This window comes from Lates calcarifer, linkage group LG8, assembly GCF_001640805.2.
Source record: "Lates calcarifer isolate ASB-BC8 linkage group LG8, TLL_Latcal_v3, whole genome shotgun sequence".
Lineage (NCBI taxonomy): Eukaryota > Metazoa > Chordata > Actinopteri > Centropomidae > Lates > Lates calcarifer.
The window spans coordinates 4,914,176-5,016,441 of record NC_066840.1 but is presented as its reverse complement, the minus strand read 5'-3'; the positions used below and the strand labels follow the sequence as shown (position 1 = coordinate 5,016,441).

At 42.2% G+C, this 102,266-nt stretch overlaps 1 protein-coding gene across 1 annotated transcript; it reads left to right on the top strand.

Moving 5' to 3' along the window:
* Positions 1–5,347: 5,347 nt before the first annotated feature.
* Positions 5,348–101,127, top strand: gpc3 (glypican 3). Its single transcript, XM_018669503.2, has 8 exons — positions 5,348–6,060; positions 14,501–14,662; positions 59,585–60,270; positions 68,245–68,387; positions 68,897–69,022; positions 73,457–73,568; positions 87,431–87,617; positions 99,455–101,127. The coding sequence occupies exons 1-8, from the start codon at positions 5,904–5,906 to the stop codon at positions 99,628–99,630; spliced, it is 1,749 nt and encodes a 582-aa protein (XP_018525019.1). The 5' UTR covers positions 5,348–5,903; the 3' UTR covers positions 99,631–101,127.
* Positions 101,128–102,266: the final 1,139 nt, after the last annotated feature.

The following is a 102,266-nucleotide window of genomic DNA, read 5'->3' as shown; positions in this document are numbered from 1 at the left end:
CACCTTGGGTTCTGGGTAACTGACAGCTATTTTCACTATTTCTCTGACATGGACTTAAATGAAAGATAAATAGATGATAAAATAATCATTCATTGCAGCCCTAGTATTACCTGTAGTTTATCTGCAAAATATTGAAAGGCCAATAAACAGATAGCTCCACAGGCCATTACTCAGCAGCAATGTTGTGTGATCTTTAGTGTCAACAATGAATGAAAGGATATTTGCTTAACTTGTAGACATTAAAACATAGTCATCTCCAAAATACTGATTACTGTTTACAATCACTGTTTACCTCTGTTATAAACAGATATATCTATTTATCCAGTGGTGTAAATTATTATGGCTAAAAATAACCCCTCCTCCCAGTTGTAGCTTTGACTGTGAAGCAGTAATGTCAGCCCAGTTCAAAACACTGGGACACATTCCATCCTACCAGGGAGGTATCCAACATGAGGCCTGTTCAATAGGCTGGCAGGCTGTTGTCTCTGTGGAGCTCAACTATACTTTGTGAAGACCTACTAAAATAAAAATATATTTGATGTAACAGATAAATTGAAAATGCACAATGATCTTCCTCCATGAACTAACCATAGATTTCTGCAAATGATCTCAGTATGTTAGTGACCACAATTAACCCCCGTCTTCTATCAGTGGAAGGCTTCATCAGATCTGAAATGAGTCAAAATGGGCAACTGCAATTTCCCTTATTTTAAATTCAGCCAATCAGAGCCTGTAGAAGCAGAGAAAATGCAGTATGGGAAAGTAGGTTAAAGTTCAATCAGGAAAAAAGGCAAGTAAGGCAACGCTGCAGCCGGTTTCCAAAGCGGAGGGAGGGGCCACATGCATTGGAAAGCCTCTGCATCTCTCAACCAACTTGTTGGTTAGGTTCTCCGCAAAGTTGGCTGTTGCAAAAAAACTGAGTGATATTTGTCTGCATATGAGGCGGGATGGCGGAGGGACGAGCTCCTGCTGCAGACGGAGCAGAAGGCTATGTGGGGGCAGGGTTTACAGGGGTTACAGGTCACAAGCCCCCTGGGTGTCTCTGACCAGCACGGCACTGAATGGAGGAGCGAGATGGGTTAATGAAACTATTCTCAGATCAGCCTGCTAATTCCGTGGTTGCGGGGAAAAACGTTTTCATTGGAATACAGCTCCAGAGGAAATGTCTGAATTTGATAGCAGGATGCGAGGGATACCATGTTAATGAGAGGATTTAAAGACGACATCCGTAAAGAGTGCGTCGCCCGCGCGCATCTCCCCACCCCCAAACAACAAAAAAGATGCTCCCACAATTTCATGCATGACAAAACTTTTTGTTTGTGCAAAGGGGTAGCAAAGAGGGCTGCAGAGGATATAACATCTGCGGACTGAGGTACGTATTGGAGGAGTTTTCTGTATTTCTGCTTTCTGAGATTCTGAGATTATATATATATATATATATATATATATATATATGCGCGTGTGTGAGAGAGAGAGAAAGAAAGAGAAACATACATTCATTCAATTGAATAAACCCCAACTAACCTGTAGGCTGTTTGCAGGCTTTCCTTATTCTTAGACGTACAGGGGAACGTGCGTGGTTGTCATCGTGCGTAACCTGTGCGTAACAAATGTTTGTTTTCGACTGGAACTTAACCTGAACATTGTTAAGGTCTGGTCATTTCTCCTCACTGGATTGCTGTTTCACTGAAGGAAAACAGGGAGCATGCTCAGCACGTTGTGTGTACTAATCCTGATGTAGCCTATATAATACCTCTCCTGTCATCATAATAGTGAAACTTTGTGTATTTTGTACTGTTGGGGTCACAATAATTCCATTTGTTTACTCATAGATGATTTACTGAAGTCTTTGTTGTGTGTATTTGCACCTTGAGGTTATCCAGGCTGTATTTTACTAATGCCTTAAGAGCTAGACGTTCATCCACCCGCTGCTTACCAGCTGCTAGTGTTTGTGGTGATTACGTAATTGAATCAAAGCGGATGTGATTGCAGTTGAAATCCAATTTTTAATTGTCGGGAGTTGACGCGCTCATCATCACATCACAAGACGCTGTTGGCGCCACTTTGTTAAAGGCTCCACGAGGAGCGCTCCGACCTGCTCTGTTAGCCTGTCTCTACCTCAGCTACACTGTCAACACTTGTGTTTAAGGCAGTGGTGACAAATATACAAGTTCTGGTTTTTGATTTTAAAGGTGTGAAATGAGGTTTTTGTATTCATACTTTTGAGGATGGAGCCTTTACGTTCCCTCCTAGTGTTCACTTCACTTCACTGAAGAGACAATCAGTGGATCATAGTATTTTCAGTCTCCCTTCATCTCCGTATTTAAAAAACCTGTGAAGATTTACAGCGTACAGATTTAAAACTCGTCCTCTCTGCAGAATCTATATCGAATGGACGAACCCAACAGACACAATACTGGAAGTGCACTGTGTGTGTGTGTGTGTGTGTGTGTGTGTGTGTGTGCGCGCGCGTGTGTCTGTGTCTGCTAAATCAATTTGTGATTATGTCCATAATCAGCAAGTCAAGAAGAAAAACTATTAATAAGAGTTTCAAGGGAATTTCCCCACAATGTGTCAGTCTCTCATTAAACTGTGGTGTAACCTTTGTATGATGGAAAGTAACTAAGTTCTTTTACTTAAGCACTGTGCTCAGTATACCTTGGAGTACTGCTCAACTCGACTTTTATGTTACCTTATACTTCTATCTTACATTTCAGGGGGATATAATGTAGTTTTTACTTCTTCTTACTTCTTCTTCTGCTTATTTATTTGTACATATTATTTATTAAGACTAAAGTAACTGGTTACTTTGCAGATTAAGATTTTAATCCTCTTATGATGCATTGTTCCAGATTAAGTACACAGTACATAAACAAGCAGTTAAAATGAGCTCCACCTCAACCAGCTACAACATTAAAACAATGCTCCAATGTTAATACTTGAGAAATAATAACATATTTTTTGTTTTGATAGGTTAAATTCGTTCTACAGATAATGCTTCTGCACTTATACTTAAGTAACAGTGTGAATACTTTTACCTGATAGAGTATCTAAATACTTCTTCTATTACTGTATATAAGCTTTAAGTTGAACATAGGCAAGATAGCTCTATTCATGAACATATTTTTTAACCTTGCAGCCAAGTTAAATTATACTTAGAGTGATTTATGGTATTTTGAAGCTCTGACATGCTTGAACTTCTGTGAAGTTAATCTTATGTTACATCCCTGATTCTGCTGCTGCTGCTGCTGCTGCTTGCAAAGCCTGTCTTCAGTCTCCAGCAATGAGTCACAGGATCAGGTTAAATATTTATATTCATTTGTCACTTTCAACGGATTTTGTTGTGTTTCAGATGGTCAGACTGGAAGTGTCTCGCCTGGAGGAGTTGGAAGTTATCCAGTACGTCATTCCCCTCCAGCTTCCTCTGTCTCTTATGGCCCTCCAGCTAAGGTGCATCTAGTGTAGTTAGTGAATTAGTTCAGTATCTACTGCCCTAGTTGCTCCTTCTGGCTGGAGGGCTTGTTATTCCGAGTCTGAAAAACTTTTCACCACATCTGCTCTGCACAATACTTTTATCTGTGATGCTTTGTGTCTTTCTTTTTACAACACATATGTTTAGTGTTTAAGTTAGAGTCAACATGTGAACAGAAAACTGCTGTATAGAGTATATATTTAAAACAAGGTGTTAAAGATGATTATTTTAAGTACTGATTAATCTGTCAATGATCTTTTTTTCTTTTAACTGATTGTTAGTCTGTTAACAAGTGAAATAGTGAAAAAAGTCCATCCCAGGTTGCAAGAGCTCAAAGTAACACTGATGTATTTTTTGTTTTCTGTAACTGATCAGTTTACACTGATTTAAAAATAGAGAAGAAGAACAGCAAATTCAGGTAATAGAAAAAAGAGTTCAAAAGAAATCCTTGATAATTGCTCATGCTGACGGGTTTTTCTGATTCACTACTTGTTTACTTGTTTCAGCAGCACTAAAAGTGCATGTAATTTGCTAAATTAAAGCATGTAACACCTCTTACAACACAGTCTGTAAACTAGAATTAATCTCTACACAGTGTGTGGTAAGAAACAGCAAGTAATTCATGCCTATGATCAACTAAATCATTTTTCAGTGCAGATGAGAAGTCAAGTGGTGGAACACAGTTATAGTCAACATTTGAATATCTTGTGTCACATAAACAGGAAGGTGAATAATTTGCTGTCAGCTTGTGTAACATTTATTTACATTTATCAGTGTGTGTGTGTGTGTATGTGTGTGTGTGTGTGCACAGGTCTTCCCCTCAGACGTCCTCAGTGGCTCTCAACTCTCTGACTCTTTAGGCTGAACATGTTATTGACTTGGCAGTTCAAAAGTGCTCACAGTGCAGGTAGTACACACTCATCTACTGCAGTTTGTGCACTTCAGGTACTGCCGGTCACCTTCCCTCGTGCCTCAGACCGAGTTTATGTGGCGTCTCAAGGTGGAACTTCTGCTGGGCTTTTACAGCGAGTTTTGTTGGTTTGCTCTCAGCCTCTGCCAGTCTCTGCTGTGCAAATCCATGCAAAGCTCCCTGTTTCTCAGACGTGCAGCCAAAGGCAGAGATATATGGGTTTTGTTTTCTGTTGTTCTAAAGCTTTGATGAACACTTGAAAAGACTTAAAAAAAAATCTCATTCTCCGCAGGCACAAGAGAGCAGCTGTTGTTGTTTCCCCCTCTGCTGCAGTCATGTTTGACTCAACAGGCACCTCAGCATTAACTCCCTCTGTCATTGCTGTTTGTCTCGCTGTTTTCGGGTGGATGACTCCGCAATTTCAATACTTGACACACTGAAAGAAATTGCACAGTATCCATCTGCAATCCGCCAGATGTTGTGAACAGCCACACATTGATTAGCTCGTTCTAATTAGTGCAGAGATGTTTTTTGAGGGACTGCAGAAACAGATGTGTTTTCCTCTGATTTAATGAACCTTTTGCCAGTGTGCAGAGAGGATGAGGTACAAATGTTGGCCTCTGTGGTGTCTTTGGTGTGGAAACTGAACACTAGATGGCACCATTTCAACTTTATTGGCTCTTTGGAGCTGAGTGGAAGTGAAATAAGTGTCCACTTAAGATGAGAAAACGATGAAGTAATAATCAGTGTTAATGAGATGCCATCAGGTAATTATATTGCTGGAGATGGAACTGTTTATGTTCACTTTTGCTATGGTTGTACACATCTCTGTACGTTTCTGTACACTTTCTCCATGATAAAAGCTCATTCCCAACTCCCATACTATCCTTATATGTCATTTACATTGTAATATATGTGCATTTCCTGGCCACATTACTCTTCTCTGTTGTGTGGACTGCCCTAATTACATCCTATAACACACAGGGCTATCCATCTAACACGACAACAGCTCGTGCGACCACATGAATCCCTTCCTCATTTCACCACTCCTGCAGCCTCTCAGGGCCAATGTATCAGCCCGCATCACTACTATTACACGAAACGAGAGATCTCCTTATACGCGCAGATTCACGCCGTGGCGCGCGCGCTTTTGGAGAGGGGGACAGGAGCGCGCACATGTATCCGAAGCTCGTTTATCTGTGCAGCGCTAGCTATAGAGAGTCAGTACCGCAAGTGAAGAGGGACTCATAAGTTACCAGCATCGGGGTAGCTTCACCAAGAAGCGCAAAACCGAGCAGCTTTCCAGGTGGATGAGCGGGTGAGGAGGAGGAGGAGGAGGAGGGGGGAAGAGAGAAAGCGGAAGGATGCTGAACCAAGCAGATCCAGGATCTGCAGCTTCCTCACCTCATCAGCGCCAACGCGGGATCCTCCTGTAACTTTTCACGCGCTGAAGTTAATCCGAGCTGTTTGTCGTCGCTCTGATTCCGTCCGGTTTGGCTGAAGCGCTGCTCCTCGCCTGCCATGGTCGGCTCGTCGGTCCACGGCGCGCTCTTTCTGTGCGCCTTCCTCCAGCTGTTCTCCCTGCTCGGCGGACAGGTGCCAAACTGCCAGGAGGTGCGCACGGTGTTCCAGTCTCTGCACCCGGGCTCCAAGTGGGTCCCCGAAACCCCGGTGTCAGGTAACTACCATCAACTTCCAAAGCTTATACCTGCAAGTGTAGCTCCATGCTTTACGCACAAGATGTCTGGTAACCGCGTCCTTAACCTATCTGAACCTCTGCAGGATAAAAGACATCTCCACATTTTCAGCTCTGAATGTAATCACTCGAACTATTCAGTTGCAGGCGACATTACAATCTCAACAGTTCTCTTAGGCCATCGAGTTTTTTTTTTTTTTCCTAAGGCTGCTGACCTCTCCAATACTCGCACTGAGAGCCAACCCACACACACTCTCCATCCCTCTGGCTGAACATTTCCTGCTCTGAAAAAATCTATCAGCCACGTTAAGTTTCTTGTTAAAATTGCAGGTTGAATTATATAAACCAGCAGTTAACAGTTAAATAACAAGCTCACAGAATCGATTTGTTCTGGTATTGATCCAGAACACGGAGCCAAGTAACCTCTTCTGAAACCTTACCTTTGATTGAATCAGTACTTTGAAACATGGGAAGCAGATATGATATGAGCATCTTTTCTGTGGGTATTTGTTCCTCTGCTAAGTTTTGTTGTTCTGTTTTGTTGATGGAGTACACACACAAAGAATAAGATCAGCACTCTTCCTTTATGAGAGTTGATTAATAGTCATGTTCCAAGCTGGTCTCTTGGCAGCTCTTCCTCAGCCTCATTGTCACAGAATATAGATTAGCAGTGTGATATGAATTGTGACCACCACGGGAAACAATTTTGTAAAAGATGCAATTATCCAAACAGGATAATTATTGTTCCCTGGAGCTCGAATGTCAATGACTCTGATGAGGAAGGGACGTGTCTTGGAAGAAGTGAATTCTCTTTAGGTGGAATAACTCAGGACTTTGTGGGATAGAGGAACGACTCCCCCAGCCTGTTTTGCGGAACACGGCATGTTGGTGTGCCTGCTGGAGCCTGTTGCATACATTCTGATTGAGTGTGTAAATCTAAATCCCTCCCATGTGGCTGAACCAGAGCCAGCTGCACATGTTAATTAGGTGTTTTTAGTGTCATGTCAGCACTGGGATTCCGCCCCCCCAACCCCAGTTAACTGGCTTCCCCTCCATTCTCACACATCTCCCTCCCACCTGACTTAGAAGAGGTTTACCAAATAACACTAAATGGTCAGTGAACATGAAAGACTGTAGCCAGTCACAAAGTACCTCAACTCAAATAGCAGGAACGATGCACCAGTGCACTTTGAAGCATATTTTGTCATGCTTCCTTCACTGCATATTAATCTACCATCTGTGGGCACGTGCATCTCCCAACCGCTGAGCCCCACTTTTCTCCATCTTTAGTCACACGCCCTCCACCTATAGGCCATCAAGCATTTTTATCTGCCAGCCAAAGCGGGAGTCATCCTAGCGAGAGAAATATTTAGCCTCCTGAAATCTGAGGCTGAACAGCAGTCCAGCTGCCCGTGCACCTTCACTGAGGGATCAGTCTGAGCTGGACGCCACACAAACACACACAAGCATTTGGCTCAAATCCATTACTTACACTGGACAATGCTGCAGCAAAGCAATTCATCCTGGTTAGTTAAGACATAGTTTGGTTTTCACATTCCCATCGAGAAATATAGTTTAACTTTATTTTGAACTGATGAAGTCTGCTAAAGAAAATGACACACACACACACACACACACACACACACACACACACACACACACACACACACACACACACACATACATCAGTAAATCATGAGTAAATACAAAGAGTTCTCACATGTTGTGTACCTGTGATCCGTGCTGACAGAATGTTTTACACAGCTCTACCCTTCCAAATCCCAAACAGGTCTATTAGGATTTCTGTCTTTGCAGTTTTATAACAGCTTGTCCATGAGAAGTCAGGGAGTTACAGCTATATAACTGACTCGATACAAGACAAAAATAATATATTTTTGGTAATGTACAGCTCATATACATCTTAACATGAGTATGTTTTTATTTGGTGTAATATATATGTTTTATGGGCATTTCTGTATTTTGTCACCTTCATTAATTTTTTTTCTTACTATATTTCTACAAACTGGGTTTTAATGAAGAAGAAAAGAAATCAAATATTTAAAGGGCACAAATTGGTTGATTTTGGACCTCATAAAACAAGGTCAACAATGTAATTAATAATAAAAACAATATAATATAAGATGCCCAGTTGCACCTTCACTAAAACCTCTATTAGGTTTTAACATTTGTCATACTGAATCTCAAACAACAAGAGGTTTGTCAATAGATATGATTCATACAGGATGATCATCATCTTTTATGATGACTATCCTAACATTATCATTCCTTTTAGTACAGAATTCCCTCAGTGTGTTTCTGCCCTTTTACTGCAGCTCAGCTGGGAAACACTATCCTGGAAAACACAAAGAGCAAATTTTATAAAAGGACTGTATAATTTTAGCAGATACCCACTTGATTTGTCTTGTTCAGACGGCTGAACCCACATATTAGCTCCATCTTTCAAACTGTTTTTCACAGAACAAGGACTAGTTTGTCTCCCATCACTTACCACTGGCAAATCATCAGGGAGGGATATTTAAATGGCCAGTGTGAACAGGAGGAATGATTACAGCAGGCAAAACCTGTTTCAAAATTCATATGGTCTCCTGACTATTGTTTTAAGGCAGAGATGAAAAATGATGAGCCTGTCCTTTAAACCTCAAGCATTCCCATGAGCTCAGTATTAGCACTCAGAGTAAAATAATCCAGAAATGAAACAAATGAAACTTGATGATTTTCTGCAGACCTCTTAATCCCTCACCGTCCCAGGGAGATCTCAGGACCTCCCTTTATGAACCACTGCAGTAAAATAGAATGGGAAGTGATTTCAGGACTCAGAGTCAGAACAAAGCACTGTAAGCACAAGTGAGGAATGGACAGATTTGCCACTCATTTACTTGTAAAATAATTTTATAGCGTATGCATTTGCACAGGAGAAAATCACCCAAAATCATTTTTAATTCATCTGATGGAGTCAGAGCTGCAGTGAGGATGCTGTGTGACCTTGATTGTGCCACAAAATGATGAAGTCTCTTCATTTTGGCACCAACATTTTTATTACGATAATGTGAAAATCCAGAGAGTAGTGACTTTAACCTTGTAAAATTTGTGTTTCATTTGATGGAATAGTGCTTTTGTTGGATTGTGACCCCTTAATTAAAAAAAGAAAAGACCAAAGAGTGAGTTTTCCCACTCTGTATTAAACAAATCATTTGTAGAGGTTAAATTATTAAGCAATTCACAAACAAACAGACCAGAGGAACATCTGACAAAACAAACATGATTTGATTTAGCACAAGCTCGTTTTCCTCTTGTGTGTGTCATCTTTTAGCCCTTCTGAATTCTCTCATGGTCCCATATGTGGGTCCCAACCTCCACTGGAATTATGTAATATTGATTGTTTTTCAGCGTTTGTGCAGAATAGTTGCAAAACCAAACATTACATCATCAACAATAATCACATTTACTGCTTTCCCTCCTTCTAACGCATAATAATATATTCAGTTTTTGTGGGTGATTTTTCAGTGTCTGTCTGCATATCCACATACCAGAGGAAAAGGGGAAAGTAGCTACTGCAAAAAATGTTTCATTATTTTCAAAAGCTTGCTATTTCTAAATAAATGATATTCCACTTTTTCACTGCTCCACTTAAAAATATGACATATTAAACTTTCTGGCAAAGTTTCCAGTATTTTATCTTTCTTTATATCCAGTGATGACGCTGACTTGTCCATCACGATCCTACAATATTTAAGGGCTGTATAAAAATTTCAAAATTAATTTCCTTAATGAGACAGAGTTACGCTGCAGTGCTTGTACTGTAGGATTTCCATAAATCCCAGCTCTTCCTCCTCTGTCTTAATGAGCTGTCTTTTTTCTTTTTTCTTTTTTTTTTTAAAGCATGAAATATGCACCTTCTCTTATATGTAGTTCAATTTTTGTGTTATTTTTCTTGTCATGCCTCATCCATAATATATCCTTGTCATTAATTTATACAGAGTAAGTTGGAGCTTTTCAGTCTTCTGTAATTATTCTGAACTTGCTAAAAAATTTGGCGTGTAAATGCGGAACGGAGGGCTTGTCGTGCAGTCTAATGTAACATAAGCTCTTCATCGAGGCATACAGCAAATGAAAGATGGATGAAATTAAATGTTGAGGATGGCTAGCTGTGATTTGACTGGGGAAGTATCACTTTCTGTGTGTGTGTGTGTGTGATAGGGAGATGTGAAGTAGCCTGTATTGATATGGAGTATAGTGCGGGGGAGGTGGCTGATTCAGGGAGATGTCCGCAGGAAGGCAGAGCAGAATTCTAATAATGCTGCATGTGGTGCCAGGGGGCAAAACACCAAAAAAAACAAAAGCTTAAGTTTTTCTCTCCACCGGCATGATTCAAAAAGAAGTGAGAGCAGAGAAACAACATTAAAACCGAGGTGTGAAAAAAAAAAACAAAACCTGACACAGCTGTAGGAGTAGTACCACTCATGTCTTTGTTGTGGTTGTTGCTGTGGGTGGTTGTAGTGTCCGAAGGTGAAATGGAGGCTGTGGTGTCAGTTTACTCCATTGCATCATGTGCGCGTGTGTGTGTGCAGGAGGTGCATGAGAGGAGCCCTAGCACTTACCCCAGGACATGAGTGTGAAAGCATCTCCATCAGTGTCAGCGGCGTTTTTTGAGCTGAGGACGTGGTGGATCTCTGACAGCAGCAGCTGACCTGATTCATGAGAGGAGCATCAGATTCACACTAAATGGAAGAGTAATGCTAGTTTGCTGGAGGCTGAGGTGACAGCTGCCACTTATTTCAATTGAACATCCTGCACAGTGGTCCTGTAAGAGAGGCGTTTTTCTCTTCTTTTTTTTTTTTAACTGTAAGCTGAAACACGCCTCATGTTGTTTGATATTTTGTAGCAGGATGCCAAAAAACAAAGGTCCAGGGGATGTGGACTTCTCAGTAATTAGCTGCGGGGGGTCAGGTCATCCAGGCTTGTTGTTTATCATGAACAACAAAGACCAAACACTCCTGCGGTTTAAATGACACCGCACACAACTAATAGCTGGATCAGTCTGACCTGTAGCAAGAGGTCTTTTTGTCTAATTAAGCCCTGATTTGTGTTTTGTTTATTCAGTTTTTTCTCTTTTGAAAAAACCCCTCACTTTAATGAAGGGCTCTTGTGTTTTGTGTACACTTAAAAAAGTCTTTCACATTCATGCTTCCAGCTTTCAAATTATTGCTTCATCAAACGACTTAAAGTAGAGCAAGTGAACAAATGCACTAAAAATACTTAAAACAATTGTAATCCCCAGTAGCTAATGATATTATTATTCCTCAGGTCGGTTGTAAATTACGCTATCTTCATTTCATTTATTGTCTCTACAAAGTGACACTGGCTTATTTTGCCCTGGAGTGGAAGCCATGGGTTCCCACACGCCTCCACTCAACACTGGTACCTGATGTATAATTTATGCTCATAATGAACAGCTTTTAACATATTCTATATCTTAATACAACTTGTTTTCCCCCCGTGGTCTCCATCATTAAACTTGCATAGTGATGGCTTTCTAATTGGGAAACTTGGAGATACACACTGTATTTGTGGCTGCCCCCGTTCCCTGGGCTTGGAGTCCCCAAGCTTATTAAAGATGTGAGGAGAGGGACTTCTCTTGTTGTCTGTGTGTACACAGTGACTGTTTGAGCCCTGGCTGGAGTTTTCATCCCGTGGCGTTTCAACTAAAACTTTCCATCATGAGAGCAACAGCTAAGAATTGTCAGATAAGGCACCGACAAAGCGAAGGGCGATCAATGTGCTCTTAAAAAGCCATCCAAAGACCTTGACACTCATGAGAGCGGCTGCTGTTCTGCATGTTGAATTGTCTGGCCCACTATTTCAGAGTATTGATTCAAAGTACGTAATAATTTAAAGGCGTCACCTTGAACTGAGATTGTATGTTGGGGAAATTTACATCTAAATTGCTCCGAGCTCACACCTTGTCTCTCTTCATTTTGTTTGAGAGACTTGGCCATCAGGACACAAAAAGCGACTAATTAACCAATAACAGACTGATAGAAAGGTGCTCTCAGTGCCTGGTGGCTATTAAGCTCAAGGTAGGTGAAGTGAGACGAGCTCAGAACAAACCTGTGCACGGATGACAAGGAATAGAAATAAATAAAAAATGAGAAAAAGGTAGGGGGAGGAGAAAGAGAGCTGAGCCTAGAGCAAAAAGGAGAAGCAGGAAGCTTATTCCCAAGTGATCTGTCAGTCAGAAAGAAGGCTTTATTTAGACGGTGTGATTTTATTATTTGTGAAACTCTATGGGGAATTGTCTCCCTGCCGAATCCTTCACTTACTCCTCACTGCTGTGAAACTTCTGTAATGAAACGCATTTATCATCTGCAAAACGACAAAAGTGCAGATGAAACTGTCTGTTTTGCTGGAGATAATTGCTAAATCCCTGTCTTCTTTTCTGCACCGGGCCGTGCTCACCTCACCTATGGTGCTATTGACAGCTTAATAATTTTGCCCCCGCAGTCAGAAATTAACTTGATCTTATCTGTCAGGAGTCCTTTGTCGGTATTGATTTAAGATATTAAGCCTGTCAGTATGCATACAAAAGGTGCTGTGTGACAGTTTTATTGCCTGTTTCACTCATTAGACTGTACACCTCTAAACTGTGATGGGAGTCAGGAGAGAGCAGGGAGTTAGCTTGAAGCTGTTCTCTGTTTGATTCCCCAGTACTTATTAATTATCAAGACTGTCACTCTGTTGTGTCTCCTGCTAGTTTAACTTCCCTCCATGGCTGCTGTTGTCATTGTCCCAGTCTCAGCTGTTTCTGAAGGTCTATTGTTTGAAGATCTGTAAGAGACAAAGCCTCAAAACAGTGGAGATTTTCATATTAAGATAAACCCTTGGTCTCAACAAAAGCCTTCCCTCTGTCTTCTGACACGCTTGTTATCAAGACTTTTCTGATATTTATATATATACATCCACAATCTGAGCCCTCCCTTCAAATTAATCTCTCCGCTTCCGTCTCTTCATCCTCCGCACCCCGAGCAGCTGAAGCTGGCAGACTCCCCTGACATTTGTTTACCACACCATCAATCAGGCCCTTGTCACTGACGCCTCTCAGGCAGCAGATCCTGCAGACAACTCCTCGACACAGCTTGGCACGGTACAACTGCAGCCTCCACCGAAGCTTTCAACAGCCACATGGGACAAGAAAAGACTGAGAGGGGGAAGCACTGAGGAGAGAGGGATTTTCACAGGAACTCCTCTTTGTGTTTAAACATCAGTCGGTTGTGCCCTATTTGTGTCGGTGTGTGCATCATTTTAAAGGAGTGATTTGGGAATAAGGTGGAAATTTATAGCTTGTGCACAGAGAGTTCATTTTCCAGTGGACTTTTTCTTTTTCTAAAAAGGTATTTTGACACAGAGTAATGAATCGTTGCATAAAATCCATGTAATATGATCTCCTTTTCAAACTTTTAAAATAGAGTTCCTACATCTCACTGTGTTAGTGTGACATTGTGATAGTAGAGGCATGTTCGTATATAAAAACTAGAAAGAATGGCTCTTTATAAATCATGTCCTTCAATCCATCATCACAAACTGCACTTCATTCACCATCTCTGCTGCAGCAGCTGAGGCTCCTCTGTTATCCTTGATCAGACTCAATTCTAACTGCGTACTCTTGATCTGCCTCTACACTGGGATTCTTTTCAAATTAAATGAATTTCTTTGGGGTGTTGTTCTTTGAACTGGTTGTGTACGGCTACATGAACCCCAATGAAACATCCTTGTCCCCTTAGTTTCTCTGACATTGGCTTACATCTGCACCTTACAAAAGACTTCTGGGAATCCAATTATTTCTCATCTGTGTAAACAACCTTTACTGTCTGTGGCCAGGTTCAGAAATGTGGTTTCATCACCTACAGTCTTACTCGTCATACATAGTGTAAGCATGCTCAAACCTGGGTCTGTTTGTTTGTCTGTGAGCCGCACTGCTCCCGGCTCTCGTCTTTGTGCCTAAAAAATACTTTTTTTGATCCTCGGTGTGAAAAGTGTAGCCTCGAGTGGTGGAGAGTTTCTGTTGTGGACCAAACTCATCTCTGAGGACAACAACACAGTCTTGGTGTATTGCTTCAAAGTGCATCAAAATGACTCATTTATATAGCAGCGATTTATTTTTGACTCCTGCTAAATAACACAGCCTCTACATAATAATCATACGCTCATTAAGGCTGCAAAATCTGCTGTAGATAGTGTTTCCTGTGTTTAGCATGCAGATGATGATGATGAATCTTTGTGAGTGTGTGTGTGTGTGAGGAGGAAGAGGTCTTTCTGTGTCTGAAAATTAAACAACAGTGGCTTTCCGGCTCCTTCCCCCATGCTCATCCGGACTCCTGTCCTGTCTCTGCTGATTTCCCGCCAGGTTCGGATCTGCAGGTTTGCCAAACCAAAGGCCCGACCTGCTGTTCCAAGAAGATGGAGGAGCGGTATCAGGTAGCCGCACGCAGCAACATGGAGTCTGGCCTGCAGGTTGTCAGCGCTCAACTCAAACGGCTCATCATCCAGAATGCTGCCATATTCCAAGGTAAGCAGTGAGTGCAGTTTGTCCAAATCAGTCTCAAACAGCCAAGATATTTTTAACTGGCACAACATCATAATTACAAATTAAAACTGATAATTGACGCCCTCAAATCATCACAGTAAGTATTCACTTTCTTGGCTACACATCTCTGTTCACGTCAGCGAATCACTCCTCCAGGCAGTGAGTCACATATAAATAAAGCAGAAACATAATGCACGCAGACAGGGATGAGACGTTCAGCTGCTGTTCTACTAAATGTTAAAATGGCAGAGACGTGTGGTTTGAGTGACTTTAGATGTAGTGTGGTTGTTGGTGCCAGACATGTTGTTCCAGAAAGTGACAGCCTCCTGAGATTTTTGGCGCACTGCAGTCAGTGATAACTGTTATTCACAGAGTGAGAAACGCCAGTCAGCAGTAGTCCTGGAAACCAATCACAGATGAGAGAGGTCAGGGGAGATTCAGTGGTAGGACAGGTTCAAGCTAACAGACGCATTCAAAATAACAGCTCAGTGCAACAGCGATGTGAAAAATGTACAAATTGTCAGACCTGGAGATGCCGAGGTTCAACTCCTGTCAGCTGAGAAATCAAGAAGATGAAGGTACAGGAGGCAGGTGATTGCTAAAAGTGAATGACTGAACAGTGAAATGACACCTGGGCTAACGATGGTGGAGATGGATACTGAAAAGTCAGCAAGAACTCTGTTACACTATCAAATCAGCAAATCCTTGCTGAATTGTTGCTTTAAAGAACTGAGGCTGCTTTGGAAGCAAAATAAAATTGCAACTGGTTCAGAGGTGCACAAAAAAGAGCATAGACTGAGTATGTTTCTTTTAATTTACCCTTTGCTGATTTTGCAGTTTTTAATGGTCCCCTTTTCCTTTTGATTATTTTTGTTTAAAAAAGAGTTCCCTTTAAAGTTCTCAAGTGATTGAGAAAATCTTTAATCAGACAGCAACAGCAAAGACCAAGGCCTACTAATCCTGTAATAATTTGACATCTTAGATAATATGTATATTAGCTTTCTTGCAGACAGCGCATACCACTCTCTGTGCTAAATATGACACTACAGCCAACAGCCAGTTAGTTTAGCCAATAATCGAGACCATAGAAAGCTTCAGAGGTGTTGCAGGGTGAATTTTGTTACCTTTGGACAAAGCTAGGCTAATTGTTTCCCCATTTTTCAAGTTGCTAAGCAAAGCTAACTAGCTAACCATATGGACATGATTTTTATCTAACTCTACAAGAAAGTTCATTTCCCAAAATATTGAACTGTTCATTTAATGCACATATTCGTGACAACGTAACAAAGAGTATTGATGAAATATAGCATTTTGGCTAACTCTGGTGTAATTACAGTACTTTTAAGGTAAAATTCCAAAATAATGAAAAACAATGGCAGAGCTGCACCATGGATCTGACTCAAAGCAGGTGCTCCTTTTGCACAGGTAGAAGTGTGCAGCCATACTAGCAACAACTGTTGTGAAATGTCCCTTTCACATTTTATGTTGAGCTTTTGTTATCACCCTACACAGGCCTTTTCAACACAGTGCAGCAGCTTTGTTTACTGTCTTGGGGTTTACCACTTGAAGTGCGATGTGTGGACTCACTGGGCCAACTTTTTTGAGAATGCATACTCATGGGTTGTGAAACGCAGCACCATCCTGACATGCCAATTAAAACTTGAGGGTTAATGGGGACCGTGGGGTTTGACTTGGTTGTTACACTCTAACTATGTTAGAGACTGCCGCTGTGGTTTGGCTGCACTTTCCTAGAAGGGGTTCAATACTAATTGCTTTAGCATAGGACTTGAGAGAACTCCCCAAACAGCCCCTGGACTGAAATCCTTTTAACATCCTGGTCTTATCTGTTTCCCTCTACTTCATTTTCATCCTCTCTCTCTCTCTCTCTCTCTCTCTCTCTCTCTCTCTCTCTCTGACCCTGTCATCCTCTCTCTCTGTCTCGCTCAATCTACTTGACTTTTCTTTCTCCTTCTGTCTTTCTCTCTCCGTTTGTCTCTTCCTCTTGTGTTCATGCCACTATTGGGAATTGAGTGCATGCCTTGTTTGCAATCTTCTTTGGTGCTCACTGTCTCTTTTCTTCAGCACTCACTTCTGCCAGAGATCAAAGGGCTTCCCCTTTCCACCCCTCTATCTCCTATCTCTGAGTGCTCCCTCTATCTCTGCATCCCCTCTTCTTCCAGCTCCACCTGCCCCACTCTGCTTTCCCAAGCCTCAGACTACACCAGAGGTTTTCTCCCTTTTGAAGTCAACTTCTCCAAACAATAGAAAAAGTAATGGCTCTTTCTATCTTTGTCTTTTAAGCAGCAAGATGACAGGCAGCTTTAACATTAGGCTTCTTCAAGATCAATACCAGGAAATAGGTAAGGCATTAGGAATTTCTAATGATGCGTGCCTCTTGTGCAGAAAGTCTCATATGCCATTTGACAATCTAATGAGCCTTAGCTGATCTCTTTATGGTATACCAGGGAAATACTATGTAATGGATAAACTGCAGCATCCACTCTGAAGTGTGACAGACTCTTGGATTTCATTTTGATTCACATTAGCGAGATGATAACACCATCCTCCCCCACACGCTGTGATTGCCTTGCACTCAGTGGCCTGATGTTGTCAATTTAGTTCAAAATGAGAATCTGTAAACCTGTGCAGGATGCTCATCTTTAAATCTATTTTTTTTAAATGAGAAGCTGATCTTGTGCATGCTGAGAATTTAATTTAGTAAATGAATTATTGAGTCCAATATTTCTGAAGAGTGTATTAGTATGTGATGCTGCTTGTCACCTAACGTGGTACATGATTTTTATTGCATAAAGGTGATGTAAGAGTTCTTAAAGGGGCACGCCACTGATCAGTTTACTCGTCATGTAGGGTTCTTCCAGTGTTGGATAACTAACAATTATTTATTATTTGTTACATACTGAAAAAGTAATTATATCATTTTACTGATTTCTCATCAGCAAAAGTAACTGCATTACTCATTAGATTACATTACATTACTCCATTCGTCAAAGACATCCTCCACACTTACACTGCAGGTCGTTTGTGCAAGCAGTGGTTTACTTACCAGTCTAAAAAAACCTTGCAAGTTCATCAATTGAATTCCTTTAAGAGTTGTCTCCAGCAGTGAAAAGTTAGCATGCTAACCAGCTAGCTCTGGCTTGGCTGGCCTAACTCACTGTATTGTCCAGACTGCCCTGAAGAAACAGCACTGCTCAGAGAGTGTATTGTCACCTCTTATATTGTGTCAGCAATAATGGCTGAAGCTCTTGGTAAGCGACCATTAATGCCCACCCCCCCCCAAAAAAAACAATCTATGCTGGCAGAGAAAACTTACAAATAACCAATCAGGATATTTCAGCTACTGCGCCTTTAATTCTTTGGTAATCTGTCCACCAACTACATGGAAATGCATTACTGAATTGATTTAGGATCGCTCTGAGTGCGATTAAAATTGATTGCCATTATTGAATAATCTGACTTTTATTTTTCCACTTGGTCAATTAATCATTTAATCTAGACAATTCTGACAAATACTGACAAATGCCCACCAAAAGGTTCAGAACTCAGGTTTGCATCCTCAAACTGCATACCTGTCTCCTAGGAATTATGTTTAAATCGATAATACATTTTTTTCCTGAAGGAAATGTATTTTCTACCTGGCTTATGAATACTACATTTTTTCCAGAGTAAGAAATGCTACATTTACTGCACCTGCAAGTGTTAGAGGTGATTGAGGCAGATGGTGGGTACCTAAAGCACACTTTTCCACCAGAGACCCAGATCACCCTCTTTCTCAAACCTCCACCAAGTGCTGTGAGTGCCTAAACATAACCATAAAATGCTGTAGTAACAAATGAAATACATTGTGAAACAAATGCATTCAGTGTCAGCATTTTGCAACTTCATTTGATACATTAATTAAAAACATTATCTAATTACGTTAATAAAGACTTCACTTAGATGTAATCTTTCATCTAATCTTTTGAAACATGGTTTCTGTTGCAAATTAGTAGTAGCAAGTGTCATTTCTAGGAGAAGAGGTTCCATGATATGAAACAGAAACAGCATTTTTGTTTAATAAATTACTAGATCAACTATTAAAAGAACTAATTTCCATCTAGTACACCAATTAGAAAGATGCCACAAAGACAGTTGGGAAATCAGTGTGTGTACTGTATGCGTGAAAGTCGGTGGGAAACTCACTCAGCGCTACTTTGGGGCTTGTAACACGTTTCTGATTCCAAAACAGTGTCTTAACACTGTGACTCAGCTGACTAAGGCACAGATTTATGTCTGTGATGTGATTATACTTCACATCTCATGTCATCCCCTCTTTCTCACCCATCTTCTCTGTCCATATCCCTTGTATAACTGCCCGACCAAGCAGAAACTCATCCAAAACCATCTTCTGGCATTTTGGGGTGATTGGCAGCTCTAATTGTTGTTATTTCCCCAGCGATGTGTCCTTCAGAGCTGTGCCCACTGCTGCTGTTGTGATGCTCAGCCTGAGCCTGCAGATTAGGAAATTAGATTACCCTCCTTTGTTAATGAGACAAGCTTTTATTTAACTTTTTAAAAAAAGGATTTGTTGGGGTTATTATTGTGTAAGACCTGAAAGCCGCGGTAGCTGAGAGGCAGTGCAGGCGGGATCTGGGCACTTTTTTGTTGTGCAGTGCTTGTGTAAAATGACACATCAGAAAATGAGCCTCTCCTGACTGCAGTGCCAGTGGAGAGAACAAGACCACACTGCTGTCTGCTTGGTTTCATCACAGCTCGGTGCTCCTCTGCAGCCTGAGGAACAGGCTTCACCCAGAGGGAAGTCACTCTCAAGTCCAAAGAGCAAACCCAATTAATAAACATGAGAGGACGGGATTGGCCCGATTGCTTATAAAGTCAAATATGTGAGAAGGAAAGCTGCAGTGTGAGTGTGTGTGCAGATATCAGCGAGTCTGTTTGATATCTGCTGAAAAAAGTGGGACAGCCAGCCTAGTGCTCCTGGAATGACTCAATGAGTCCATAGAAGGCTGGCACAGTGGGGTGTTCGAAAACAGGTCTGACTTGGACTACTTTCAGGCAGCATGAGGGCGATCTGTATGTGGCTTCACTCGTTGCTGCGAGGTAGGGGAGCTTTCTCCACTTTACTCCGCGCTCACAGCGGCGATGCTCTGTAAATGATTGGGAGTTTGGAAGGAGCTTGAAAGGATGCTCATATCTTTTTATCAAACATAAAGACACCAGGCGACCTGCGGTGTGCACTGCTTGACAAACTTGCAGTATCTGCCAGGACATACGCACATGCCATAATTTTAAAAGTTCACTCAACAGAAGTGTGAATAAATCTTCTTTTGTGTCCTTGAGTTCCTCATACCTCATTCCTAGCGGGCCAACAAATTAGCATCTCATTAGCAGTCGCAAAAAATTCTATCGACTTCCCCTGCTTCTTCTGGATGGGTTTTAATTACTCTAAGTGTATAAGGAATTAGAATGGCAGACCCCCTGTGGCCCTGGTGGAGGTGGTTGTTGACCTTGAGAGGAGGTTGCCCTCATTTGTCTCCGATAGTGCTGAATGGACATTTGCTGTGGCAGTAACCCAAACGAGATGTGGCAGGAGGTGGATGATGCAGAACCTGGCAGGCCTGAGCTGCCTCTCCATCCAGCAGCCAATAATCAAAATCAGACCTCGCTGGCCTCTGCATCCATTCCCTGTCTCCTGCTCGTTAGCCATCCGTTCGATCCTAAGTGCTCCAGGCGTCTGGCCTAAGCAGGCCTTTCCTCTGTTCTTCCCATCATTTGCTTTCCAATAATCATCCCCCTGCCTCGTTCTCTCCATGGAGTCATTTTGTCTTCTGGAGAAGTTTCCCTGAGTAATCCAATAACAGGGAGGACTGGTTGGATGTATGCCTGCTGCGAGATGTCTGAAGTTGTTTACTTGCTGCCCCGGGCTAATCTAATAACTTAATGATGGGGAGAGGCAGTTTTGCTATGTCCAATGAGCTCCTTCGAGCATCGTTTATCCGACACGATGGGGTATACCAGCCATTACCACATCTTCTTCTATCAGCTTGTAATTTGGTTTTAACTTAATTGCTGCGTTTTATCATTATGCGTCACTTATTACTTCGCTTGTAATGAGATTTTCGGGACTTTCTGAGAACTCTGCAGGGCTGGCAAACTGTTGTATAGATTGATACTTAATAAAGCAGTGTAATTCTGAGGAGCACTGTCTGTTTGAGTTCTGTGCTTTCTCTTGGAGCTCTGGAGCCCACAAAGGAAAAAAGTCAGAGTGTCTCTTTGCAGTGAACAGCCTGAGAGAACATTTTAGTGTTTGTGAGCCTGAGGAAGAAACGTCAGCTGCAGCTACAGACACACAAGCACAAAACATCCAGGTACAGCAAATGCATCAGTGATGCCCTTCTTATTATTTCCTCTCATTATCCAGTCTGCTGTCTGTGGAGACAGTCTAATAAAAAAAAGTTACTCACCAGAGGCAAATACAAAAAATATGTTTGGGTGCAGTTTGCTACTGAATTAAGATGACATGGTTTGCATGTGAATATAATGTATGGTTCCCCTTGGTGTGTCACATTTTCCCCATGTGTGTCAGGCAGGAGTCTTTGTGCAATTCAAGGCAGAAACTTGAATCCTGCTGAGTGAACACTTCACATTTTTTGTAAGACCTATGCAAAACATACGTATGTTGCCACACATGTATGTGAACATATACTGTATGTTTGTAGCCTCATACTGTTCTGTCTCCAAGATGTATTTTATTCCAGCAGTTACATGAATTCTGGTCTGAATTGATGTTGCAATTCTCAGGTGATTGATTTCTCTTGTAAAGACTGACGGTTTAGTATTTTCACCCATTATTAGTCTTCTCTTCAAGTGGTCTTTGGCAGCATTTTCAATCAATATCCCAGAATGTCTACCTCCTCAAAAAGAACACTTGCACAAAGCAAGAAAAAGTGAAGAGATCTCATAACATTTCCTCTGAGAAAAGAAAACTGTCCTCACCTTCACTCATCTCTTCTTGGACTTGATCTTTGGCTCAACCAGGAAGGTGTTCAGTGGGAAGCTGTTGGTCAGGATGAAGTAGCAAATATTGTTGCCACGGGTGGTCAGTGACTTCAGCTGAGTGGGCTTCCTGATTTTCAGGGTCATTTTTACAGCCTTCAGGTGAGTATTAACATACTTCCATGGACCTGTGAGCCATTTGTCATTTACAAGTTCCAACAAGTTTGAACTGACATATAATTTATTCTAATAAATCTGAACACAACTGACACAGCCTGTCATATAATATCGTGTAGAAGTGATGTTGCCTTGTTCAGTTGTAGTGCCTCCTCTGCCAGTGACAAGCTAACGTTACTGTAAAGCAGTACAAAGGCAGAAAACAGCCTTACTTTCATCCTTGATTTTCTTTATGTGGTTTCAAATCCCAAGTGCCTTCATGCATTTCTTCTCAGATAGTTTGCTGTCAAGGTTATGTGTTCAGCAAGAGTCACTAGTTTCTTTCATTTTGCTTAAGCAAAGAGGACAACAATCTCCTGAATGTTTACTTAAAGTGCAACAGGCATGAAATGGTCTTATTTCGAGAATATCCTCAGCTGGACTGGAGTGCAAGGCATGGCCTGCTGTATTTATATACTGAGAATATGACATTCAAACAGATTATTATAGATTGAATATTTAATCGTGTTAAATGCTCAAAGGGTTGAGCAGATTTTGAACAAGAGTCAGAACTGTGACAGACAGGATCACATTTGGCCCAACATGTGCAGTCAATTGCTGTTGACCACTGCTTGACCTGAGAGATAAATGGTTTTCTGTTAAATATCAAAGTCGCCTCACTCTGAAACCAAATCAAAAAAGGCATTTGCTTGGTAAAATAACATCATGCTGATGCTGCTACCAGGTTTGTTACAAAAACGTACAAAGTTTGAGTCTTTAACACATAATGATATCCCACTAACAATGTTAGCATTGTAGCTACGGTTGGGAGTACTGGAGTAGTAAATACTGCGCCAACCAATGCACAGCACAAGACCTTTGTTTTTCTGCTGTAAATTGAATACACCTTCAAGGTTGACCTTCACCTTTGTAACGACAAATACTCAAATACTTACGACAAAAAGTGAAAGAATCTGATTTAAGCTGCAGGCTGCTGTTGTACATAAATAACTGACAACAAAACTATCAAATTTGGCTTTGAAAAGTTTTGCTGTGATTATCCATCTGAATAGGTGTCAAGTGCATAGAGCGTTTCAAATTATTCAATTCAATTTATTACATAAAATTATGAAGGTTAAACCTATTATATGTTAAATATGTTGTCACAAGAGATTCTATGACCTTATCTGCATGTTAAAGGACCCTCATATTTGTCCCAGTCCAAAGGTTTAGAAATTCTGGCCTAAATTATTACAAGAACTTAGGTTAAGGGTAAACTCACCTGGGTAAACCTCAGTGAAGTAGGGGAATAACCACTGTGGTTGTCCCTCACAAAGAAGAAGGAGAGGCTGCTGAAAGGCTGACCATGAAATCACCTCATCCTGGGAATTATTTCACTTCTCATTCACCCAGATAAACCTTTGTTTTCATTTTTTACATGCTTTCAGTTCCCATTGTTTGGCTTTCCAAACTGACTGTCTTATCTCTGCAGGCTTTATGTAGGTTGCCAGGCGCTCCTGTCTCGGCGGGAGGCCTCGGCATCCGATTCCCAACAGGGCTGGCTCCCGTCGTCTCGCGTGCTTCACAGTACACCTTTTTAATCGTGCCTCTGTCTTTTGATTTGACCATACTCAAACCCAAAAATGCAACGGCTGTCTCTCTGCTGATAATGTGTCAGCCAGTCAGCACCCCATGGGGTGGATATTTGCATATTATTTCAGCTCTGGAAATCTTCAATAGCAGAATTATCACCCCAGAAAGAAAAGAGCCAACTCTTTCAGATTCACTTTGGGCCGTTCCTATTCTGCATTTCCACCATCATACTTTAACAAAGGCTGATTTCTCAACCGAGATTAAGAGTCGGTGTATTATGTTTATTCTCATTCATGGGAGACCTGTGGAGAAGAGGATTGGTTAGCTTTGCTTTTGAGCTTGTCTTGTGTCCTTGAATGTTTTCGTGTGAACACCAGTGTCTTACTTGATAAAGGAAACCTTTTATAAATTTGAAATGAAGTTTTTACTTGCAGTTGCATCTTCAAATATACTCAGCCCCCTCTCTTCTTCAGCTTTAAGGTGTGAATTTGTGCTTCATTCTTCCCAGACCAGAGAAAGCACTTAGCTCTGACAGATCTGCCTCATTAGATTCATTTATTCTCATTCAGTCTTTTGCGGAGAGACACGATTTTGGATTCAGCTTTGGTGTCACCTCAGCAGAGTATTATCTGCAGGGAAAACACATGATTTCTGTTCATCTTTACAATTCCTACGCCACCTACCCTGTCGTGTTCTGTACGATGTGACAAAAGTTGTCATAAGTGGTTTCTAGGGATGAGCGTGGCTCTCCGTGTTTGAGCCACATTTTAATGATGTGCCCTGTTGCACGCCTCTCGAGCTGAATTTCATCATAGAGGAAAAACAAACAGTGTGGAGTGAGGATCAAAGTGTCATTTGAAATGCTATCATCAAACAGAGCTGAAGGGACTGACAGCTCCTCCCAGCTCCAGCTGAGAGAAGGAGCCTTTGTTTCTTTCAACGTCTGATGACTAGTGCATCACCCGGGACGGAGAGGAGAGGGAGAGAGGAGATAGGAGAGGAGAGGGAGAGAGGAAAGGAAAGGAGGACATAAGAAGGAGAGGAAAGCAGGAGGAGAGAAAAGGAAAGGAGCAGAGAGGAAAGGAGAAGAAAGGACAAGAAAGGGAAAGAAAAGGAGAGAGTGAGGAGTGAGAGCAGCATATTGACATGAACACATCTCATACTGAGCTAATGAGCTCCTTTAAATGAATCACCCTGCGCCTTCATACATCATGCGAGCCTTTTTTTTTTTCAGACTAATGGATGATAACAAATCTGCTTTTCAGAAATGCCCACAGCTCTATTTAATCAAACACAGTTCTCTGAGCTAAATCAATGCAAATGTAAAATCACATTTGAACAGCCACATCTATTAACAAGATGTGTTTGAGAAAGTACACATTTGTCTTCATATTAACCCAAATGGAGGCTATTCTTAGACGTCACATTGTTTATATTTGTCCTCACTCCAGGGTGGGAGTATTCAGTATAAATCTAGAGCCTGAATGATTCTTTACAGCTGATGTGTTGTGGCTGCTAACTTCTTTCTCTCTTTTACTACTACTGCTATCATTCCCTTAATCTGAAGTTACTTGAGTTCAGCTCTGTGGGGGCAACCCCAGCAAGACCTGAAGGTGTTTGCTTGTCAGTCTTTCTCTTTGTGCACAGCGTTTGGCAGGTTGCAGCATGGGACACCTGCTCCTGAATCAAGGCTTTTCATAAACAAGGTTGTTTATGAAAAGCATCCTCCGCTTTGGCAAAGTGCACTCTGCAGTCGGTTCACTCGCAGGTCTAAGTTGTTTGAACCTAATTCAGGTTGCGGTTTCATAATATCAGCGCAGAGTTTCCCCGAATAGAGGGATTATGAGACTGTCACAGCGCTGAGGAGCGACCCATTTTATTTCTGCTCATCCTCTATATGCTCATAGTTCTTCCTTCACCTTTCGACCCAACCGGTTTGCCCTTTTCCTTCTTTTCCAACCATGCACTTATGGTTCAAAGCAATGCATTTTTCATTTTGGCCAATGAAATATTGAAATGCTTACGCAACATGTGCTCAGTCATGCAGACATAACAAGCATGTCAGGGCAGGGTGGAGCAGGGCAGAGGGGCTGATCTTACATCTTTGGGATCTCATGGCTTATTTAGAGCAATATAAATATGTAACAGAAATTAACCAAATTTAACTTGTTCTGAAACACGGAGACTGTCCTCAACTGAAAAACAGTTCTACAAGCCGTGTGTTTAAACACCTAAAGTGAAGTGTGTTGACCCTTTCTTGAAAGGTGACCTCCCACCGCCGTGCCAGTTATCGTTGCCTTCTCTGAGCAGCTTCTCTAAAGGTGGAAGTAGATTGCTAAGTTTGTGGTGGAGAGCCACAGTTCTCAAACCTGCACACCTGTCTTAGCTGCCTGACCTTTACCACAGAGAGCTGAAGTGAAACCAGAATTTGCAGTTTCTATTCCAGAAGTAAGAAAACCTAGTTTAAAATGAAACTGACATTTGCAATAATTCAAATTACAAGACTAAGTCTACTACCATGCTAGCGCCTCAGTGAGGCTGTACTTAGGCACAGCAGTGTCTTGAGATAAATGCTACTGTCAGCATGCTAATATGCTCACACTGACAATACTAACATATCCAACTGGTCTATTAACATGTCCATCATACTGATAATTGCTTATTATTTCTAATGACAAAGTACAGCTGAGGTGGATGAGAATATTTTTGTTTTGAGGGTATTTAAGTACAAAATCAAGAGAAACAGATACACTTGATGATAAGTTTGGAGTCACCAAAGTAATTGCTGTGCTTCTTGGAACATGAATATCTGTGTAAAATTTCATGGCAATTCATTTACTAGTTGTTGAGACATTTCAGTCTGGGCCAAAGTAGATGCCTCTAACAATCTAAATTATTTATTCAATAGTTTTTAGCCATCGCTAACACAAACCCTTTCCCATAAGCCTCAGACCATCATGGTTTAAGGTCAGAAATTGTTGGTTTAAATTGACATAATGAGTAAAGTCCACTAATAGAAGTAAAAGGCTAAAACAAATGACTGGAGAAAAGAGTGCTGGTGGATAACACAGATACAGAAGTAGCCATGTTACAATGATGTCAGTACCCTCACTGCTGCTTTGTTAAATATTTATGGAAGCTGTATCATTTTTCTTATGCAACATTCTTATCGTTATTAAAACTTGTTAAAATCACAAAGGTTTTAACTTCTGATACCTAATGCTGTAGTAGAGGCTTATCAGTCTTAGAGTGGATGGTAAACCTTCATTTTTTTCAGAAGACTGCTGTAAGAAATGAAAGACTGCATTTGAGCCACTGACGCTAACAGAATGGTGGGCAGCCTGGATTTGACGTCAGGACATAAGCTGAAGAGATAGCAGACCAGAAAATACTGATAAGTCATTTTGAAAAACAAGTTTTAAATTTAAATATGAAGCTTTGTTGGACAGAGGATCTTTCAGGGAGAGTCAAAACAAAATTAATAAATTAAACCTTTACAACATTCTTCTGAAATGTAGACAAAGTTTTTTTTTTTTTTTTTTTTTTTTTTTTACAGCTGAGATCCAAACACATATCTCTGACCCATGAAATTGTTCTGCTAACTATCTATGACCCACAAGCAGGTGGTCAAGTGCAGTTTTGCGACCGGAGGTGTTGCCTTATCACCCTAAATCACATTTGATTGGATACATTTAGATGAGTTTGCAAACATAGCTTAACCTTTTGCAAAAAAAAAAAAAGGGAAAAAAAGGAAAACAAAGGGAAACAAATTTTGATGTAAACATATTTGTTTGAAATATATCTGCTTATATCAGGTTCAACTGCACAATTAACTCAGGGAAAACTCTTGAAAAATGTATTTTAATCTCACTGTGTCCTTAAGGTTTCTAATGTCATACTGCCTTGTATCCATTATCGCATCGTTTGATCGAACGTGATTTTTTCACTTTGACAACAGTACAGGCATGGTCATATTTTCACACCCTCTTCTTTAAACAATACCACTGTCACTACTCAGGCTGCAGCCAAGAATGCAGTTGCTCTTATTGAAGTGATTGACCCTAGGAATTATTGATGAAGTAGGACACCATGTTCGCCCAGCAGGTGTGTGCGAAGAGGGCACTGTAGCCCAAGGGCGAGCCAGGACTGAATATCTTAACAGAGGAAAGAAAGAAAGGTGGTGGTGGTGGGAGCTGCTACACGCTTCTCTGCCTGTGTGGCGTGACTGATGTGAGGAGAAATGTTTGGGTGGTGAGGAGTCTGCTCCGAGTCCCGGCGGAGTCTCATCAGTGGAGCACCTCTCCCTACCTCCCCCACCACCACCACCACCACCTCCCCTGTATCCCTACATCTCCAACCGCCCTGGCTGGACGAGAGGCTAAGTGGTGTGAAGCAGGGAGCTCTCCGACAAGCTCCATTACTCCTCCTCAGCCAATTCCCCTGGTCCGCCTGTCAGTGAAGAGGTGATGGGGGTGGGTGTTGGGAAGTGGTGGGTCGATCAAAGGAGGTAGAAATGAGTAGAGTCTCACTCATTTACTAGCTCCCCAGATTTATACGCTTTTTAGTGACTTCGTAATGGTGGCTGTAAAAGTAGTTTATTTGGCCTTGTTAGCCTGACTTTTTAGCATTCATTAAGAGGTTGGTTTGTTGTTTCTCTCCTCCTGAGAGGCAGCGAGATAGAGCAGTGGCGGGAAGATGTGAAGTAAAAACAGAGAAGAAGAGCTGTATCTTGGCTAACTCAGACCTTGTTAGTATCGATCCTCTCAGATTGAGCACCCTTTCATTTATAATTCATCTCCGTCTGATGGGCACAGATGGAGGCTGGAGAGGGTGGGGATGAACTGTGTTTTAGTATGTTTTCATTAGCAGGCTGAAATGTTTTCTTGTGATGGCACTGATAATAATGAGCCACATGGGAGTTGTGTTTCAGTTTATAAGGAGGCCCTCTCCGTGGCTGGGCGTCCCAGGCCTGATCCCTGCTCTGTCAGGTTTGATGGGTGCTGCAGGCGGCCTGGTGGCCCCTGTTGATTTACAAGAGGCCGGGATGTCTGCTCCCAACTGCAGCGCTGCGGTCCACTTCAGGGAACGTCAGTTTGAACAGGGCGAGTGGAGGGGATCGCTCCCTATTAATATTTGAGGAGCTCTCGTCGCTGCAGCTGTTTACTTAACAGAACACGCTCCAGGGCTCCCCTGAAGAGCGCGCCACAGCGGAGCTGACAGCGTCACCCTGTCACTCACTCCTCTTGTCCTCCACCCACCTTCCCCCCTTTCTCTCATGGGTGCTGTACTGCTACCTGTCTCTTTTCCCCGAGCTCCATCTCCCCCCTCATTCGTCACAGTCCCATTGCACTGCTTCCTACCTGTCAGCCTCTGTAGTGACTGTCATTATTTTTCATTTGTGCAGCCGTGCTGTACGAGGTAAGTGCACATGCTCGCTCAGTGAATGATTTCGTTGTTTTTCCGTCCACGTCTGCTTTTCAATTTGTAAACATATCTATATCTGTGATCTGCTCAGTCAAGATCTTGCCGATGTGTCGCGGCGCTGGTTGTTTGTCATCTCAGAGCAGTCCAAGTGGATTAATGATTGTTATGGCCAAACTCCTGTCCTCCCCCTCCAACACTAACAAAGATGATGACAAGCACTCACCCGTGCAGGCCCTGCCACACCCAGCCTCATTCGCCTGATGTGTATATCACTGCTCTGAAGTCAGACAGAGTTCAAGAGTTCATGCAGCTTTAATAACTGAGAGCAATCCCCTTAATTTCTCACTGTCTTGTTTCTGCAGATATGACACAGCTCATGCTATTTAAAGGAGTGGATTGACATTTTGGAAAATATGGAATGGAAATGAAAATATTTACTTTTTTGCCAAGTGTTAATTAAAAGATTAATGCCACTTTTTTGTCTGCACAGCCAGTAGCCAGAAGTATCAAAAAGCTCACTAATGAACACATTATATTATAGGAATTTATACTATACAAAACCGAGTTGGTTTTAAGGTTAGTTACATCCTTGACTATTTGCTTGGCCAGGCTAGGTGTTTCCAGTCTGTTTGCTGAGTTAAGCTAACTCTAGCTATTTAGCTTGATACTAGCTTAATATTTAACTTCATATTTTACTATAGATCTAAGACTTGTATCAGTCTTCCCATCTAACTTAAGCACACTCAAATACAGTCAACTAAGTATATTTCCCAAAATGTTGAACAATTCCCTCAAGCAAAACTCTGCCATCCAGGAGGCCTCATCGCTCAAACACAGACACAATAAACAGAACAGATAAAGACGGGATTTAAAATGGGCTCTTTACACTTTTAGGTCAAGCGTTCTTTTTGTCTCTGTCTCCCTTTTTCTTATTCTTCCTCTGTACTTCACTACTATCCGGAGGCTTTCTGTTCCCCTCAGTTGAGCAGGATTTGTCACAGGTGTTAGCAGGAAGCTCTCGTTCCCATTATACCGCAGAGTCTTCTCCTGTCCCGCTTTGAACCCTGCTTCAATTCAGTGTTCTCAAATATCGGAGAGAGGCTTGATATGCACGAATAGATCGCATAATCTTAATGGTCCAGTTCATATCAGGCCGAGAAGTAAGGTCTGTTTGTGTGTGTGTGTGTGTGTGTGTGTGTGAAATGCCCCATTAATTGAAAGAACAAGAGTTTCAGTTTCCCTCAGCCGGTGCAGATTTCCTCTCATGTTGAGCTTTGTCTTGTGGAGCTTAATTTGCACACCTTACACTACATTGTTAGTCCTTATGTTGTGTTTTTGTTTGATGCCAGGCTGTGTTTTCTCTAAGTGGGCTTATTTGTTGAGCAAAACTGCACAGTCAAATTCACCAGGGAAAGTTTAGAGGCAGGTCACGTGTCTGTCTGTGTGCAGATACTGTGGGTTATGTACAGGTCTGCTTGGTTTTCAGATGTGTCTCCACCATTTTTCTTCTTCTTATTCACCCATAGATACATTCTCATATCTGGCACATTTTTTCCATGTGAAACATTCATTTGTAATGTTATAGGTTAAGGTTTAACTTTATTGCAGCATAGACAGTATGCATCAAAGCAAAATGGAAGCTAAAAGGGACTGTTTTCTTTAATAGCAGATACTCAAAAATGTGGGCTTTTGAGATGTTTCACATCCTTTTAAAGTATTTGTTAAAGAAGTGCACTGAATTTAAGCAGACTAAAGTGAAATGAGGGATGTTGTAATTTCTTTATACACTTAAGGTCATCATCCAGTATGTTAAAGGCAGAGAAAGGACAGTTCATTTTTCTAATGACTGAAATCTTTTAATTTGGTGTTTTCAATGTCATCCTTTTTATTAGAAATTTTTCTTAAAAAATGTTTTGAGAGTAGTTTGTAAAGATGACGCACACACACACACACACACACACAAACACACACACACACACACACACACACACACACACACACACACACAGAAAGAACTGTCCAGACCCTGATAAAACCCCAGGAGAGGTGTTGAGTTTAACCACGACATTTCAGAGCAAAATGTAGACAGGACCCAGGGGTGCGGCAGTGACTGGATCTTCTTACAACACTCTAGTACGAGTGCATATGCCCTCATGAGGTTAAGAGGTTAAAAATTAGAGGAGTGCCTGTGCGGGATAATGACCGACTCAGGGGAAAACATGCTTGGTAGCAGCATCAGAGAGGAAAGCAAAGCAGGCTTGTGATAAGATGGCTGGCAGACGGGGGTATGGAGCATGTATTTTCAGAGCTTTAAAACTGCACTGATCAATATTTTTACATTAACAATGGATCAAATGATTAGGTGTAATGTGAAAGGTTTGCTTGTGTGAGGAACCCACAGAGAATTACCATCCAACTCTGTAGTTCCCCACAGCTTTACAGACTCTTTTTAACCCACTGTTTGGTTTTCTGACCCACAAACTATTCTCTTAGTTCTATTCTTAGTCTTGCTTCAAGCAGCAGCAAGGAGTTGTTCTCAAAGATAGAAAGCTTTCCTAAACCCACATAAACTCTACCCACTAGTGCCAAATGTTGGATAAAGATATCTAGTAATAAACTAGTAACTATAGCGGAACATCTAACAACTAAAAGCCAAAAACAAGACAGCAGATGATGTTAATCTTACTTGATGTCTGCTTAATGAATTAATAAGCTGCTGTCAGCTAAAAGGTTCACCATAACAATTTTATAAGGTGACAATATGTCAGATGTTATGTTTTAAGATTGTTCTATTGCCCCCAAGTGGTAACAATTTAATTAATAAGTGCACCTTTAAACTTTAACACAGAAATGAAAATTCCTAAGTGACTTAAACTGATGAACACAGTACCAGTTAAAAAACTGAGAAAAGTATTTCCTGTTTTGAGGAGTTGTTAAAATGGCAGGTACAGTAATGGCTTAATGACATAAGGCAGAGGGGTCTTGATTGCCAAGTAGCTTCTCACTGTAATGACTGGCTTTTCACTGATTCATTTATTAAAGCAAAATTACAGTTTTAAAGATCATATTTCGTGCTAAAGCTACTCCAAATGTTCTGCTAAGATAAGACTGTCCAGCAGGATTTTCAGCAATAACATAAGGGTGGTTGGAGAAAATGAGCTTGGTTTGAACCACAAAGTGATACAATTAGAAACTGAGAAATAGTCAGTCTGAGCAAATGTTCTCATTTACAGCAACAACCCTGTTAACAGTTAAAGTGAAAAGTAAATGAACGGGAACAGGCAGAGTCATAAACAAAACTATATAGCAGATAATTAACAAAGAGCATGCTAAATTAGTGCAGTAACAGGCAGGTACAAAGGGTGTGAAGTTGCAGAGAGGTGTTGTGTGCATTTCTGTTTATTCACATCAAACGTATCAGTGGAGCTGATGATAAAGTTGATTCACAGTTGAATTTCAACACAAAAATCTTCATAGCCCAAGAACCTTGTGTTCTTGGCCGCTGAAAACAAGGATTTTGTGTGGCTGATTGTAGATATTGGCCCTGGCCTGCCATTCTTTATATTTCTTTGGTTCATCCTGGCGGAAAGCTCGGCTGTTCTTTGAAAAATAATAGGCAGCCTTGGGAATGTACTGAAATGAAAGACAAGGCATGTCAGAAAATTACTTTCAGTCTAAATGATTTTTAAAAAAAGAATTCACTTCGCTGAAGCAATGTCTCCTATTGACCGTTTCCCTTTGACTCTCTTTCTTTTTTCTTTCTTTTTTGAATCTCTTTGTGTCCGACATAAAATAATAATAAAGAAAAAACACAAAATGAATGAAATTTGAATGGAACAAGTTTCCTTGTAGAGCGAGCACAATCAATAGCTGTTGCTGTCATTTACACAGCAGGAGAGACTTTGACTGTCAATGTCATTTGAAAGTCTGCACAGTTTGAATGACAGTGGGGACGCAGCTGCTTTGAGGCTCTCAGTGAGACATTGAAGAGAGGAACACAGAGAAATTAAATCTACGACACGGAGCTGCAGCCTGACTGACGACGGCTGTCACTTCCTCTGTGACTCACTTTTACCCAGCATGACACTGCACTTACACCGCTGAGACACCCACAGAAAGTTAAACTGGATCCTGTATGAATTAGGAATATAAAATAAATAAGTTTTTGTCTTTAGATGTAGGTTTTATAGGGGTAATGTGAGTAATGAATGAGCGTTTGAATGCATGCATGTGTGTGTGTGTGTGTGTGTGTGTGTGCGCACATGCTGCTGCTGTACAGCCCAGTGTGTGTCCTGCACTTGTGGTTGCTGGTCTAATTATCAGGCCTCAGACGGAGCCAGAGGCCAACAGGTGTCTAGAAGAGGCTGCTCTGGATCAAAGCCAGTGAAAATAATTACACAACCCAACTCTCCCCTCTCCTAGATAAGACTAACTGCCTGCCGCCTCACACTCAGACACGCTCCAACCGCAGACCATATTCCCAGCCCTTTTACTTGGAGGGAAAACAGTACAGTCAGTTACATTTATGCTTTGTGGTGCAATGGTGGCGGGCAGACAGACGGACGGACACCCTCACGCTGTGTGTTTGTGTGTGTGTTCACATATGTCTGGGTACACAGAGCGCTGAGGGGTGAGCGCAGGCAGACAGATGCAGAGTAATGCCACGCAGTTGAATATTTTATCTGCTCATCATTAACACGCAGCCAGGAAGCCAAGAGCAGACTTTAAAGGACAGATGCACGCTCCACCAGTGCTCTAGCATTTTCATGACCTCATTTCAAAGCGCCTCTTTGAAGTCTCTTAACTATCTACATTCTGAGCCACATTTATCTAAAACTACTGTACGATGATAAAACTGATCAGTTCATCAAAAAAGCAGTTTGATTTGATTTGATTCAACTCCTCCAGGACTCGCCCCACCGCGACGTGACTAACCTTGACTCGGCCTGATTAGATTTTTAGTCAGAAAGAGATATGCATGTTAAAAGACTTCCAGCTGTGGCCAGAAAATAGCATGACAAAGTTTTGGAAAACACAATTAATAAAATACCACAATATCATTTGAAAGTATTTTAAGCTGAAGCTGATGTACTAAGGCAAATAAATCCCTTGTGTTTAACATTACAAGCTGCCATATTGTACTGAGGACAATGTTCTGTGACATGGAAAACAACAGTGTGGGAGTAAATCTGAGCTAAATCGCCAGTTTATCCCAAACAAACCACTGTTTCTGTAAGCACAATGTTTTACCTGTGTGGTGAATATGTCACCATCACTGACAAGAGCAGCAAATACAAAAAACATGCTCATGAATTGGGTTGTAATACAGTTTCAGGTTGACTTACACAATAGCACTGGAGTGATATTTCATATGCGTGCCCCACAGTATCAGTTCAAACCCTGCAGTTACACACAAGGATACAGGGCCTCTGGCAAGATGCACACTGAATATGATGAATATGTAAATGAAGGCATGCCTGACTTTACATTATGATACTGCGATTCTGACTTTGACTGCTGTCCTTGCAAAACTTCTGCCTGTTTAAAAAAAAAAAAAAAAAAACTTAATGTAAAAAGTGTTTGATGATATTAATGATTAGTATCTGTATGTGCTGTATAGATGGGCTCAAGATCAGTGAGCCACTGATTTGCAGAGCCAGATCACACTGCTGGTGTCTGTCTCATAGGTTAAGGTTAAAGTCTACCATGCTTACTGCTGTTGTCAAATGTCATCATTGTCCTCAGCTGCACATATGATCACTATGTGTTATAAAGAGAGAGTATATTTATAGAAAGTAGATCTACTCAGTGCAGGTATTTAGCTTAAATACTGGATTCAGCGGATTGAGGATAAACATGTGCAGTGCCTTTATAACAGAAATTACAAATTGTGGCAATTGACCAACATGAACTCCTACTGCAGCCTATTCCCACTCTGTCTCTCCTTATAGAGGCAGTCAGATATTGAGGCTTTGCTGTTGGCCTCCATGTTGCACCATGTAAGGTTAATCAGACATGACTAGTGTGGATTTACCATCACATCCTGAGAGGTCCTGGAACACAGCCTGTGTTTTACTGTGACTCACAGTTCATGGCCTTCATGTTTTTGTGCCGTGGCAGCCCCTCTATGCCCATAGAGCCCACATACTCAGTAGGTGGACTCAGGAAATACAATATAAATAGGACCTGAAGCGGAATTCCAGTGCAACCTGATCCTCCCATTAATACAGAAATGTGCTTTGTGTACATGACTGGGAATTTTTAGAACTTAAATATCAGTTGCTTCTCTGCATCTGGATTTACATCCTGGTATCAGGTAGGGTTGGTGGGTCCGTCCAGAGTGATCAAGTACCTTAGCCTGTAGGGCTGTTTCTGGGCTCCTGTTTGCATATAGTTCCTACCTTTCTCCATATTCTGCAAAAAAAAAAAAAAAACTGTCTGTAGATGTAGCTTTCCCTTAAAGTCAGTGTATATTGTGTGTATTAGGATCGTGGATCTTATATGGCTTTTATGGGTTTCATATTGTTTTGTATCAGTATTTATCTATTTTATAATGCTAGACAGATCAAAATCAACATTGCTTTCTGTTTATTTACAAACCTTTTCCTTCTCAAATTGTAAATGTCTTCTTCACTGCACCACTGGATGTTGTTGTTCCAGCTTCCCTGAGTTAGCACTGACCTGGGAAAGACAGATTTTACATTTTGTGCTCCACATACCTGGAACAAATTGGAGCATACGCTGAAGCCTGATACTTTGAGTGCAGTGGGACAATCCAGGAATCTGATGAGAACCTGATTAACTAATGTGAAGGTTGTGATTCATTTGTTTGGTTCGACACTAGATTTTTTTGTTTCTGTCTTTTCCATTTTAGGATATTAAAATTAAAAGTATATGTAAATAAAATGTAAATAAAATGAGAGTGAGAACATGAGAGAATTTATGTGTGCTATGTTGGAGGACGTCATCTTGGTCTGTCCTGGCTTAAAGTAGAACAGTGCAGCTCTCACCTCACAGCTCTGATTTCACAGAGTGGCAGGGCCATGTCATGGCGAGATCAAGCATCACTGGAGGCTCCAGCTCAGCTGCCTGATCTGCCTGTGAGCCACAATTCCTCCCTGGGGTCTGACTGCCAGGCTCAGCGCAGACTGTGTGACAGACAAACGGTCGTCTGTGGCAGTCCACAACGGACCTGGGCAATAGGAAGAACAAGGCCCAGTAGGAGGGAGTGTGTGTGTGAGCTCACAGTTGTGTGTATGTGTCTGTATGCATATAGTCCAGCTCTGCCTGAGCTACTTAATACAGGCAGAAATATGACGGGACCCCCCAGTGAGACCTAAACTTTCGGCCCTCATAGCTCAGGCCCAGAGGCTGTCAGAGGGCTACTGTTAAGTCTCTCTGCTCTGTGATCTGAGCTGGAGAGACTTCTATAATGTCCCTCTCAGGTGAAAATATGCTCTTATTTTAATGAAATTTTACTGAAGCAGTTTTAGAAGTACTGGTTCAAACTGTATCATTTTAAAATGTTTCATATGGTCAGTCACAAAGATGGTGTGGTGTTACTCAAGTTGTTTTTTTACCTCGTAGATGTTGCACAAACAAATTCATGATTCTTATGCAATGATAACTTGTGAAACACATGGGATTTCAGTCAGCACAGTACTTAAGAATAAAATACTGACTTTTCTAAAGGTAAAGTCTGCTTCACTAGTATCAAATTGCTAAGCAACAGTAACAAGAAATAATGTTATTAGTTTCTTCCACCCCTGAACATGATGATGGTGAAAGAATTACACAGATCCTCTACTCTCTACACAAATTTGTACAGATGTTTTGGACTTTTCTCATTTCACAATAGTTTTATTTATTTGGGTCTCAAACAGAGAGTTCAATCATATCAGACATACTTTCACCTTTGATGAAACCATTCACAAATCATAGACCTCAAGTAGACACTGGTAGTCGAGCAGGTGGACAAAGATGACAAGCCAACCCAAAAGGGTTGGGAAGCACTGATTTCATTTTTTATTTTAAGATTATTGTATGGTTTTTTTTAAATGAAAAAATCTAACCTGAAAAATAACTGGTAAATATAGCTGTTAAATAAATGTAGATCACAAAAAGAAACATTTCCCTCTGACATTAGGTGGTGTAGAATTGTTAAGTAATAAGAAATGGGAAGTAAATCACCTCAGAACTGTACTTGAGTAAATGTAATGTAAGTGCAAGATGGGTTAGAGATACAAACTTTAATACTTGAATGAAGTTGGATTTACCCTTGTTTCAAAACACTAAAGCACCTTCATCAGTCCAGACTTCAGTTTGACTCAGAGACACTGGCCTGCAGCTTCCTCACTGAACTGTCTTATGGGGAATTAAAGACTGGATCTAGTACAGCCACCAGCCAGGTCTGGTTGTATCCTTAAAATATAAACCACTTCTCAAATAAGAATATCTAAAACTGAAAAACCTAACATACATAATATTAGATGCAAGACATTAGGGACTCAGGTCTATGTGTTGAACAACGACATGTAGTATTTAAATATACCAGGAGTTACTGTGTGAAGGAGAATCAGAAAGATTTTCCACTAGACCCAACAATGTGCTGGTCACAGCTCAGCAGTATACAAACAGATGGTGCACGCAATAGAGATGTTAATTTGTTCACTGCAACCCTGTTTTAATTAGACAAAAACACAAGAAAGAAAAAATCAGAAGTAATTGTGGCTGTTTCCACAATATTTGCAGAGATCACAGTTGAAGGCAGCATCAAGAGAAACACTGCACTGTCTGACTGTGTGTCTTTGCATGTCATTGTACAGCTGACATATTTACTGCATGCATTCTTTGGTGTGTCTGCTCATTGCTGTGGAGAATGACAACACAGGGCAGATGAGACGGGCTCGTCAAAACACAGGGGGCAGAGCTTGTGACACAGGAGACTGTGACTCTGAAAGAAACTTTTGAAGATTTTTGGATGATAATATCTGAAGATATTCTTACAAAATTAATGGGGAAAATGAAAACTAATCTGATTCGAAAGCTGCTTTTAAATAACAGGATCATCCTTGGTAATCGAGTCTAGACTATTATACCACATCAGAGGGTGATAGACCTAAATCAGCACAGATGTATATTTAACTCTAATATCGATCTCATCATTAAGGCTGTGTAAACTGTGCAAACCATCAGTGGAAAAGACTTTATATCTCCACCTCCCTGTTCATGTGTAAATGATGGATGTACTGAGTGCATGTGTTAAGCTCAGCACATCTCTCTCTGTGCACCCTGGTGGTGCCATTTCCTTTGATGGTTCCTTAAAAAGTCAATGGACTGGTGTGTGAGATGAAGCTGCGTATCAGAGTGAGAGCGAGGAGCAGTAAAAATGCACACAGAGCTTTCCACTGTACATTTAGTGGACTGAACCTGCTCTGACTGCTTCTTTAATGTTTAGTTAATCTTAATGATTGTTATTATCGGTGCTTTCGTGGAATTTATTGTGTGAGAGTCTAATGATCTAAATACCTCCGCTCGGCCACAGAACATTAGTTCGTAGTATAAGGTCATCAAACTGCTTAAAACCTATGTACAGAGTCCACAGCAGTTCTTTGTTGTTCATCTGTGTATATCCAGTTTGATGTGGCTGTAGTTTATCAGTGACCAGATTTCTTGTTTGACATCGAGGAACAGATGGGATCATAATGACTAGGTAGACAAACACTGATTTACATATTCATCACCTGATGTATGGATCTCTGAGGCTGTCACACTGCCAGGGAAGGTTTTTCATTCTTATTTAGAGTTAAATATGTCCAAAGCATTTTGACAAACTTAAGAAAATAAACTTCAACTTAAATTTCATTGTCCCTGAAGGTGAAGTTTGTCTTGCAAAGGGAAAAAAAGAAAAAACAGATAATGAAGAAAAACTTGAACATATGAAACAGGAAACATAATAAAATACATGCAATTGTTTTTTTAAAGGTAAACTACTTGGTTAAATTTGGGGAAAAAAATCATGGTTTGGGTTAATATAATTACTTTCTTAAGGTTAGACAACCTTTGCCATCATGGTAGCAACAATGAACATGCAGTTAAGGGTGTAGAACAGTCATGGATAAAAGAAACAACACTGGGATGTTGTGATTCATGCAACAGAAGTTGCCTGTGTCATCATAACTGCTACAGCCGTTAGAAGGCGCCTAACAATATAACCTAACAGTGGGTTGTAATAAGATGCTTCCAAGACGACCTACGGGCTCGTTTCCTACAGGTGGACAGTGTCTGGAGTGTAGCTGTCGACCATGACCACCCAAACATGTTCGCGCCCACTGTCGGTGTGAATGTGTTCAGTTCCACTCAAGTGCCACCACCACAATAATGGTGGTAAGAGGACATTTGAACCATTTAAATTTACAGTTCAATATTTCTTTCTGACGTGTCAAAATGGCCTGATGAGAAAGTGGTTGGATCTTACATAAACTGAATCTCACTCTGCTCTCTGATGTTTAATTTCTGAGAAAAAGTCCCATAGGAACTTGATTCTATTTTTGATAAGGAAATACAAATGAATCCTGGTTTGTCTCTGCTGAATCTTTCAGGCTGCAGGCTCTCTCTCTCTGTCAAGTGTCCAGAGACAACTTTTGAACAAGTTTCTCCTATTAGTAAAGAAGATGCATTCTGTTTCAATGGATTAAGTCCAGACCTCCTACTGTTAACCAGTGGTACGCAGAAATCTTTTAAGTTTTGCGGGTGGAGCGCTCAGTCTTGAAGGAGAATGAGAGGTTTTTTGATAATAAGGTGATGATTAGCTGTGGGTGCCTTTTCTGAACTACCTCCCTAATTGCATGGCAGCCCTAATGCACAGGGGGCATTGCACTGTGGCCCCAGCATCCTCCCGTGAACATCTAATGCTGGGTATTTTACTGTTTTACATTAGCAGTATATTCCCTCATCTGCATAGTGTCTGAGCTCCGAGATCTCTGTCTTCAAAGTGTAATGTGTACGTGTTCCTACATGCTGTGCTGTTTTTGTAGGATCTCCTTACATCTATCTTTGCTGCCATGTGTGTTTTTTGTGTTTTGTTTTGTATTACATTCTCTACTCCAAAGTTCAATAAAACATTGTGTAAAAAAAAGCCCAATTATCCCAGTTTTAAACACTCCATCCAACATTTCCATCATTGTGCTGCCTTCAGTCTGCTAATGAGTCATGACACACACCACAACCTAACCTAACACCTGTCATAAGTGACACATTGATTTTGATTGTTTACAGTTATCTCTTTAGCAATGAATAACACATAGTGTAGGAGTGATACTGTAAGTTTGCCTGTTTGTATCATTTATAGGCAGCAGAGCTAAAAGAAGTTAACATTAATTATCTTTAATTACAATTCATCATGATGGTATTAAAGTATAAAAAAAGCGTTTTTACTGCTGTGCCTGGGAACTCATTTTATTTTACTTTATGCAGTATGTACTCATACAGTAAGCGATTGGGTATTCATCTTGTATTCTTTCTTCTCTGGTGTTGTGGTGAGATATGTTTATGTGGAACATCTTAATGATCAGCGTTAATGGCTGTAAATGCACAATCTATCACTTAATCATGAAGCCCAAGACAAATCTCAGTTGACTAATTCCTCTTTTGGTGTTTGTGTTCAGCCTGTTTGTCTTATTTGTTTGCTTGATTGAATGCAACCATGATGTGTCTTTTGCACTGTCACATTTCATTTTCATTAATTCCTCTGTCTGTGTTCTGCTTCTTTGTCCGCCTTGCTTTCATTTTTCCCATTCATTTTGTTTCTGTCTGTCTGTCACTCGCTATCTTTCCTTCTCACATCACTTCCCGACACATATTTCAGAGCAAACAAGCACTAAAACAGAATGCACAAATATTTCTTCCATCATCTCAGGCTCTTGCAGTTATTCTTTGTGAAGCAGAACAGCTCATTTTCAGAACTATAAAGTAGAGAAACAGATCTAATTATCACTGATTCTGTAGATACAAACAAAGAAAAAAAACCTTCCACTAACAATCAGCCTGAGTTTCTGTAACTGAATCCAGACAACTTGGGTGTGTATTAGATTCAGCAGCTCCATGTCAATACTTGTGTCCTTGGAGAGTTTTCTACCCAGACTGTAGAGATGTTTGAAACGCATGAACACATGATCACACTGTTTGAACATTCTCTCAAGATAATAACCTTAATTTTCATTGTGTCTGATGTGTCTTCATTTATCCATTATACCTCCTTTGTTGTGCTTTATTTTCTTTTAGTACCGTACTGTACTTTAGACTAAAACATAATCATTGTTCACCTTGGAAAAAGCAGAAATAAACTGTACTGAAATATTATATTACATTGACAGATGCTTTTGTACAAAGTGATGTGCAATATTTGCACTGAACCTCCATAACTACATACAGTATTTATTAGAGGGTACAGAAGTAGGGGTGTTTTTGCTATTGCTACATAGACAGTGTTAGCATTAACAGCTGTTTGCCATTAACAGCCATTGTTGCGCTTACTTGACAAGAGGTTAGAATACGTCCTCTGAGCTGCGCTACTTCTTCATCCTCTCATGTTGGACTGAGGGCAGACTGGACACTGCAGTGAGCATGCTAACTTAAGTAGAAGTAGAAATGATAAAAATAGGAAAAAAAAGAGTTAAAATTGCTGTTTCTTTCTACCACTGGAGACAGCTCTCTAAAGGAATGAAGTTTGATGCTGAACGCGTAATGCTATTGTTGCTAACTATGGCTATGTAGTGATAAAAAAACTTACATCATCCTTAGGCAAGATTTTTTAAAATTGCTTTACAAATATGATACTCTTGAAGAGTTGGGTTATGGATAAATTCAAATGTAAGAAGTGATCAAAATGTATTAAAACTGGACGTCTGGACAAACTCCCTCCTCTAAAAATGATCATAAAGTATGATTAAAAGCTCCAGAACAGCCAAACCAAATGGTGAGATTGTTTTGTCAAATTAATCTTCATCTTGGCTACACCTCATCTTACTATAGGCCTGTATGTTTTCAGCACTCTGCTCCCTGCAGAAACGTCATCGTCATTCTAACAAATTAAGCGTGGTGTATCTGAGCACACATAAACAGAATAACATGGGAATCATATTCTAGGCTGGATTTTTCCTCTAACTCTTTTCATGTAAGTCTTCTCATGTCTAATCAGTTCTTTGTCAGAGCTGCTTCTCATCTTCAGACTCTGTGTAATTCACCCCTTTTAACTTCCGCACTCTCACTGACTTCCTTTCACACCTTTGCTTCTGATTTCTTGTCCTCTACCTCCTCGAGCCCTGCCACTCCTCCACCTTTCACCACCATCCACTCCACAATATATATCTTCCTCCCTCTCTCTCCCCTCTTTTCATCTCTCTCTTCCTCCTTTCAGCCTTTTAATGTCAAAGACATTAAAGAGCTTTCCTGGAATGATAAATGTTTTATTAGGCCTCACTTGCTCTTTTTTTTTTTTGAAGGGTAAATACAAAGAGGAAGTGAGGGAAAAGTTCGTATCTCTGTCTCCCTCTTGACTTAATTTCCATATCTGTCAGTCTGCTCTCCCCTCCGCTGTGACCTCTCATCTCCACTCATCCCTTCTTGCTCTCCTCTTTCATCCAGTCTCTCCATTTCACTCCCTCATCTCACTTTACTGGAAACCAGCATGTTATGCACACGCTCCATAAAAATCTCCAATGAAAAAAGAAAAACAAAAACGTCCCATGATGGATAAAACCATGGAGAGAACCTCATTTCATTCTTTTCACAGCTACGATACTTGACAGTGCGTCAACAATTGTCCTCAATAGGTGGACAAGTATCTTTGATCAAATCTTCAAGCAGCTCAAACACATTTAAGAGCGAGTAGGGGGTTGCTGGTTGGACTTAAAAAGGATATAACTCCTCTGCTGCACTGTTGCTAAATCTTACATTTACCCTCCAGGCTCGTAGATGATTGTATTTCCTGTGCTGTAATAGCTGTCTGTCCTCTGGGACTGCGTGTGTGCTCCATCTCTGGCACCCCTCGGCTGTGCTGCTGATTGCTCCTCCTTTCTGAAAAAAATGGGTCACGTTATGTGGGCTGCAGCATGACACCTACTTCTACCTGTATTCAGGACAGCGGGCTCTTATCGCTCGATGAAACCCGCTGCTGACTAACGCAGCATTTTAAGATGACCCGTGAAAACAGACTGTTTGTGGCTCCAGGGATGGGGGCGTTGGTTGGTCCACTCTGTAAAATCTCAACTATTGGATGGATTACTATGAAATTTTGTACAGATGTTCATGGTACCCAGATGACGTATCCTTGGTAATACCCTGACCTTTCTTCCAGAACTACCACTACTATGCCCTAGAACTACATGTTTGTGCATTTGAGTGAAATGTCCCAACAACTACTTGATGGATTTCCATTAAATGAGCTATAGATATTCATGTCCCCCTCATAATGAAATGTAATGACCTTGTTGATTCCTTAACTCATCTAGCACCATTGTCAGGTCAGAATTTCAGTTTTTAAAAATCTGCAAAACTAGTGACATTCCCATCACGTACACTTAGACCTACTACACAAATGTTAGCATGTTCACATGCTAAACTAAGACATTGCTAAATTTCAGCATGTTAGCATTACCATAGTAAGCTCATGCTAGCCTTTAGCTCAAAGCACCTACGTGCAACCTAAGTACAACTTCACAGCTGTGCCACAGTACACGGCTGCATAAGGTAGTCTGGTTTTTCATTTTCTCAGCATGAAATAAAAGTGTTACACCTTTCACCCACTGATCTACTGGCTACTGTGTACCAGACACAGATGAAAAGCTTGACATAAGGCATCCGAGCACAATTTCCCCTCCCACAAAGGCCTGCACTGTCAGTGACCCCCGCCCCCCGTCGCCACCCCTTCTGTGTGCACACACATCCTCCATGTGTTTTTCATGTTTGCTGCAAAATCCAATATTTCTCGGCTGCGTTCCGTTGAATCCCGGAAGGTTGACACATTTCCTTTCCAGCTTCATTTGTGCCATAATTGCTCCGGCCTCGTCCATTAATACTCACACACAAAAAACCCGGGAGACCGCACACTCAGAGCAGCTCTACAGCATCGAAGCCATTTCCTCCATTTCCCCTCAGCTATCCTATTAGGCTATAGGGACATGTGATTGGTATGCTGGCTAGGCCAAGACTAATGATGCATGAAGCTGTAGCCTCTGGTTAGACGTCACAGACGAGAGGAAACCAGCCAGGCGCCTGTGTACGGCGCTAGACGTTGCACTAATCGGTCATCCCCCGAAACATTAAGCATGTCAAAGTGGGTAATGGATTGGCCCAATTAACATGAGCTTTGATGGAGAACACACCTGTTTATACATCCAACTCTTACACATCTTTCATTTACCTCGTAGTTGTCTAGGAGACTCTCTTATCAAGGTGAATTTAATTTGGAAGCCTAGTCCTCCCTGCCGCCTGCGGACAATTAGAGTTTAGTGATTATTCTGAGTAACGGTGCCGACAATGAATTTACTCAAACAAAGGAGCTGAAATAATGGCTCACAACCCCTTCACAATTTAAAAAAGGCTCTCCCCAGCCTCGTTCTCCATCCTCACTGATGTTGAATTCACTGTGGATGTGGTGTGTGTGTGTGTCTGTGTATATGCGGTTGTTTTAGTGTGTTTGACCCTGGAGTTCAAGGACAGTCTTGTATGTGCTGCCTCTGGCTGCTCCTGTCTGTACCCTAGTGGTGTTTATTTAAGGAGCTCATCTACCGACACACACATACACACACACACACTCGCAGACACACACACACACTTAGGTGCATGCACACACACCAACCTAACCTTGTGCTCTGAAACACATCACCCCTAGTTCTACGCAGATACAAAACTCTGTCTGGAGTTTCTATCCTCTCTTTCCAATAATGTACTCCAGTATGCACACACACACACACACACACACACACGCACACGCACTCTGTGACCTGAAGCTCACAGTATGTCCTGCAACCCTGCCTCCCATCCTACTGGATTAATTACTCTCCTCCCTGCCTGTGATCCCCGAGAGCGTCTGAGCCGCGTTAGCCGGCCTCTGCCTCTCGCTGGTGGGCACGGAGATGGCAGCGCTCACCCATTCATCACCGTGACTTTGGGAAGGGAGACACGAGGGATGGGGTGCGTGGGCGAGTTAGAATAAGAGAGAGGGAGAGGGTAGAAGTGAAGGTGACAGAAAGGTGGTGGGAGAAGGGGAGTGGAAAAAGCCAGGTCCCCTCTGGCCCAGGCCCTGATTAAAAATTAAAAGTGTTGCTGTTCGGCTGGTTCCAGCGGTGCAGGTTGTAATGTATGGATTGCTGAGGTGATTCTCAGAGGAGGAGGAGGAAGAGGAGGAAGTAGAGGTGCGGGGGAGTGAGGTGGCTGAAGAGGAGCGCCGGAGCTGTGGGAGTATAAGATTAGGAAGTGGGGGGAGGAAAAGGAGGGGATGAGACACATCTTTACCTGGAGATAAATAACCTAAGGTAGCGCAGTGCTGGGACTCTCCCCATTGTTTCCCCCCAAAAAACAGTCGTCACATTCATTTTTTATTCTGCTGGAGATGTCTTTTTCACAGTAGATGGATGAAGCCCGGGGGTTGGGAGGGACGGTGGGGAGGGCAGCGCCGAAGGTTAGAGCAGCTCTAATTAATGGAGACAAAAAGGAAAGTAAAGACAGATAGAGGAGAGAAAGACAAACTGTGCACCATGGGTGTGTGTGTCGGGCTGAGTGTGTGTTGGCCTTTGATCAAACCAGGAACTTGTCAGGCTGTTTGTGAGTGTGAGCCCTATTTGTGCCGCTGTGTGTCTCATTTGTGTTCTGGTGACTGAGGCGTACACAGTGCAACACTTGGCATCAACCTCAACAAGTGTGTGTCTGTGTGTGTGTGTGTGTGTGTGTGACGAGGGCAAACAAGGGAGTCCTGTTCTGCTTGTGGGATGAGAGAGATGCAAGAGAGGAGGCAGTGAAGAAGAGAAGGAGGATGGGGGGTGAGGAGGAGGAGGAGGTGAGGTGTGTCTCAGCCATTCAGGCAGCGTAGGCGTTTGTCTTTCATCTCCTCTCTCACACAAACAACAAAGGAGCTCCAAGAGTGCCCCCCCCATCATGTACAATACCCTTTCTTAACTCCCACCTATTTATAGTAGCACAGGTTGAGGAATGCCATATATTTCGCAGCATCATATAATTAGATGCTTGTTTGGCGATAAACAGCTCAGAAACTCAACTGTATAGGCAAACAAGAGGCCCGACTGTATTGCAGTGATCTGACAGCAGAAGAAGAAGGAGAAGAGGTAGAAGTTTGTTTTTCCAGCTGTGGAAAAGGAGAAGGTAATTATTGCAGTTGTCTGGGATTCCTCCTTTGTACGACCCTCCCATAACTCAAAGCAGAGGGAAAAAAAACCAAGACAGACGAATGAGGAAAAATCAAGTGGTGCTCAGTGCAAAGTCGCACAACTGTGGAAGGAAGTGGTGGATGCTTATTTACATAATGCTCAGTAATAATCATGTCAACAGTGCACACAGCAGCGAGCGTGGCAGAGCAGCAGTGATGATGTAACCTCTGATCAAGGCTCGCACCCTGAAGGCAAAGGTTCTGACGTGCTAAACACAGATTAGTTTAATTCAGTTAAATTTTTTGGGCACTGAAATAAATTTTATTTTCCATTTTACTATTATCATTTTCTGTTTAACTTATATTCATCTCTGTTAAATGTATCACGCTTTGTGTTTTGTTTTTATAAAGGAACAGTTCAACATTTTAGGCAAGACACTTCTTCACTTTCTTTCCAAAAATTAGATGAGCACATCAATATCACTTACATCTGGGTGTTAAGTAGTTGGCAGCACTCAGAGATAAAGTGTAAAAATATACTTTGGGTTGCATTTTTGCACGTACAGCGAGTGAAACACAAGCTGTATTGCGGCCTGTGTGGACAGGTGGATTGATTAAACTAGCAATGCATCTGTTCAATCAGATGCCTGAGAAACGCAGCTGAAACAGCCTTTTTCACCATACAGCTCACCAGTTAACATGTTGTTTCTCATTTGTTAAATCATGAACAGTAATGTATAAATTACAATTTGTGGCTTTTCATGACAAACAGCAGTTTATCATCTGCGGCGCCCTCGCTGTTTGCCAGGCAATGTCATGGTGACATCAAGACTCCGGGAAGACACTATGCCTGGCTGTCAACGAAAAACTGTACAACATGAGCCTGAAGGCTCAGTCGCTTCAACATTTAAAAGAGTTTTTAGCATCAGTTCTGCTCAATGACTGGATGAAACAATGAACATGTTTACATGCACATGCAGAGTGCCCTGGTTGTCAGTCTTATCCTAGTCTGATCAAACTCAGAGTATGGTGTTTACAGGGAACACAGAGAAATGTGATTATTCATATCTGTGTTTACATGATCATAACAGTACCCAGGTTTCCTGATTCCTCATTTCTGTACTGACTGAGTTACCTCCACACTAGAGAATGAACACAGTTTGGACTCTGACTGTCTGCATTTATTATTCTGATGGATTTTTCTTCTCCATCTGATCACCAGTGATGGAAAATGAGAGTGACAACTCATTTCATGATCTGCATTTCCAAATCAGACCTTCCCTTTCAGTGTGTTGATCATCATTACATGTGTTACTGACTCAATACTTTGTAGCTGTAAAATCATTTAGAAACATGGTGAAGGCGTTTACATGCCACAGCATCCTGGTTTCTTCAGTTCATAACCACAATACTGGTGCACATGTAAAACACATTTGATGTGTATTCCCCAGAACAAAGTACCGGGGGGAGTACACAGCTCAGTAAAGAGAGCACAAAGAAGCACAGAGAGCAATCCCAGCTGGCTTGCTGGGATTTAGTCAATCGCTCACCAGCTACACAATCTCACCAACTACACTTATAAGTATTCCCCATGTCACTAAGCCTCTAGCAACCAATTTTGCAAGGACATGTGGACAGATCTTGCAGTGCAGCTTGTGATCAGGACCTATAGAGATGATGACAGGCTACCTGTTTCCTCCTGAATCTAGCCTGGTTGCAAAGGTTGGCTAATAATATTCTGTTTTCTACTCTGCATAGACGTGACACTGATATCGACCATCTAATTTGATTCTTACAAAGAAAGTGGATGAGTGTATTTGTATGTCCAAAAAGACCGCTTTGTTTAGGAGTGCAGTTTCAGTTTAGCTCTCTGTGTTGTTGCTGTTTTTGTGTGTTGTTGTCTGAGGTCTGCATGTTTTCTAATCCCCATCCTCTCTGCTGCCCTTAGTTGTACAATAACATTTACCCCTGATGTCTTTCCAAATGAATTCCTTCATCACCTTACTGAATTTAAAAAGGAGATTATGCAACCCACCGTAATGACAATTTTCAGGAGATGCAATGTTGCGGTAAATTGTAGCAGTGAAACACATTTGAATGTCCTGTTAAACGGCTTTAACCAGATTCTGATGTTTGTTGTTGGAAATGATGTTTGTGCGACACAGTGGTACTAAGCCGAATGCATTTTTCAGATGTCAAAATACAACATGGGGATCGCTGCTCTGTTGTTTCACTGATTGAATTTGGTGCCAATCATGCTTGTGTGTTTTTAAAAACATAGAGATGCTTTTACTTCCATCATCAGTGTAAATTTGTTGGCTCATTATAATTTGCCAACCACTGTGCCATCATGCCTAAGAAATTATTTGCTTCCAGATTAAAGGGGTTTATGGGCGTGAAGTGATTTCTTTCTAAACAGCCGCTCTCGTTGAGCAGAATTCCTCCTCCTCCTCTTTGGCCGAAAGATTAATTGTTTCTCTCTTTTGTTTCATAAACTAACATGATCCCAAAATCTCAGGACATCTGGTATGCTTGTAGGTTGAAACACCAGGGGCATTGTAGAACTCATTTACTGGGTATGGTGCCATATCAATATTTTGCCTTGGCACAGTAAAACAGTAATGGAAAATAAATACTGTGTTTCATCATGTCCAACAACATGCCACGAGCAACTGGAGCCAATTCTGGGCAAAGAGACATTTTGGGTTTTTTGGAGTTCCTTCATTGAGGTGGTCAGTGATTCAGCTTAATTAATCCCACTGTGACCACAATTTCTTATCAAGTTTATAAAACTCTTCATGACTCTCTGGAATCTTTGTTATAAACAGTATTACTGTACTTAAATATAAATTTGGTTTCATGTGACTGTTGTAAATTGCTACGTGATAAGATAGATGAGCTGTGAGTTGAAGATGTACAACTGTTGGGATCTGGACTGGAAATTGAATAATGGATCTTTGTGGTCTCATGGCTTTTGCATAACTGTGAGAAAAGAAGAGCAAAAGAGGTTGATGGTGTAGCAGAAGGTAGTTTCAGAGTCACATCATTAGCATCTGTATGGTTGCTTTGATGACAGTACATTTAGTGTGTTGTACCACAGCCTTGACTGAAATCTGTTTTGCCTTAGTACACAAGTAATTCTTCACATCAGCCCATTATTGTGTAGGAAACTCAACAGGCACTAATGTTCTCTAACATGAACGTGAAGTCGTAGTCAGCTTTGGAACATGGGAGAAAGTAGTGATGCCTGAAACAAACCTGTTGGCAGATGTCGTTCCCATCTCTCCAGCTCTTCTGCTTCCACACACTGCAGCAGCGTAACAAAAGCCTGACATCTTGCTCCTGAGCTGCCTGTGTGGGAAGGATGAACGAGGCTGAAGAACACTTGTTGCATGTTGTTGTTGTTCAGATTTTGGTCCTTATCAGACAAACCTGATCTATTTTCACTTTCTCTCAGTCTCTGACAAATTTCCAGTGCACAAAGCTGAACAGTATCCCCTAACTTTGTTTGCGGTTTATAATTAGCACCCTGGATGAATACATTATCACCTGTAAACTTCATTTAAACTCAGTTTTGATGCATGTAATTGCTGGTGGCTCCACTGATGCTGAGAAACACTAAACAGTGTCAAATTTGTCATATTTGTCACATTTACTTACAGTCTGGCACATCTGAATTAAGCTTCTATCCTGTTATATTCTGTCATATCTACAAATCAATTTTCTACAGTACCTTCTTTTGCATTACAAGGCTGTATATGGTGATGAAAGACAGCAGTATCGAGCAGATGGATTGTCAGCTACAACACAAGAGGTTTATATGTACAGGTATGGTGCCAAAAATGTGTTGCAATGAGGATGATTTTAACTCTGTGGAGATTGAATGTGCATCGTCTTCATGAAGAGCAATATGTGACGGAGGGAATTCAATAAATTTTAAATGAACCTTGCAAAATGCTGCCTTAGCTCATTCTCTTCCTTTATTTCCTCCTGGCATCCTCTGTGGTCGTCAGTGCGATGCTGGATTCTTCCAGTTTACACTTAAAACAGCAGTACACTGATGCATTCTCTGTCATCTTCTGAAGTCTGGCTTTGTGAGCTGTCTCCTTCTCTGCACTTACTGTTCGACTTGTTGCCATTCCCCAGCATTTCTTTTGTTTCTGAGACAGCTGCTTCCCTTTCTTTTGCAAACATCAAAGCTCTCTGCAGAGTATCTTTACTCTGATAACTTTCCCAGTGTTGGTGAGTGTTTCTCAGTCGGTCTGTCAAACACTGTTGTTAAATCAGCATAAATCCATTCCTGTTCCCTCTTCTTGGTAGCCTCTGGCTCTTACAGTTATTTCCTGCTGATCTTTTTCCTCCTCGGTCAGCTGACCTCTGTGCCCTCCTGACCGTGCATTCAGTCCTGATACCTCCCCTTCAGTAACTATATCAATAACCTGTGAGCTGCAGTTTGCAGCCTGTTGCTGAGCAGCAGGATCCAGCATGTTTCTCCCTTCTTATATTTTAAGACCTGTTAAGGTTACTTTCTGACAGCTGAAAAAAAGCCCAGCTAGCACCTTTCTTTCTCCATCACTTTTTTAAACTCCTGCTGGTAAAAAGCTCCACATTTTCATGTCCCACATAAAAGCCTCTTGGCATGTTACTTCTCCCTGAGGCCCTCCTGTGTCTCTTAAATTTAAGCCTGAAGTGAAAATACTCCTGCTGCGAATGGTTTGTTTATGTTGAATCCTTTGTTCTGCGTTAATGATCTCTGGTCCAACAAACACAACGCACACTGATTCAATGTTTTTGAGTTGCATTCGTTGCGAGGAGGAGATACCGTAAACACTGAGGGCCTGACTCTGTGCTCTGCAGCTCTGTAATGAAACTGTCATTGATGTCCTTCAACGCTCAGGGGTTCAGGGAGTCAATTACAAACACAATCACACACTCTTTCACACACACACACACACACACACACACACACACACACACACACACACAGTCCATTTGGTCTCATAAAAGGATGAGAATAAGTCATCTTCAAGCAGTCTTCCAATATAACAGAGTAAATACAGTATGTGGCAGTATATCACTGTACATCTCACATACTGTATCATTACATAGCAAGAAAATGGCATAAGAGCCATTATATTTAACAATGGAAGGAAGGATTGGAAGGATTACTGAGTGGGCCTACTGGGCACAGGCCTAAGGGGTCGTAGGGCACATGGGCCCATGATGTTTGTTGCAAAGTCAATGAAATAGCTACAAAGAGACACAAAACTCGAAACAACGGTTTGAGTGTCTTGCACCTTTCCATAAGACTAGCCTGTATAAGCTTTTATTAAATGCAGCTTGTATTAATTAAAATTTGTTCTCATCTCATTTGTTCTTTTTTTTTTTTTGGAACACACACACTTTATGCACATCAAGAGGATAGAGTGTAATTTAATGAGTGTAATGTAATGTAATGTCTTTATATTAACCTTTAATATGCTGAGGTCACATTGCCTAAAACAACTCAGGTCAGATACAGTCGAGGAAAATCTGACATGACAGCGTTAATACAGTTTTTAATCCACTCAGAGTTTTTTGTCTTGTAACAACTCTACAGCTTCATATCCACAATTAAGGCAGCAGCCGTCCAGCTATCCCTCCTGTACCCACACTGTTTCACTCCATCGCTCTCTCTTTCCATCTCTCACACTCCTTGTCTCTCTCTCCATCCCACACTGTGCACCCATCTGTTTCAAGAACTTCAAAAACACTCAGTATCCCCTCGCTGCTTTTCTTTTATAAGTTCACTTCAGTTCAGTCCATTGCTCTTTTATGTCTCATAAGCCTGACTTCAAAAAGCAGAGAATCTCACTTTCGTTACTATTTAAGCACTTTATAAAATGGCAATGCAAATATTTCTTCTATAGAATTTGTTTCTGTTTGAAAGCGAGGCTGTGCAGAATTAAGCCGATGCATGGGCGTGATGCGATGCAAGCATGAAAGATAGACCGAGGGTGAATGAGTGGGAGTGTATTCATCTTAAACCACAGGATCTACTTAGAGATGCATATTGGATTAATAGAGCCTGGATGCTTGATTTGGAGTGGAGTACTCAAGCTGTGTTAGTCATGACCTCTCTCATCTCCGCTCCACTCTGGATGGGCTGCGGGCTTCATATCCACATCCTCAAATCACAACCCTGGAGAGCAACAAGAGCTGTGGGTGTGTTTGTGCGTATGTGCAGTGGTCTGTGTTTGTGTGTCCTGTCTCTCTGTCTCGGTCTGTGTGCTGGAAATGAATCCATTATTGGAATAGCCTTTCACTCAAGTATCACTTTCCTGAGTGGTAGGATTCCTCTGAGTCCGAAGACGTATCTACTGTATGTGGATTTTGTCGACCAGGCGAGCGTTTGATTGGAGTGTCGGCTCTATCTCACCCGTGGCTGAGTTTTGGCGAGAGGTGTGCGATGTGTCTCACAGCTCTGGCATTGCTTGACTCCAGCTGCCTTTGAATGCAGCTTCAAAGCCTGCCTCACTGAATGTTTCTCTCCACACGTTCTGGCACTATTCACTAACCCTCCTCCTCCTCCCCTCCAGCTCTCTGCTGTGTTTTTCCAGTTCACTTTTGCCCTCATGTCCTTCCCACCTCCCTGTGTCCTCTATTCCGCTGTACACCGTGTCCTCTGACAGCGCCTGTTTGCCGGTTTGAGGCAGATCACGACTCAACTTTGACCTCTGCAAGGACCGCAGTGCCAGAGATCAATGGAGTCAATGGTGAAAGACAGAAATATGGAGGCAGAGGAAGCAGCCTGGCATATTCTGTATCAGCTAGGAGCAGCAGTATTGGTCTGTGTGCATGTGCAGTACTTCCTGTCTTTTATTAAAATATGAGAAGATGGGTGTAAAATTGGTTGTGGTTTATTGTCCTTGGGCCTATTTTCATATGGGGTGATTTTTCAGTATATGGATATTCACATGATTTTTTTAGATTTTGAGTTTTTTATTCAAGCTCTGTGATGAGGTTGAGCCAACCGTTCAAAGTGAATCAATGATGTTCCTTCATGAAAAAATGCTTATTCAGAGTTTTTTTTTTGCAAATTACTTTGCAATTATTTTTAGGAATTTAAAGGACAGTTCCAGTTTATTACAATTTGAGTCTTATTTTCATAGTTTTGGCCACAAGTCTTCATGATAAATATAACACTGTAGTCAGTATGTTGACAGATTCTATATTTTTCATACCATGAAAAGATCAAAACAATGCTTTAATTTGTCTCTACATACTAAAAACACTTTGATGCAAATGTATATAGGTTATAGCTTAAGCTATAGCAGTAATTTCCCCAAACAGCTTGGCACTATTTTTTTTAAACAAATATGAATACACATTTGAATGTATTGAATGTATTTACAGCATACTCAAAATGAAGTGCAGTGCCCACATATGTGGAAAGGTCCCCCAGGGCCACTGTGTGGCTCTTTGATGTGTCTTGTATAGTTTTTGTAAAGCAGTGGGGGTCTATGATACAGAGTTAACCAAACATGGCACAAAGTTAGCCTGTTTAATTTTAACATTAATCACATTTCACAGATCAGCCTTTTGCTTTCATTTTGACCTTTAACTTACAACTACTTGTCGTAAGTGAGTGTGCACACAGTTTTACACTACAATTAGGGAGAGTTACCATCATTCTGGGAGTGCTCACTTATTTTATCCTGAAAGTGGTTTAGATCAACTGGCTGAACTGTTGGACTGTGTTACACAGATGTTGCCAGGTTCCCAGCTCTCAGCTGTTGGTGAGTTCAGGTCTGTCATAAGATTTAGAAAGGAATCAAAACACATTTTTAAACAGAAGTGTAGATATTGATCAGATGTAGATGGATCAGAGTGACTGACTCTCTGTGTGAGACTGAGAAAAGCCCTTTTCACTTAATTTGTTTATGGATAGTGGACTACAGGTAATAAGAACAGCAGATGAATTTCCATTGTTCCTTATTTCATCTAGCTGTGGGGGAACATTTTCCAGAAGCTCCTGGGGTGGCAGATAAATGAATGAAAAGAAAAATCTGCTAGTATGTGTGTGTGTGTGTGTGTATGTGTGTGTAGCTCTAGTCCTTACACCTGACTCACACCTTGCCCTCCCACTATGGTTTGCCAAATGTTCGCCCACACTATCACCACCTGGCTACTGCTGTGCGCTGTGTGATTGCATTGTGTTCGTCTGTGTGCGTGCATGTGTGTGTCTGTGTGTGCAATGAGGTGCTCACTAACAGATGGAGTAACCTAATACATGTCTCATTTCTGCCCCGCTGTCCATTGGCCCTCATGGTCTGCTGGTGATGCTATCTGGGCCTTACCAGCATCCTGTCTGCTTTGTTCCTGGAATCAGCCCACCCCGCCCTGCCCTTGCCGCCGCCGTCCCGTAAGCCCCGGGCACCGGGACGCAGACACACGCTGGTCCCGCAAGAGTAGCTCGTCAGGTGGAGCGGATCTCAGGTTACCTGGGACAGGTTGCTTTGTGGGGGCTGAGTGAAATGTGTCTGGAAAAACAACATATTGTTTACAGTCAATGAACAGATGCTGCTTTTGTTGTTGCAGGCTCATAAAATCATAACTGAATGTAAAGGCTGCTGGGAGGGCTGTGTGTGTGTGTCAGCCTCTGCACGTCTGCATATTCTCTTCAAAAAATTTGAAGAGAATTTGAACTCCAGTGTTGATGATTTGTAGGTTTTAACTGCAGCTGAAGTCACATGATAAGACATTTTGACCACTGTTGGCTTCATAAAGTCCCCTTTAAAAAGTCTTTGGAGATACAAGGTTTCCACCTGACACACAATGTGCTGGCATGTGTCTTTGTAAATGGCTCACCAGTTCTCCTGCCAGTCCTCTCTCTGTGTCCTGGACAGGTACTGTTTTGTCACCAGGACCAGGTGGCAGCGGCTCCTCCATCCGTCTCCATGGCGGCTAGAGGTGACACTCCATCAGCCAAATGGATTAGTCTCATTGGCTGGAGTAATTTATTGATGTTTTCCTCTCCTGGGGATAATGGGCTTCTGATTGATGAACGTGCATGTCTGCTTTCGCAGCGTGTCAACCACAGTCAGCGGTCAGTCAGTCAGTCTGGTGTGTTATGAGCCGCAGAATTGACTTATGTAACACCCAGACTGATGGCCTCATGAACATCAAATATGCTCATTTGACAGGCCATTCATAGATTATATGAAAAGCCTGTTTGATGCCAGAGCTGGAGTCACTTAGAGCTTAAGGATGTCAGAAATAAGTGACCCCACTGTGACACAGATTTATTAGATTTCTTTTACACTTTAGATAACCTGAAGTCTGCAGCCACTGATCACAGTTTAATTGGTGTCTTTGATTAATGATACGATATGCAGAGAAAGTAGATATGATGATAAAGTACTCCCAATATATGACTGCAGATTTACAATATCCACAGTAACAAAATGCTCTGTGCAAGTGTTGAAGACTTGACTTCATTTAATGGATCTGATATCCATATTTTAATGCCCAGCAAAGTGGAGAGACCCAAAATCCTTAAACATTATCTCTCTGGTGAATAGGTGGACAGAGGTAAAAGAGGAGAGGCGGAGCCATTTCCCTTAGCCATGTACCACCGATCTGTCTGTAAAGAGCCTTCAGTCTCAGAGGAGGAACAGTTTTCCAGCAGCCAGCCTTCTGCCTCCATCTGTGACACTGACAAAATAAATGCTACTGCTAATTTTAAGTGTGACCCAATATGTGTCTGTGGGCTCCTGCTCTGGTAATGCGTGCTCTTGACCTCCTACAGTTGTATCCAGGATGTCACAGGTCTCTGACATACAGCCCCTCTCCCCTCCATTAGAGGATACCTGATCCTACACAGGCTTTCACTGATGAAAGAGAGTGAGCAGCGTGCACAGGAAATGGGCTTGCAGTGGTTCTTACCGTGACCCCGGGTACTTAGAGCCATTGAATTGCATTTATGAAGAGCCCTCTAGTCTTTCTCTTTACCATTACAAAGTGGCTCTCCCCTTTGTGGTGTAAGAGATACTACAGGTAGCAGCTGAATTACAGGGTTTGATGTAAGAGGCTTTCATAGAAACTGAGAAAACCAGGGGAGGATAGCTTTGAGGTGGATGTACATTTTCTCACTCCCTTCAATTTTCAATGAGTAACCAAATACAAGAGGCCACTGCTTGTATCTTACCAGGAATAGAAGAGATTTCTATGTATGTGTGTGTGTTTTTCTGTGAGTCTGTGTGAGGGCGTCTTCCCGCCTCTCATTCTGTCTCCTTGTCTCGGCTAGCAATCTGCACATCTGCCTGCTCATTGATCACAGAGGGAAGTGCTCCGCAGACGCAGCAGGACAGCCGTAGCCTGAAAATCTAAACAGACGTGCACTGCTCTCGAGCATCCGCTCACACTCACCCAAACATCCTCAAATGTTTTTCTTAACCTTTTTTCACTCACAAACTGTTTCACTGAGCATGCATGCTGTTTCCCCACCCTGTTTCATTTTCACACACACACACACACACACACACACTCAAACGTGCAACCACAGTGCTACTGTTTACAACTGAGGTAGTGTGAGGAGAAATGACTCGCTTAAAGCAACACTATGTAACTTCTGCTGAACAACAGCCACTGCGGTCACATGTGATAATTACAGTAAAGATTATCTTGACAGTAAATGTAAAATGCAACTGTTTTAGCTTCAAAATCAAATCCAGACACACGGCCACAGCAGCACACAACGTCTTTTTATATATAGGTTGCTTTGTAGTTTGGAGATGTGGAGTGCAGATTTTTTGGACCTCAGACAGTGCTGACTTGCAATTTTCAATTACTTGAAATAGAAATACCACAAAAGTTATTAACTTAACTAAGAGTTGAACTGCATGTGCATGTGAGGCGAGCTGTTTCACTCATCTCCTTCAACTTTAGGTCACAAATTTATCAATCACCCCTCATTTGTTTTCATAACGTTAACAAATTGTGTAATTTGCATCAATTTAAACTGTGGAGTTTTTTTTATAGTTTGTATTTATTCACCCCAAACAGTAACTATACCAAATTTACAGATGTTAACACCAACAGTGTACACTGTCTGTGTTGCATTTGTGTGTCAGCTAAGACTTTCAATGATCACAAAGTTTGCCAGATAATTACTGTTTTGATATTTTTTATTCTTCAATCTGTAAATTCATGAATTGGAGTTATACACTTTTAAAATAATTTCAAATTTTTCATTTGGTTTCAACTCTTATGGATGTGCCTTCACCTCCAATCACAGCACCAGAGTTAGTTTGAATTTGTCCATGTACAAATCTGTGTATTGACATGAATACACATGAACATTCAGCAGGACTGAGCCAAAAGAGAATAAGCCAAAACCTCCATAAGAGGACTTTGGAGATCTGAAGGGGAAATAAAAAAAAACAAAAAACACTGCATGAGGTGAATCTGAGTGAATGTTTAGTCTTAACTCTGTTAAATATTAACATACATGAAACACATACTGTTATCATTTAGTGAGGTTTACACTTCCTGAGGAAGAGGTCATTGTCCACTGTGAATAAACATCCATAAATCTGATTAGAAATCAGCCATAAGAAAAACAAAGAAACAAACCAAAAACAACAACAACTACAACAGCTTCACAACTTGCCTTAGAATCGTCATATTATTACAGTTTCCTCAAAGTTATCTGGTGATATCTGACTGTGTATCAATTAGTTAGGTGAAATAGGGACTGATTTGGCATACTTTTAACAGTACCAAGCTGTGAACAGACTCAAGAGAGGATACCTGATACTACAATACTGACTCGCAGCTAATACAAAGAGTCTTGCTCGTCAGGTGGAGCGTATTTTTTCTGTTTGTGAACATATATGTTGCTGTTAGCACGTTTCCGTCTTTTTCGACTTAAAAATTAAGTGGAGGGACAAGCAGAAGCTCTTCACACAGAAAAACACCTTCAGAGATCTACTGTAAAAGACAAAGATGTCGGGGCTACAGTACTGTTTCTTGTGAATTTAGCTTTTAATTTGAGTAATGAAAAGAAGACTGTGTTAATTCTTCTTTCAGAGGTTACACAGTTGAAATGTACACTAGCGGCAGAGCAGAGCAGAGGGAGTGATGTTCATTTCCTTTGCTCAGATATTGTCATTTTCTCATATAGACCTCCTTATGTGCCTGAAATTACACAGAGAATAACACATTTTATGTCCTACACAGAAGAGACAGGGCTGTCACATCGTTTCTCAGTGCTGTCCAAGGACCCAGAGTCTGTGTAGGCTGACAAGCTTCATTTGACCTCAGAGAAGCATGAAAAGAAAGAAATTAAACTATCCAAGCAAGGAAAAAAATCAAATAACAAAGATGAAATGGCGAGCCGCTGTAGCACAAAAAACAGTCACTTCCTCTAATGTCCCCTAAACCAGTGCCTTCCCCCACGCCCCCACTCTCACAAAGCAGCAATGTGATGTAGTGGACTAGCTTCAGTATAAATGGGATTTCAGCATCCCTAGCCATTCTCCTGTCCAAAGCTTCATTTCACTGACTCTCAGCTCCCCTGCTAAGTTCAGTAATGGAGCTTTAAATCCCCCTCTGTTGTTGGGTCCTCACTTATTTTGCTACCGGGTCGATGATAGAGCTCTCGCTTCTTGTGCCACCTTGTTGATAAGACTTCACTTTGTGCCTTGAAACACCACTGATTATTTTCCCTCCTCACATCGGCCACGCACCCCTCCCTCCTTCATGTTCAGTGTGCTTTTTCCCCTGAAGACATCCTCATGGCCATGCCTCCCCCAGTTGACTAATATATTGAGATTAATACTCTCTTTTAAAGGGACTTTTTTTTTTTTTTAAAGATTCAGTGAGCTCTTTTCTAGTTTGCTCTTTTGTAGTATTGAAAGGTCAGCCCCCAAATCTTGCTTTTCATCTGTTGCAGAAGCTTTGCTCTCTTTATATTTCAAGTCATCGTCTATTATTGCAATCTTGTGTGTATTTGTGTGTGTGTGTGTGTGTTTGTCCTGTGCATGCATGAGCAGTCCCATTAGAGAAAACAGATCAAGGAAAACTGGGTGAAGGGAAGTTGGAGAAGCTGTGCGTGGGAAGTTTTCTCAGACTGTGATCGTTAAGGATCAGATGCTTGTTTTGGGGGAATTGCATCTATTTGAGTGTTTTCATGTTCTGGAGCTAAATTGCTGCCTATTTTTTGACAGCTTGTTGTAGTTTTTATGATAACTGAGGCATATTATCACCTGTTGAACGCAACAGATTTCAAAAGGTGGCCTAATTTTCACCTCATCTGACTCTTCATCTATTGTTTTGTTTCTTTCTTGCAGAGGCCTTTGACCTGGTGCTGCGCCACGGCCGTAATTCCACCCTGGCCATGCTGAAGTCAGAGTTTCCAGGTCTCGGAGCCGGGGCCCAGAGCTTGGTGGGGCAGCTCTTCCTGGACATGTCGCTCTACATCCTTGGCTCAGACTCTGCAGTGGAGCACATGGTGACGGTGCTCTATGGCCGCCTCTTCCCCCTCACATACCGCCGCCTTCTGGGGGGCAGCGTATCCTCTGCGTCTGAGGAGTGTGTAAGAGGAGCCTGGAAGGACTCAGGAGCATTTGGCCCTTATCCCAAACTGATGATGACCCGTCTGTCTCGCTCCCTCCTGGCCACCCGAGTATTCCTGCAGGCGCTGAACCTGGGCATCGAGGTTGTCAACACAACAGACCACCTGCGGCCAGGCCGGGACTGTAGCCGGGCCCTGCTGAGGCTGTGGTATTGCCCGCACTGCCAGGGCATGCTGGGGCCGCCGGCCTGCAGAGGCTTCTGTCAGGCTGTGATGCACGGCTGCCTTGGGGGTGCAGCTGAGGTGCAGCCTCACTGGAGGAGCTACGTAGACGGACTGGGGAAGCTGGCTGGTTCCATGAGGGGAGAGCAGGACATGGAGGCTGTTGTTCTTAGACTGCCTTCAATGATCAAACTGGCCCTAAAGCACGCTGTGAACGCACGCAGCCGCCTCAGTGCCCTGGTGAGTCGAGTACACTAACACACATACACACTTAGTAAGAGGCTGTCATACTGAAAATAGTGTTTAAAAATGCAAGAGTCCACAGTCATTGTGTTTACATCTGCACTAATTACCATATTCTGGTTGGATATTCCTTATTCTGAATCTAGCCTTTTCTGATTGTTTGGGTTTTAGGAGCATTCTTTAGAAATGTATACAGCACATTCATAATATGCATGTCAGCTGGGGTTTTTTGGCACTTTGAGGCACACAGTTTGTTTATGCTCAGTGCATTATACACAGACCAACTAGACAACATTTACAGGGCTGTGACAGAGATGCATGGCCAAAAGAAGAGGCCACGTTTGTTGATGGCAGGAGAAACAAACCTAATTTTAAACATTATGAAAGACTTGAATATCAATAGTCATGTGTCTTACATTAATTGGAGTATGCACGACTGATGTATACGTGATGGTATGAGCATTACAGTCCCTTCCTGGCTGAGATGATTAACTTCCTGCATGAAAATAATTTACTGATGTCACTCTTTGACTTGCACAGTCAAAAGTAACAGTGATGCATTGTGTTTGGAAATGGAGCCATGAATATTCTAACCATGTGTCATCACCCTATTTGGTACAATTTTACACTCCCACAAACTATACTTAAAACTGCAGCGTCACAATGCCACACTGCTCATTGCATTACATTTACTCATTTGGCAGTCGCTTTTATGTTCATTTTTAAACTGCTCAATATTTATCTTTTATCCAAATTAAACCTGTTACATCACCTTCTACAGTCCTCAGTGCGGGAGAGTTTTTTTTTTTTGGGGCCGAAAGCTAATGTGACCCCTTAAATGTGCTGTCATAAGTATTTATTGCCCAAAGAAATCCACCTCCAGATGAAAATTGACCCACGTTCAACTGTTTTGTCGAATCTCTGCATTTTGTTTTGTTTTGTTTTTCCCCCCACAGCCATGTGACAATACAGTGGTCCCAGGAGGCAGAATTTTGTGATGTAGTGCTAATGTCATGGTCAAACACTGTCCCTCAGAAAAACACGCAGGACATGGAGGAAGGACATTTTTTCATTCCAGCAAGAAATCACAAGCAGCTCCTTGGACCAAACTGAATTGAGGGAAAGAAATAAAAGAGGGGAAGGAGAGGAAGCGAGGTGAATGAGCTTGTATTTTTTTGGGCGGCAGTCAGACAGATGCTCCCGGCACGTCACGCTGAAACTCGTCTCTCACTCCTTCAGCAGCGGTGACCCGTTATGTGCGGTTTCCACTGCAATAAAACCGTCAAGCTTGTTCGTAGCCCACATGTGAAGTCATGGAGAAGGGCTCATGAAATATGAAGGCCTTTTTCTGCCGGAGTTACAGAGCTGGACGTGCTTTTGCTCCTGTATATCTGCTGAACTTTTCACTCTCACACCCCAAATCCCTGCGGTGACCAAGTTTCCACTCAGAACCCATCATTTATTAACACACAGGTTGACCTCACTTACTCTGCAGCACGAGGGCGTGGCTGCATCCATGAATCGCTGACTTAGGGGAAATTGCTCTCTCTCTCTCCCTCTCTCTCTTTCTCTCTGTAAGATCCTTATCCCAAATTAAATAAGGCCTGTGTGGGTTTATTTAAGACTGCAGTTCCAGTTGCCATGGATGATTTTACACTGTGTTTATGGCTCTGAGTCTGGTTCCAGTATATGGGATTAAAGCTGCTATGGCAGGGTATTGTTTAACGCTGTGACAAGGTCATGTGCGTGTGTCTGTGTGTGTGAGTGTTTGAATGTAATCTTGCAGAGACAGTCTTAGCTCAGTGGTGTCATTGAGGGGACAGACGCATCGCTTCCCTAAAGGCTAATTTTGTCTCGCTGAAGAGTCACGGGAGATCAACCGAAATTAGAAAACACCTGATTATTTCACCACAAATAGGAAGTTTAGCATTTGTCTGAATGAACTTGGGGATTAAAGAACCATTACAGTGGTTTTTCATGTTTCATACAGCCAAGTAACTGTGTCAGTAGACTGCAGTAATACATGGTTACATGGTACATGCATGGTAAATGCATGTACCATGTAAGTTTTGCTATTGTTACATAGTCAGTGTTAGCATTAACAGCTGTTTGTCTTACCAGTCTGGTAGAAACGTTGGCAGTTCACCATCAAACTTCATTCCTTTGTCACCAGTGGCATGAAGTAACACAAGTGGCTGCATCCATGAATCACTGACAGGGGTTTTGCTTCTAGTTCCATCACTCTTTTTCTTCTAGTGAAGTTATCATGCTAACCAGCTCATCACTTTCTGATAGCAACTCACTTTAGCTTTCAGACTGTCCCCAACTTTTCTGCTCCACAACCACTGTTGACTGCATTTTACAAAATACTGCTGTGCAGTGAACTTAACTAAATGTACGTCATATTGTAAAAACATTGCTTATTCTGCACCAGAATCCACTGAAGTCAAGGTGGAGTTGGTGTGCTGCTTATGATCTACTCATCTCATACCCTATTAAGACTGACAAAATGACAGGAGTTAAAGCTACATTCACATAGTGGTCTCTCTGAGACATAGTAGTCTGTCTCCTTCCCAACCCTCCTCCTGACCTGGATTTAACACGATTTGTTCAGTGCTTGGCTTTGGTTACCAGGTCTCTCCACCAGGGATACATTTATTTAATGATGTTGACAAATAATGTAATCCAGCCCACTTCTAGAAAAGAAAGAGAGAAAGAGGAGGAGGAGGAAATAAAAAGTATGCATATGTAGATAAGTGAGAGAGAGGAGGTGGAGATGTATGGACATGGGGAGAGAAGTGAAACATTATCTTATAATTACTCTGTGTTATTCTGTGCACAGTTTATCTGCAGACTAGAGTCTTTGCCAACAGTGACAACAAGACGCTGTGACAGATGTCTCATATGAATGAGTCAAACATAAATTCAACGTATGTTAAATAGACCCATGTCATATGTGAATCTCCTATATGAAATATAATTGAATAAAAGTAAAATAAACTGTGTCACACCACAGGTAGCAATGAAGACACTGTTTGCTGTTAAATTTGGGGTAATTAATTGACACATCCTTTGTACGACTGGGGCACTTATCAGTCCTCTTCTTTTTTTGCCAACTGCACAGTGACAGCTCACAGCACGACATTTGTCTCGGTTCATTTAGATTAACAAATAGACGTAGACGCGAATGAAACCAAAATATCTTAGGGATGAGGGTTATCATTCACTCTACAAATTGGTCTCCATTTTCCATACTCTTAAGTGTAGAGGTACTGTGAAGTGAAAATTGTTGTCAGCTGCAGTGTCTAAAAACAGTATGTGTTGGCAAATTGTAAGCAGCAATGTAAAGTATATATGATTTGTGGGCTAAAAATGTTTAAAATCACTCCTCTGGCTCTTTAAATCCCAGCTTGGCTTTAGCATGTGTGCATTTGGCTGTGAAGAGGAAACCTTGAGTAATCTTTTAGTGATACTTCAGTATTTTGTACAGCAACATAATGGATCTACAGAGTACTATGTCTTGTTTTGTGGTTTATTGTGATTGCAATAGCTGCAGCTGTGGTCGGTATCTCTCACTTAACCTCCCCCTGAGTGAGAGTGCAGACCCCTGTTACTAAGGGTGACAGACAGATCGACTCCATTCGAGTAAAAGAGTCCTCGAGGTGTGAGAGAGACATCTCTTCTCTTCTCTGTGGACTTGAAACATGTAACTCTGCTGGCGAGATGACCACTCATCGTCCGCCAGCACCGCTCCCTGGCATGTTAACATTCATTTCCTCCATCCGGTGCAACTCCAGCGTGAATCAAGCAATGTTCAGAGAGACGAAGAGGGCAGCCAAGAGCCCTGCAGCTCCAATCTATTCCCCTGTCAACTTCCCACCTCACTCCTGGAGTTTGATGTCATCCACCTCCGTCTCTACGTCTCATCCTCAACATCCTTTCCTCTCTCTTTCATCCCTTCCATTTATTTCTTTTCCCCTTGTTCGTACAGGCTGCTGTGAGAGAAGATGCATGATTTATGAAGCTCTATTTTTACCAGTTACTGAGGAGAAAAAGAGGGGAGAAACAGCGACAAAGAGAGGAAAAGAAAAATAAAGAGGAATGGAGAGTGTGAGGAGCAAGCCCAAGGGGAAGGAGGACAGGAGAGTGTGGAGAAGACATCCATCAGCCTGTGACCCCTCGGCTGAAAATGAAGACGAGAAGTAGGTTGAGACAGAAATATGATGGATCTGACCAAGATTAGAGGAGATGTACTGCAGAGTTGTATTGTTACACACTCGACACAGTTGGATAGTTAGTTGTTCGTCTAATATCACATATCTCTTTGTGTGCCTCAAACGTTTTTGTCAATAACACACTTTTCATCAGCTCTTTTTTGTTGTCCTCCCCTTTGGCCACAAAAATAGCTCAAGCAGATCAAATCACAACCAAACTGTTGCTTCACTGAGGAAACAAGCACTAATTAAATCTCTGCTACATTTTTATTACTTATTAATCCATTCAAACATGGAGGCTACTGTAGACACGAGTCAGAACATGTTTTGAAGATGTAAAGCATGCAGTAAATCATGTTTATAAATGCTGTAACACATCATCTATTATTTATCAAGTCATACGTTTAATTTGAATTACATAAAACAGTTAAAATTCCTTAAAGGCCCAATCAATAGTTTGTCTAACCATGTAAGTTACAGTTACATTTGCATGTGTAATTAAAGAGTTAATGATGAAAAATTTCTGATCATCAGTTCAAGGCTATAAAATTGTAAATAAGTTGGTCACAAATCTCAATTTCCATACAGTCATTTGCACTAAAGAGCCATTTCTCAAACCTTCTGTGTTATCCAAATGCAGGGAATTTGCCCCTAAATACACCTTCTTTGGGAAGCTATCATATTCCTTAAACCTGTTTTCTATCTTGCTTTGAAGAAAACATCATGTTTCGAATTCAGACTTACAGATCCCTGTGTTTCATCTGCATCAGACATGTGTCTATAAAATCAAAAAGACATCATGCTGTAATAGCTTTTCACAGCTCGGAATGCTTCAGCAATTGCAGAACTGTGAGTGAGAAGTGTGAAATCCATTTTTCTTACAAGCACTTCCCTAACCTTGATGCACAAACAACTAACTCATTTTAAATTAGACTGATCTGCACATCATCTATTTCAGTGAGATTATCATCCTCAATTGAGTTCAATGTTTTAGTCACCTTTATGTTTTAGTACTGACAATTTTAGGTTTTAATATGTAGGACAATTCTTGTGCTAAAATACTGACAATTTACTGTTCTCAGAATATTTGGGGATTTGTTGTCACATCTCATTAATGTGAAGCAGAGATTTCTGAACTGGTGGATTTACTTAATAGGTGTGCTGAGCTGAACCGATTTAAAGATTAGACTGAAAGATGCTGAGCTTTCCATGTCTGAGTACATGTTTTATGTTTTAAATAACTGTTCAGTCTTATAAAAATACATATTGTAACAAGAGCCATAGTACTGGTGTTAAATGACATCCACTTTAAAATCACAACTGGACTGAAAACATTCAGTGGTGTCTGTTGAGGGGTACATGAGCTCAGCTGTGGATGCACAGCAGTGAAAAAGGTTGGGAACACCTGATTTGATAAAAACCCTACAATTTAGATTAAAGTTTTAAAGTAGTCTGGTCTGATGAAGCAATAATTCAAGACATTTAAAAACAATTTACACCACATCAGACTGAAAGATTTCCAGCCCAGACAGTCGCCATTTGAAGACGTATCCATGAGAGCTGTCTGGTATTACTTGACTTTTGACATGTACTCAAACTTTTATCTCATTTTCACTTAAGTGGGAGAACTTGAGAGCTGAAACAGGATGCCTATAATGTGTGCATCTCACCAGAAGTCAGTTCCTATGCTGGTGACAACAATGCAGGGAGGAGGAGGAGGAGGAGGAAGAGGAGGAGGAGGAGGAGGAGGGCTGAGTGCTGACTCAGTCTCTCCCCTGAGCCCCGACTCCACTGGAACACAAACATTACTCACCAAATACTCTCCAATATGTTGTTACAGCTGTGCATGGCACCCTGCCACCTTCCCAACTCTGATAGTATTATCTTTCCTCCTGAAACTGTTTGCTTATTAATAACTCGTTGTGATCAAGATGAATGTATTGTGCGTTCAGAGTGTCAGGGTCCATGTGCATTGCCATTGATTTGTTTGGGAATTATCTTTACAATGTGTTTGCACAAGCAGAGCACCACATGGAACCTGAGATGCAGGTGTGCAAATGTGTGGCCATGTGGACCATGAGGTTTATGTGTGTGCTAAGTGTGTGTGTGTGTGTGTGTGTGTGTGTCGTATTACCGGCTGTCAGCAGCCCTCTCTCTCGGTGAGGCAGGCTGCTCAGTGCAGATAAAAGTGTGCAGATATTTCCAAGCTCTCAAGCTGAGGCAGGCTTTATCTGCAGACTCTCCTGTTGGTTGTGTTAGTCCAGCCCTGGGTGATATTAATACCCCACTAATGAGCCCCTTCCTTGAAGAATCCGGAAACAATCGGTGGGTGGGGTGGAGGGTGGTGAGATGGAGGGGCCTGTACGCTGAATCAGGCTCTCCCTTGTGCCACAACTCCCCTACGGCTTCCTGGGAACGCGCAAACAAAAAGAGGAACGCAGCTCCAATCACATTAATCATGGCCTGTGGGAGCACCGGCACTCGCTCCAGGCGCACGAGAACAGGAGAATTACAGGAGAGGAAGATGAGAGGGAGAGAGAATGGAGTGGGCTAAAGTGTGTGTGTGTGTGTGTGTGTGTGTGTGTGTGTGTGTGTGTGTGTGCATGTGTGTGTGTGTTTCCCCCAAGTACACGGGAGGGGAGTATTAGTGGAGATGGCTAGTCAGGGAGTTTGGGTATTAGTGAATGCCTGGTGCAGGAGAACTCAACCATCTGTGACTATCAGGATTGTGTGTGAGTGTGTGTGTAGACTGAGGTGTGTATCCTTGGATGACAAGGCTGTATTGATTAACCCTGATGATTCTGTTTTACAGCTGATCAGCATTTTTGTGTGTCAGTGTGTGTGTGTGTGTTTATGTACCATACAGTATGTGTGTATTGGCAGTGAGTTTATTATGTGGGAGTACATGTTTATCATGTTAATGGGCTAAGGTGCATCATGTTCAAATGAATAATTGCATGAAATTATTCACTTTTGTTTATGCTGGAAATTCTGTGTGTGTGCATGCATATATGTGTGTGTGTGTGTGTGTGTGTGTGGGTGCGCGGCCTTGGTTACCACCAGATAAAGATGTCCAGTGCAGCTCTATCAGGTCCCATCAGTATTCAGCAGTGGTGGTGCCAGCCTATTCACTTAAAGGGGAGCTGGGCACAATTAGCTGTTAACATTACATGGCAGAATTAAGCCTCGGCCAGTATCCCCAAGGGAAATTAAACCACCGGCAAATCATTAAACCACAAGCTAAACATTAACAGCCATTTGCATTTTTATTGCACCTGAAAAGAATGTGCCAGGTCCATTATCTCTGAGAGACAGAGAGGGACTTCTTATTTATTATTGTTATGTTGTCCCGCGTGGAAACACAATGGCATTTATATGGGGAGAGAAGAAGCGAACGAGAGGCCTTATTTTCACGCTTGTGGTTTTGGAGTGTTATGATTACAAATTCGAACAAGGCGGAAACGGCTGGCAGAGGATACAATGACTTGTTTGTTATGCAAATCCTGCTGCTTTCATCCCTCCCAAAAATAAACAAATGCAAACAGATGACAATTTGCAGAGGGGCTCAGCTGAGTAAGGCCGGCAGTTTGGCTGTTGACAGGTTCTTACTGTCTGCAGTGTCATTGCTATTAAGAGTCTGAATAAACAGGCTCAGGGAGCAAAGAAACATAAGTGGGGTGAAGAGGTTTCGGGAAACTGAATTCTCTCACTCAGGGCTGGTTTCTCACTTTCTCCTCTCCTCTGTGTCCTTTTGCAGGTGAACGGGATGTGTGGACACACTCCTCAACGGGCCTCTCGCTCAGTCGCATCTCCCCCTCCTCAGCCTCCCGCTGTCTCTGCAGCCCGCAACTCACAGCCCTCATCCCCGGACTCTGATGAGACTTTGGCTGGCCTCTGCAGGTGAGGAAATGAAGCACTGTGATCCAGACTCAAATGCTTCCTGCTGATGAAGCAGCACTCACACTCCAGACCGCAGTATTTGTTATATTGTCCCTGACACTGTGGGCAGGTTTCTCTTGTTTCCTTGTGACACTTTTCCTCCACTCGAGTGTCTTTAACACCCCTGATGCAGTAATAGGCTTAAATGAACAGCGTAATAGTGCCCAGCGGGGCCGCTGGCCTCGGCAGCGCAATGGCCAGATTAATGTCAATTAGGAATAGACACTGCTTATTCTAGCCTCTTTTACTCTCTCCTTCTCGAGGGAGATTTCATTGACTTGCTTTCACTGTTATCAGCTGCATTTCCTTGTCTCCTTCTATCTCTGCCTCCTCTTCTGTCTCTTCTTTTCCTGTAGGACAAATTCTTCTTGTCCCTGCCGATGAATGAGAGTCATACTCAGAAGTTTTATCCTCTCTCTCTCTCTCTCTCTCTCTCTCTGTTGAACACTTCCTTTCTGTAACTACTTCAGGGAGTTCATATCCAGCCTGAGGGGCTTCAGCTCCTTCTACAGTGGCCTCGGGGAGGCGTTGTGCAGCCGTGAGCCTGCTTCAGCGAACCACTCCCTCTGCTGGAATGGGCAAGAGATGACAGACAGGTAAAGCAGCGTTCCACTTGCCTGAATTCATAACTATAAAACACACAGTTAGTCCTACGTGCACCCACAGACAATTCCAACCTCTAGTAGCAGCCCGCAGGAAGTTTCTGCTTGTGTTTATTGGCTTTCTAAATGATCGGTTATACAAATAGTCTGCTCTGATTCCTGAATTCCCAGTACTCCACATCTAGGAGATTGTAGGTGAGCTGAAGGGCAAGTTTGCCCAGAGCTGATGAGCCTCACATGAGGGCCCCCCTATCTCCCACTGAGTGTGAGTGTAAATCTTGACTTTGGCTCTATGGGATGTTATTAATGTCAGGCGTGCTGTCACCTTCTTCTCGCTTAGTTAATTGCTGTTTCGATCGTTCTCCCCTCCTTCATCCAACATCTCCTGTGCACCCTGCAGAACCTCATTTGGTTTTCGCAATATTTCACTTCACCCCTGTCCTTTGGTTGCACACATCATAACTTCTTCCTTTCCGCCCGCGCCGTCAGCCGGCCCCAATTTCACTTTGGCTTAGATAGTTACAGATATCATCCTTTTTCTTTTTCGCCTTGTAAATTGTGCGTGGACTTTAATCAATGCAGAGGCACAAATTTAAGACGAGATGTGCTCGCAGGTTAATGTTTTACCTCTTGTTCCCCTGTGAGGAGTGTGAATAAATGTGCTTTCTCAGACGGCTGAAAAAGATTCGCAAAGATAGAAAAGAGTCTCATCCTGGGGAGGAGACATCAGGTTGGCAAGGGGGCAGAGCTGTCCTGAGGGGATGATTACAAGCTGGACCAAACTGTGATAGGAAGGTGCAGGGAGGCAGGAGAGGCGACAAAATGATGGAGAGATTACAATGTCTCGCGGCAAGCAATTCTCCATGTCATCTGTGAGGGCATATGCCTGCAAATTCACTCTGGGTACATTTTCACTCCGAGATTTGTTCTGGATCATCTTCCATTATCCTCCCAGATAGGACCTTCTCCAGAGCCAAACGTGGCATTCACTCTCATATTGTCTCATGCAGATAAATTTAGATTGGGTGGTTGGAGGGGGATAAGCACTGCAGGGGTCGGGTACTGAATGTCTCCGATACATGAGGAGGGATCTTTGGAGCTAAATGTGGTGCTTTTTATCAGGCGTATTTACCATCCCACCTGGAGCCAAGATCAGAAGAGCAACACTTTTCACCACATCAAAGAACATTACACTGATAGCTGTGATAATAGATGTGACACCGTGTTGGCTCAAAACATTATATCTCCATTCCTCTTTTGGATTTAATGACAGTGTAAACTCGTGTGCGTGTGATAGCTGATAAAAGATAAGATGCTGTGTCAACTGTGAACATTTCATTTAGGGAGTTTACAAACATTAATAGAAAGTAGAGGAGGTCAGAAAAAGGGGAGAATATTGTTGTTTTTCTTTCAGCTAAAGGTAGGATAGTCTCCAGGAAAGGGTCTTTTTTAAATTTCAGCCTTCCTTTGCAGAGTAGCTATTAGTCACAGACATAGCAATATCAACAAGACTAAATGTTGGGTTATCCTTGAAAATAAATGGTTTGTATGTGTTGTCCTGTCACGTCAGATATCATAAGTGTTTATACCATATATTAACTGTCATAGAGAGGGGACGACATGATATCATGAATATGGGGATAAGAGTCTCTCAGAGAAGACATTCATAGGCGTTCATTGTGCAGATTGTACAGAGGTGCCACAAATAATTTTGCCAAAAAAAGCATACTCCCAGTGTACTCTCTTACCTCTACACAACTGGCCAATCACTGCATGAAGTGGTCGTCAATGTTGGATCATCTTTTTCAGAAAGTTATAGAAATGGTCACAGCCATCCTTAATTGTGCCTTATGAGTTTGCATCCATGCTAATTGTTATATCAGCCAAAGCTTGGCACAGCAGTGCTTTGAGCTAAATGCTTACGTCAGCATGCTAACATGCTCACAGTGACAATGCTAACATGCATCCTAGTTTAGTAAGTAGTTAGTTTGTTAGCATGCTAACTTTTGCTTCTTTTTTCTGTTCTTTCGGTTGCTCCTGTTCAGGGTGCTAGTTTAGTTTTGCAGTTGTTATGACCAAAGACAAATGATAATTTTGACTGTTGACTTTGATAATCCATCTCATAGTTGAACTGAAATATTTCATTCAAGACAAAGGTTTCACTTGTCTACATTAGTGTCATACAAAAATTCCATTAAATATTAAAATCTAATATGGGGTACACAATTAAACAAGTTTACTGTTATAGCATTTCGATGAGGAGAGTGGAGGATCTTTTGCAGATCTCAAGAAAAACGTTCAAAGAAAGGCCTGCTTTGATTTTTTCAAAGCTGATGAAACATAAAGTTCAGCCCCCTCACCACGCCAGAAACTGTCACACTTTCCCTTACAGCTCTTTTCCACTGTATCATCTAAATTTGATTCTCTTTTTGCTCAACATGACATGACATGCAGAAGATATATTAACAGTAACAGCCACACCATTTACATGCCACATACCTCAACTCCTGACCTCGTCTGTATGCTTTGGGACTGGAGGTGTGATCCATCAGGTGGTGTGAAAAGCATCAGACTCCATTATTTATTCTTTCAACACTGCCTCTCTTCTCCTTCTGTTGTTTATTCTCTCATTCAGACTGGACCTAATAGCATGGTTATTGGTGTTAGATTAGATTAGGTCTATCATTGGAGCTAACTGATCTGATCAGCAAACAATAACACAGAAACGATCGGATAACAAACTTAGAGCTCACACTGAGTCTATCAGCTGTGGAAAACGGTTTCCCGGTGATATGTGCTAAATTACATCTCTGTAAAATTATCTGGCATCCACTGCATCATGTGAAACACTAACCTGCCTCGGCTCCTTATCCTCACTCAAAATCTCTCTCCCCTAATCCTCCTTCCCTGACCCATATTTCCTCTATTCCTCTCTTTAATGGATCACACATCTCTTTCCATTATTAATGTGATAATTAGCAGTGGAGAGGGGGTGAGATCATGGTTAATAAGAAGAATAAATAACTAGGGAAATGTAATTTGAGTTTAATGAAAAGTCTGACTTAGGGGAGAGCGAAAGACTGATGAATGGAGATGGCAGGTGAGAGGTGTGTATGTGTGCATGTGTGTGTGTGTGTGTGTGTGTGTGTGTGCGTCGGGGCGCTCAGGGCTGTGTCAGAGAGATGAGAACAGAGTATGACCTCATGCTTTACACACACACACACACACACACACACACACACACACACATTTATTCAAAGACCCTTTTCTCTCTTACTAACCTTTTCTCTGAAAATCATTTTTTCCCACTCCAGCCAATTTGTCCTTCATCATCCTTCAACATTTGTGGCAATATAGCAGATGACATTTACGCCACCATGTGACCTCTGACCTCACCACCACTCATATCTCTGTGGTGCCAAAGGTAGATATGTTGTCAATCCTCTGCTGGATCCAAACACATTTGCCTCCTGCTTGCAGGAGTAGTTGTGTGGTGAGAAGGGGTTAATTCTTGCCAGAAGTGAAGAAACACCTGCAGGAAAGTCTTGACATGAAAGACAACAACTGGAGAGAAATCTACCTTTCAGCCCCACCAGCTCCTCCTCCTGATAACATACACAGGTGTCAACAGAGCGGCGTTTCCTCAGTTACACACAGAGACATGTAAGCACCTGCCTGTAGGCTGCTCGCATCTAAATATACCCCCAGTGCTAAAGCAGGACAAAAGTACATCTCTGCTAATGTCCTCTCATTAACACAAGATATGATTAAAAACCCTCTAATTGTCCTGTTTAATGTGCATTAAATTAATCACAAGCCAGACTTTGCACAGTAGTTAAACTCCTTTGAGGATGTTGTTGCCTCCTGGTAAAACTCTTAAATCATACCAACGTTTAACAGTTTCTCTGTGTTGATTGAAAACAGATGTCTGGGAGTTTTATATAAAATTCCTGCAGCAACAGTAGTTCTTATTCATCTTGATTAAGGCTGACACTTAAAGATTTTGAATATAGTCCAATAAATACTTTCTTTCTGCACAAGAGAAGTATGCAGTCTCCATAACTTTTATTAAAAATATTAAAACTATCTTTAAACATCAAATGTTAAAAAAATGTTAATCCCTATCTAACTTTATAGACGTAATGTCTCCAGTGAGGGAAAAGTAAAGTCCTTGGTTAGGGTTGAATTACAAATTAACTTTCCAGCTCTGCAGACTGGCCCCTAAACTAAAAATCAGAAGTGCTGTCATTCATCTTATCAACACTAGATGGTGATAAACACCTTGCTTGGAGTGATGGAGCACTGGTCAGTTCATTCCGGTCTTCTGCTCATGAGGCGTTTGCTGAGCTGTTTCAGTCAGTGAAGCTGTTTGAAAAAGATTCAACAACAAAAAAACTGACTCTTTGTTTTTTCCTCCTGCCCTGTCAGGTTTCCCGGGCCCGGCCTAAAGCGACTGCACCCTGGCTCTGAGTCCAGGAGCAACAAACCCCCTGAGCCAATCATCAGCCAGATCATAGACAAACTCAAACACATCAACCAGGTGAGCTGTGTGAGTGTGTTCCTCATGGTGTGTGTGCTTGTACATAAACCATTTTGTTCCAGTGACTTCTTGTGTTTAACTGTTATTGTAAGTTTGAACTCTTCAAATAAGCAGTTTATCTGTGCACACAAGTTCCTCTCTCCCCTGTGGAGGTGCAAGGTTTTACCTACCCATTAGTTCTACTTCTTGGTTTGCAATTGGACATTGATTTCCAAGTTGCTGCAGGTCTTACTCTGCAGCTCAACTGGGGAGTTCAGCATCAGACAAGTGAAGATGTGAAATGAGGATGTCTTGTGCTGTAACACACCTTTCTCTCTCATATTTGAGAGAAACTCCACTGGGAGCCTGTGTTCAACGTTATGTCAAAACCTTGCTCTTTTTAAACACAACAAAATACTGTTGACAGGAAACCTCTGAATAGACTTTATTTTGGGTCTCATCTGCACTGCTCCAAAAACACCAACAACAAAAAGAATCCCCTGTTATTAGACACAAATCCACCAATGTTGTGACCAGACAAGGACACATTTTCTGAGGGCGACAGGGGCTGTTGTGATGGACAGGAATTATGTTCCCCATCCACAGTAAAGTCCCAGCTGTCGTCAAGACCGAAGCCCCCTTTTTTTGCTGCTGCCATCGCCATGGAAACCACCTTTTGGGGTGGGTTGGCTGAGTGCAGAGATGCTCTCACGTAGGCTCAAAGCCAGCCTCGGTAGGTAGATGTATCAGCCCACAGATCTGTCTGTATTTCCTGGTTCCTGGTGGTTGCACTTGTAGCTGTCAACACGTCGGATTGCAGTTGACCACCTATAACCCCCCCCACACATACACACACACACACAGACACGCACACATGTGCACATATAAACACACACAGCAGTCTCTCAGCAGTGAAGTGCATTTGTGTGCATTCGTCTTTGTGCGGGAGCTCCTGAGTGCTGCAGGCCTGTCTCGGTGGATTACAAACCTTCTCTCCTGTTTAAACAACCTGGGAGATCTAAAGAGCAACTGTGGACCCTTTTCTACTCCCCCTCTGACAACCAGAGACCCTTGAGAAAAAATACAGAGGCTGAGACGCTGTAATTTTCTCAGTTACTTTTGCTGTATTACCTCATGCACGCTTAGTCCTGCTGTAAGCCAGAAGAGCAGGGTGGGTTAGGTGTTTTCTTACCCCCTGCCGTCTTCAAACCCACCACACATGGTAAGATAGTTCCAGTTTTTAAAAATGTGGGTCTTTTTTTTTTTTGACCACCTTGTCAGTGTTAGTAATAATTCATCACTGCATGCCAACGCTGCATGCAAACACCACTTTGGGTCAAAGTTGAGCCAGAATGTTAATGATGGATGTTTACAACAGTCATAAAAATTGTACTTACTTTTACTTTCTCTTCCAAAGAAGCTTGTCTCACCGAGAAGACTGTTTAAAATCTGTATCACTGTCTGACTGTGGGTGTTTCCTGTCCCCTCTGATTTCTAACAGTGTTGTACAATGCTATTACCAATAGATACGATGGCCAAGAATACAAAAGTTGTAATAAACTAAAATAATCTTTTATTGTGAAAAACACAGGACATGTGTTCATACTCTCTATAATGTAATAAGTCTTTCAAAACTTCCTGCTCTGACAGGGACAAACATTTGTACCCATTTGATTACAAGCAGAGCTGCTGCAGTGCAGACTGTTTACCATGTGGATCAGGTTCCTGATAGGCTTTTGATGAGATTTTGCCAGAAAATGCAGTTTGGTGAAATGACTGAGCTCGTTGTATCACAGACATCCAGACAATCCCTCAGAAACATAGACACAGTCAAATCAGATTCTCTCTGGAATCTAACACTCATTTCTCATTGGCTCACATGCTGCAGTGATGACGTGGTATACATGTGGACGTTTATGGGGTTTTGATTCTGTTTACATAAACGCCTGATATTTATGCAGATCGACTATTCACATGGGAGCTTTTAATCCCATATCTGATGACCATACAGCGGAGTCAAGCACATTTCTGCTTGAACTCAAACTTCCCTTTAGATCTCGACTTCAATGGGCTGGATTAACATCTGACAAAAGACTGACTGTGCTTGATTGCATATTTCATGTGCAGTAAAACTGTTTATGACTCATAGCCATGCTTTTTATTATTATTTATGCAGAAATCAGATTACACTAATATTTTTACCACAAATCATCACTATAGTGTGGTGCAAAAAATAACAGGAACGCCTTACAATATGATGCAACATAATACAATAGTCCTGCAATAAAATTCACCCTCTGTGAAGTTTACAGTGTTACATTTTTGTTGCCAGTGTCCACTGAAGTTTATGGAAACTCTTGAGGCCTTAATTTATGGTGTTTATGTACCATTTTTCATTATATTGTAAATTGTTCCTGTTATGTTGTCTAACTATTTGTGTATCTAGTTTTGAAGTTTGCAAACATGTTAGAAACAAAATTAATGTTCACTGCTGAAGTAACAACAAAACTACAACTGTGTCTGAAATCACTTTTACATTATGGTGCACTACATTTACTGTCTGCCATTTTTATTTGAGTGTCTGTGTGTGTAAATGTGTACATTTATCCATTATATTGGTACACAATGGAATGAAAAGAATAGTGTCATGTAGTGTCATAGTGTGGCATGTACACTACTTCCTGCAGTACAATATGCTGTATTTTCAAATGTGAAAATAACAGTTGTGCAACTCTACATTTGTCAGTGAAAATGTGTCTGAAATCTCAGTTTACTGCTCTCTATAGAGTGAACTACTGAGAGAGGGTAGTGAAGTGGTTTTGGACACAGCTGAAGAGTAGGCACAGTGTTGCTTTAAATGTAAACATCATCATGTTAACATGCTCAAAATGACAATGTTATGTGCTAATGTTTAGCAGATATAATGTTTACCATGTTCACCGCCTCAGATTAACATGTTGACATGCTGAAATTTGCTGATTAGTACTAAACCCACAGTACAGCTGATGGCAACATGAATGTGAGAGAATCATCAGTCATTTGTTTTAATCCTATGGGGAACATGAATGTCTGTACCAAATTTCATGATAATCTATAGTAGTTAGTCTAATAGTTGAGATCAGATATTTCAAGACCATCCATAGAGCCACAACACTAGCATGAAGAAAAAAACATATCTGCCAACAGAAAAGGCTGATGTCACATATCCCCAGAGAGACAGAACCTTAAACTTGTTTTATAATCCTGCAAAATGTTTATTGACTATACACAGTATTTCATGGTCCTAGCTGCTCTGAGCCGGCATGTTGTAAACATCCGCTGAAGGCAAAGGAGAAAGTGATGTTGTTTAGTTAAAAGCAGTTTTACAAGGTCTCCGCCTCCCCACCATTTGAAAGACCACCAGCTCTGGATGTTGCAGGGCTAAAAGCAAATGGACTAATTAACCATCTGATATGAGAGAGTGGGCCACAGCTCACAGATAATTACTTTCATCTGCCCTGTTTATATGCAGAGTGGATGAAACACAGGCCAACAATGAGATACACGTAATGTTCCTGGAAATTAACCAGTGCAGTGCCATGTTGATTATCAACTGCTGTGTTTTCAGTCTCATGATGTCGCCTTTGCGTTTGAGCATCCTGTACAGTGTGTTCAGAGCTGCAGGCTGCAGAATGTATAGATTATTGTCTTTTATGAGCATTCAGCTCTACATTCAGGACACGGGTCACTCGCACACTGGTCTTTACAAGTCCCATGTGGCTCTTTTATCCCGCACACATTTTCCATTTGAATGAACATTATTCTCCTTTTGGCTGAAGCGGTGAACACAATCAATGGTTCTTCCAGCTTGTACTGACCCACTTTCAAACCACGAATCAGTCCCAGCCCACACTTTGTGAGACTGTGTCATAAAATATAGGGGCTACACTCTCCAACAGTGAGGGGAACATGGGACCCCTCCAAAGAATCCACTTCCTTCCAACTTTAATCCCCCTGATGTTTCATTTCTCCGCTACTAAGTGCTCTGTGACGATGGCCCTGTGAAATGCAACTGTGCAACGGAAATGTGTCATTTCTCACATTGTCAGTGTTGATCAGAGTATCAGCAGATACAGAGACAGTCTGGCAGGGAGACCCTTGCCTTTGTGCCTCTGTGCGGCTAAACTAAACACTGAAAGAAAAAAAATCTTGAAGCCGGTCGCCTCAGCTTATAAAGCAACGTTTTCTCACGCCTAAAGCAGCTGATGTCATGACTGAGCCGTGGCCAAGTTTAAAGTGAACCGTGCACTATAAATGGATGAAGAGAAATAGCTTTCTCCTTTGGTTATTGCTTCTTGACTTGGAATCTTTAAACAGTGCAGGACTGCGAGGAGCCATGGACATTTTTACATGTGCATGCTTACACTGTGTAACAAATTCCTGTGTGAGGTCCTGTCTGTGCGTTGTTCCTTGTGTATGCAGCATGTTAAAACTGATAAAGACGAGTGTACTTCAACATGCCCTCTTTGGCTGTGACGTCAAGTTGATGATATTCTTTGATGCCAGTCTGACAAGCTGTTTTCTCAATGAGAACTTCACTTCACTGTGACTGTGACTCTGCATTAACGCTTTTGTTTTGTGAAAACCAGCCAAGCAAATTCCCATGTGAAGATACATATCTGGAGTTAGCATATTATTTTGATGATGTGTTCTTGTTTTAGAGAGATGATTTTGTTTTTCTGAACATCTGTTTAACTTCCCAGAATATCGGGTTTCTCCTCTGAACAACTAATCTCACAGGAGATGGTTGAGCTAGTGGCAAAATAGACCAATTATGTGATTGGTCTTTGATTACAGAGCGTTTCCCACTCATTTGTCAGATGAGTTTGCCATTTGGAAGGTCAGATCTCCTGGGATTATTCTGACAGTCTCTTCTTGGCTATACGGCTTTCTTTAGATAGATACATTTGAAATACCATGGATATAAAAGACATCTTTGTTGAAGATTATTATGAATCCCCTTTGGCAAAACACAATTATTTCATATTAGTGGCTATTAGTGGCAATGCCTGTCTGTCATTTGAAAAATAACAAACATCTTCACATTGCATGCCAAAGCTTTTATTTCTTTAACACCATTTTCAAATGTTTTAGCCTTTAGTTCCATCACTCTCTATCTCTCCCTGTTCACTGCCTTTCTTTCCACTTCCCCAGCTGTGCTGAGTTGTGTGTGACAGAATCCAGTTCTGTCGCCCTTCCCTCCTCCTACCCCTCTCCTAAACCCCCTAGATCCCCTCCCTCTCCTCCCCAGCTTCCCAGCCTAATTGAAGCCAGAACCTGGGAAAATCCTGCAGGTAGGACAGGAATCCAAGGTGGAAAATAAACCAGATCCCGAGCGCCACAAATTCCATCACGCAGTCTCACTTCCTCCGAGCCACCAGAGCCTGGGCAGCGTGCGCTCAACACCTCGTGCATGCTCACACAGATTACACTCTATAATATATAACTCACACACACACTTAAGCATGGACAGTTTTTACTGTGCACACTTGCAGCAGTTAATCTTGCGCACACATAGTTAGGCACATAGCTACAGCAGATACATTTCCAGCTCATATACAGCAGTGATATATACGCACACAAGTGCCTATAAAATAAAGCAGCACCTCAAATGGTCTATATATGATGAATAAATACAGTGTGACATGTATTATAATTACAGTAGAGATAAAATGGAAGCTGCTTCATGACAAGGCCAGCATGCAGTGGCCTTTTCCTACAGGGTGTGCTTACAATCAGACTAATAGACACCATGGGTGTCAGACTAGGCCTGCTGTTTTGTAAACTTACACTTGCTAACCTAGCCATTATGCTCACTCCAGTCAAAGAGGCTGACTTCTGTTTGATGTTATTTACTGAGGGTTTTTGAAGCGTTATTTAATATACCCCCTCAGGGCCTTCGTCCTCTCACCCTCCTCGTTTTTATGTATGTGAAGTACAACTGTTCTGGAAGCAGAGGAGGAAAGAGGGCTGTTACGGCTGCTATATTTGTGAGCGGGGATAAGCCATGAGGGTTCTTTAAATGAAGTGTGACACCTGGTGTAAACCTCTGAGGAGCTGCGGGGCATTTGTGCAGGCAGAGTCAGTATCCCTGCTCGAGCACCACACACGCATGTTATCTTTTCGTTTTCCGGAGACTTTTGACTTCATGGTAAGTTTAGGATTTGAGGAGTTATGGGGAGTTATGGTTCCTTAACTTTAGGAATCCAACTACCAGATACCAGCCCCCCACCTCCATACACACACACACACACACACACACACACACATACGCGCGCTCACATACCCTCTCCCACCCTGGCTTTCTCCCCTGCTGGCTGGGAGGTCAGACAGAGCATGTGAGGGCCCTTTTCCTTCCAATTAGTCTGCCTGCTAATGAGGCCCAACCATCTCTTCTACCACTGCCACCCATTCCTTCTTACCTCCATACCTCCACCTCTCCCTCCCTCCTTGTCCCCTCCTCCTTCCATCCCCCAACCATCAACCCTGAGGCCCCCGAGTCGGGGTCACCTCTCTCTACCCACACCGCTCCTTTTACTCTCACACCACTACCACCCCACTGTGTGTAATTATCACGCAGCCGGCTTATAAAAACCCTGCTGCACATGCCAGGCACCCGGCTTGCTAACCAGCACACGCAGTTTCCATCTGTAAGTGTATTTCTCGAGGGGGTTTTCATTCTCAAAATTTCTTTGCAGATTCTTTGCTGTCAGGGATTAGAGACGTGAACAGCCGAGTCTTCCTGCTGTAGCTGATCCACACATCCTGGGCTTGTTGTCACTGGGCACAGTCACATGTTGCTGTATAACGGGAACCCCCCCCCCAAAGAGGTCAGGGGTCACACTTCCTGTTTCCTGTCTCTGCTAGGTCATCAGAGGGTCTCCCTGTGAGGGTCAGAGACCTCCTCTGTTCCTCCTCTGCCTTTTGTTTGGGGCGGTGGTGCTCTGGGGGGAACAGCAGCTTTGAGGCTCCTCTCTGGACCTGTCAAAGTGTTAGCACTCCCTAACTTTATCATTCCCTCCCATTTCGCCAGGCCCCCATATCTCTGCATGTAGTAGTTCTTTTCCTGTTTCTCTCTTTTTTTCACCTCTCCATCTTTGCTCCCATTGTGCTCACTGCAGTCACCACAAGCTAAGCTAGCCGGCAGCAGAGCAGCTGGTTGTAGCCCCCACAGCCCACTGAAGCTTGTGCAAGCACAGGCCACTGCACCCTCTGATATCCACTTACCCAAACCGAACGTCTGTCGGCTCCTGCTAGGTGTGATCATGGGACGTGCAGTGACAGTCTGCTGATGTCAAAATGGATGGTTTCTTAGCAACACATGACTCTGGGAACCACAGTGATAACGTGTAAAACAGACAAGCAGCAGACAAAAAGAGATTGTCTGAGGGACGTAATCAGATTTAGCAACCAGTGGTCTGTGCAGGAATGGTACTTTTTAAACTATTAAACCCTATGCAGACAATCAGGCACATTCACAGACATAAGTCAAGATTTTCATTTGGTTAGCCGCAAAAAAAAAAAAAAAAGATTGAAAATTGTTGTCATACCAGATGTATTTAATACTAGGGGAAGCTAACCCTCTGCATTTATGCGCCGCCTGTATCTGAACTGAGTAAACAGAGAGGACACAATGTTTTATTATTCCAGAAGATGAACTGGTAACAATTTATTTAATCTGCTATCTTAAATGTATGTAGAAGGCTTAAGAGTTTTCATTAGCTTTCAAAGATTATCTACCAGAGGAACAAAGTCCCTGCCAACAACAGCCATTCAAGTTTCAGTCCAAACTAGAGAAATCTGGAAATAGCCTTATGGGCTTAGTCAGAAAGGTGGAGTGGACACAGGCCCAGTTTAACACAGGACTGGAGAGCTCCTTTTTCCCTCTGTGTGTTCTGTTCCAACTGGAATTAACATCAGGAAATTAATCTTGTCTGCATTAACTGTCTGAGGCTGAGCTCCCGTTGCGTGACATACTCAACCGCGGACAGATAGAGGAAGACTAGAGGGGGAGGAAAAAAGCAGAGAGGGGAATGAGAAAGCATAGGCCCCCCTCCTCTTAACATTTCATATTCAATAAAAGTTGAGTAATGAGTCGGGGAGAGCGGGTGGGACTGTGGGGCAGGCCGTGTCGTCCGAAACGCTGCTCTGTCTGTCAGCCTGCTGAGGAGCTTTCCATGACTCACTGTGGAAAGTGCCTCCTGTCATTCTTCTCTCTGCCTCTCGAGCTGTCTCCCATGGTGTCTCTCATTCATTCCCACTCTCTTGCCTCTTCTCTTGGCTCTCTCGTCTAAACAGCGTGTCTGCAAACTTGATACAAGCTCAGCTCAGAGTACATGTGGGGATTAGGTGTAAGGAAAGTCCATTTCCTCCATTTATCAAGAAAAATAGTCTGTGCTGAAAAGTCATGTGTTTGATTTTTCTAACACAGTGACCTGGGCATCAGCCTCAACTCAGTTTTAAAAATATTCTGCTGTTTTGGTTTTACAGAAACTTTGAGATAAATAAGAGCCAAGTAGAGCCACAGTGTAAAATGCAACAGTTCATTTTTAATCAAGTCTTTAAATGCACATTATTTTGCTTATTTCATGAAACTATAAAAACACTTGTAACTTTGTAGAATTTCTCATTTGAGAACCAGTTTCCCAATCACCATTAAATTTAAAGGGTGTAGTCTGGTTTCTGACAACTTGGACATTATTTTCCTAGTTTTATCCACCACTCCTATAACTAATAACAATGTGCTCACCAAGTTAAGTGCTGAGATCTGGGATGTTGAGACATTTAAACCCCCAAGAGAAAAAGAATGAATACCCAGACTGTCCATTATAAACATCCATAATGGTGGTTCAACTTTGATCTAACATAATAATTTTTGTTGTTGTTGTTGTTGTTTTTTATCACAGTTATTTCATAGACTCAGTTTAAGGTTCACTTCCAAATAGGGATGATTGGATAATTTGGCTAAACAAAAGAAACACTTGTTTCTTGCCCCATCTGACTTTGTCAAAGCAATATTTGCCTATTTTCAGATCTCAAGAACGGGCAAAAAAAGAAATAAAAATAATTGCGTGTTAACGTGTTAGCAAAACGGTTTCTTATTTATACACGCACAGAACAACACTAGCATTCATTTCAGTCATGTGTCTGGCCACCTGATGAATTTAAGTCCAGTATTGACTCTTCTTTTATGCCTGATTTGTCTCCATCTATTCCTGAGGGAGATATCAAAATGCTCATCTATGTTAGCTAGTTGCTAACTTTGTATATGTGGCCTTGGGAGCTGACCAGGAGTTTATTTGTTTCTCTTTTTGCTGAAAATAGCTGCCTGCTGTGGCTGAATATGAGAGCGGTGACAGGGAACCAAAGGTTGAGGGTCAGAAAACCAAAACAATCAGTTAAAGATGCTAAAAAGCTGTGCAGAGCTGAGGGGAACTACAGAGTCTGTTAATAATTCTGGGTTCATCAGTATCACCTTTCATAATATACACAGATTTTTTGATCTATTGTTACTACAAACATTTTCTTTATAGCAGTTTAATGCCGTAGAATCCTAAAAATCAAGCCAGCCGTTTTCATCACTATGCTGAACTAAAAACAGTGTGTGATGGCAGCGGGCATATTAAGCCCTCAGCTCACAGCAATTATAGAAACCATCAACATTACACAGTGAAATCATGGCTTTTGTTATGAGCATATGGTAAGCAGTAGTCTGTTTAGAAACTTAAGCTTTCAGTTCTGTAGATTAGATTTGTAGACAAGATGAGTTGAGGCATTGATAGAAACATTCAGAGCAGCAGATTCCGTCTGGGCCGAGTCATGAGCAGCTTGTGCAGACAAGTCCTGTGCGTGGAGAGGAGGACATAACATAACATAACCTGATCTCAATCACACACACTGACAAGAAGCCCCTTTTTTCTGTTCACTTTCTGTCCTCAGTACTCTTCCTCTCCCTGTTTCATTCCCAACATCACTCATTTACTTCAACATTATATTTGATACTTAAGCTAAGATTTTACATTTTCTTACCTTATGTATTCAGATTTCGTTCTTCTTGCTATGATTTATGATTTATGGTCCAGTGTGAGGTAGGATCTCATGAAGAGGACTCTCATGTTGAAGACCACAGCTGATGATCAGTGAGGGCAGGTTGATTTCTATCACTGCAGGTCAATCAGTGGCTGGGCTCTGGGGCTCAGTTGCAGCTGTCGTGTCGAACAGTGACCCTGTGTGGAGTTCATGTCATGTGTGGGAGGCAGTGACAGACTTGCGGTTTCTGTGTCTCTGTCTGGGCTGGCCTGCACTGAGCAATCCGCCACATGTTTGGGCTTTGTGTGCAGCCTTTGAGCCTGTGTTTTCTTGGTGTGACTTGTGCTTTTGTGTTAAGGGGAGGTGAACCCTGTGGCCTGCGGGATGCCTATAGCTGCGCTGATTACATGTTCTGTGTGTCCAGCTGTCTGTCCAAGCCAGCTCCCAATGCAACTCTCAAAACACATTAGAGAGAGAAGGGACGAGAGAGAGCGCCAGATTTCTTCTCCTAATGGAAAACATACTGAGCATTTCTCTGAAAAAATGTCTCTTTTATTTGTTTCCTCCCTGCTTCCTTTTGCATCGGGTTTTTTTAATTGGAGAAGATTCCAGCCTAGAGTGAGTTGAGGTTTCTCCCTCTTGTGGTAAATCTGGAGGCTCTTGCCGGATCACGCTGTGGCTCAGCCATGCCAAAAGCGCAGCGTCACTTTCGACACAAACATACATCCCACCCCTCCCTGCTACCGCAGCTGTGGCAGAGGCAGCCAGCCAGCGGGCAGAAGCCACAGCACCCTGCCACAGAGGCTCAGAGAGAGGTACTGCCCTGCCACCCCCCCATGGAGAAGGGCATGGCTCGCTGCTATGGCTCATTTAGGCCACTGCTATGATTCTACTGCCAGTTTCTTTTTTTTTTTCCCCAAAAACACATTTATTTTTTCATCTGCTGTTCATCTGATGCTATTTATAGCTGGTACACTCTTGATCCTACTCCCCACACGTGTGTCTGAAATTGGATTTTAATTCCAAAATATAAAACTCCTTTTAGCTTGTTTTGCCTTGCAGATGGCCATGTTGGTTTGTCGATCAGTGAAATATCTCAACAACTATCACCTGGATTGCCATGGAATTTTGGTGCTGACATTCATAGTCCCCAGAGGATAATTTCTACTGACTTTGAGCTTCAAGACAAGTTTGATATGTTTGGCTTTTACTGAAATGTCTTGACAACTATTGGATGGATTGCAATGGAATCAAATATTCATGGTCCTCAGAGGATTATTTCAAATGACTCTGATGATCCTGTGATGTTTCTTCTAGCTCCACCATCAGGTTGGAGTTTGTCCTTATCCTGTGAAATACTATAAATCTACTTGATGTCTGGTACACACATTCATGGTCCCCAGACAATGAATATAGCTCAATGAAATGCTGTAAGTACAGCCTCACAGAGCTGAGCTCACATAAACTCTTAGTTTTGTTGCTTCTAATACCAGTATACAGTGAATCAGAGGACAGCCTGTGTTTATGTGTTGAGGAGAGTTGGTGTGTATGCTGGCAGGTGGTGAGTTACACATGGCAGTTTTCACACAGACTCTAAAGAGCTCTAAACAGGGGCATGACAGTCAATTTTTTCCCCTTGCTCCTCATACCTTTTTTTAGGTTTTGTTCTAAAATACCCAGAACCACATCTTCCTCTCCCTGCTTTACAAGTGTTTGTTTGCCTTTTAATTGCTCTGTGAGGCACCCCTCCCCTCTCAAAGTCCAACCAAGTTACCATGAGAAGGAATTTCAGGACCTCAGTAAATCTATGGAGGGCTTCGGCAAACACAGGCAAACACAGATCTGTCTTTAACAAAATGGTTCAGTAGATTAAAATTCCATTCATCATTGGGGAGAGTCTGTTTCTGGGGGATAACAGGGCGTTTTAACACAGACACCTGAGGGCTCTGCTCCATCAACAGGTGGCGCTTTGCCAGACGGCCTCAAACAGAAGCGAAATGTTCCTATGGATCAGTCGTGCTGTCTGTGAGTTACTGTTTGTCCATCTCTCAGTCTAAGTGACCAGGGTTTTTCAAAATGTTGTGGTCATCGTCCGTGTATGGCCTCAATGTTGGGAAATGAATGGAGGTTTGTTAGGCAGCCATGCTAGGAACAAGGTTATGTGTGTTCCTTCTCTAAACTTTAGAGTTTATGTCACTTGTAAAACCCAGATTGACTGGTTTGTATATGCAGGCGGAGGGAACAGGGTTGTTTATCCTCTGCCTGACGTAATTCTGTGATTAGCTCCGGGTTTTTATACCTCCGCTTTCTGTCTCACACAAACACACACACACACACACACATACAGTCTGATCCCAGGCAGACGTTGCAGCTGACCTGAGACAAGGCCCATATGAACTCAATTTTCTCCCACAGACAGCCAAAACAACCAAAAACAACAAAAAATGCATGCTGACGTGTGCAGATAGGAAGGAAATCAATAAAAAACAAACAAGAGGGAGGCAGAGCGGTGAGATGAAAGGAGGCTTGGAGGGCAAGCGGCTGGAATTTAGCACATCTGTTACCTTGGCAGGGCTCTCAATCATGTGTGATGCTGTGGAGGCTGAAAGATGGTCAGAGAGCAGCCGTGTAGGTTGTCTCAAAGCTCGCTCACATGTTTTTCCACCCGTGAATACAAGACAGGATAGGTCTTTTTTGTTCATCTATGGGTCATTCTAAAACTACACAACAAAAAAGTCACTGTTCTTTCTTTTAAGTTGTCATGTTTCACTCAGTTTCAGTAATTGAATGTATAAAGTTTGCTATTTCCCCTCCTTTTATTTTTGGTCAGGAGGAATTCAAGGATTTTTAATCAAATTGCTCTGCAGCTCTTCATTTTTTATTATTTATGAGTTGATTAGTTCACCACGGCTCTCAATAAAACACTTGCGGTATGTGTTGCACAACACATTATGAGCTTCTGTAAATCACTTGGGAAAATATCAGTCAAACAACAACTGTTTTTACGGCCCACAGGCCAAACTGAATTAAGATTCTATAGTAAATAATATTATATTCTGTTAAAAAATCACCGCTTCTATTGTTTAAGAGTGTGCGTTGCAAGTTTTTATCCTTCTTTGTACTCTAATCTGTTTTATATAGACTTGATTTATTTTGCTGCCTGATTTTTTTTGTTTCATCTGAAACTTTTTGTGCTGCCATCTTGGCCAGGATAGAGACTTCCAATCCAAAAATTGAATAAGATTTAAAACACAGAAAAAACTATATTATTAACATTAACATATTTTTTTTTCATCTTTCATCCATCTTTCTGATTTTAGATCTTGGGTCCTTGATCTCCACTGGGACAGAGTGTGTTATGTGGTATTATTGTATCCTTGTTGCCCTGAGACAACCACTCAAGACAATGATGTTTGCCAGTAACAACACAATTGTACCAGTCTGCTTGCCCCACTGTTTCTTTTTCTACCAGTAAATTACATGGAACCACATCCACAGCCCTTTGAATGAATCACGTTTGGATAAAAATAACAAAACTGGCACCGATAACAAAACTGTTTTCCTGCCTAGTGATTATAATTAGAGTTCAGTAAATACCAGCACTGTTAGATCTCACCGAGTTTTTGTCTGGAATTCCCCTCATACTGTTATAATCATACAGCACACACTCAGATCAAGAGACAGCCCTTATTTATTTTCACAGCTTTGTTAAACCATTAATGCACACAGGCACATTCCGGCCACAGGATGATTCACGAAGAGACGGAGTGCATTTTAACGTCATTACCTTTAACCACTTCCTGTTTGTCCCACAGTTGCTGCGGCTTGTGACGGTATCTGAAAAGCGCTGGAGAGCCCGGTCGCGTGGGGCCGGAGTGGATGGGTGGAGCGACGAGGGGGAAGAGGGATTCGAGAGCGGCGACTGTGACGACGAAGACGAGTGCACCGGGGTGTCAGGGTTGGGGCCGCCACCAAGACGCAAACGGTTGCGCATCTTTGCAGGTTAGATACATGTATTCAGACTGGATATCAACATCAACTTTTACTGGAGTGTGTGTGGTTTCAAATGAGATTGCATTGATACCTTCAAATTACCTTAAATTGCATTTATGAGATGGCCTGTGAAAAAATGTTGGGCACAGACTATTAAGTTGTTAATGTTAAGCCTGCTAACTGAATTGGAGCCATTTACTTTAAAACTGGTAAGTGCATGAATAGATCAGAGTCAGAGCGATCACAGTCCAAACACAGGCAGTGAGGTGTTTACATGACTACTGTACATGTTGACACCACTATGACACTACGCCGCAGGAGATGTGAGACTTCCTCAGGTAGCCGTCTCACCTCAACTCCTTGACCTCCCTGCCGTCAATCCCATGAAAAACGTCAGACCTGCTCTCTGAAAGCCAAACAAAGAACAAATGAAGCTACAAACTGCTGGAAGAAAAGAAATCAAACAGAAAAAGAGGGAGAAAACAGCCAGGGAGCAGGAACAAGGGGGCTCGATGCACAGACACAAAGCCAGCGCAGCTGAGCAAACACAGCAGTGGGAGTAGTCCTCCTGTCGGGGGTGTTGTGGCAGAGATTTGGGTTCGTTGGGCAGGGAGCGAGAGCAGGAACCTGGGGTTAGCACAGGAATCCTGCAGGGCCATCACTTCCAGCAGGCTGGGCCGTGAGAGTCTGATGCCCTCTCTTACACACTCCTGTTAGCCTGACTGTACAGTTCTGCTTCAATACACAGAGTCATTACACTGTCTCCTCTGGTTTACAAGCTGTTGAAGGTCGACACTGTGGGACATTAAAGTTCCCTTTATAGACTGACCTCAATCTCAATCTCAGTACCCCTCAATTTTCTCTCATCTCTTCTGTGATTAGCAGATTAGTTTTTGCTTTAAGTGTGTGTGTGAGTGTGTCTGCAGGCATATATACGCCTGTTTGTGCCTGTTTGTACATGAGCCAGTAATGTTTGCAGACCTTGGAGGGTCCCTGCTCATTGGCAGACACACAGATAGCTGCTGATAGCCTGTGATGACCCAGCAAAATGCTGACCCAACACGGCCACTCAGCCGTTTTTGGTCAAATAGGGGACTGGAGTTCAAAGGTCAGCCTGCATAGTATGAGGTCTAATGGTCTGCCTGTCTTTGCTCTGCTGCTCTGAGATGGACGAGGCAGATCTGCTTTCACAAAGCCTGGAGCAGAGCAATGGCGTAGCACACACAAGTACAAACACACTCACACACACACATACACACACAGAAGAGTTGAGGGAAGGTGACACAAGCCACAACAACAAGGTGCAGACAGGAGAGAGTCAGAGCTGAGACCCCCACACAGCCTGCCTGACAACCTGCTGACCACACAGAGGATGTTCCCAAACGTGCATAATGATTGATCTGTCCTCGCTCATTCTCCACACAGATTCCGTAACGTTATGATCACTAATGCTACTCACCCACAACACACACACACACACACACACACACACACACACACACACACACACACACACACACTTCCCCCTCCTGACCAATCAAACCCCACGCCACACATTCCCCAGAGCATTCCAGGTCAGGAGAGCTATTCCAGGACAGGGCAACCCCCCTACACCACCCCCCACCTCTACAAAGCCAGACTAACAGCCAGGCACCGGACCGGTTACAGATTACACACCAGAGACAATCTTCACTGTGACCTCCCTGGTGATGTGTCCCATTTTTAAAAAAATATATTATCAGCTTTTATTTCTAAATCATTTGAGGATGTAAATGTTTTATTTGAGTGGTGGGAGATCTGTAATATTCCAGTGTTTGGCTCACAACTTGTAGACCTCCATCACACCAGCTATAATCAATTATGAGTCCACATATGAAAACACATGGTAAGATACTAGCAGTGAGATGATGAAATGGTTTGTCTCAAGTCACTTGCTGCACTATATGTACATTGTTAAAAGCCCATGTAAGTGATAATTATGGAATAATGTTAGATGGTAAAATGTAGGGTGACATCAACACAAGTAAAAAAAAGTCATATAGAAGGTTTGTCTGTCTCTGTAGTTTTCTTTAATGCTGTTATCTGTGATGTCATACGACTCATGATGAGGGCTCACCTGTGTTTCCGTGCTTTCATGCACACCTGGCCTCACACTGTACGGCCTCTGTGGGGAAAACAAAGAACCTGCCACCATCTCCAGTCCTCACAAACCTGCTTGCAGATTTCTCTCAAAGCCTCTCTTCATTCACTTGTCCTCACTTCGTTTTTTCCCCCCTGCTGTCACTTCAGATTTGTACCGCAATATTTTCAGACTGCAGCCTCACAAAAACACAGGCAAATACTGAGTAAATTTACTGTATAAAGTCTTAAAATGTTTGCTTCCCTTATGATACTGAAAACCTGCCAGTGAGGTGAATCATTTGTTTCCAGCTGAGTTGCAGCTCTTGAAGTTTTGGGAAATAAATGGCAGCACAGTGAAACAGTAAATCACTCCACTAGTCTCAAAGTAATGTTGGAGTTCTTGAAACAACTTTGAGAAAAGGTGGAATTAATCCACAAAAATGTCTGTTTCTATAACAGGAGGTGACCACTCAATTCTAAACCACTTATAAAGATGACTATTTAAGAGTCTAACATCTAGCTGCTGGACTAAATAACGTGTTAAAATGGGTTTTTGATGCAGTTTGGAAATATTCAGCAATCTGAAATCCAACAGTTGTTGGGCACTGTCACAGCTGAGCAGCCCAGAGCTCTCCCTCATGTGTTTTCTTGCTGAGCTGGATGGACCTTTGCTGTGCGCTGTTCCTCGCTGCGCTCAGCAGAAGCTGCGTGAATAGACCTGTTGTTATGTTCCTGCGCTCAGACGTTCGGTCACTGTAAGCACTCTGGAGGAAAGCTGTTCTTTCTTCTAAGCTCGTGAGCATTTTATCATCGCCAGGGGTTAGCTAAACACAAAGTAGAAATATTCTTGTAATGTGAAACATGCAGCTTACGATGAGAGACCGGGCCGGGCTCACCTTTCAGGTCTGCTACAAATTTTGTGGCTGGAACAAAGGACTGAGTAAAAGAAAGAAGAAGGTGATGAAAGAATTCAGGGAAAGAACAGAAAGAGACAAAAACACCTTTGATAACTCTAAAGGTTGATACACTGGGAAACCTAAACATTCTTTACTCTGTATGTGGGTCGAATTAACAGCCGTACGTGCTGCCAATATGAGAACCTGGTATGTTAATTAACTGCAGCTGTGACCCCTGACCCTCGGCACCTGATAGGTGAGTCACACGGCGCCGGTCGTCCACAGTAGTGTTTGCCACATGTCTTCATCAAAGTAGCCATAATCCAGACACTGTTGACATTGGCTCTGGCAGCTCTGGATACGTCCTCTGTGTACGCTGTTTCCTCCTTGTTTAAGCTCCATATAGTTTCATAGACATGATTACCTGAGCCACTGCGCTCATGAATGTACTCCCAGTTTAAGAGTCGTCCACATGTGGTTGCCAGGTAGAGGGCCTGCGTGCCACAGGTTAGCGTGAGACAGGAGACAGGCTCAGATGTTGCAGATGTGCAAGGATGAACGCAGGTGTTTGGGTGGACGAGGAATCTGGGTGCCCACATGGCCTGAGTCTGAGCAGAACCGGATGATAACATGGCATAAAAACAGTATCACTGTTTGAGGCCATTTGGACATCATCTATCAAAACGTGAAGAGAAAGGAACGAATCCATTTTTCATCTGAAACACAGACAACAGATTTGCTATGTTGCTATCAGAGGTGCAGAGTTGAGTCTAAAATGAGCCATGGTTGTGTTAATTTGGGATTTGACTTTAAGTGTTTAAGATACTTTATTTTTAGACATGCACAGCAGCGAGTCTCTAGGGACAGCAGTGACTTGGGACTCCTTGAAAATGAGATGAGGGGGATTTATTCTTATATAATAAACATGACTAATGTCTGTTGGTCCAACACCTTGGACTAAAATATCTCAACAAATATCAACAGTCATGATCCCCAGAGGATGCTGCATCAACTTTGGTGATCCCTCAACCTTTAGTGCTAGTTAGCAAATGTTAACATACTAAGATGCTACAGTAAGATGGTAAGCATAGTAAATGTTATACCTGGTTAACGTCAGCATGTTAGCACTGTCATTGTGAGCATGTTAGCATGCTGACTTTAGCATTTAGCTCAAAGCACTGTCACTGTGCCAAAATACAGCCTCACAGACACACCAGTTTAGTTGTAGACTCTTTTTAAATCTTTTTTATTTTATGCCAACTGAAATTACAAACCAGTAACATTACAATCTGATCTCTTTAAATATCTCCAATCTTTGGTTGTAATAACATAAATTTCTGTAACCAATCTGATGTTTTGGTATGAAACAGCATAATTATGATTTTTTTCCCAGAGAAATAAAAGAGATACAGATAAAAGAACAGATGTTGTTGCTCAGTTTAAGGCGATCTGCAGCCTCGCTGAAAATCAGAATCCTCATTCCAAAAACAGATTTGGAAAAAAAATGCCTGCTGTTCTCATCCCTGGCTGACAAACTAATCATTCTTTAGCCAACTAAAATCTGTTTATGCTTTAGATGATTAATGGTGAAGTTAAAGTAATGACTGTTTTCCAAGATGGATATATAATATTTTTGGAGCTCTTGGAATTGATGAACACGTAAAAGCCATGGGGCAGAGGAGGTGTTGAAAGGTTGGGCGGTGGTGGTGGTGGAAAGGCTGATAATGTGGAACACACTGGAAGTGTTCTGACCCAATGTTCTCTGCCTCCGTCCCTCCTTGAGCTTATAAACAACCTCTGTAAATTCAGCCAATCCTCCTCCTTCCCCACCTCCACCACGCCCCTCACAAAAATAATGAAGCTTGCCACCATCTGTGTAAACAGGCTTGGCTAGTAAGAGCTGCAGTCTCTCACTCTTGTTCTTACTGGAGCCAGCCACAGGGCCCTGTGTGTCGCCAGTTCTGGGGCTGAATGTGGTGGCAGTGGAGGGGAAGATGGGAAAAGAGAGGGAAAAGAGGGAGGAGAGGAACAGGGGGATGAAGTTACCCTCTTATTGGACCCGTTGTTGGTCTTCCGCCATGGAGCTTTCTCAAATCAATCCAGGGATAAAACCCTTAAGATTACCCAGAAGGCAGGAAGAAGAGCCCTGGTTTTAATTTCTGTGGATACAAGCGCACAGAGCCGACTGGTTTCTCATCATCTACACGAGGGGGGCCCACCAGCGTTTGATTCATTTTGTAGGCCTATGCTTTTTTCTGTGTTTGTGTGTGCCTCTCGGAAAAGCGTTTGTTTGCTCAAGAGCTTTATTTACATTCACAGGCACTTTTTGGACGCACTAAATTGATTCCAGGCCCGTTCCTGGGTCGTGTCCATCAGCTCAGCCACAGTCCACAAACACTCTGCACACAGCGGGACCATTCTCGAGGCCCGCTGCTCTGCCGCTTGCTGCCGCAGTGACACACAGCAGCCATTTTGTGGGAATGTCTTAAAAGCCTGGTTGAGGGTTTTGGGTGGTTTGCATTTTACATGTTAACCCTCTACTCCCACCTGCACCTTCTAAATTCTCCCTCCAGCCATCTTTCTCTCCCTGTGGCCTGCTCTCGCTCTGTTTTTCCAGACCGTTCTTGAAAGTTACTCAACAATGCACGAACATTGCAGGAGTCCTGCTGTCGATAGACTCTGAGCTGCTGGAGGAAACCGCAGGCTAACCACTAAAAAGGGCTGAGATAGACAGTGAAACTGCTCAACAGGAGCTCTCTGTGTGTACAGTGAGACCGGCCAAATTGTCATTCTTGGCTCTATTTCTACTCTGCCTGTCTGTGACAGGAATGCAGGGAGAATTCTGCTTGTTTGTTGGCAGGGACATTTGCATAACAAACACACGTCTCAATCTGCCAGCTACATTTCCCTCACTGGACCGACTGCTGGACCCGGGGAGAATGTAAACAAATCTGTGTGGGATGTCAGCTTCCCTCATTATTAGAAGATAAAGATAGTATCTGAAGAATGTGTTCTTCGGAGGCTCCCTGGCCAGGACCAGGATGTCAAACTCAAACACTGACCCGCCGGTCATCAGCTTGTCTCCGTGCACGACCACTGCTGCCCCTCTCTGGCCCTGATAAGAACCCTCATTGTCCAGTCTTCCCAGAAACACCCTTAACTGGCGCTCCCTGCAAACCTCTGACCTTCCATCAGCACCGACCTCCGAGCTGCCGAGGGTTCACAGGCCCTCTCTGTACGCAGCAGAGCTCCCCGCCCTGATCGAGCCCCTCGCCCTCAGCGCAGAATCAACTCTTTGTATGTTTGATTTGTTATGGTTTTTTACCTCTCTCGCTCGCGCACACACTTTCCACCCTCACAGCGTCAGCGCTACGAGGAATTCTCGGTTAAAATTTATGTCTCTGTTTCAAGTTTTATTTTTCTTCAAGCTTCCTCTCTTTCTACTCTCTCCGATCTTATTAGCTGTTAACTGGAAAAGGAGACTATAAATACATTAGAGTAAATTTAATTTGGACAGCATAGGGAGAGGCCAATGGGTGCAACATGCTGGTCATCTCCTCACTGACACCACCTCCCTTCACTGACCATGTTAATTAATAGGTGTTGACTTGCATTTGTCCCACAAAGCCACGATTTAGAAAGTGTCTGGGAGGGTTGGTTTCCCCCTTTTGACAGTTGGGTGTATCCCTTTATTATCTGAGCAAGCTCATGCATTCAGGATTCAGTTTTTCAGATTTAGACTCACTTTAGACTTTAGAACTCCATTATCTCTGTTTATGTCAGTCCTCTTTGGCATCACGTCTCCCTGTCTTACTCTCTTGCCCTCTGTGTGGGAGGGTACCTCAGCCTAGAATAACAGTGAGTGTTGTGGAGGTTGGGAGGCCAGAGCAGCTCAGAGAGCGGTGCTGTTGCTAAGGCCCAGGGCAGGGCCTCCTCTGGGCGTCCCGTTTGTCTTGGCCCAACATTCCCAGCCTCCCCGAGTGCCCCTGTGGTCAGCCTGTGGGTGTGGAGGCAGACGGTCACATTCCCGCCAGAAGCATCCCGCACCGCTCCCTCAGTTCCTTCCCTGGCTCTTGATCCGCAATGTCCTCGGACAAAACAGGCTCGGCCGAGTCATAAAAGTTACAGAATGCAACCAACAAGCCAATAAGCACAATTCAGCTCTTTATCTGTTACCCTCTACAAGATAAGACCCAATCAATCCAGCAGCTCCTATCATGTTTTTACAGAACCATTGTCTTCTGCAAGGGCGGCTCCTGGTGAAGGATTACTTACACGCACATATACACCCCTCAATTTATAAATTTGCTGAGTTTAATATCCAAGTGAATAGTTTGCTCTGTGGAGATTGAGTGATAAAATATTTGCTTTACCTCGGAAACCATAATATCTTTTAAGCTGTTGAATCTTGAAAACCTAGATTAAATTTGACCAGCTTAGGTGTGTTATGTGCACACATCATCTGCCAGTGTAGCAGCAATCTAAACCATCTCTCCCGTTTCATAAGGAGCACCTGTGTTTGGAGACTTAACATTCCACCTACTTATCTGACCAAAAAAAGGCCTTTGTGCATAGCACACATGTACTGAATAAACTGTACTGGACCATGAAGGTACACGCTCGCCAGAGGGGTTATAATAATGTGTCAACAGGCTACTGATGTGCACCTTCACCTAAAAGCAATTCAGCTGAACCTGAGAAATATGTTTACAGAAGATGCAAGACAGCACAAACGAACCATTTCCTGTGATTTTCGGAGTCATGTAATCATCACCTGTAGTTGTGGTGCCCTGAAAAATGTGGCTTTCCACTCACTGTTGCAATTTTTCTACATAGTTTGCTTGTTGTGACAACTGCAAGCTGTAAACGACAAGCCTCAGGCACAGAACACTGCGGAAAACAAAACTCCTGCCCCCCCCCACGCTCTCCTCTGCACAGATAGACACACCACACACACATATACAGTATACATGCATGCACACACACTCCAGCCACTGTTGTAAGGGGGCAAACAAACATCCGCTCCCCCTGAAAACCAAAGTCTGGATTTATTCATCTGTTCTGTTGAGGAATGGTCGCTAAAGAGAACATAAAGTTAAGGCCCTGAAACCGTCCCCGGCTGTTGACTTGCATGTGACTGCCCTGCCTGCTCATTCTTAGTCCAGAGCCTTCAGTGTAACCAATCAATGGGTGGACTGTTGACCTCTCCCCTGGGTCGTAACTCGAGCTCATAAGGCCACGATAAAGCTACAGGGGTACGTTAGCAAGGTGGCGTCCTTTGAGGAGTGATAGTCTCAAAATGGAAGGTTTGAATGGATGAGCAGGAGGAGGGCTCGGCTCCGCTGACAGCCACGAGGGCCCACATTGGTCACATTAATCACAGTCGGGACTGTGGCTCTATTTATAGCTGGGAGTTATCCATCTATTTGCCTAATTGTCCCTGCCTGTCCACTGACCAGGCTCCTCCCTGAAAGGCCCTGAAAGAGGAAGGAAAAGGAAAAAGAAGCTGAATCTGGATTACTTCTGTCTGTGTTTTCCTCTCTTTCACTCTTACTCTGTCTATACTTTGCTACACACACACACACACACACACAGGCACAGGTGTTCATCACTAATTATACCAGGATATTATTAGTCCCAGCCCTGAGTAGGAGTGTAGGGGATCTAAGTTTGCATAGTGTTCAGTCCCCATTGGGTTGTTTTTAAAGCCTGCAGAACAAGGCCCCTCTGTGGTGCTGCTCATGTCGAAGTGTTTAAACTAGCAAAAAAGATCCCCCCCCCCCGGTTTGAGGGATTTTTTTCACAGCCTGACACTCTTTTTTTCACTCACATTATTGCTGCTGTAAAGCACACCAACACAATGCGCTCCCACTTTGTCTCTCGCTTTTTCACAAACACACAGGGACACACACCCCACTCAATCATCCGCACACAAACGCACAAATGCAGACGCGCATGCAGCCTCCTCCCCCACGCCCTCCCTCTCTTATCCACAGTGTATATAAAAGCTGTATCGAATTGCACCTTGAGCTTAATTGGCTCGGCAGTACAGTGCGCCGCTGTCGACAGTGACAAATCGTTCTTTCAGAGCCCCGAAGAATGTCTGCCCACTGCCATGTCAGAGGACACAGGAGGAGAAAAAAAGTTAATTGTCCCCTGGCCGCTGTTCAAACGATGTCGTAACTGCAAAGAAATTTGTAGGAGATGCAGTTTGGAGCTTTGGAGGTTTATTTATTTGCCTCCTTCCTCTGTTTGAGATGGTGCCTGGCAGTTGTGGGCACCAGGGACCCGGGAGGAAAGGGCCCCCATTCTCTGTGTTTCTACTCAAGGAGAGCGGGCCGTAGCTTTAGTTGGACTCCTGGCTGCTCCCTCTGATCACACAGTGGCTCAGATCAGCCACTTCCTCCCACTGGATCACTCCCACTGAGGAGGACAGTACACAGATCAGATGAGACAGCTAATTCAATTTAGCGCTATCTGTTATTTTAGGAGCTCAGATGTGACAGTGTGAATGTGTGTGTGTGTGTGTGTGTGTGCGAGTGAGAAAGTAAGTGTATATGTGCACAGCTCCTGAGACTGTGTGAGGGAGAGGTATGTCAGAAATGCACCAGTGTGTGTGTGTGTGTGTGTGTGTGTGTGTGTGTGTGTGTGTCTGGAGTAGTGTTCTGCATCTGGCTTGACAGGGGACAGCTCAACTCATAGTTGGCGTTCCTAACCATAGAGCTGCTTTATTACTGATATCCTCCTGCCCTCTCTCATAACTCAGCCTTCTTATTTCAGTCTCCCTCACAGCTTTCTGTCAGACAAAACAGCACAGAATATGTCACACATGCACACACACACACAGAGGGAGAGCTCTGCTCAGTGTCAGTAGGAGAACAGCTGTGGATGTAGAGCAGCAAGACAGCAGTAAGTAAGAGCAGAGCAGCAGGTGACCATGAAGTCACTGCAGTGTACAGAACAGAAGGGAGGAAAACAGTAAAATACAGGAGTGAGTGGGGAGTAATGCAGAATTCATATGGAAAACTAAAGAGCTGATCACTTTTTGTAACTTTTCTTCATCCAACTAAGGCCCTCTAGGCCCTTGTTCAACAAAACCCGTGCCTCATATCCATTTAATAAAACACACTGACACATGGGAGTTTCCCAGTCTAACCACAGTCTGCTGCTAACTGAGCAGCCTCATTGGAGCAAATGAGTTAAGTGCCTTGCTGGAGGGCATCTTTTCAGTAGTTGTGGAGGGCGAGGTGAAAGTTAAGGATGATAGGCTGGTTGCAGTGGACAGGTGTCACCGGTGGTACAGAGCATGAGCCCACACTGGTGTAATTTTCTCCACACCGTCCCCTGAAGTCATTTAACTATTTTCTCAGAGTCCCAGGGAACCTCACCACAGACACACAACACTGTGTATGATTAACGACACGCTGAAAACAAAAGTGTTATCCACAAAAATAAATAATAGCTGCATGTGGGAGGGATTGAATTAATGTCTCCTGACAGTACTGCCGCAAGACTGGAGTCAATGTTAAGCCAACTTCTATATACAGCATAGTGAATTAGTGAGTTACATTCACTCTACAGAGACTAGACTCAGAAGTTAAACCATTTTGTCAAATCTAAGGGGTGTAATTTGTACTCAGGAAGGTAGAGGTTTAGTTTTATTTTCTATGCAAATTCATCTTCTGATCGTCAAACTGTGAATACTAAGTTTGTCTTGAAAATAAAAAATCACCTTTGGAAGAACAAAGGAGAAAGGAATAGTTCAGTATACATTGATACCACTCTGGCCTGGCTTAGCATAAAGACTAAAAACATACTCTGTCAAAAGTTCACTAATACGCCCACTAACACCTAATAATCTCACAAATGAGCATATATATATATATTATATCTCCTTTAATTCATACACCAACCAAAATGTTAAAACATGAAGACGTGGATTTTCCAGGAAACATTTATGCTGTTCACCAAGAATATTTTACATTGATATTTTATGTATTAAAGAAATGGGCTGACAAATGTTAATTAGCTTTAATGGTGCTGGTGGGCATGTATTTGAATCCCAGAAAGTCTTTATGCTAAGCTAACTGCCTCCTGGCTCTATCTCCATCATTAACACACAGAAATGAGAGTGGTATATATATCTTCTTGTCTAATACAATTTCCTAAAATTAGGTATTCCTTTAAAATGCAGAATGGTTTAGGACCTCACACAGTCTTCTTCAGAGCAAAGGTAAGCTAGCTTGTCACATTTGGAAACACAGTGCCTGTGACTATTTTTGATGGTCACATGATCCTGGTCATATTTGTCCCAGAGCATCTCCCGGCAAAAAAAAAAAAAAAAAAATCCGACAACAAATTTTCAATTTTTTAGAACAGTGAAGTTATATTTTCTTAAAGACAGATGACACACATCAAACAAATGCTTTGGATGTTTCAGATTTTGAGACGTGATCTCATACAGCTTCTGTGGTTTTATTTTATTTTTTTGTTTTCAGTATCTCACCACTTTAAATACACATTTTAGCACTCTCTCTCAGTAAAATATGAATGTGCGTGATTTAGCATGGGTCTACAACAGTAACATGCGACATCTGGTTATATGTGGAGCTTGGATTTCTCATTCTCCCTATGTAACATTGTTTTTACAGCTGTGTAAGACATCATGCAAAAGGAGGACAGACATACCACATGTGTTTTTCAGGTTTTGTGACAGTGTTTGTTCTAATTGTCTCCATCCCTCTTCCTGCTTCTCTCATATTTTTCATTCTTTGCCTCCTCTTGCTATCTCTCGTCTATCTCTTCTGTCTCTGTCTGTCTCCCTCTCAGACCTTGCTGATAACCTTGCAATGGACGACTTCACCTTCCAGGAGCAGCTGCTGACCCCTCGGTTGGCCACGGCCGGCGTCGGAGGCGTCTCCTCGCCCGCTGCTCCGCTCTGGAGGAGTTACCTGGTCCCGACGCTCCCTGTGGTGCTCGCCCTGCTCCTGGTTTGTCACCACTGACCGGTGCACTCACACTCTCCCATCACCTCTTTCCCTTAGGATTCAAAACAAAACTCTGCAGAACATGAAAAACTTCTGTAAAGTTCTGATTCCTGATGTAAAAGTTCAGTGGCTCGTCAAAGGAAGCATGAACAACAGAAAATGCTACATTTCTCTTTATCTGTCTCAGCAAGAACTTGTTTTGTTTTATTCTAAATCACTGGATGTTCTCAGCAAACCTATTAAAGCTCACCAGATAAATCCATGGCATTGTGTAAATAAGAAACTTGCCCTCTGGTCCACACACTATGGTTGTTACAACTGCTGTGCCCTCTGGCCTCACCTCCTCTATGCTCTCATACTGACTTCTGTATAGTTACAAAGTGGCAAGGACCCCCATCATTAGTCAGCTTTGTTTTGGGTCTGTAAGTGAGGAGCTACTTGGAAAACAGACACACAGCTGACGTTTTTAAAATGCTCTCACTCCCAGTCTGCAACAAGTTATTGCCCCGCAGGAACAAGCCGGAGGAAGAGGAAAGCTTTTGCTACTTTCCTCCATGGCAGTGAATGATCTCCTGCCAGGAATGGACTTCAGCTGGTCACTTGTTTTAGAGCACTCCTTATTCCACAAGGCTGAGGTGAAACCCTCATTTAAAGATGCACTGTACCTTCAAATTGCTCCGTTACTACGTAAATCTTTCTCTCTCATTGTTTGTGTCCTAGTGATAGCTAAAGCTAGTGATAGCTGACTTCAGACTGATTCCCTCAACTCAAGTGTTTTCACTCCGACTATCAGTGTTTGCTTTATTTTGTAAGGCTGACCATTTTTTTTTTATCAGGAACAGCCCTGTGATAGAAAAAGACTCAATGGCTGTTAGTCTTCATATCAGCCTGATAACTGTACAGATGTATGTTCTCTGTGTTGGTGCCATGTTTACAAAGATATGTTGATTTACAATATCGACATATTTCATAAGAAAATGTGGTTTGTGGACTGAATTATTGGATGGACTGTGAAGCGTTGCTGCATTTCTAGCTTATTCTTTAGCACTGTGGGTAATGCAAGGAGTCATATGAGATATAAATATGTATAAAGCTATGTGTAAATGAATTTGTATTGTTGGTTTGTGTTGGGCTCATACTTTTAAAGCTGTTTCCTTTGTATTGAATCATTTGTTCTTTAGTGTTTTGTTTAAACCAGATGTCAGATTTTTTTTATTGTTTGTTTAATTTTGTTTGGTTTTCAAAATGAATGTGGTGTAAACTGGATTCCAGCTCCCTTGTTGTGGGACATGTGATGAATGTGTGCAGAGATGCTAATTAAAAGCTGGAAATGTGTCTGCTGTTGCTGCCTCACGGCTGACTTTCATGTTAATACCCATCAAACATCCAGACCAATGGCAGATATGGGAGTGGAGGTTGATAAAAACTAATGATCAGTGTTTTTTGTTTGTTCATTTCAGCTGAAATGTTTATGGGGAACGTACAATGTAAAATAAACGAAACATGTTTTATTGTTTTGTGGTGGTGTGTCTATATGTGCAGATGTTAATCATTTTAGAGGTGTTTTGAAAGACATATGAGATTTTTCATTTAAGTGTTTTTCTCATGAGTTAATAGTAGTAGTTAATTAGTATTAGTCAAGAGTGTATTTACCCAAGTCATAAAAATTACAGTTTCACACATATTTTTGATATTTAAATATATATTGACTGGCTTTTACAGGAAAGATTCAAGCAATAACCCCTTTCACAAATCAAGCACATCACATTTAATAATAAATTTAAAATAATAATAATAATAATAAAAAAATAAGCAGCAATCAAAACTTAAGTTTGGAAAAACATCCTTATTTGCTATTCATTAAGACTTTAACAATGGGTGTGGTTTGATCATATCAGAGACATAATAAGGACTTTGATGAGATTTGATTAACAGTTCCCTGGCAACATTAGCAAACAACCCCACAACTGTCGCCAGGACTTTGATACAAATGTTGCTGAATCCTAATTGGTGAAAGTTTTTTTATGACTTAGCCCTGCCCACTTCAAATCAGCAAGTGAAGAAAGTACAAAAACATAAATACAGAAATCTCTCATGCTCTCACAGACTTCTAATTTTGCTCAAAGGTTTTGTGTTGATGTAGGATCATATTACTGAGAGTAAAAAACTGATTGAGAAAATAGGTTTTGGGGGATTTTAAAGAAAAGATCCACAATGTAAACCCACCAGTCCAGGAAGTAGTACTTTGAAGAACGACTCCTCAACAAATCCTATTTGGAGAAGCTTTGCTGCACTGACTTTTATGGATTTAAAGATTCAGTTCTTTTGGACTTTGTACCTCAGGTGTCAGGCCTGTACTGCTACAGTTAAAAGGCAGCAAAGACTTTTTCTTTTCACCCTAAGCCTAAAAAAGAACTGTCAATATATTTTGCCTTCTGAAGTCCTATCAATTGTTTAATTTCTTCTTGCATAACAAGTCAAATGAAGGTGATGTGAGGTCATGCTAGGGGATTCCCATTGCAGCAACACAGAGACTGATGTCATAAACAAATTCAGTCATTGCACCAAGTCGATTATGTGTAACGGCTAAAAAATATATCCATATTAATTCATGGAGTCAGCATGTGTAAGAATGAACCATTGTAGGGAGTGAT

Excerpts from the sequence above, each read along its gene's own strand:
- gpc3 (XM_018669503.2), top strand. The coding sequence starts at position 5,904 with ATGGTCGGCTCGTCGGTCCACGGCGCGCTCTTTCTGTGCGCCTTCCTC. Across the intron at positions 60,271-68,244 it reads GCAGCCGCCTCAGTGCCCTG|GTGAACGGGATGTGTGGACA; the intron begins GTGAGTCGAGTA and ends GTCCTTTTGCAG. Across the intron at positions 68,388-68,896 it reads ACTTTGGCTGGCCTCTGCAG|GGAGTTCATATCCAGCCTGA; the intron begins GTGAGGAAATGA and ends TAACTACTTCAG.